The sequence below is a fragment of the Ranitomeya variabilis genome, chromosome 5, assembly GCF_051348905.1.
Source record: "Ranitomeya variabilis isolate aRanVar5 chromosome 5, aRanVar5.hap1, whole genome shotgun sequence".
Classification (NCBI taxonomy): domain Eukaryota; kingdom Metazoa; phylum Chordata; class Amphibia; order Anura; family Dendrobatidae; genus Ranitomeya; species Ranitomeya variabilis.
Window position 1 is genome coordinate 31,083,396 of NC_135236.1, and position 144,179 is coordinate 31,227,574.

Here is a 144,179-nt window from a genome sequence, read left to right on the forward strand (position 1 = left end):
ACACGCCTGCATACTGCTACTATAATGTCTCAAGATATGACCTTTTAATTATTATTTACTGCCCTATCACCATTTCACCTTGGACTTGCTGATATTCATGACTATTTGTGATCATGACGCTTAGCGGTTGTACTTTGCCCTGTTGCTATATATTTATTTAGCTGTATTACCTGTCCCTCTCTGGCACTCTGACCGTAGCACTGATCATTTTGCTTTATTATATGCTGCAGGCGTGTCTCCCCAGACAGGTGTGTTTTTCTTTAGTGTGGCTATTCTTTTCCATCTATCCACACCGTGTTCTGTTGTTTTTTGTATCACCTTTCACCCTGTCTATATGAATTTATATATGTATTTATTATAAGAAATAAAAACTTTTGTACTTGCTTATTAAACCCCTACTCTTGTATGGATTTTTTATATGACAATATTATGAGCTAATTATTATTCTGGCTATATACTCTCTCTATATATATATCTATCTATCCATATTTTTTCTTTGGTGTTTCTGAGTCACCATGATGCCGGTAGATCTTCTGTCGCTTATCTCGGCACCTTCTACTAGTAAGGGACATTGTCCTCTGTGTGAACCTCATCAGAGTCACATTTAATTATTTACCGTGCATTGAGCCTAACTCCACCCTGGTCGCCGGCACGTACTCCACTACCTGTCAGGGACGACGTATGTGATGCTGACCTAGATCTCCAGCTATCAGCTGGAGGTGGGACTATGGAAGTTTGCATGCCGATTTTACCAGGTGGCATGCACAGAGCAACTACACAAGGGAAGAAATGGAGTGTCTTCTGTCTCAAGGGCTCAACCTGCTGGGACAGCTGGCACTATGCTACCTGGTCACCAAACAGTTGTGGACCATCCTAAAAGGATTCAGAGTTCATTTCCTCTCCAGGGTGTGGAGGACAGACCTAAGAAAGTATGGAGGCTGGGCAGGTAAGTGGCATCGAGGACACATGCATGGGCGCTCTACTTCTCTAAATGCTATGGGACTATGTGGGACACATGGTGGAGCGAAGGCATTACTGTGACAGAATATACAGAAATACTGATAAAAACCTGCCGCAGGCCACAAGAAGGCTGTAACCCTAACGTCCCCGGGCATGGAGGATGGACCTGAAAAAGTATGGATGCTGGGCAAGAAAGTGGTTGTGGGGCGGTACTCTGAAGAGGCATTTCCAACTCATACGTTGCAACGTCCCTTCCCCTCTCCCGGGACAGAAATGTGGGAAACGGAGCCCTAAAGTAGGGTGAATATTACAGCAGTAAAGAGATAGTTATAGCCGAAAGTGTTGGCACCCTTGGAATTTTTCCAGAAAATTCGGTCGGAGTTCTCTTGAAGGCACTTTCAGATATGAGAGACTGGGAGCAGTTTGCAAAAGAAGAGTGCTCCAAAATTCGAGCTGAGAGGTGTAAGAAGCTTGTTGTTATAGGAAGCGATTTTTTTAAGCTATTTACTCCAAAGGGTGTGCAACCAAACATTAAGTGGAGGGTGCCAATAATTTTATCTGGCCTGTTTTGGGGGTTTTGTGTGAAGCTATGTCCTATTTGCCTTTTTTTCCTCTTGTTTTTTTACATTGTCCCAATACACACAAAGGAATAAACATGTGTAAAACAAAACATGAGGAATTGTAATAATTTTCTAGGAGAAACACTTAATTTTCTGGAACAATTTCAAGGGTGCCAGCACTGTCGGCCGTGACTGTAGAAATAGACAATGAAAACATCCTGCAGACTCCAAGGAAAGTGCAAACCCAAAGCACCACTTCTAGGGTGTGACATGTCCAGCACATGCGTGGGACCCTTTGTTTCCATTTTGTCACAGGTTCTGGGTAGTCATGTGAGAAGCGGCCCTTGTGGTGTGGAGGCTTCACTGCGGCAGAATGCATAGAAATCCTGGATGAAAACCTGCTGCAGACTGCAAGAAAACCGCAACCTCAAAGCTCTAGGGGTTGGAGGACAGACCTTAAAGTACAGAGTAGCTCTAGAGACATGTCGAGTACAGGCATGGGCCCTTCCCTTGTTCCATGGGGATGCAGGACCCCTGGGGTCTGATTGCATAAAAATCCAAATCTCTTGCAGACAGTAAGAGAACTCCGACCAAAACTCAAACATGAGTGAGAAATGGCCGCCACGTTCCCTGTAGTTTTAGATTATTTTTTTTTTATATATCGTAAGAGGTGAGAATATTTATTGCATTTGGTTATTTTCTCTTCTGTAGATTAGAGAAGAAGACATATCTGCCGCCTATCTGTTATGATACGTTATGCCATAAAAATACAAGGGGTGTGAATACTTTTATGGGCTCTGTGTAGAGTTATGTCAAGTTTCTCTGGATCCGCTCGGTTCTTCGTGAAGGTTACCTCTTCCCCATAAGCCAAACACTGTTATCAGCTGCTCCATCGTCTCCGCACTCCACAGCTGACATTGAAACCTATTCTTATGGGCAAAGTCCACAGTAAAGTAATAATTAGCCAACGTAGTCAAAGTTACTTCTGCAGCTAAATCCAGAGAGGCCGGTCGGTGCCACGATCACGATTAGACATTCCTCGGAGGTCCAAACGACCCATAAATTTATATCAAATATTTATTAAATATCAGTAAAATAGTAAAGATCATAGACAAAAATATAAAAGAATTATATGGACAACCAATTAAATAGTGAAGGACACAAGCATAAAAGTCTGACACAATGCTTATATATAGACAGGACTGGGATTTCAATCACTATATATATTACAACTAGTGTTGAGCATTCCGATACCGCAAGTATCGGGTATCGGCCGATACTTAGCGGTATCGGAATTCCGATACCGAGATCCGATACTTGCCGCGTATCGGATACCGGAATCGGAAGTTCCCAGATTCAAACTGCACGAATTCAGCCAATGAGAATGATTCCAAGTGTGGGCACATCCTGTTCAGCATGGAGGGCATGAAACTACTGGCATAGCTGTGATTGGCTGCTGAAATGATGTCATGATGCAGTTTAAAAGTCGCTGGCGCCATTTTGCGCTCACTCTGCTGTGAATTCAGTTAGTGACAGGACGCTGTTTGCTGACTGAGGGCCAGTTTAGAGATAGTGATTTGCTTCTTTGTGCTTTTCCAAGGCTAATTTAGCAACCGCTGTGTTCACCTACTAAATCACCTTGCTTTTGCCTTGTAGCGCTGTTTTCACAGCGATCTGCAAGGTCTGTGTGTGTGTGTGTGTGTGTGTGTGTGTGAGTGCAGCCCACTCTCTAGTCTGAGTGCAGCCATAGGCCATCCATAGCTGGTTGTATTCAGTTCAGGGAGGGTGGTTCATTGCCTCATACTGTTCTTTTTTTTTTTTTTCAAGTAGTGTAGTCTGCTGCTCATTTTTTCAAAAAAATCCTATTAGTGTCTTTCCACCCGTCTCCAGCTAACTTGTGGAAAAACACTACATAGGATAACGTAGAGGAGGGTTTTTGGGCCTTGCAGCGCCGTTTACGGCTGTCTGCACGGTCTCCGTGTGACTGCAGCTCGCCCTGTAGTCTGTGAGCAGCCATAGCCTGGTTGTCTCCAGCTCAGGGTTCTTCACTGCGTCATACCGTAAAATCAATTTTCCTTTTGTTTTAAGTAGTGCAGGCTGCTGCACATTTTTTCAAAAAATTCCTATTAGTGTCTTTCCACCTGTCTCCAGCTAACTTGTGGAAAAACACTACATAGGATAACGTAGAGGAGGGTTTTTGGGCCTTGCAGCGCCGTTTACGGCTGTCTGCACGGTCTCCGTGTGACTGCAGCTCACCCTGTAGTCTGTGAGCAGCCATAGCCTGGTTGTCTCCAGCTCAGGGTTCTTCACTGCGTCATACCGTAAAATCAATTTTCCTTTTGTTTTAAGTAGTGCAGGCTGCTGCACATTTTTTCAAAAAATTCCTATTAGTGTCTTTCCACCCGTCTCCAGCTAACTTGTGGAAAAACACTACATAGGATAACGTAGAGGAGGGTTTTTGGGTCTTGCAGCGCCGTGTACGGCTGTCTGCACGGTCTCAGTGTGACTGCAGCTCTCTCTGTTGTCAGTTCAGTCCCCAAAAAATAAATAAATAATAAAGTTCACCAAACACACCAGTGACACCACTTAACATTTGTGTAGGCCACATTAGCTCATATTAAAGTCTAGTCCACACTTTAGAAAATTAGTGTTTCTTATACCTGTTAGGAGTTGTTCAGGAATAAGCACACAAAGCCGTACTTTTCTGCTTATCTTTATCAGTCAACCAAGATGAAGAAGGCAGTGAGTAAGGCACGTGGGCGTGGGCGCGGAGCAGGGAGAGGACGTGGGGATTCTGTGCCTGCTGCAGGCACCGGTGACTCATCAGCACCCACTTTCACCAGGGAACAGTCCTTCATGCGCAGCTTTGTCGCAGAGCGCCGTACACCGCTGCTGCGTGAAGAACAAATTGAAGCCGTTGTCGGATGGATGGCAGCTAATGCATCAACTTCAATTAGTGCCACATCCTCTCAGACACAGAGCACTGGAGAGCAGCCATCTGTCTCTTCACCACCTGCCAAATTGCCCAGGCAGACAGAGAGCCCAGGACAGGAGCCGTCTCTACTTCTGTTCTCTGAATCTCTTGGCTTGGAAACAGGGGGCCAGCCAAGCAGCATTGGAGAAATGGAAGAAGAGGCAGGGTGCAGTGATGCCCAACCGCTTTTTCTCTCTTCCTCTGAATAGGCGGGTGGGCCAGTGCCTCCGGTCACCACATCGCAGGCCGCATCCGCTGATGATGACACTCAGGTGCCACTTTCTGGTGCGTGCTCTGCTGCTGAGACTACCCAGGAGGAGCAGTTGGGGGCAGAGGGTAGTGTAGATGATGAGGTCCTTGACCTATCTTGGCGTGAGGGACAGGAAGGTGGTGGGAGCAGCTCTGAGGAAGAGATTCCCCGTACGGCCCAAAGAGGGAGAGGGAGGGGGAAGACTGCGGATCCTGCAGCCTCCGCTTTGGCACCCGTTAGGAGCATGTCTCTTCCAAAAGCCAAAAAGGGCGCTCCCAAGACTTGCAGTGCCTGGTCCTTTTTTGACACAGTTGCAGATGACATTTGCTATGTCAAATGCAAGGTGTGTCATCACAAAGTCAAAAGAGGTCGAAATGTCAGCAACCTCAATACCTCCAACATGTGGAAACATGTGCGCAACAGGCACGCGGCGGAGTTAGAAAAACACACTGAAGAGCTAGGCCAACCAACAGCGGCAGCTACCACCTCTTCAGCTCGTGTTGCGTCTTCCTCCAGCTCACACGCAGCTGGTTCGGCTTCCTCCCAGGATCGCCGTGGAAGAACCTCTGGCCCTGTTGTCCAGAGACCCGCTGTAATTCCACCCGCAGCACCACTTTCCCAGTCATCCACACACTCCCAGCCCAGTGTACAGCCATCGGTAGTACAGGCATGGGAGAAAAGGCGGCCTTTCTCGTCAAACCACCCACGAGCACAGGCTCTGACTGCAGGCATTGCCAAACTTCTGTCACTGGAAATGCTGTCATTCAGGCTGGTGGAGACTGACAGCTTCCATGACTTGATGTCATTGGCAGTCCCACAGTACAATGTGCCCAGCCGCTTTTACTTCAGCAGGCAAGCCGTCCCTGCCCTGCACAAGCATGTGGAGGGACACATAAAACACGCGCTACTGAATGCCGTCAGTAGCAAGGTCCACCTCACCACCGATGCATGGACCAGTCAACATGGACAGGGGCGATACCTTTCCCTCACTGCCCATTGGGTTAATGTCGTTGAGCCGGGTACAGATCGTGCGAGTGGCGCAGGACGTGTCCTGCCCACTCCAAGGATTGCAGGAATCCATTCTGTACGCATTGACTCCTCCTCTTACACCAGTTCCTCAGAATCATCGCTGCAGGAGCCGTCATAGTCCACCTCCACATGGACCCGTGATGAACGTTTACCTGTTACGACCGACATGAGCACAGCCGTGGCCAAACGTCAACAGGCTGTCTTGAAATTAATTTCTTTGGGGAATCGAAGCCACACAGCGCAGGAGCTCTGGAATGCCATCAAGCAGGAGAGAGATGTGTGGTTTGTGCCAGCGAATCTCCAGCCAGGCATGGTAGTGTGTGATAATGGCCGAAATCTGGTGGCAGCTCTGGGCCTCGGAAACCTCACTCACATCCCATGTCTGGCACATGTGCTCAATTTGGTCGTGCAGAGTTTTTTGAGGGACTATCCGGATCTTGATGCACTGCTGCACAAGGTCCGCCTAGAGTGTGCTCACTTGCGGCGTTCCAGCATGGCAAAAGCGCGCATTGCGGCTCTGCAGCGCCGACACCGCCTGCCGGAACATCACATCATATGTGACCTACCTACCAGGTGGAATTCCACGTTACATATGTTGGAGCGGTTGTGTGAGCAGCAGCAAGCTGTAATGGAGTACCAGCTGCATCAGGCGCAAAGAAGTCGCACTCAGCGCCGTTCAGACTTGGAAGGTCCTTAAAGATGATTTCAGGGAATTAGGCTGCAAGCTGAAAGCAAGGACCTCCAACGTGGTATTTTCCGAAATACTGCCTGTACCACGTGCCACGCCAGAGAGGCAACGGGAGATTAGGGAGGTTAATAAGTGGCTCAAGAATTGGTGTAGGAAGGAGGGGTTTGGGTTCCTGCAGAACTGGGCCGACTTCTCAGTTGGCTACAGGCTCTACGCTAGGGACGGGCTGCACCTCAATGGGGAAGGTGCAGCTGTGCTGGTGGAGAAAATGGTTAGAAGGTTGGAGGAGTGTTTAAACTAAGGATTGGGGGGGAGGGTATTCATTTTATAGGAGGGGAAGATAGTGCAGATAGAGACCTGGGCACAAATAAGGAAAGGAAGTTGGGGGTGGCGGTGGCATGGGGGGTGGGGTTAGAACAGTTAGTAATTTAAGAAAGAATAGAGGTACAGAGAGTAACATCAAGTGCATGTATACTAATGCCAGAAGCCTCGCCAACAAAATGGACGAATTAGAACTAATGTTGTTGGAGCATAATTATGACATGGTGGGGATATCTGAGACGTGGCTGGATGAGAGCCATGACTGGGCTGTTAACTTGCAGGGCTATAGCCTGTTCAGAAATGACCGTACAGATAAGCGAGGGGGAGGGGTGTGTCTATATGTAAAATCTTCCTTAAAACTCATCCTGCGTGATAATATAGGTGAATTTAATGAAAATGTAGAGTCCCTGTGGGTGGAGATAAGGGGAGGGGGGAAAAATAATAAATTACTGATAGGGGTTTGTTATAAATCTCCAAAACTAATGGAAGCAATGGAGAATATCCTCGTAAAGCAAATAGATGAAGCTGCGACTCAAGGAGAAGTCATTATTATGGGGGACTTCAACTACCCTGAAATAGATTGGGGAACAGAAACCTGCAGTTCCAGCAAAGGTAATCGGTTTTTGACAACTATGAGAGACAATTACCTTTCACAACTGGTTCAGGACCCAACAAGGAGGGGGGCACTGCTAGACCTAATATTAACCAACAGGCCAGACCGCATATCAAATATAAGGGTTGGGGGTCACTTGGGGAATAGTGATCACAAAATAATAAGTTTTCATGTAACCTTTAATAAGATGGGTAGTAGGGGGGTGACAAGGACACTAAACTTCAGGAGGGCAAATTTCCAACGGATGAGAGAGGATCTTGGTGCAATTAACTGGGACGATATCCAGAGACACAAAAATACACAAAGAAAATGGGAGACATTTATTAGCATCCTGGATAGGACCTGTGCACAGTATATACCGTATGGGAATAAACATACTAGAAATAGGAGGAAACCAATATGGCTAAATAAAGCTGTAAGGGGTGCAATAAGTGACAAAAAGAAAGCATTTAGAGAATTAAAGGAAGTAGGTAGTGAGGAGGCATTAAATAAATACAGAAAATTAAATAAATTCTGTAAAAAGCAAATCAAGGCAGCAAAGATTGAGACAGAGAGACTCATTGCCAGAGAGAGTAGAAATAATCCCAAAATATTCTTTAACTATATAAATAGTAAGAAACTAAAAAATGACAGTGTTGGCCCCCTTAAAAATAGTCTGGGTGAAATGGTGGATGAGGATGAGGAAAAAGCCAATATGCTAAATGACTTTTTTTCATCAGTATTTACAAAAGAAAATCCCATGGCAGACAAAATGACTAGTGATAAAAATTCCCCATTAAATGTTACCTGCTTAACCCAGCAGGAAGTACATCGGCGTCTAAAAATAACTAAAATTGATAAATCTCCGGGCCCGGATGGGATACACCCCCGAGTACTGCAGGAACTAAGTACAGTCATTGATAGACCATTATTTTTAATCTTTAACCCCTTCACCCCCAAGGGTGGTTTGCACGTTAATGACCGGGCCAATTTTTACAATTCTGACCACTGTCCCTTTAGGAGGTTATAACTCTGGAACGCTTCAACGGATCTTGGCGATTCTGACATTGTTTTCTCGTGACATATTGTACTTCATGATAGTGGTAAAATTTCTTCGATATAACTTGCGTTTATTTGTGAAAAAAATGGAAATTTGGCGAAAATTTTGAAAATTTTGCAATTTTCCAACTTTGAATTTTTATGCCCTTAAATCACAGACATATGTCATGCAAAATACTTAATAAGTAACATTTCCCACATGTCTACTTTACATCAGCACAATTTTGGAACCAAAATTTTTTTTTGTTAGGGAGTTATAAGGGTTAAAAGTTGACCAGAAATTTCTCATTTTTACAACACCATTTTTTTTTAGGGACCACATCTCATTTGAAGTCATTTTGAGGGGTCTGTATGATAGAAAATACCCAAGTGTGACACCATTCTAAAAACTGCACCCCTCAAGGTGCTCAAAACCACACTCAAGAAGTTTATTAACCCTTCAGGTGTTTCACAGGAATTTTTGGAATGTTTAAATAAAAATGAACATTTAATTTTTTTTCACACAAAATTTATTTCAGCTCCAATTTGTTTTATTTTACCAAGGGTAACAGGAGAAAATAGACTGCAAAAGTTGTTGTACAATTTGTCCTGAGTACGCTGATACCCCATATGTGGGTGTAAACCATTGTTTGGGCGCATGGCAGAGCTTGGAAGGGAAGGAGCGCCATTTGACTTTTCAATGCAAAATTTACTGGAATTGAGATGGGACGCCATGTTGCGTTTGGAGAGCCCCTGATGTGCCTAAACATTGAAACCCCCTACAAGTGACACCATTTTGGAAAGTAGACCCCCTAAGGAACTTATCTAGATGTGTGGTGAGCACTTTGACCCACCAAGTGCTTCACAGAAGTTTATAATGCAGAGCCGTAAAAATAAAAAATCATATTTTTTCACAAAAATGATCTTTTCGCCCCCAATTTTTTATTTTCCCAAGGGTAAGTGAAGAAATTGGTCCCCAAAAAATGTTGTGCAATTTGTCCTGAGTACGCAGATACCCCATATGTTGGGGTAAACCACTGTTTGGGCGCATGGCAGAGCTTGGAAGGGAAGGAGCGCCATTTGACTTTTCAATGCAAAATTGACTGGAATTGAGATGGGACGCCATGTTGCGTTTGGAGAGCCCCTGATGTGCCTAAACATTGAAACCCCCTACAAGTGACACCATTTTGGAAAGTAGACCCCCTAAGGAACTTATCTAGATGTGTGGTGAGCACTTTGACCCACCAAGTGCTTCACAGAAGTTTATAATGCAGAGCCGTAAAAATAAAAAATCATATTTTTTCACAAAAATGATCTTTTCGCCCCCAATTTTTTATTTTCCCAAGGGTAAGAGAAGAAATTGGTCCCCAAAAAATGTTGTGCAATTTGTCCTGAGTACGCAGATAACCCATATGTTGGGGTAAACCACTGTTTGGGCGCATGGCAGAGCTCGGAAGTGAAGGAGCGCCATTTGACTTTTCAATGCAAAATTGACTGGAATTGAGATGGGACGCCATGTTGCGTTTGGAGAGCCCCTGATGTGCCTAAACATTGAAACCTCCTACAAGTGACACCATTTTGGAAAGTAGACCCCCTAAGGAACTTATCTAGATGTGTGGTGAGCACTTTGACCCACCAAGTGCTTCACAGAAGTTTATAATGCAGAGCCGTAAAAATAAAAAATCATATTTTTTCACAAAAATGATCTTTTCGCCCCCAATTTTTTATTTTCCCAAGGGTAAGAGAAGAAATTGGTCCCCAAAAAATGTTGTGCGATTTGTCCTGAGTACGCAGATACCCCATATGTTGGGGTAAACCATTGTTTGGGCGCATGGCAGAGCTTGGAAGGGAAGGAGCGCCATTTGACTTTTCAATGCAAAATTGACTGGAATTGAGATGGGACGCCATGTTGCGTTTGGAGAGCCCCTGATGTGCCTAAACATTGAAACCCCCCACAAATGACACCATTTTGGAAATTAGACCCCCTAAGGAACTTATCTAGATGTGTTTTGAGAGCTTTGCACCCCCAAGTGTTTCACTACAGATTATAACGCAGAGCCGTGAAAATAAAAATTCTTTTTTTTTTCACAAAAATGATTTTTTAGCCCCCAGCTTTTGTATTTTTACAAGAGTAACAGAATAAACTGGACCCCAAAAGTTGTTGTCCAATTTGTCCTGAGTACGCTGATACCCCATATATGGAGGGTAACCACTGTTTGGGCGCATGACAGAGCTCGGAAGGGAAGGAGCGCCATTTGGAATGCAGACTTAAATGGATTGGTCTGCAGGCGTCACGTTGCATTTGCAGAGCCCCTGATGTACCCAAACAGTACAAACCCCCCACAAGTGACCCCATATTGGAAACTAGACCTCCCAAGGAACTTATCTAGATGTGTTGTGAGAACTTTGAACCCCCAAGTGTTTCACTACAGTTTGTAACGCAAAGCCGTGAAAATAAAAATTCTTTTTTTTTTCACAAAAATGATTTTTTAGCCCCCAGCTTTGTATTTTTACAAGGGTAACAGAATAAATTGGACCCTAAAAGTTGTTTTCCAATTTGTCCTGAGTACGCTGATACCCCCTATGTGGGGGGTAACCACTGTTTGGGCACATGACAGAGCTCGGAAGGGAAGGAGCGCCATTTGGAATGCAGACTTAAATGGATTGGTCTGCAGGCGTCACGTTGCATTTGCAGAGCCCCTGATGTACCCAAACAGTACAAACCCCCCACAAGTGACCCCATATTGGAAACTAGACCTCCCAAGGAACTTATCTAGATGTGTTGTGAGAACTTTGAACCCCCAAGTGTTTCACTACAGTTTGTAACGCAAAGCCGTGAAAATAAAAATTCTTTTTTTTTTCACAAAAATGATTTTTTAGCCCCCAGCTTTGTATTTTTACAAGGGTAACAGAATAAATTGGACCCTACAAGTTGTTGTCCAATTTGTCCTGAGTACGCTGATACCCCCTATGTGGGGGGTAACCACTGTTTGGGCACATGACAGAGCTCGGAAGGGAAGGAGCGCCATTTGGAATGCAGACTTAAATGGATTGGTCTGCAGGCGTCACGTTGCATTTGCAGAGCCCCTGATGTACCCAAACAGTACAAACCCCCCACAAGTGACCCCATATTGGAAACTAGACCTCCCAAGGAACTTATCTAGATGTGTTGTGAGAACTTTGAACCCCCAAGTGTTTCACTACAGTTTGTAACGCAAAGCCGTGAAAATAAAAATTCTTTTTTTTTTCACAAAAATGATTTTTTAGCCCCCAGCTTTGTATTTTTACAAGGGTAACAGAATAAATTGGACCCTACAAGTTGTTGTCCAATTTGTCCTGAGTACGCTGATACCCCCTATGTGGGGGGTAACCACTGTTTGGGCACATGACAGAGCTCGGAAGGGAAGGAGCGCCATTTGGAATGCAGACTTAAATGGATTGGTCTGCAGGCGTCACGTTGCATTTGCAGAGCCCCTGATGTACCCAAACAGTACAAACCCCCCACAAGTGACCCCATATTGGAAACTAGACCTCCCAAGGAACTTATCTAGATGTGTTGTGAGAACTTTGAACCCCCAAGTGTTTCACTACAGTTTACAACGCAGAGCCGTGAAAATAAAACATATTTTTTTCCCACAAAAATGATTTTTAGCCCCCCAAATTTTTATTTTCCCAAGGATAACAAGAGAACTTGGACCCCAGAAGTTGTTGTTCAATTTGTCCCGAGTACGCTGATAACCCATATGTTGGGGTAAACCCCTTTTTGGACGCACGGGAGAGCTCGGAAGGGAAGGAGCACTGTTTTACTTTTTCAACGCAGAATTGGCTGGAATTGAGATCGGACGCCATGTCGCGTTTGGAGAGCCCCTGATGTGCCTGAACAGTGGAAACTCCCCAATTCTACCTGAAACCCTAACCCAAACACACCCCTAACCCTAATCCCAACGGTAACCCTAACCCTACCCCTAACCTCACCTCTAACCGTTTAATGAACATTTTCTGACAGTCATAAGTGCCACGTATTTAAGTGCCACGTATTTAAGTGCCACATATTTAAGTGCCACGTATTTAAGTGCCACGTGTTTCAGTGCCACGTGTTTCAGTGCCACGTGTTTCAGTGCCACGATATTTCAGTGCCACGTATTTCAGTGCCACGTACTATAAATACTATAACTATGTGGTTATACGTGGCACTGAAATATCGTGGCACGTAAATACGTGGCACTTAAGTACGTGGCACTTAAGTACGTGGCACTTAAGTACGTGGCACTTAAGTACGTGGCACTTAAGTACGTGGCACTTAAATACGTGGCACGTAAATACGTGGCACGTAAATACGTGGCACTTAAGTACGTGGCACTTAAGTACGTGGCACTTATATACGTGGCACTTATATACGTGGCACTTATATACGTGGCCACTGAAATATCGTGGCACTTATATACGTATATAAACGTATATTTTAGTGCCACGTATTTCAGGTTAGGGGTAGGGGTAGGGTTAGGGGTAGGGTTTTTTTTGTTTGTTTGTTTTCTTGTGTTTTTCTATAAAAACGCATGCGTCTAAAAACGCATGCGTTTTACCACGTTTACATGCGTTTTTTCACACATGCGTTTTTTTAAAAAACGCATGCAGATAAAAACGCAAGTGTGAAACCAGCCTAAAAGACGCTTTTTATAGCAAAAAAGTTTTTGCGTCTCCACATTTTGAGACCTATAATTTTTCCACATTTTGGTCCACAGAGTCATGTGAGGTCTTGTTTTTTGTGGGACGAGTTGACGTTTTTATTGGTAACATTTTCGGACACGTGACCATTTTTGATCACTTTTTATTCCGATTTTTGTGAGGCAGAATGACCAAAAACCAGCTATTCATGAATTTCTTTTGGGAGAGGCGTTTATACCGTTCCGCGTTTGGTAAAATTGATAAAGCAGTTTTATTCGTCGGGTCAGTACGATTACAGCGATATCTCATTTATATAATTTTTTTATGTTTTGGCGCTTTTATACGATAAAAACTATTTTATAGAAAAAATAATTATTTTGGTATTGCTTTATTCTCAGGACTATAACTTTTTTATTTTTTTGCTGATGATGCTGTATGGCGGCTCGTTTTTTGCGGGACAAGATGACGTTTTCAGCGGTACCATGGTTATTTATATCTGTCTTTTTGATCGCGTGTTATTCCACTTTTTGTTCGGCGGTATGGTAATAAAGCGTTGTTTTTTGCCTCGTTTTTTGTTTTTTTTTCTTACGGTGTTTACTGAAGGGGTTAACTAGTGGGGCAGTTTTATAGGTTAGGTCGTTACGGACGCGGTGATACTAAATATGTGTACTTTTATTGTTTTTTTTATTTTATTTAGATAAAGAAATGTATTTATGGGAATAATATTTTATTTTTTTTTTCATTATTTTGGAATATTTTTTTTTTTTTTTTTTTTACACATTTGGAAAAAAATTTTTTTAACTTTTTTACTTTGCCCCAGGGGGGGACAATACAGATCGGTGATCTGCCAGTTTGCATAGCACTCTGACAGATCACCGATCTGAGGAAAGTGCAGGCTGCTTCACAGTGCCTGCTCTGAGCAGGCTTCTGTGAAGCCACCTCCCTCCCTGCAGGACCCGGATCCGCGGCCATCTTGGATCCGGGTCTGGGAGCTGCAGGGAGGGAGGTAAGACCCTCGCAGCAACGCGATCACATCGCGTTGCTGCGGGGGGCTCAGGGAAGCCCGCAGGGAGCCCCCTCCCTGCGCGATGCTTCCCTGCACCGCCGGCACATCGCGATCATGTTTGATCGCGGTGTGCCGGGGGTTAATGTGCCGGGGGCGGTCCGTGACCGCTCCTGGCACATAGTGCCGGATGTCAGCTGTGATAATCAGCTGACACCCGGCCGCGATCGGCGGCGCTCCCCCCGTGAGCGCCGCTGATCGCGTATGACGTACTATCCCGTCGGCGGTCATACGGGCCCACCCCACCTCGACGGGATAGTACGTCGGATGTCAGGAAGGGGTTAAAGACTCCATAATAACAGGGTCTGTACCACAGGACTGGCGTATAGCAAATGTGGTGCCAATATTCAAAAAGGGGAAAAAAACTGAACTCGGTAATTATAGGCCAGTAAGTTTAACCTCTACTGTGGGTAAAATCCTGGAGGGCATTCTAAGGGATACTATACTGGAGTATCTGAAGAGGAATAACCTCATGACCTAGTATCAGCACGGGTTTACTAGGGACCGTTCATGTCAGACTAATTTGATCAGCTTCTATGAAGAGGTAAGTTCCGGACTGGACCAAGGGAACCCAGTGGACGTAGTATATATGGACTTTTCCAAAGCTTTTGATACGGTGCCACACAAAAGGTTGTTACATAAAATGAGAGTAATGGGGATAGGGGAAAATATGTGTAAGTGGGTTGAGAGCTGGCTCAGGGATAGGAAACAAAGGGTGGTTATTAATGGAGCACACTTGGACTGGGTCACGGTTAGCAGTGGGGTACCACAGGGGTCAGTATTGGGCCCTCTTCTTTTTAACATATTTATTAATGACCTTGTAGGGGGCATTCAGAGTAGAATTTCAATATTTGCAGATGACACTAAACTCTGCAGGGTAATCAATACAGGGGAGGACAATTTTATATTACAGGATGATTTATGTAAACTAGAAGCTTGGGCTGATAAATGGCAAATGAGCTTTAATGGGGATAAATGTAAGGTCATGCACTTGGGTAGAAGTAATAAGATGTATAACTATGTGCTTAATTCTAAAACTCTGGGCAAAACCGTCAATGAAAAAGACCTGGGTGTATGGGTGGATGACAAACTCATATTCAGTGGCCAGTGTCAGGCAGCTGCTACAAAGGCAAATAAAATAATGGGATGTATTAAAAGAGGCATAGATGCTCATGAGGAGAACATAATTTTGCCTCTATACAAGTCACTAGTTCGACCACACTTAGAATACTGTGCACAGTTCTGGTCTCCGGTGTATAAGAAAGACATAGCTGAACTAGAGCGGGTGCAGAGAAGAGCGACCAAGGTTATTAGAGGACTGGGGGGTCTGCAATACCAAGATAGCTTATTACACTTGGGGCTATTTAGTTTGGAAAAACGAAGACTAAGGGGTGATCTTATGTTAATGTATAAATATATGAGGGGACAGTACAAAGACCTTTCTGATGATCTTTTTAATCATAGACCTGAGACAGGGACAAGGGGGCATCCTCTACGTCTGGAGGAAAGAAGGTTTAAGCATAATAACAGACACGGATTCTTTACTGTAAGAGCAGTGAGACTATGGAACTCTCTGCCGTATAATGTTGTAATGAGTGATTCATTAATTAAATTTAAGAGGGGACTGGATACCTTTCTGGAAAAGTATAATGTTACAGGGTATATACACTAGATTCCGTGATAGGGCGTTGATCCAGGGAACTAGTCTGATTGCCGTATGTGGAGTCGGGAAGGAATTTTTTTCCCCATGGTGGAGTTACTCTTTGCCACATGGGTTTTTTTTGCCTTCCCCTGGATCAACATGTTAGGGCATGTTAGGTTAGGCTATGGGTTGAACTAGATGGACTAACAGTCTTCCTTCAACCTTAATAACTATATGTAACTATATGTAACTATATGACTTCACAACCACAGAGTGGGCCACTATGAAGGATGTCTGCCAGGTTTTGCGTCCCTTTGATTATTCCACGCGGATGGCGAGTGCAGATGATGCACTAGTCAGCATGACTGTCCCCCTTATCTGCCTGCTTGAAAAATCACTGCAAGCGCTAAGGGATGATGTTGTGGAAGAGGTGGAGGATGAGGATTCACCATTTCCATCATCTTCTGGACAGTCAGCGCCACGTGGTTCCTCACAAACGCATAGGCAGGGGATAGTTTGTGAGGAGGATGAGGAGGAGTCAATGGAGGAGGAAGACATCCGTCCAGAGGAGGGAGTTACACAATTGTCCAGTACTCAGTGTGTACAGCGAGGGTGGGGTGATGACGAGCGGGCAGAGACCATGCCTCCAGCAGTGGACAGCGTTTCTTGGCCAGTTGGCAGTCTGCAGCACATGGTGGATTACATGCTGCAGTGCCTGAGAAACGACCGCCGCATCGCCCACATTCTCAACATGTCTGATTATTGGGTGTTCACCCTCCTCGATCCTCGCTACCGGGACAACGTAGAAAGCCTCATCACACCGTTGAACTGGGAGCGAAAAATGCGGGAGTACCAAGACACACTGGTGAATTCCATCATCTTCTCCATTCCAACTGAGAGAAGTGCTGCTAGTGCATTACAAAGCAGCTCAGTGCGTCCAGGCAGTGGTGGAGGCTCTGCACAAAGAGGGAGCAGAAGCAGTGCCTCTGCCCAAGGCAAGACCAGTATGGCCCAACTGTGGCACAGTTTTCTGTGCCCGCCACAAAAGTCTACACCATCACAGACGGCTCCAGTCAGCAGGAGGCAACGGTTCCGTCAGATGGTGACAGACTACATGTCTTGCCCTCTTGCTGTACTCCCAGACGGCTCTTCACTAGTGTTGAGCATTCCGATACCGCAAGTATCGGGTATCGGCCGATACTTGCGGGTATCAGAATTCCGATACCGAGATCCGATACTTTTGTGGTATCGGGTATCGGTATCGAAACAACATTAATGTGTAAAAGAAAGAATTAAAATAAAAAATATTGCTATACTCACCTCTCCGACGCAGCCTGGACCTCACCGAGGGAACCGGCAGCGTTGTTTGCTTAAAATGCGCGCTTTTCCTTCCTTCTGTGACGTCACGGCTTCTGATTGGTCGCGTGCCGCCCATGTGGCCGCGACGCGACCAATCACAGCAAGCCGTGACGTAATTTTCAGGTCCTTCTAGGCATTCAGTATTTTAAAATTACGTCCCGGCTTTGTGATTGGTCGCGTCGCGGTCACATGGGCGACGCGACCAATCACAAGCCGTGACGTCACGGGAGGCAGGAGACGCGCGCATTTTAAAATGCGCGCATGTCCAGCCTCCCGTGACGTCACGGCTTGTGATTGGTCGCGTCGCCCATGTGACCGCGACGCGACCAATCACAAGCCAGAACGTAATTTTAAAATCCTGAAGGACCTGAAATTACGTCACGGCTTGCTGTGATTGGTTGCGTCGCGGCCACATGGGCGACGCGACCAATCACAAGCCGTGACGTCACGGGAGGCTGGACACGCGCGCATTTTAAAATGTGCGCGTCTCCTGCCTCCCGTGACGTCACGGCTTGTGATTGGTCGCGTCGGCCATGTGACCGCGACGGGACCAATCACAAAGCCGGAACGTAATTTTAAAATACTGAATGCCTAGAAGGACCTGAAAATTACGTCACGGCTTGCTGTGATTGGTCGCGGCCACATGGGCGGCACGCGACCAATCAGAAGCCGTGACGTCACGGAAGGAAGGAAAAGCGCGCATTTTAAGCAAACAACGCTGCCGGTTCCCTCGGTGAGGTGAGTATAGCAATATTTTTTATTTTAATTCTTTATTTTACACATTAATATGGTTCCCAGGGCCTGAAGGAGAGTTTCCTCTCCTTCAGACCCTGGGAACCATCAGGAATACCGTCCGATACTTGAGTCCCATTGACTTGTATTGGTATCGGGTATCGGTATCGGATTAGATCCGATACTTTGCCGGTATCGGCCGATACTTTCCGATACCGATACTTTCAAGTATCGGACGGTATCGCTCAACACTACTCTTCACCTTTCAAGTTTTGGGTCTCAAAGCTGGATACATGGCCAGAGCTAAGCCAGTATGCATTGGAGGTGCTGGCTTGCCCTGCGGCTAGTGTACTATCGGAACGCGTCTTTAGTGCTGCAGGTGGTGTACTAACTGACCGTCGCATGCGACTATCCTCCGATAACGTTGACCGGCTTACTTTCCTGAAAATGAACAAGGCCTGGATCTCGCAGGAATTTGCCACTCCTCTTCCTGATTAAATAATTAGATGACTGTCTACGTTATCCAGGTCTCCTGTTGTGTTCATCTTTCTACCACCTGAACTTAAATTCCTGGGCTCCAACACCGCCAGTTGAGGCTCAGAAGTGCCGTCTGCACAGTCAAACATACGACCCAGTGTTATTGGGTTTCAGTAACGTCAGCTGATCCCCAACTGTGTAGCCGGCAATGTGTCCTGCGACCGCCACGCTGACACAACTGAAATGTAAGGGAACCTGTCCCCCCCCCCCCCAAGGCGTTTGTTACTGAAAGAGCCACCTTGTGCAGCAGTAATGCTGCACAAGGAAAAGGTAGCTATTTTTGTTTAGCTCCTTGCACACGCAGAACTTAACACTTATAAAATGTGTCCACTGATACCGTAAAACCGTCCCGGAGGTGGGACTTTCCTTCGTAATATGACGCAGCACAGCTGTCATTCCTACCCCCTTGGCACCGTGCCCCGGCTCCTCAGCGTTGTTTGATTCCGTCACGGAGCCTGCGCTGTTATGTTATCCCTTGGCCAGGCACACTTAGCGCTGCCCGTCTTCTGACATCATTTGGTGTCAGGATGGCTGCGCCTGTGCGGCCGCGCTGGCCGAGAGCCCGCCTTGCAGTGTCTTCTGATTTAATCCCACTGCGGGCCTGAGATCCATGGACATGCGCAGTGCATATCTGAACCTCCACCTCTCACTCATCTCCCTACGCCTTCTTCAGACTGTGCGCCGTCAGCTGATCCCTAATAGCATGCCACGGCCGTGACGCCGCACAGTCTGAAGAAGCCGTAGGGAGGGGAGTGAGAGGTGAGGATATGCACTGCGCATGGCCACGGATCCCAGGCCCGCGGTGGGATTACATTAGACGACACTGCGAGGCGGGATCTCGGCCAGCGCGGCCGCACAGGCGCAGCCAGCCTGACACCAAATTATGTCAGAAGATGGGCAGCGCTAAGTGTGCCTGGCCAAGGGATAACATAACAGCGCAGGCTCCGGGACAGATTCAAACAATGCTGAGGAGCCGGGGCACGGCGCCAAGGGGGTAGGAATGACAGCTGTACTGCGTCATATTACGAAGGAAAGTCCCACCTCCGGGACGGTCTCACGGTTTCAGGGCACACATTTTATAAGTGTTTAGTTCTGTGTTTGCAAGGAGCATAATGAAAAGAGCCACCTTTTCCTTTTGCATCTTTTGTGCTGCACAAGCTGGCTCTTTCAGCTACAAACGCCTTGGGGGGGGGGGTTAAAGGTTCCCTTTCGACTTTCTCCAATCAGGCTTCGGCCTACATTGTGTTCCTCTGCTTCTCCTGCTGTCCCTGGGCTCCAACACCGCTAGTTGTTGCCTGGTAGTGCTGTACGCACAGTCCCAACAGTCACTCCTCTGTTATTGGGGTTCAGTAACGTCAGCTGTTCCCCAGCTGTGTGTGTGGCAATCCCTCCTACCTCCTCCACCTCCTCCTCCTCCTGTCCCTGGGCTCCAACACCGCTAGTTGCCGTCCAGAAGTGCTGTCCGCACAGTCCCAACAGTCACTCCTCTGTTATTGGGGTTCAGTAACGTCAGCTGTTCCCCAGCTGTGTGTGTGGCAATCCCTCCTATCTCCTCCACCTCCTCCTCCTCCTGTCCCTGGGCTCCAACACCGCTAGTTGCCGTCCAGAAGTGCTGTCCGCACAGTCCCAACAGTCCCTCCTCTGTTATTGGGGTACAGTAACGTCAGCTGTTCCCCAGCTGTGTGTGTGGCAATCCCTCCTATCTCCTCCACCTCCTCCTCCTCCTGTCCCTGGGCTCCAACACCGCTAGTTGCTGTCCAGAAGTGCTGTCCGCACAGAGCCAAACACCTCACCAATGTGTTAGTGGGGTTCAGTAATGCCTGCTGCTCCCCTGCTGTGTATACGGCAACGTGTCCTGCGACCGCCACGCAGGCACAACAAGTTAAATTCAAGGGAACCTGTCCCCCCCCCCAGGCGTTTGTTACTGAAGGAGACACCTTGTGCAGCAGTAATGATGCAAAGGGAAAAAGTGCCTCTTTTCGTGGTGCTCCTTGCACATGCTGAACCTAACACTTATGAAATGTGTCCCCTCACACGGTTAAACCGTCCGGTCGGTGGAACTTTCCTTTGTCATGTGACGCAGCACAGCCGTCATTCTTACCCCCTTGGCGCCGTGCGCCTCCTCCTCAGCGTTGTTTGAATCTGTCCCGGAGTCTGCGCTGTTATGTTATCCCTTGGCCAGGCACACTTAGCGCTGCCCGTCTTCTGACATCATTTGGTGTCAGGATGGCTGCGCCTGTGCGGCCGCGCTGGATGAGATCCCGCCTCGTAGTGTCTTCTGATTTAATCCCACTGCGGACCTGTGATCCATGGACATTAGCAGTGCATATCTTAACCTCCGCCTCTCACTCATCTCCCTACGCCTTCTTCAGACTGTGCGCTGTCAGCTGATCCCTAATAGCATGCCACGGCCGTGACGCCGCACAGTCTGAAGAAGCCGTAGGGAGGGGAGTGAGAGGCGAGGATATGCACTGCGCACCTCGCCAATGTGTCAGTGGGGTTCAGCACCGCCAGCTGTTCCCCTGCTGTGTAGCCGGCAACGTGTCCTGCAACAGCCATGCAGACACAAGAACTGAAATTGAAGGGAACCTGTCCCCCCTCCCCCAGGCGTTTGTATGTTTTACAGCCACCTTGTACAGCAGTAATGCTGCATGTGTGCAAGGTGGCTCATAAACTTATTCTCCTCGCACATGTGGAACTGAACACGTCAAAAATGTGTCCTCTGTGACCATTTAACCGTCCCGGAGGTGTGACTTTCCTTTGTAATGACACGCTGCAACCCCCTTGGTAGCGCTGCCCGTCTTCTGGCATCATTGTTTGGCTGCCTGCGCCTCTGCGGCCGCCCTGACCCACACAACGCCCCTCGGTGTCTTATTTATTTGGACTGCGAGGGTGTGATTGATGGGCATGAGCAGTGCATATGTTCGCCTGGCCCTCATCTCCTTCCGCCTTCTTCAGACTGTGCGGCTTCATGGCCGTGGCATGCGATAAGGGATCAGCTGACGCCGCACAGTCTGAAGCGGGTGTAAGGACCCGAGAGTGAGAGGCGAACATATGTACTGCGCCAGGCCATGAATCCCAGCCCCGCAGTGGTTTAACTATGTAAAGACACTGCGGGGCTGGGATTCATGGTCATCGCAAACCGCAACGGGCTCTAACACCGCCAGTTGGGGCCCAGATGTGCTGGCTGTACAGAGCCAAACACCTCGCCAATGTGTCAGTGGGGTTCAGCACCGCCAGCTGTTCCCCTGCTGTGTAGCCGGCAACGTGTCCTGCAACAGCCACGCAGACACAACAGACCCAAAGCTGCCGCCAGTGCAGGCTTCGGCCTACACTCTTCTCCCCCTGCTGACCCTTTGCTCCAACAACGCTAGTTGGGGCTCTAGGAAGACAAGCTTGAATAGGTCCCCATCCTGGTTCCAGCACCGTCAGCTGGTTCCGGGTAGAGCCTTTGGCTTAGGTGCCTCCCTCTGGGTATCCGAGTTCCACCAACGTCAGGTGGTCCTTGGTAGTGCTTTCAGGCACGGGTACCTCCTGCTTAGTAACCGGGTTCCAGTAACGTCAGCTGGTCCTCGGTAGTTCCATTGGCTCTTGGACCTTCGGCTACCCATCCGGGTTCCAGTACCGTCAGCTGGTTCTCGGCAGTGTCTTTTGCTCTTGTACCTTCTGCTCCCCATCCTGGTTCCAGTACCGTCAGCTGGTTCCGGGCAGAGCCTTTGGCTTAGGTGCCTCCCTCTGGGTATCCGAGTTCCACCAACGTCAGGTGGTCCTTGGTAGTGCTTTCAGGCACGGGTACCTCCTGCTTAGTAACCGGGTTCCAGTAACGTCAGCTGGTCCTCGGTAGTTCCATTGGCTCTTGGACATTCGGCTACCCATCCGGGTTCCAGTACCGTCAGCTGGTTCTCGGCAGTGTCTTTTGCTCTTGTACCTTCTGCTCCCCATCCTGGTTCCAGTACCGTCAGCTGGTTCCGGGCAGAGCCTTTGGCTTAGGTGCCTCCCTCTGGGTATCCGAGTTCCACCAATGTCAGGTGGTCCTTGGTAGTGCTTTCAGGCACGGGTACCTCCTGCTTAGTAACTGGGTTCCAGTAACGTCAGCTGGTCCTCGGTAGTTCCATTGGCTCTTGGATCTTCGGGTAGCCATCCGAGTTCCAGTTCCATCAGCTGTTTCTCGGCATTTTCTCAGCCTTCTTGTACCTTCTGCTACATTTCCAAGTTCAAGAGACTAAAGACGATGACCCGGAAGACCACCCCTAAGATGACGACGACACCAGAGACGACAACCACCGAGACGACGACCCTGGAGACGATGACCCTGAAGACCACCCCGATGACGACGACCCCGGAGACGACGACCCTGGAGACGACGACGACCTGGAAGACCGAGAAGCAGAAGAACAAGAGGCTGCAGAACAAAGAGCAGAAGAACATTAAGCATAATACTAAATATCAGAGCAAAAGATATTATCTAAATTATAAGCAGAAGAAGACTAAGCAGTGTATGGGGGTGAGTCCGTTCCTCCTCGTGGTGCCCCTGCATAAAGCCTGATGCTGCAGGCCAAACTGAACGCGGACAAATGTAACTCTTTTGTGACAGGCAGAACGGAAGGTGTAATCTTCAAACTTTTATAGATAACAACTACGGGAATGCCTGTCACAAATAAGAATATGATGAAGAAGTTGAATACGAAGAAGATAATAGTTAAATAAAAAGAATATGAACAATGTAAGAAAAAAAATAATAGGTAGAAGATGAAGAAGAAGATGAATAAGGTGAAGAAGTTGATGTCAAAGAAGCTGATGATGAGGATAATGAAGAAGAAAGTGTGGGAGAAGTAAAAAAGAAGGTGAAGGGCGTGGAAGTAGTGAAACATCAATATCTGACAAAAAAAAAAAACATCGTCAAAATCTTTCTAACGCCGAACGTCATAAAAAAAAATAAAAATCATCCTATTCTATTTGATTGGGCTAAACCTCTGTGCCTTTAATGTCTCCGCCACCTCCCCCAATACATCCTACATTATTCTTAGTTGTTTTCCTTCATGTAGAATGAACCTACAAGGAAAGAAAGGGTTTATTTTAATTCCGATATTTTCGTCCCATTGACTTGCATTGGGATCGGGTATCGGTATCGGATTAGATCCGATACTTTGACGGTATCGGCCGATACTTTCCGATACCGATACTTTCCGATTTCGGAAGGTATCGCTCAACACTAATTACAACACTGTCACAACAAACTGGGTATATTTAGGGTTACTTAAAAACGCATTAATACCATAACCATGGCCCCAAATTAATACCCAGAATTTAAAACAATATGCATCCGAACAACAAATATAGTGTCTCACCCTAATGTATCCTTGCAGATGGTTGGACTATGCAGCCCCAACGCGCGTTTTGCGTGGGCTTCCTCAGGGGGCTGTGCATACACTTATGTGTCTTCTTGAGTCTTTATAGATACCCCACACACCTGTTCTTAATCTGGACATAATGATCGGCGCATGTAAATGAAGTGTGCAGGGCCGGAAATGACATCACCCCCAGGCGTCCAGTGCTGCGCACGAAGACAGAGGCAAAACCACGGCAACCCCTGTCCACGAACGCCGCACTACGGACGCCGGAAGCGATGCTCCCACCCGCACACATCACTGCCCGCACACAGCACCGAAATTCTGGGTATTCATATGGGGCCATGGTTATGTTAACCCTAAATATATATCCAGTTTGCTGTGACAGTGTTGTAATATATATAGTGATTGAAATCCCAGTCCTGTCTATATATAAGCATTGTGTCGGACTTTTGTGTTTGTGTCCTTCACTATTTAATTGGTTGTCCATATAATTCTTTTATATTTTTGTCTATGATCTTTACTATTTTACTGATATTTAATAAATTAAATGGCGCATGGCCATGGGGGCCGTATTGTGGTGGGTTTACGGACACAATCCAGACTCTGTATTGTGACATTGAAAAGATTACACAAAGTTCTCTCATGTTACAAAAGAAAAAATATACATAATGGGAGGGGAGCACAAACTTTTGCATGTGCCACTATTTTAACTGTTTTCTTAGCCTTGGTTGCATATAAATAGTTTCTTCATCAAATTAAGATTTATCATGCCGAGTTCCCAAATTTCGCAAGAACCAGAAATATTCTGCAAGGGTGCACAAACTTTTGCACAGGCCACTTTGTTAGAAAGCTTGATATTCAGTTGACCATCGGTGGTCTACAGTCATATGAAAAAGTTTGGGCACCCCTATTAATCTTAAGCTTAATGTTTTATAAAAGTTGGTTTTTTTTTGCAACAGCTATTTCAGTTTCATATATCTAATAACTGTTGGACACAGTAATGTTTCTGCCTTGAAATGAGGTTTATTGTACTAACAGAAAATGTGCAATCTGCATTCAAACAACATTTGACAGGTGCATAAGTATGGGCACCCTTATCATTTTCTTGTTTTAAATACTCCTACCTACTTTTTACTGACTTACTAAAGCACTTTTTTTGGTTTTGTAACCTCATTGAGCTTTGAACTTCATAGCCAGGTGTATGCAATCATGAGAAAAGCTACTTAAAGTGGCCACTTACAAGTTGTTCTCCTGTTTGAATCTCCTCTGAAGAGTGGCATCATGGGCTCCTCAAAACAACTGTCAAATGATCTGAAAACAAAGATTATTCAACATAGTTGTTCAGGGGAAGGATACAAAAAGCTGTCTCAGAGGTTTAACCTGTCAATTTCCACTGTGAGGAACATAGTAAGGAAATGGAAGAACACAGGTACAGTTCTTGTAAAGGCCAGAAGTAGCAGGCCAAGAAAAACATCAGAAAGGCAGAGAAGAAGAATGGTGAGATCAGTCAAGGACAATCCTCTGACCACCTCCAGAGAGCTGCAGCATCAACTTGCTGCAGATGGTGTCACTGTGCATCGGTCAACTATACAACGCACTTTGCACAAGGAGAAGCTGTATGGGAGAGTGATGCGAAAGAAGCCGTTTCTGCAAGCACGCCACAAACAGAGTCGGCTGAGGTATGCAAAAGCACATTTGGAGAAGCCAATTTCTTTTTTGAAGAAGGTCCTGTGGACTCATGAAACCAAGATTGAGTTGTTTGGTCATACAAAAAGGCGTTATGCATGGCGGCAAAAAAACACAGTGCGTTGTATAGTTGACCGATGCACAGTGACAACATCTGCAGCAAGTTGATGCTGCAGCTCTCTGGAGGTGGTCTGAGGATTGTCCTTGACTGATCTCACCATTCTTCTTCTCTGCCTTTCTGATGTTTTTCTTGGCCTGCCACTTCTGGCCTTAACAAGAACTGTACCTGTGTTCTTCCATTTCCTTACTATGTTCCTCACAGTGGAAATTGACAGGTTAAATCTCTGAGACAGATTTTTGTATCCTTCCCCTGAACAACTATGTTGAATAATCTTTGTTTTCAGATCATTTGACAGTTGTTTTGAGGAGCCCATGATGCCACTCTTCGGAGGAGATTCAAACAGGAGAACAACTTGTAAGTGGCCACTTTAAGTAGCTTTTCTCATGATTGCATACACCTGGCTATGAAGTTCAAAGCTCAATGAGGTTACAAAACCAAAAAAAGTGCTTTAGTAAGTCAGTAAAAAGTAGGTAGGAGTATTTAAAACAAGAAAATGATAAGGGTGCCCATACTTATGCACCTGTCAACTTTTGTTTGAATGCAGATTGCACATTTTCTGTTAGTACAATAAATATCATTTCAAGGCAGAAACATTACTGTGTCCAACAGTTATTAGATATATGAAACTGAAATAGCTGTTGCAAAAAAAACAATTTTTATAAAACATTAAGCTTAAGATTAATAGGGGTGCCCAAACTTTTGCATATAACTGTATACCGTCACAGGCATTATTGTGGGCCTTTCCTTGGGTTTTTCCACTGTGGAAAATTTACTGCCAACGGAGCAAATTCAGGGCCAATTTTTAGAGCTGTGTAACCACTGACCCCAACATCATATTTTTACACTGTATTATTTTCTGATTTTATCAGTGGTAACAGGAGCAACAGACGGAATTGGGAAGTCATACGCTGAGGAGGTGAGTGGACACCAGTCCATCTATATATCTGCCACTTCATTGTCCTCATTCCACTGTGTCTTCTCCATAGTTGGCCAAAAGGGGTTTCGATGTCGTCCTTATCAGCAGGACTCTAGAGAAGCTGAAAAACGTTGCGAAAGAGATTGGTAAGAGATGATTCTGGGCAAGAAACTGAAGGATAATGTTAGATGAGGTGAATGAAGCCCTGATATATGGGCAGTTTTAGTCTTGTCCATCCTACCTATTTTCTTAACCCAGGCATGATCTAGAAATGTTGTCTGTATTTAGACCAAGTTAAGGAGGTCTCCAGATGTAGACAGGATGACCTCTCTAGATATTGAGAGATTTCAGGAGGGCTCATTCATCCTACTAGCATCTATTTATTTTGTCTATGCCTACGTCAGGTCAATGAGGTCTCCAACTATAGAGGAGATGAGGGAGAATTTCTACCTTTCTGACGGTTTCAAGAGTCTTTCTTTAACATCTCAGTCAGAAGGTCTCGTGTATCATGTCTTTATCTAGAAAAGGTTAAAGAGGTCACCAGATATGGTCAGCTTTAATTTAGGGTCCTTATTTGTGCTACCAATATCTTTATTCACCCTGTCTTAATTTGGAGGGTATATATTCTGTATATGGACAGGCTCAGGGAGGCTTCTGGAGATGTTTACATAGTTACATAGGTTGAAAGACATCTAGGTCCATCAAGTTCAACCTTTCCCCACCAATTTTACATATGTCACTAAATTATCTATAAACCACAATTAAAGACTATATATGCAATATCCACAATTCTTAATACTTTCTTTATTTCAAGACATGGTTAGGGTCAAAAAGATCTCCAAATAGTAACGTGGAAAAGGTCTTTAGACAGGGGGCTTGAAGACGGACTAATTTATACTGGCATTTTCCAGATTTCTTCTTCGTCCTGTCTGTATCTGGATCAATTGTTTATCTCGAGACTATCAAAACTGAGCTAAGGAGGAGGTTTCCAAATGTTAAAAAAGTGTATGTGCTCTCCAGATACAGATGGGAAAAAGTCTCCAGCTAAAGAGGAAAAAAGTTAATTTATCCTTCCAGTTTCTAGATTTCTTATTCATCTTGTCTCTACCTGGAGATCTTGCCCATATCTTGACAGATCAGATATCTCCAAATACTAATCTCAGATAAATAATCTGTTTCTGGAGACATCTGGTATTCGTATAACATAAATAAGTTTTCAAGACACAAACAGGTAGAAGGACAATTCTGGACTCCGCATTCATTCTGGAGTCAATGTTCAGTCTCTTTGTACCTGGAAACCTCAATTAACCTTTTCACTACCAAGACCTTCATCTTCACTTTATCTGAAGACCTCATGCTTATCTAAGTCCCGAAAGGATAAATTTAAGTCTTTTGAGACTGGTGAAAGAGGAACCCTAGATATTCCCACCATTAATTAGGACTTGACCTAATATGGAAACCTTCTTGATCTTGTCTAGATACTGTAAACGAGAGCTCTCCAAATTAAGACGTTGAGAAGGATGACCTACCAATCAATCATTCTTGCTGCCAATATCTAGAGTTCTCCTGTTCTTCATTATTATAGAGAAGAGATGAAGAAGGTCTCCAGACACAAATGAATTGAACAAGGTTTTTATGTTAAACACAAAAACTGAGCTTGGATTAAGTTGCTATACTGTACATGCAGCACATAAACGCATGTTCACATTGGCCATAAAGCGCACAAAACCTACAAGAAACAAAATGAGCAAAAACCCTACTGTAACTAAATAAGTAAAAAGCAAAAGTGCATGTCAATAACACAGAGTTCTTACTAATACTGTTTTTGATCAAAAATAGCATAGGAGCCATCACACCGTCGACAAGGTGACTCTGTTTGGACAGTCCTTCGGTGTCTAATATTAAAAACTTTACCATGTGTCAGAATTTACCTCAGTGTGTGAATAAGGGCAGACAAAAGGACCTGGTCCCAATCTACGGACACCAGTCTGAGGAAGCTTTTAATGTAATTACCAGCTCAGGAAAGGGAGGCCACACCCCAGCTTGCACAGAATGCAAAAGTACAAACAAAAACACAAAAACTGAGCTTGGATTAACTTGGTATACATGCAGCACATAAATGCATGTTCACATTGCCCAAAAATCGCACAAAAAGAACCCTGACGAGTTATTTAAATGCTTTTTACTTATTTAGTGTGATGTACCAATTAGTGATCTTCTGAGAGACAGGTATGTATCGCACAGACAGAGGTCTGCGGTGATCTGAATTCAGGACAGGTTGCTGGGCCTTGTAGTCCCAGAGACCTGTTTTTTTAGTAAAGGGCTGGATTTAAGGGTTAACCAGAAAGTGATGGGTAGGACTGGTTAACCACATACCTCTCAGGGGGTGTGCTCCTATGACCTCAGGAAGGTCCTATATGTTTTCCTGGTTGCACCACATGATGTCCATGTGTGAGACTGGAGCTACCAGGGAGCTCCTGAGAGTCCAGGGAGCACTGAGGGATGGAACTACTGACAGGAGCTATACACCGTGTGCAGAATTATTAGGCAAGTTGTATTTTAGAGGATTATTTTTTATTATTGATCAACAACTATGTTCTCAATCAACCCAAAAAACTCATCATACCTCCCAACTTTTGAAGATGGGAAAGAGGGACAAAGTTAGCGTCGCGCAATGCGCGCCGCGGCAAATTTTAGGCCACGCCTCTGACCACACCCATTCATAATTAGTCACACCCATATCCACATCCCAACCACACCCATTTAGCACTGCTGATCACACTGTTTCATATACAATAGTTATAAACAAAAAAATATGGCCACACAGTGCTCCATACTGTATAATGGCCACACATGATGCTCCATACTGTATAATGACCGCACATGATGCTCCATACTGTATAATGGCCACACATGATGCTCCATACTGTATAATGACCGCACATGATGCTCCATACTGTATAATGACCACACATGATGCTCCATACTGTATAATGGCCACACATGATGCTCCATACTGTATAATGGCCACACATGATGCTCCATACTGTATAATGACCGCACATGATGCTCCATACTGTATAAGGACTGCACATGATGCTCCATACTGTATAATGACCGCACATGATGCTCCATACTGTATAATGGCCACACAGTGCTCCATAGTGTATAATGACCACACATGATGCTCTATACTGTATAATGACCGCACATGATGCTCTATACTGTATAATGACTGCACATGATGCTCCATATTGTATAATGGCCACACATGATGCTCCATACTGTATAATGGCCACACATGATGCTCCATACTGTATAATGACCGCACATGATGCTCCATACTGTATAATGGCCACATATGATGCTCCATACTGTATAATGACCGCACATGATGCTCCATACTCTATAATGACTGCACATGATGCTCCATATTGTATAATGGCCACACATGATGCTCCATACTGTATAATGACCGCACATGATGCTCCATACTGTATAATGACCGCACATAATGCTCCATACTGTATAATGACCGCACATGATGCTCCATACTGTATAATGACCGCACATGATGCTCCATACTGTATAATGGCCACACATGATGCTCCATACTGTATAATGACTGCACATGATGCTCCATACTGTATAATGACCGCACATGATGCTCCATACTGTATAATGACCGCACATGATGCTCCATACTGTATAATGGCCACACATGATGCTCCATACTGTATAATGACTGCACATGATGCTCCATTCTGTATAATGACCACACATGATGCTCCATACTGTATAATGGCCCCACATGATGCTCCATACTGTATAATGGCCCCAAATGATGCTGCAGTCAGTGTACTGGCCCCACGTTATGCTCCATACTGTATAATGGCCAGACATGATGCTCCATACTGTATAATGGCCGCACATGATGCTCCATACTGTATAATGGCCACACATGATGCTCCATACTGTATAATGGCCCAAATGATGCTGCGTACAGTGTACTGGCCCCACGTGATGCTCCATACAGTATAATGGGCCCACATGATGCTGCATACTGTATAATGGCTACACATGATGCTCCATACTGTATAATGGCCACACATGATGCTCCTTACTGTATAATGGCTCCACATGATGCTCCATACTGTATAATGGCCACACATAATGCTCCATACTGTATAATGGCCACATTATGCTCCATACTGTATAATGGCCCCACATGATGCTGCGTACAGTATACTTGCCCCACCTGATGGTCCATACTGTATAATGGCCCCACATGATGCTTTGTACAGTATAATGGCCCCACACGATGCTGGGTACAGTATAATGGCCACACATAATGCTGGGTACAGTATAATGGCCCCACACGATGCTCCATACAGTATAATTATATAACAGTAAACTCGGCACACACCAAAGCGTAAATGCAGTGAAGGAGGGGGTTTATTAATCAGGTAAAGTACATACAGTGACGTTTCGGTCTAATCACTAGACCTTCATCAATGTACTGAAATGAAATACAACAAAATATAGTATGAACATAACCGAAGTATTTACAAAATGGGTCATTTGCATAATCATAGAATTTTGTTTATAGCAATGTACATATGCAGAAAAACATCAGACTTATAGCAATACGCAGCCAGGGATATAAGGCCATGAGGATCCACAGCGAACAATAAATCACAGATAGAAGATGTTTGGCTAATAAATATGTGAATTATAATTAGAAAAATATACTAGAGATGTATAAGAACTGTATAAGAAGCGCACCTACCCTCACTCTAACAGTGAAACGGGTACCCCCGGGTCACAGGATGGACAGTCAGTCCTAAAAAGGGGGGGGGGGAGACCGTTTGTTACTGAATGTGACAGAATGAGACGCCCCCTGAGGAAGTGTTACGAAACGCGCGTCGGGGTTCAGGAACGGTGGCACGGACATCATACCTTATGTGAGTAATGATCCCCTTCTTTTTGATTGCCCGATTATTTGATTTATAGTGCTCTGGCTAAAGATTAAGGAAGCACCGAGCACTTTTGATATACATGCTAGATGGCAGTAAAATTAAGTTTAAGTCTCGTTTAAAGCTTCCAGATGCATTTTGTATATATATAAGGATCCATGGGCATACTAATAATAGGCTGCTATTTATTGTGAGACTGTTGTTGTCTCTCAGAGATAGGGGTGATTTATTTATATATGTACATATTGGAAATTTTTGCTCACATATAGGTATTTAAATTGATGTTATGTGTATGTATCCGTTCCTTTTCTACATTGGAGATTTTTTACTGCTAAAATTATGATTTAATATATGTTATAATTATGAATAAACATCACAATATTTAAATTCAGTGGAAATTGTGTTTTGAGTCTTGTTGCGTTGAGGCAATTTGTGATTCAATTTTGGATTCTAAGAGATGTATAAGAACTGTATAAGAAGCGCACCTACCCTCACTCTAACAGTGAAACGGGTACCCCCGGGTCACAGGATGGACAGTCAGTCCTAAAAAGGGGGGGGGGGGAGACCGTTTGTTACTGAATGTGACAGAGTGAAGCTGAAAAACAAAGTGGGTGCACACATACCCTGTTGCTGTGAATGGCTCCTGTAGAGTGAAAGGGAGCAGACCGCTAAGAGCAAAGAGAGGCGGTATAATTAATTAGCTGGCAGGAGCGGTGAGGTGTCGGCGAAGCTGCGCATAGGTTCATAGAGGCTTACCGTAGTGAAGGTGGGCTGGTATATGCGGACCATGGACGCAGTATCCACCGCTTGTCCAGTGTGTCCGTGTGCCCAGCTAGTGTGTCTTTTATGCCTGATGGCAGTGCGCGGCCGGAAGTCATATTACCGGAAGTGACGTCGGCAGTGCTGTAAGGTGTGTGCGTTCCACTGTGCACTCAGAAGGTGGGGCTAAGTCCGGGTGTGCGTTCCACCTAGTAGACATGCGCACTAGGGGAATGTGTTGGTGTATATCCTCAGAGCGCTGGTGCAAACTTAAAGCTAGCGGTGGAGATGTGATCCTACGGACAGATGGTGCACTTGTTTAGTAGAGGTGGTTCTGTGAAAGAAGACATACATATATTAGTAAATATGCAGGCATTTCTATGTTACAGTAAATATACAGCACATTGGATGTATGGACACATACGGTTCTTGCTGATACGGGTCAGAAAATGTTCTTGGTTATGGTAAAAACGACTGGATATCATATTCCTTGTTTAAGCCTTGTGGGGCTAAAGTCTGGAGTTCATGAATCCAGTAAGCTTCTCGCCTCTTCAAGAGGCGAATTCTATCCCCACCCCTAGACTTGCTATAAGTCTGATGTTTTTCTGCATATGTACATTGCTATAAACAAAATTCTATGATTATGCAAATGACCCATTTTGTAAATACTTCGGTTATGTTCATACTATATTTTGTTGTATTTCATTTCAGTACATTGATGAAGGTCTAGTGATTAGACCGAAACGTCACTGTATGTACTTTACCTGATTAATAAACCCCCTCCTTCACTGCATTTACGCTTTGGTGTGTGCCGAGTTTACTGTTATATATTTCACGGCTTGGGCCCCTACTCGAGCACCACCCCTTCTTAGTAGTGCCTACGTTTATACCCCATACAGTATAATGGCCCCACACAATGCTGGGTACAGGATAATGGCCACACATGGTTACCCCACCCCCATCATTGCCTTCTCCATCACTACACACACACACCTTTCACCGCGCACCCTCACAGCAGCCGGCAGCTTCCACTCCCACGGCGCTGAATGGTGTCATCCAGCTACGCCGCTGACTGCTCACGTCGCTGCAGCTCTGATACGCCACTGATAAAGACCTCTCCGTGTCTCCTGTGCCAGTCAGTGTCAGAGCGAGGAGCAATATCTGCTCCAATCCGACACAGCCAGCATCGGCTCCATACACCTCGTACACATGCGACTCCGCTCCATACACCTCGTACACACACGGCTCCGCTCCGTACACCTCGTACACACACGGCTCCGCTCCATACACATTGAACACACTGCTCCGCTCCGTACACCTCGTACACACACGGCTCCACTCCGTACACCTCGTACACACACTGCTCCACTCCGTACAACTCGTACACACATGGCTCCGCTAAGTACACCTTGTACACACACAGCTCCGCTCCATACACATTGCACATGCTGCTCCGCTCCGTACACCTTGTAAACATATGGCTCCGCTCCGTACACCTCGTATGCACACGGCTCCGCTCCGTACACCTCGTACACATACGGCTCCGCTCCAAACACCTCGTACGCACACGGCTCTGCTCCGTACACCTCGTACACACACGGCTCCGCTCCATACACATTGCACACGCTGCTCCGCTCCGTACACCTCGTACACACACGGCTCCGCTCCATACACATTGCACACGCTGCTCCGCTCCGTACACCTCGTACACACACGGCTCCTCTCCATACACCTCGTACACACGCGGCTCTGCTCCGTACACCTCGTACACACACGGCTCCGCTCCGTACACCTCGTACACACACGGCTCCGCTCCATACACATTGAACACACTGCTCCGCTCCGTACACCTCGTACACACGGCTCCGCTCCATACACCTCGTACACACACGGCTTCACTCCGTACACCTCGTACACACACGGCTCCGCTCCGTACACCTCGTACACACATGGCTCCGCTAAGTACACCTTGTACACACACGGCTCCGCTCCATACACATTGCACATGCTGCTCCGCTCCGTACACCTTGTAAACATATGGCTCCGCTCCATACACCTCGTATGCACACGGCTCCGCTCCGTACACCTCGTACACATACGGCTCCGCTCCAAACACCTCGTACGCACACGGCTCTGCTCCGTACACCTCGTACACACACGGCTCCGCTCCATACACATTGCACACGCTGCTCCGCTCCGTACACCTCGTACACACACGGCTCCTCTCCATACACCTCGTACACACACGGCTCCGCTCCGTACACCTCGCACACACACGGCTCTGCTCGGTACATCTTGCACACATGGCTCCGCTCCGTACACCTCGTACACACGGCTCCTCTCCATACATCTTGTACACACACGGCTCCGCTCCGTACACCTCGCACACACGCGGCTCTGCTCCGTACACCTTGCACACACATGGCTCCTCTCCATACACCTCGCACACACTCGGCTCTGCTCCATACACCTCGCACACATGCGGCTCTGCTCCGTACACCTCATACACACTCGGCTCTGCTCCATACACCTCGCACACATGCGGCTCTGCTCCGTACACCTCATACACACACGGCTCCTCTCCGTACACCTCGTACACACACGGCTCCGCTCCATACACCTCGTACACACACAGCTCCGCTCCATACACATTGAACACGCTGCTCCGCTCCGTACACCTCGTACACACACGGCTCCGCTCCATACACATTGCACACGCTGCTCCGCTCTGTACACCTCATACGCACAAGGCTCCGCTCCGTACACCTCATACACACACGGCTCCGCTCTGTACACCTCATACACAAACGGCTCCGCTCCATACACCTTTCACACGCTGCTCCGCTCCATACACATCATACACACACGGCTCTGCTACATCCACACTGTAAACACCTCCTGACCTCACACATACACTGACCCTCTCCAGCGCCATGACAACCAGCAGAGTCCTGTACATGGAGGTCCTCCCGATCATGTGACCCCCTGACTCCTCCCATCCTGTGACTTCATCACAGGTCCTGTGCGTGCTCTGCGGGTGCAGGAGATCAGGGAGCTGACCGGGTGATATACACACCTCCCAACCAGTGCGGGACAACTAATGTCCCGCCCGGGATCGCGGGGCTGACTGTCAAAACTGGGACAGTCCCGCTGGATCCGGGATGGTTGGGAGGTATGAGACTCATAAATATCAAAGCTTAATATTTTTGGAAGTTGGAGTGGGTTTTTTATAGATTTGGCTATCTTAGGAGGATATCTGTTTGTGCAGGTAACTATTACTGTGCAGAATTATTAGGCAACTTAATAAAAACCAAATATATTCCCATCCCATCTCACTTGTTTATTTTCACCAGGTAAACCAATATCACTGCACAAAATTTAGAAATAAACATTTCTGACATGCAAAAACAAAACCCCAAAAAATTAGTGACCAATATAGCCCCCTTTCTTTATGATGACACTCAGCAGCCTCCATCCACAGATTCTGTCAGTTGCTTGATCTGTTTACGACCAACATTGCGTGCAGCAGCCACCACAGCCTCCCAGACACTGTTCCGAGAGGTGGACTGTTTTCCCTCCCTGTAGATCTCACATTTTATGAGGGATCACAGGTTCTCTAGGGGGTTCAGATCAGGTGAACAAGGGGGCCATGTCATTATTTTTTCTTCTTTGAGACCTTTACTGGCCAGCCACGCTGTGGAGTAGTTGGAGGCATGTGATGGAGCATTGTCCTGCATGAAAATCATGTTTTTCTTGAATGATACCGACTTCTTCCTGTACCACTGCTTGAAGAAGTTGTCTTCCAGAAACTGGCAGTAGGTCTGGGAGTTGAGCTCCACTCCATCCTCAACCCGAAAAGGTCCCACAAGTTCGTCTTTGATGATACCAGTCAATACCAGTCCCCCATCTCCACCTTGCTGGCGTCTGAGTCCTCAATTCATGGGCAGTTATTTTGCGCCTTTTTTGCCCAACACACTTCTTGCGACCCTGTTGGCTATTTGCCATGAAACCCTTGATTGCTCGGTGATCACGCTTCAAAAGTTTGGCAATTTCAAGACTGCTGCCTCCCTCTGCAAGACATCTCACAATTTTGGACTTTTCAGAGCCCGTCAAATCTCTCTTCTGACCCATTTTGCCAAAGGAATGGAAGTTGCCTAATAATTAAGCACACCTTATATAGGGTTTTGATGTAATTAGACAACACCCCTCCTCATTACAGAGATGCACATCACCTGATTTACTTAATTGGTAGTTGGCTCAGCCTGAACAGCTTGGAGTAGGACAACATGGATAAAAAGTATCATGAGAGCAAAATACCACTTGCCTAATAATTCTGCACACAGTGTATGAATCCAGGCTGGGAAACCTGAGGATCTGTTAAGCAGGTAACCCAGAGCCCGGGGAACTGTGACCTGACGGGCGTCAGGGATGGAACTGTATGAATGTAACCGCAACAGAAATGGACTATATGTCGGTGCTGTGATGTTCAAATGCCCTACCGTGGTTTATGGAGGTGTAATAAACCAGGCACGGACTTTTGTAACTCAGAAACGGCTGCTGTTTGTTTGAATATCGCCGCCAAGGTAGTGTACCCCAACTCACTTAGTGATCGCTACGTCTAATGGTTACAGTAGGTTTGTTTTGCTCATTTTGTTTCTTGTAGGTTTTGTAAGGTTTCTATGTTAGAAGCACAAACGAGGACTTTTTTTCCCTAGTATTTATCTAGAGATTTCATTAATCCCATCATAAGATCATTAGGTCTCCAGATAAAAAGATGACGTCTCCAGATGCCTGCAGAAGTAATAAAGATCTAGATGTAGTCAGGATAGAGATCATCTTTAAAGGGTACCTGTCACCTGAATTTGGCGGGACCGGTTTTGGGTCATAGGGGGGGGGGGGTTTCGGGTGTTTGATTCACCCTTTCCTTCCTTGCTGGCTGCATGCTGGCCGCAATATTGGATTGAAGTTCATTCTCTGTCCTCCGGAGTACACGCCTGTGCAAGGCAATATTGCCTTACGCTGGCGTGTACTCCGGAGGACAGAGAATGAACTTCAACCCAATATTGCGGCAAGCATGCAGCCAGCGGGTAAGGAAAGGGTGAATCAAACACCCGAAAACCCCGCCCATATGACCCAAAACCGGTCCCGCCAAATTCAGGTGACAGGTTCCCTTTAAATAAAAGGTTTGTAAAGACTCCAAATACATAGTGCAGTATCTAGAGTTTATGTAGTGTGATACATGAAGTTTCTAGATACAGAATGAATTTAGGTGTAGGTTGATTGGGCAGGGGGTCAATAAGGTCTCTTGACTGCGGATTTACAAAAAAAAACCTTGAAACGTACAAAAGTTTGTAATCTTTTACAGAGGAAAAAACCAAAAGGAAAACCAAAGTAATCCAGCTGGACTTCACAGGTGGACCAGAAATTTATCCCAGGGTTGAGAAGGAGTTGAAGGATCTGGACATTGGCATCCTTGGTAATACCATTTTCCGATGTCACATCTAGACCTTGTCTGGCCAGGATCTATTTCAGTTTGTAGTCTGTGTTGTGGCCAAAAACTCCAATTGTGGACCACCTCATGGGTCTTCTCCAAAGGAATGATTGACCGATCAATGTTATTGAAAAACAATAAAATCTTCCTGTACTCAATGTCATCACTGGATTTTTACAAAATTGTTGTGTGTAAAGTAAACCTAACCTAGAGATATATTAGAAGGTGTTATCTGTGCAGGGCTGGGGTGATAAGTATCAAATCCCAAGCCTGCTGGAGCTGGAATAACAGTGGGGGCCCAGTTTTTGGTCTTAGGGGGCCCCCTTCTAAATATTCCAGTGCCCTCCTTTCTTTGCTTCATCTGTGATGTCTCCATGTTTGGCTTCTTTCTTCTTCTCTTGAATTGTAGTTTTGCTTCAAGACAAGGTGTGAATGTTTGGCTCTTCTGTTGCAGTCAATAATGTTGGAATGACCATCGGTCTACAGCCCACCGTGTTTCTCGATGTGCCTGACCTCAGCCAGGTGAGTGTGATGTTGGATGGATCTCCTGCCTTCATACGTAGTCAGCCTTAGGACACCTGTGCATCTATGGCAAAACAATCCACATTCTATGATAACCTGAGACGAATCCAAATGTAATAGTTTGTTCTCTGTATATTTTATTCCAACAGAAAGTAACTGACATAATGAACTGCAACATGACGTCTGCTGTACAGGTAAGGAACAACGGATATGTACATGTGCTCCTCTCCCTGAAGGTATATTCAGAGGGACTTCGTAGTTAAAACTCGGTGCTGCCGCAGGGATAAATGCCAGGAGAATGTTGGAGATTCACAGTGGTTTTATTCAACGCGTTTCAAGGGTCTCATGCCCCTTCATCAGGAAATGCCACCTAATTAAGGGGGCATGAGACCCCTGAAACGCGTTGAATAAAACCACTGTGAATCTCCGACATTCTCCTGGAATTTATCCCTGCGGCAGCGCCGAGTTTTAACTACGAAGTCCCTCTGAATATAGTTTCTTTTTTGGTCGTTGAGGACCTGTGGATCTGCAGCAGCCGCCAGCCTATATGCTCTTACCTCATCCTATCCAGGTGAGCAAATTTCGTCGTAAATTCTCCCCTTTGTAACATGGATAAGACCCTATTGCATTTTTTTGTCTCCCCACTCTTTTGCAACAGTCCTCTCCCTGAAGGGTGATATAGATAGAAGGACTAAGAGTCTCCTCCCCCTGCAGGGTGATACAGATAGGAGGAGCTATGAGTCTCCTCCCGCTGCAGAGTGATACAGATAGGAGGAGCAATGAGTCTCCTCCCCCTGCAGGGTGATACAGATAGGAGGAGCTATGAGTCTCCTCCCCCTGCAGGGTGATACAGAAGGAGGAGCTATGAGTCTCCTCCCCCTGCAGGGTGATACAGAGAAGAGGAGCTAGGAGTCTCCTTCTCCTACGGGGTGATACAGATAAGAGGAGCTATGAGTCTCCTCCCCCTGCAGGGTGATACAGATAGGAGGAACTATGAGTCTCCTCCCCCTGCAGGGTGATACAGATATGAGGAGCTATGAGTCTCCTCCTGCGGCGTGATACAGATAGGAGGAGCTATGTGTCTCCTCCTCCTGCAGGCTGATACAGATAGGAGGACTAAGAGTCTCCTCCCCCTGTGTGGTGATACAAATTGGAGGAGCTATGAGTCTTAATCTTAATGAGTCTCCTCCCCCTGCGGGGTGATATAGATAGCAATGAGCTGAGAGTCTCCTCACCCTGTAGGATGATATGAGAAGCTATGAGACTCCTCCCCAAAGGATGATACAGATAGGAGGAGCTATGAGACTCCTCCCCAAAGGATGATACAGATAGGAGGAGCTGTATCTGCAGTCGGAGGTATCTCAGGTTAATGCCATTATTCTTGCTTTTCAGATGACCGCGATTGTCCTACCAAAAATGGTACAGAGGTCCGTGTCAGAGTGTAAACTACTATTTTCTACATTGTGTTCTGTCCTATAAGCTCCTTACATATTAGAGAGAAGTTGGCTGAATCCACTAAGTGGTCGATTAATGAACTGTGTAGTTGGCTGACGGTACGAGTGTGGAAATGATGGTGTGATTGGACGAGGGTTGAACTGTGTGGATGGCAGTGTGGTTGGATGATAGTTGGACTGTGGAGATGTCAGTGAGGTTGGATGAAGGTTGGACTATGTTGATGGCAACATGGAGGGTCGGACTGTCGAGGTGGTTGAGTGGTTGAATCACGGTCGGACTTTGGAGCGCCAGATTGGGAATGACAGCATGGTTGGATGAGGGTCGGACTGTGGATATAGCAGAGTGGTTGGATCACAAGATTTTTGGAATACAAGATAAGGAAGACCAGCGAGGACTCAGACTTTAAGGTTGGACTTCAGAAAGGCAGACTTAAATGGATTCAGAAAGCAGGATGAAAAGGTCCAATAGTTGGATGTTCTAAAGGAGAGAAATATCCAAGAAGGATGAGAGATTTTGCTAAATGAAATTCTCACCGCACATTCATTAACAATCCTGAAAAGAAGGAAGAGTTGGAAGCATTTAATGAGACCAGAGAGAATGTGGATTGCCCACCAGGTCCGTGGGGTGCTCTGTACCGGGTCCGGTACTTAAAGGGATGTAACAACCAAATCCCACATAATCAAATGTTTGGGACAAAGAAGAGATCCCACATAGTATGTTAAAATCAATATTTTTATTATAACCAAAAAAGCTGGCGGCAAAGAAGCTGGCGGCGAAACGCGCGTCGGGGTGAGGGGACGCCAGGATTATCCACATTTGAGATAATTATCAACCTTTACCTTATACTATTTCACTTAAAATACCTTTGTATACTAAGGAAGAGATATTGGCACATATTCCTATGGAGATTATGCAATTGTGGCGCCCCTAGGGGTATTTGCCACAAAAATAGTTATTGACACCAAATACAAATACTAGAATAGCAAGACTGCACTACCATCTCCGGCCAGAAGGGGGAGCTCCAGAGACTCCCCTTGATCTATTCTGGTCTGAGAAAAGGACTGGCAGTTGGGCTGAGGAGCTGAAAGTGAGAGGTCGTATAACTGAACTCCTAACAGCCCTATGACGGATTATAGGCCTGTAATACCCATAATAGGAAAAGAGGAGTAGAGAAAAGGGACATTGTGAGAACCGGGTAGCAATAATTACTACCCATAATAGGCGCAGAGACGGATACCGGATCCGTGGCTATATTCATTATATATAATATAACAACCGGAAAGACGTGAGGTGATATCAGCTTCACTAGGGTCGGACGCAGTAACAGACAGAGAGTTCAGCGGTATTCCCTGAGGGAGTAAACCGATAAAAGGACTCGGGTTGCCCGTCGAACCAAGACCCAGATGGGACGGATTGGGTCGGCAGCCAGTTCACATACAGCAGCAGGGCCATACAGAAACTGCGCATAATAAGAGATGGAAATCCTGATAGGGTCAAGATAATTCAGAGTTTTCATACAGACTCCGGTGACAGTACTGATTGCAAATCCCTTTATGTTGAAGTAAACTGGTTAAACGTTTCAGCGCCTCAGTCTTTCATTTGGATAATAGTCATCTATCCGGAATCGGGATCATCACTGCTGAGAAGACCTACTGTCGATCAAGTAAGTGTCTGTTCCTTCATAATATCCCTTACACTGTGCATCGCCTGAGACCACAGCATTGGGTCAAGCCACTCGTGACATCCCCCTCAAGAGACAGATCTCATTGGTCTGGTGCTGGGTACCTCGGTCTCCCGGGCGTTACAACTGGCGTCACGAACAGGATTGGGCCAGCCCGTACACCGCGTATTGTGTGCCGTAATTGGAGTCTGAAACGGTGAAAATTTGGATGAAAAATCTTGGAAATTGACTTTATTAAAGAAAATTCCGTTCCCCATTGAAAACTATTGAATGTGACTTTTCTCCATTGGTTATAATGGGGTAAAAATGGCCGCCACCCCCTGATGTAATCATCTCATAACCGTTAGGCACAAAACTGTTAATCGAGCTACGTCATTACCCAAGCCCCAGTCTAACTGAAAAACTTCAAAATCCACCATTACAGAGCGTGCGGCAGTTAGAGGCAGCAGGGGGCATGTCATTGTCATCCTGCTGCACAGAGGAACGAATCTACATTAACTAGACGGAAGCTGGGACCGGAGGGGTCTGGATTAACTAAGGGGGTACAGTATGTCGCAGCACGGAGACGCCGCAGCACCCGGCGACGCTAATGCAGCTGAAAGACAGAGTGTCGATAGAGAGCCTGGCAGCGCAGCAGTGCAAGGAGTGGCGCCCATCATGCCGGTGTTGATGCCATATACCCCGGGTGGCCCGTGGCTTCCAATGTATGAAGGTGAACCTAATACCCTTGACGGTTTCAGGGAAAAGATGCTGGCTCATTTTGATTTGTTCCCCGTGGGTCAAGCTCAGCGTGTTAGTCTCCTGATGATGCAGTTAAGTGGCCATGCTAAGCGAGAAGTCGCTGCATGGGCAACTGATCTAAAAGGTACTGTTGAACGCATATTTGCTGGATTAAAAGCTACATTTGAAACCACTACCAGCAGCAAAGCTAAAGTACGATTCTTTAATTGCAAACAAAAAGCTAATGAGGGCGTGAGAGATTTTGCCTTAAACCTGCAGGAAGCCCTTAAATCACTTACACTGGCTGAACCCATTTTTAATACAGGAGCTGATAAACTGCTAAGAGATCAATTTATTGAGGGACTCTACACCCCTTCTCACCGGGGGCATGTGAGCATGCTTGTTTTTAAGAATCCTGAATTGACATTTGCCCAATTAAAGGAGAGCGCTATACGTCTCCAGCTGGCAGAGGCACCTCGGGATCAGGATCTCACACAACCCATGGCAGATGCACTTCAGCAACGGGGAATGCCAGTGACATCAGCTACGTCCGGTGCCAGTGCTAAGTCCCTGGGGCCCATTACTAATGAGGCTCTTCAGCAAAAGCTTGACTCTTTAACTGATGTTGTTGCTTCAATGGCTAAAACCATGCAGGAGATGAGAGAACCCAAGATGGAGTTGGCAAACCGTAGAGAGGATGTTCCATGGATGAGGTCCCGGAGATACCCGACATGGAGAGGACGACCCCGTGACCGCTACCAACTGGATGGACAGCCCATTTGCCGCCGTTGCCAGCAGCCAGGCCACTTTGCACGAAATTGTGATTTAAACGGGAATCCCCTGGGAATGCGGGCCGCTTCGCAGGAATTAATTTTCAAGGCCCAACACCCTGGCACGACAGGTACATCGGAGGACGACCCATCATCCCTATCGTGCTGGACGGAATTCCCCTCAACGCTTTGCTGGATACAGGTTCCCAGATTTCATCTATACCATATATCCTTTATAAGAGGTACTGGGCTGATGTAGATATTGATAAAGGGCCCTCTGATGTTGAACTAGATATATGGGCCAGTAATGGTAAGTTGGTACCGAAACTAGGATTCAGGGAGATGACCATAAAGATTGGTAAAACAGAATTGAAGGAACAGGGTATAATTGTCGTTGATGTTGACCGACAGAACTGTGAACCAACTGTATTGATAGGGATGAATGTGTTAGAGAATTGCTTTTCCGAAGTTATTTCTGTCTTACAGCAAATTGCTGAAACTGCCCGATCCTGCCAGCAGAGATTTCTCCGGAGGGAAATAAAAGTATTAATGTTAAGGCAACAGATAGAAGTTGCAGGTGGAGAAATCGGCAGTGTGAGGGTGAGTGATCCGACGTCTATTGTAATCCCACCAAAAACAGAAATGCTGGTATGGTGTAGAGCGGCCATTGGTACTAAAGGACGAGACTATCAAGCCTTAAAGGGAACCTGTCACCACGTTTTTGGAAGATGGGATAAAAATAGCGTTAAATAGGGGCAGAGGTGGGCGTTACATTAGAGTGTTTGTTATGCGTTTATTACCCACCTAAGTTGCCGAAATACCTTTGCAAAGTCTCCGTTTTCGCCTGTCAATCAGGCTAGTCTGGTCAGATGGGCGTTGTCTTCCCCCAGATCTTGTTTAGTTTTCCGTTGGTGGCGTAGTGGTGTGCGCATGCCCAAGGTCCCGAATCCTCTGCCAGGGGATTTCAAAGAGCGCGGTGTCCGTTATTGCATTGGTGATCGGTGGGCGCGGCCATCTTCCTTTGGCCGCGCGTGCGCAGAAGCGGCGCTCTGCTTGCCGCGGCGCTCTGCTGGCCGCGGCTTCAGGAAAATGGCCGCCGCGATATCCATCTGCGCACGCGCGGCATCCCGCGGCCATTTTCCTGATGCCGCGGCCAGCAGAGCGCCGCTTCTGCGCACGCGCGGCCAAAGGAAGATGGCCGCGCCCACCGATCACCAATGCAATAACGGACACCGCGCTCTTTGAAATCCCCTGGCAGAGGATTCGGGACCTTGGGCATGCGCACACCACTACGCCACCAACGGAAAACTACGCAAAATCTGGGGGAAGACAACGCCCATCTGACCAGACTAGCCTGATTGACAGGCGAAAACGGAGACTTTGCAAAGGTATTTCGGCAACTTAGGTGGGTAATAAACGCATAACAAACACACTAATGTAACGCCCACCTCTGCCCCTATTTAACGCTATTTTTATCCCATCTTCCAAAAACATGGTGACAGGTTCCCTTTAATAGAACCAGCGTACACCGACAGTAGGCCCACTATACTCACGGCACGAGGGGTGGTCGAGGTACACCGGGGACGGGTGCCGGTACGACTTTTGAACTGTGGAGAGGAAGAGGTCACTTTGCCAAGGTACGCTACAGTGGCAAAGTTATATACTGTTGACAACAATGCCATCACAACCGTTGAGCCCTTAGAATCGACATGTCAGGTGGAAAATAACGGCTCAGATGGAGAATCAGAGGATTGGTGCCAACAGCTAGACGTGGGTGTAGATTAAACACCTACCCATCAAAGACAAGGGGTGTATAGATTAGTGACGGAATATGAACAGGTCTTCAGTAAACACCCATTGGACTTCGGACGGATAGAAGGGGTGGAACATACAATCCCCACCGGTGACCATCCCCCGATAAAAGAAAGATATAGACCCATACCGCCCGCTCACTATCAATGCGCGAAGGACATGCTGAGAGAGATGAAACAGGCTGGGGTAATAAGAGATAGTTGTAGCCCTTGGGCGGCCCCTCTGGTGATTGTAAAAAAAAAAGGACGGAACCATGGGAATGTGCGTAGACTACCGGCGGATTAATAACATCACCCATAAAGACGCCTATCCCTTGCCTAGGATAGAAGAGTCCTTGACTGCTTTGAAATCTGCTAATTATTTTTCCACCTTAGACTTAACAAGCGGGTATTGGCAAGTCCCTGTGGCTGAGAGAGATAAAGAAAAAACGGCATTCACCACACCAATGGGTCTAAGCGAATTTAATCGCATGCCGTTCGGACTCTGCAACGCATCCGGTACTTTCCAGCGACTGATGGAATGTTGCCTCGGACACAAGAACTTCGAGACCGTCCTCCTGTACCTAGATGATGTGATCGTCTACTCAAAGACTTACGAACAGCACTTAACAGACCTGGCAGAGGTGTTTGAAGCCTTATCCAAGTATGGTATGAAAATCAAACCATCCAAATGTCACCTTCTCAAGCCAAAGGTACAATACTTAGGGCACATCGTGAGTTCGGAGGGAGTAGCACCGGATCCCGAGAAAATAACTGCCATAAGGGATTGGCCAAGACCTACCAACGTAAAAGAAGTGAGGCAATTCTTGGGATTAGTGGGTTACTATCGTAGATTTATAAAAGGATTTACCAAATTGGCAGCGCCCTTGCAAGATACTTTGATAGGGCAGACGAAGAAACCTTCAAACCGAAACCCTCCTTTTCAGTGGAACGACGAAAGAGAAAACTCCTTTGAACAACTAAAGAAAGCACTAACCGGAGAAGAAGTTCTGGCGTACCCGGATTACCATCAACCTTTCATCCTCTACACCGATGCCAGTAATGTGGGATTGGGAGCGGTGCTGTCACAAAAGCAAGAAGGTCAGGAGAAAGTCATCGCCTTTGCAAGTAGAAAACTCCGGCCTACTGAAAGAAATTCTGAAAATTATAGTTCCTTCAAATTGGAGCTACTGGCAGTAGTTTGGGCTGTGACTGAACGTTTCAAACACTATTTGACCGGTGCAGAATTTATTGTCTATACTGACAACAATCCATTGACCCACTTAGACACGGCTAAATTAGGTGCGTTAGAACAGCGATGGATAGCCCGGTTATCTAATTACAACTTCGTGATCAAGTATCGAGCAGGTCGTAAAAATGGAAATGCCGATGCCCTATCCCGGATGCCACACTTGAGAGATGTAGAAGAAGAAACGGGGGAGCTTGAAGAAATTGAACTACCAGCCTTTCATCAGCCCAAGGTAAAACATCGTCAGTCAACTACCTATCAGAAACAACAAGAAGTGAATTTTAATCCGTTAGCACACCATAGATGGGCTGACACCCAAGATAGCAATCCGGCCGTGAAGCTAGTGAAGGAACTATTGACTGAGCAAAGTGCATATCCCGATGATGATGCCCCAGAAGAGACGCATCAACTCTGGAAAGAGAGAGGCAAAATGTTCCTGTATCAAGGGAAACTCTGTAGAAGATACACCAATCCGAAAACACATGAATTGGTTTGGCAGATTATCGTGCCTAAACAAGATGTGAGGATGGTCCTCGAGGCTTACCACAATGGTTCTGGTCACTTTGGTTGGAAAAAGCTAGAAGTACTTCTGAGAGAAAGATTTTATTGGGTCGGGATGAGAAAATCAATCGAACAGTGGTGTAGAAACTGTGGCCCGTGCAACCTCAGAAGGAACGATCAAAAGAGCCAAAGAGCACCACTGCAGCCCATAATCACCAAACAACCACTTGAACTGGTAGCCATGGACCACGTGAAGTTGACACCGAGCCGGTCCGGTTACGTCTATGCCTTGACCATCGTGGATCATTATTCGCGCTTCTTGGTAGTAGTACCTGTAAAAGATCTGACTGCAAAAACAGCAGCCAAAGCGTTCCAAACGTACTTTTGTAGCCCCCATGGATATCCGGAACAGGTTCTCACTGACCAGGGTACAGCCTTTGAATCAGAGATCTTCAGAGAATTCTGTAATATGTATGGTTGCAAAAAGATCCGGATGACGGCCTATCATCCGCAAACAAACGGCTTATGTGAGAAGATGAACCATATTGTGATAGACCTACTAAAGACTTTACCTGAAACGGAAAGGAATCAATGGCCAGAGAAATTGCCTGACTTGGTGGATCTGTATAATCATGTCCCGGTGAGCTCTACCAACTGCACCCCAGCTTATCTTATGCGTGCAAGAGCCGGCCAATTGCCAATCGATCTAGAAATGGGAATTCTGAAACCAGACGCAGAAGTTCAAGACTCCAATTGGGATGTCGTACGGCAAAAGCAGTATCGCCAAGTACAAGAGAGTGTGGAAAGAAGCCTCCAGCAAACCAGAGAAAGACAAGAGCGAACTTTCAACCAGAATGCTCTAGCAACTCCATTAAGACCGGGTGACCAAGTACTCAAGAGGAATCGTCGAACCAATAAACTGGATAATCGGTGGGAAGCCGTACCCTACACAGTTTTACCAACAAGAATGGATAATCCTAAAATGTGTCTCATTAGCAAAAATGGAGGTTTAGCATCTGTACTAGTGTCAAGAGACAATCTTAAATTATGTCCGGAAACGTTGAAAGAGCCAGAAGTTGTCCAGCCAGAATCAGAAGTTATTCAACCTATACAGGTTCAACCAGTAAAGGAAAAAGAGGAGGAAATGTATCACACCTGTATAGGAGACTTTCCCAAAACCCTACTAACATACCATGGTGCAGTAGTGGTTCCCATGGTGGCCTTTTATCCAACACCGAATCCAATATTAGAAGTCCCAAGACAGGAAGAGGCTGACCCCGCACTACAAGAGGTTCCAGGTCAGGAAGAACAGATTCCTGATCAGAGTGATCCCATTCACGGTGGACTTGCCAACCCCATAGTGGTGGAATTATCTTTAGCAGAGAGGGCAGATACTATATCCGCAGTAGACAGTAATACACCACATAAAGAGACACCGCTATTACGTAGATCCCAGCGTAGTACCCAGAGTCAATTACCGGCCAGGTATGCGGATTACCCACTATAAGACTATAGTCATTGTTATCGTTCTGTAACGTTTAAGCCCAGTACCTACAGAGACTTACCTGTATGAACTTTTTGCATATTCTTGAACTTTTTATCAGCCCAGAAACACTAAATCAAAGCTCCGGAAAGACTGCTTTGTGAACTTTGCTTCCTAGTACCTTCAAGGATAGAACTGTATTAATGGACGCTATTTGAAGTGACTTTTTACAGAATTCCATTTTTTTTTTGTTTCTTTGAGTGGTTTTTGTAACTTTTCATTTTTAAGACTCTGTACATATCAATTGTTATTTCAAAATGTTATCATCCCACAGTCCCGGAGTACTGTTCTTAACTAAGGGGGGATGTGGCGCCCCTAGGGGTATTTGCCACAAAAATAGTTATTGACACCAAATACAAATACTAGAATAGCAAGACTGCACTACCATCTCCGGCCAGAAGGGGGAGCTCCAGAGACTCCCCTTGATCTATTCTGGTCTGAGAAAAGGACTGGCAGTTGGGCTGAGGAGCTGAAAGTGAGAGGTCGTATAACTGAACTCCTAACAGCCCTATGATGGATTATAGGCCTGTAATACCCATAATAGGAAAAGAGGAGTAGAGAAAAAGGACATTGTGAGAACCGGGTAGCAATAATTACTACCCATAATAGGCGCAGAGACGGATACCGGATCCGTGGCTATATTCATTATATATAATATAACAACCGGAAAGACGTGAGGTGATATCAGCTTCACTAGGGTCGGACGCAGTAACAGACAGAGAGTTCAGCGGTATTCCCTGAGGGAGTAAACCGATAAAAGGACTCGGGTTGCCCGTCGAACCAAGACCCAGAAGGGACGGATTGGGTCGGCAGCCAGTTCACATACAGCAGCAGGGCCGTATAGAAATTGCGCATAATAAGAGATGGAAATCCTGACAGGGTCAAGATAATTCAGAGTTTTCATACAGACTCCGGTGACAGTACTGATTGCAAATCCCTTTATGTTGAAGTAAACTGGTTAAACGTTTCAGCGCCTCAGTCTTTCATTTGGATAATAGTCATCTATCCGGAATCGGGATCATCACTGCTGAGAAGACCTACTGTCGATCAAGTAAGTGTCTGTTCCTTCATAATATCCCTTACACTGTGCATCGCCTGAGACCACAGCATTGGGTCAAGCCACTCGTGACATCCCCCTCAAGAGACAGATCTCATTGGTCTGGTGCTGGGTACCTCGGTCTCCCGGGCATTACACAATAATTATAGAGATATGTCTGCTATTTTCCTGTATGTTAATTTAACACAGGATCATTATTGTTAATACAATCGGATTTTGGAAAGAATGAGCCTGGGGATATTAATGTGTAGAATAGATTTTGGCTTTCTGAGGAGCCATCATTGTTAATTAAGGAATTTGGCACATAATATGTTAGATGATAATAATAGTATATATTTACATACTGGGTTGATAATAAGACATTTTGTAATCTATTATTGATTATATGTGGGGAATTTTCTATTTAAGTAAATCTGGCGCCCCCCTAGACGGCATTTTGCTTTTTTATCATTGTTTTTTGCTGTTCATTATCTTTTTTGGCTATAATAAAAATATTGATTTTAACATACTATGTGGGATCTCTTCTTTGTCGAAAACATTTGATTATGTGGGATTTGGTTGTTGCATTTTGGTGAAGTGCCCTAAAAATACTATAGGACATATGTTGATATACTTAAAGGGATGTGTCATGGAGGCAGTGACCTGGTCCGTGGCCCTGGGAACCCATGTTAAAGGAAAGGTCTTTAAAGGGGTTTGTGAAATAATAAAAGTTTGTGACGCTACCTGTGGTATTCTGTCAGGGGTGACCAACGCTGCTTAAAGTAGTCCTCTGGGGGGTGATGGCACTGCAGCAAGGATGGTATGGCTTCCCTCAGGTGAAGCTGGGACCCCAGGGCTCCCGGTGTATTTGGCAAAGATGGTGTGTTGCCAGAAATAATCAGAGGACACAAGGTTGCAGTCTCTTAACCTGGTTTACTGGTGGTTGACAGCCACAGTTCAAGGTACCAGCAACAGGTGACGGTGGAGTCCAGGCAGCCTGGGAACGAGTTGAATTCCCTTTGCAGGTCAGATTGGGAGCCTTCCACTATGCGCTGATTCCTTCAAGGTCTTCTCTTACTCTCTGTCCTCGGACAGTACCTGAATGGTAGGCAACGCAAGCTGTTTCATTGGGGTCTCTATCCACGGTGACACCGGGCTTTGGATGTTGCTGTACCTCAGGGTGTAGATGTGGGCAAGTACTTTCAATTTCAATATCCTGCCCTCCGGTTTCTGCTGTCGGGCACTAAGTCCCACACAGCCTCGGGCTCCCGGTGCTCGGTTTCTGCGCTTCAGCTTAGAGGGAGCCCAATCGCAGCCCTCCTCTAGCTCCTGACTTCTCCGCTGCTCCTTTCTACTTCACTGTCTCACACCATCTCACTATCTCCTCCACCAGAACAGAATGTATATCTAAGGAAGTTCCCCTGAAACTGGGTTCAGAGCTCCCTCTTTCGGCCTGGAGTCAGAACATGTTACATGTCCAGGTTACCTGTCAAAGGGATCCTCCTCGTTTCCAGGCATAGCACCACCCTCCCCGAATGTAAGGCAGTACCACTGTGGTACCCGAACTCCTGGGGTGCCACAGATGAACACAGAACTTAATCACTTGTTAAAAAGGAAAAAATAAATGTATATCACAAGGAAAGAGGGGGGCATATCTAAAGAATAATATAATGCTGTTTGCAGGGAATGCAGGGCAAGAGTTAGAAGAGCTAACACTAGAGAAGACAGAGAGGAATCCGAAGGATCTAGATAAGCTTGAACAATGGAAACATGAGAACTTAGAGCACATAAACCACATAAAAGTAGCATTTAAAAGATAAATCTTTAATCCCAAATCAAATACATAAAAGACATTGCAAGCATATATCACAAAAAATTATGTCAGTACAGAGATGTTTAAATCCAGTCAAAAAGGGTGCACCAAAATCTGGTGTCACCCCACATGCACAAATACAGGGAAACACATAGAACCATAATATTTGTTAAAAATCACCAGCACTACACGGTACTTAAAGTGCCATAGGTTCCATAAGGTCAGTGACCATTTAAATCAATTCAATCCCAATGGTAGTGAAGCAATCATAACATTATAGTGCTTTGGAACAAAGCACTATATTGTAATCCGATCATGGTAAACTTCTTCTTATTCTTCTTCTTATTATTATTATTCAGTCCGCACGTAATGCGGCCCGAACCGCTTCACTCACAGACTCCAGTGAGGTGTCATTTCGAAGCCAGCGTCCCCAAGAGGTGTGCTAAGTATTTTTCGTGTCGATCGGATTTGTAGTTTTGGCGCAATTTGCGTTTGAAAAAAGTGTCACAATGCATTTCAATAGGGAAATTTTCCCATACGTTTATAATGGGCCTGATTTCTGAGGCAATTTCTAAAAATAACTGCCAACTGCCACCTGGCTGATTAGCTCATTGATATGCGCAGTCAGACACAGTTACTATGCCAATGCCTACGAACTCTACATGAGCCCACACTTTTGTCAGATAATATCAGCTCTTAAAGTGACCCCGCCCACCAAATCGGACCCAGAGTGACCCAGCCCACCAAATCGGACCCAGAGTGACCCAGCCCACCAAATCGGACCCAGAGTGGCTCCGCCCACCAAATCGGACCCAGAGTGGCTCCGGCCACCAAATCGGACCCAGAGTGACCCCGCCCACCAAATCGGACCCAGAGTGACCCCGCCCACCAAATCGGACCCAGAGAGACCCCGCCCACCAAATCAGACCCAGAGTGACCCCGCCCACCAAATCGGACCCAGAGGTGCCCCGCCCACCAAATCGGACCCTGAGGTGCCCCGCCCACCAAATCGGACCCTGAGTGACCCCGCTCACCAAATCGGACCCAGAGTGACCCCACCCACCAAATCGGTCCAGAGTGACCCCGCCCACCAAATCGGTCCCAGAGTGACCCCACCCACCAAATCGGTCCCAGAGTGACCCCGCCCACCAAATCGGACCCAGAGTGACCCGGCCCACCAAATCGGACCCAGAGTGACCCGGCCCACCAAATCGGACCCAGAGTGACCCGGCCCACCAAATCGGACCCTGAGTGACCCCGCCCACCAAATCGGTCCATGAGGTGCCCCGCCCACCAAATCGGACCAAGAGTGGCTCCGCCCACCAAATTGGTCCCAGAGTGACCCCGCCCACCAAATCGGACCCAGAGTGACCCCGCCCACCAAATCGGACTCAGAGTGGCCTCAACCCTGAAGGGCTACAACTACCAAACCAGCACCTGAGGGGCACCCAAGTGTGAAAGTCTTGCAGGGGCAGCCCGGGCACCATTCCAAAGCACTATCTGTAGTTCCTTCAGGAAATACCCATCTAGTTTTAGGTTCTTACCCATATTGATGAATGTGAGCGTGTGGTGGTGATTATGAATCTGTCATTATTTAAATGACTTGTGATATAATTATTTGCACTGTCACTTTATATTGATACCTCATTAAATATTATGGTTCTATGTGTTTCCCTGTATTTGTGCATGTGGGGTGACACCAGACGTTTTGACCAGATTTAAACATCTCTGTACAGACATAACTTTTTGTGATATATGCTTGCAATGTCTTTTATGCATTTGATTTGGGATTAAAGATTTATCTTTTAAATGCTACTTTCATGTGGTTTATGTGCTCCAAGTTCTCATGTTTTCATGTTCATGGGGAGCTCCACAGGGCTATAGCCCACATTAGTTTGGGTATGCCACCTTAAGACTATTCCTTTTTGATTATGGTTTCTGTGTTTGAGATTTTGAATCTTAAGCTTGAACAATGGGCAGCGGATAATATAATGGTATTTAACAGAGAGAAATGCAAGATTCTACATCAGTGCTAGAAACACGAAAATCACATCTACAGAATGGGAGGAAAAGAACTAAACAACAGCACGTGTGAAAAAGACTTGGGTATACTAATAGATCACAGATTACACATGAGTCAACAGTGTGATGCAGCAGCAAAAAGGTAAACAGTTGTAGGATGTACTAAGAGAAGCATAGAGTCTAGATCACGTGAAGTCATTATCCCCCACTACTGTACCTCCTTGGTTAGACATCATCTGGAATACTGGGTCCAGTTCTGGGAACCACAGTTTGAAAACGACATTGAAAAACTGGAACAAGTTCAGAGAAAAGCTACCAGGATGGTGAACGGACTATAAAGTATGTCCTACGAGGAATGGTTAAACGATCTTGGAATGTTTAGCCTGCAAAAAAAAAGGCAAATAGGAGACCTAATAGCTGTCTACAAATATCTGAAGGGCTGTCACAGTGTAGAAGGACCCTCATTATTCTTATTTGCACATGGGAACAAGAGAAGCAATGGGATGAAATGGAAAGGGAGAAGATACAGATTAGATATTAGAAAAAACTTTTTGACAGTGAGGCTGATCAATGATTGGAATAGGCTGCCACGAGAGGTGTTGAGTTCTCCTTCAATGGAAGTCTTCAAACAGAGTCTGGACAGACATCTGAGATGGTTTAGTGACTCCTGCATTGAGCAAAAGGTTGGACACGAGGACCTTGAGGTCCCTTCCAACTCTAATATTTTATGAGTCTATGATCACGGTCGGAGATGGCAGCATGGTTGGATGACGGTTGGACTGCGGAGATGGCAGTGTGGCTGGATGAGGGTTGGACTGTATTTATGGTGGTGTGGATGGCAGCATGGTTGGATAGTGGTTGGACTGTGGAGATGGTGGATTGTTTGATTCACGATCAAACTGTGTAGATGGCAGCATGGTTGGATGACAGTTATACTGTGGAGATGGTGGTGTATTTGGATGAGTGTCGGATTGTGGGGATAGCGGTGTGGTTGAATGAGGGTTAGAATGAAGTTGGCTTGGTTGTAAGAGGGTTGAACTTTGTCAATGACGATGTGGTTGGATGACAGTCGGACTGTGAAACTGGCGGTTTTGTTGTATAAGGGTAGCACTGTAGAGATAGCGGGCAGAATTTGTATATGGTGTGGTTGGATGACAGTTGGACTGTGGAGATGGCGGTGTGGTGGGATGAGGGTCGAACTGTATAGATGGCGGTGTGGTTGGATGACAGTCGGAATGTGTAGATGGCGGTCTGGTTGGATGACTGTGTGGACTGTAGATGGATGGATGTGTGGTTGCATGATGGTCGGAATGTGGAGATGGCGGTGTGGTTGAATGATGGGCGTACTGTATAGATGGCGGTGTGGTTGGATAATGGTCGGAATGTGGAGATAGCGGTGTGGTTGGATGACAGAACTGTATAGATAGCGGTGTGATTGAATGATGGGCGGACTGTGGAGATGGTGGTTTGTTGAGATGGCGGTGTGGTTGGATGACTGTGGGGACTGTATTGATAGCGGTGTGGTTGGATGATGGTCAGAATGTGGAGATGGCGGTGTGGTTGACTGATGGGCGGGCGGACAGTATAGATGGCGGTATAGTTGGATAATGATCGGAATGTGGAGATAGCGGTGTAGTTGGATAACTGTGGGGACTGTATAGATGGCGGTGTGGTTGGATGATGGTTGGAATGTGGAGATGGTGGTGTGGTTGGATGACTGTGGGGACTGTATAGATGGCGGTGTGGTTGGATGATGGTCGGAATGTGGAGATGGTGGTGTGGTTGGATGACTGTGGGGACTGTATAGATGGCGGTGTGGTTGGATGATGTTCGGAATGTGGAGATGGTGGTGTGGTTGGATGACTGTGGGGACTGTATAGATGGCGGTGTGGTTGGATAATGGTCAGAATGTGGAGATGGTGGTGTGGTTGGATGACTGTGGGGACTGTATAGATGGCAGTGTGGTTGGATGATGTTTGGAATGTGAAGATGGTGGTGTGGTTGGATGACTTTGGGGACTGTATAGATAGCGGTGTGGTTGGATGATGGTCAGAATGTGGACAATGCTAGGACTGTGGTTGGTTGGTGAATCTCACCCACTTTTTTCTCTATTTTCCAGGAGAAAAGGTCTGATAATAAATGTGTCATCACAAGCTGGTGCCCACCCGTACCCACTGACGAACATATACAGTGCAACCAAGGTAGATCTGCTCTCTAATTTTCCACATTTTTGTTGGCTGAGAGGCGAGGCTGAATAATACTCATTTGCATATAATGGGGCGTGGCTATAGATATTTCTATGGTAGAAGCTGCCATTTCTCTACACAATCTGCACGGATCAAAGACTTGGAGGAAAATGTCTCTTGATTACACAATAGAATGAGCATTTACTCTCTGGTATCAGCCACCGGTGGCTCTGACCATGTTCTCTTCTCTTCCAGGCGTTCCTGGATTATTTTTCCCGTTCTCTTCACATGGAATATAAATCAAAGGGGATAATGGTTCAGGTAATGTCTGACCCCGAGAATACCGACTGTGCAAGAGGGGGAGCAGTGCTGAGATGGTATCACACAGGATAGGATTAGATACACGGCTCAGAATGTCAGTATCACACAGGATGGGATTAGATACACGGCTCAGCAGTCAGTATAACACAGGATAGGATTAGATACACGGCTCAGCAGTCAGTATCACACAGGAGAGGATTAGATACACGGCTCAGCAGTCAGTATAACACAGGATAGGATTAGATACACAGCTCAGCAGTCAGTATCACACAGGATAGAATTAGATACACGGCTCAGCAGTCAGTATCACACAGGATGGGATTAGATACACAGCTCAGCAGACAGTATCACACAGGATAGGATTAGATACACGGCTCAGAATGTAAGTATCACACAGGAGAGGATTAGATACACAGCTCAGCAGTCAGTATCACACAGGATAGGATTAGATGCACAGCTCAGCAGTCAGTATCACACAGGGCAGGATTAGATACACAGCTCAGCAGTCAGTATCACACAGGATAGGATTAGATACACGGCTCAGCAGTCAGTATAACACAGGAGAGGATTAGATACACGGCTCAGCAGTCAGTATAGCACAGGATAGGATTAGATACACGGCTCAGCAGTCAGTATCACACAGGGTAGGATTAGATACACAGCTCGGCAGACTGTATCACACAGGATGGGATTAGATACACAGCTCAGCAGTCAGTATCACACAGGATGGGATTAGATACACGGCTCAGCAGTCAGTATCACACAGGATAGGATTAGATACACGGCTCAGCAGTCAGTATCACACAGGATAGGATTAGATACACGGTTCACCAGACAGTATCACACAGGATGGGATTAGATACACGGCTCAGCAGTCAGTATCACACAGGATAGGATTAGATACACAGCTCAGCAGTCAGTATCACACAGGATAGGATTAGATACACGGCTCAGCAGTCAGTATCACACAGGATAGGATTAGATACACGGTTCACCAGACAGTATCACACAGGATGGGATTAGATACACGGCTCAGCAGTCAGTATCACACAGGATAGGATTAGATACACGGCTCAGCAGTCAGTATCACACAGAGGATTAGATACACGGCTCAGCAGTCAGTATCACACAGGAGAGGATTAGATACACCAGATATAATGACTCTCCCTTTTCCCACAGTCGGTGCTGCCCATGTTTGTTTCTACAAACCTGACCCAGAATTTGCCCAGCAATCTTCTAGTGAAAACGGCCCCTGACTTTGTCCGCGAGGCTCTGAACACGGTGGGGTACACGCACCGCACCAACGGCTGCCTCTCCCACTCCATCCAGGTAATGAACTATGAATGCAGCTCTGGAGGTGACTGACGTAGAATACATGATGTGCAGTAATAAAGTAACAGATGTACGGTAATTAACATCACACAGAGTCATGGCCAACAGTGTTGGCTCCCTTGAAATTGTTCCCGAAAATGAAGTGTTTTCCATAGAAAATTATTACAATTCCTCGTGTTCTGTTATACACAAGTTTAGTTCCTTTGTGTGTATTGGAGCAAAACAATAAACAAAACAGAGAAGAAAAGCAAACTACACATCAATTCACACAAACAATGTTCTCCACCTCGGGTTAATACTTGGTTGCACCGTTTGGAGTGAATATCTGCAGTCAGTCGCCTCCTGTAACCATCCACAAGCTTCTTACTCCTCCCCGCTGGTATCTCTGACCACTCATCTTCTTACACTCTGCTCCCGGTCTCTCCTACGTGAAGGCGACTTCTCCCAACAACAATTTTAAGATCTCTCCACAGGTGACTTAGATCCGTACTAATTGCTATTCAGTATTTTCCAGCACTTTGTTTCCATCCATTTCTGGAGGTTTTTTGAAGTATGATTGGGGTCATTGTCCTGCTGGAAGTACCATGACCTAGGATGCAAACCCAGCTTTCTGACACTGGGCACTACATTGCCACCCAAAATCCTTTTGGTAATCTTCAGATTTCATGCTGCTTTGCACACAGTCAAGGCACCCAGAGGCAGCAAAACAACTCCAAAACATCTTTGAACCTCCACCATATTTGACTGTAGGTACTGTGTTCTTTTCTTTGAATGCTTTATCTAGTTTTGGGTAAACAGTAGATTGATGTGCTTTACCAAAAAGCCCTATCTTGGGCTCATGTGTCCACAAGGATTTTGGCTTACTCATGTGCATTTTGGCAGACTGCAGTCTAGCTTTTTTATGTCCTCCTGGGTCTCCTGCCATAGCGTTTCATTTCATTCACATGTGGATGGATAGTTTGCTTACTCTTGTACATTTTGGCAAACTGCAGTGTAGTTTTTTTATGCCTCTGTGTCTTTTATGCCTCTGTGTCGGCAGTGGGGTCCTCCAGGGTCTCTTGCCATCGCGTTGCAACCTTTCATCAATTTTTCTCTACTGTCCACACCCATGGAGACTAGCTACAGTGGCATGAGTGATAAACTTCTTGATTATGTTGCTCACTGAGGAAAAAGAAACATCCAGATCTCTGGAGATGGACTTGTCACCTTGAGATTGTTGATATTGTTCAACAATTTTTGTTCTCAAGTCCTCAGGCGGTTCTCTTGTCCTCTTTCTGTTCTGCATGCTTAGTGTGGCACACAGACACACAATGCAAAGACTGAGTCTGCTTCTCCCTTTCTTATCCGGATTCAGGTGTGATTTTCATATTTCCCACACCTGTTACTTGCCACAGGTGAGTGTGAACGAGCATCACATGCTTGAATTAAAGTTGTTTACCCACAATTTAAGTCCTGCCCATTTTGGGGGTGTTAAGTGAAATTATGTCCAATTTGCCTTTTTTTCTCTGTTTTTTTGTGTTGCTTCAATACACAAAAAGGAAATAAACACGTGTAGAACAAAAGATGGGGAATTGTGATAATTTTCTGGGAGAAATACGTCATTTTCTGGATGAATTTCAAGGGTGCCAACGCTTTCGACCATGACTGTACAGATTGTTCTAATGGTATGTTCTGAGAAAATCGCACGGTAACCCCTTCACTGCCAATGTAACCTGCTCTGCAGGGGGAATATGGCATCCGAGTGATGTATTAGGGTGCCCCTAGTGGTCAGACAGGAGTATGCGTTCTCCAGTATGACCATTACCGTGAGGCTCACCCCTACAATCTTCTCACTTTCTGACTTCTTCTTTCAGGGTTACATTATTAACAATATTGTATCGGACACCCTCCTGGCCTCCAAACTGATGGAAAAATTCGCCAAATCAGTCGAAAAGTCAATGGAGGAAGCAGTACAACAAAAGAAGAAGTAGAAGAAGCTGACGATGGTCTACCAACTACTGACCCCGAAATAATGTGATATGTAAAGGAAGAAAGAAATGTTTTCTTAAGAAATTACTGTAACTTTCATCATACAGAATATAACGACTGCAGAATCAAAACCGATGGGCAGCATGCCCGTCCTGTTCACACTATCGGAAATAAATAACCATAAAAACTATGGAAAGAGTCTCTACAGTAAGTGGATAAGTCACAATAACACATGTATATAGTACAGGGGACTAAGTTACCACTATTGTGATCAAAAGAGCATAAAAGCCATAAAAGACAGCGACAAGCCGACCCAATCGGGATATGACTTCTGTCATACCGGCCTCTATGTGTAAGAATACACCGCGATCCTAATTATTAGCCAAATGCTAGCCAGTACAATGTGCAAATCATCGACTTATAGAAAACTCAAAATGCAACAAATGATTCTGCACAAAAGAGTCTTTTACATTTTATACATTCTAAAGAGCTGAAAATGGTGATTTGTTGGATTTGCAGCATTAATCTGTGATTAAAAGCTTTTCCAATCAAAACCATATGTACAAGACAATTACATGTAACATAAGAGCCTTCATGGATATCACATATATGTACAAGAATATAACTACTATACTACTGCTCCCTATGTACAAGAATATAACTACTATACTACTGCTCCTATGTACAAGAATATAACTACTATAATACTGCCCCTATGTACAAGAATATAACTACTATAATACTGCTCCTATGTACAAGAATATAACTACTATAATACTGCTCCTATATACAAGAATATAACTACTATAATACTGCCCCTATGTACAAGAATATAACTACTACAATACTGCCCCTATGTACAAGAATATAACTACTATAATACTGCTCCTATGTACAAGAATATAACACTATAATACTGCTCCTATGTACAAGAATATAACTACTATAATACTGCTCCTATGTACAAGAATATAACTACTATAATACTGCTCCTATGTACAAGAATATAACTACTATAATACTGCCCCCTATGTACAAGAATATAACTACTATAATACTGCCCCTATGTACGAGAATATAACTACTATAATACTGCTCCTATGTACAAGAATATAACTACTATAATACTGCTCCTATGTACAAGAATATAACTACTATAATACTGCTCCTATGTACAAGAATATAACTACTATAATACTGCTCCTATGTACAAGAATATAACTACTATAATACTGCTCCTATGTACAAGAATATAACTACTATAATACTGCTCCTATGTACAAGAATATAACTACTATAATACTACTCCTATGTACAAAAATATAACTACTATAATACTGCTCCTATGTACAAGAATATAACTACTATAATACTGCCCCTATGTACAAGAATATAACTACTATAATACTGCTCCTATGTACAAGAATATAACTACTATAATACTGCTCCTATGTACAAGAATATAACTACTATAATACTGCCCCTATATACAAGAATATAACTACTATAATACTGCCCCTATGTACAAGAATATAACTACTATAATACTGCTCCTATGTACAAGAATATAACTACTATAATACTGCTCCCTATATACAAGAATATAACTACTATAATACTGCCCCTATGTACAAGAATATAACTACTATAATACTGCTCCTATGTACAAGAATATAACTACTATAATACTGCTCCTATGTACAAGAATATAACTACTATAATACTGCCTCCTATGTACAAGAATATAACTACAACTAGATGGCAGCCCGATTCTAAAGAATCGGGAGTCTAGAATCCATATATACTTTATTTATTCAAATGTAAGAATAATACAATTAATAAATAATAGTAAGAAAGAACAAAAAATGGCTGCACTCACCAGCTCTTGACAATTCTTGTTATTTAAGGTACAGTTACACAGGATCCATGAACATGCTTATGAGGGGAGTGATGAAAGACATCAGACAACAACTTTGCGTGTTGTGGCAAATGCCACAACAACGGTTCTTTGCTTAAGAACAATAATGTAAATAATAAATAATATGTATCAATAACTATGTATATTGGTATGTTCTTTCTTGGCACAAATTGCAGGAAGTAGTATTCTAGGCAATTATATATTAGATGGGCATTTCCTGAAGGAAATACATGGTGCTTGAACAGCGCTACCAGCTTTACAGCAGCACTTTTCACACACGGGACTGGGGGGCGCGCTTACTTTTGCACCCGGGGCCGGGGGAGCGCTTACTTTTGCACCCGGGGGCGCACTTACTTTTGCACCCGGAGGAGCACTTACTTTTGCACCCGGGGGCGCACTTACTTTTGCACCCGGGGGCGCACTTACTTTTGCACCCGGGGGCGCACTTACTTTTGCACCCGGAGGCGCACTTACTTTTGCACCCGGGGGCGCACTTACTTTTGCACCCGGGGGCGCACTTACTTTTGCACCCGGGGGCGCACTTACTTTTGGGGCCGCACTTACTTTTGGTGGGCGGGGCTCCTCGGCCTCCGATTTGGTTGGTGGGGCCCCTCGTCCTCCGATTTGGTGGGTGGGGACCCTCGGCCTCCGATTTGGTGGGCGGGGACCGGCCTCCGATTTGGTGGGCAGGGACCCTCGGCCTCCGATTTGGTGGGCGGGGACCCTCGACCTCCGATTTGGTGGGCGGGGCCCCTCGGCCTCCGCTTTGGTGGGCGGGGCCCCTCGGCCTCCGCTTTGGTGGGCGGGGTCCCTCTGCCTCCGATTTGGTGGGCGGGGACCCTCGGCCTCCGCTTTGGTTGGCAGGGCCCCACGGCCTCCGATTTGGTGGGCGGGGTCCCTCTGCCTCCGCTTTGGTGGGCGGGGCCGCTCGGCCTTCGATTTGGTGGGCGGGGCTCCTCGGCCTCCGATTTGGTTGGTGGGGCCCCTCAGCCTCCGATTTGGTGAGCGGGGCCCCTTATCCTCCGATTTGGTGGGCGGGGACCCTCGGCCTCCGATTTGGTGGGCGGGGCCCCTCGGCCTCCGATTTGGTGGGCGGGGCCCCTCGGCCTCCGATTTGGTGGGCGGGGCTCCTCGGCCTCCGATTTGGTTGGCGGGGCCCCTCGGCCTTCGATTTGGTGGGCGGGGCTCCTCGGCCTCCGATTTGGTTGGCGGGGCCCCTCGGCCTCCGATTTGGTTGGCGGGGCCCCTCGGCCTCCGATTTGGTGGGCGGGGACTCTCGGCCTCCGATTTGGTGGGCGGGGACCCTCGGCCTCCAATTTGGTGGGCAGGGACCCTCGGCCTCCGATTTGGTGGTCGGGGACCCTCGGCCTCCGCTTTGGTGGGCGGGGCCCCTCGGCCTCCGATTTGGTGGGCGGGGTCCCTCTGCCTCCGATTTGGTGTGCAGGGACCCTCGGCCTCCGCTTTGGTGGGCGGGGCCCCTCGGCCTTCGATTTGGTGGGCGGGGCCCCTCGGCCTCCGATTTGGTTGGTGTGGACCCTCGGCCTCCGATTTGGTGGGCGGGGACCCTCGGCCTCCGATTTGGTGGGCGGGGACCCTCGGCCTCCGATTTGGTGGGCGGGGACCCTCGGCCTCCGATTTGGTGGGCGGGGCCCCCCGGCCTCCGATTTGGTGGGCGGGGCCCCTTGGCCTCCGATTTGGTGGGCGGGGACCCTCGGCCTCCGATTTGGTGGGCGGGGACCCTCAGCCTCCGATTTGGTAGGCGGGGACCCTCGGCCTCCGATTTGGTGGGCGGGGACCCTCGGCCTCCAATTTGGTGGGCGGGGACCCTCGGCCTCCGCTTTGGTGGGCGGGGACCCTCGGCCTCCGATTTGGTGGGCGGGGCCCCACAGCCTCCGATTTGGTGGGCGGGGCCCCTCGGCCTCCGATGTGGTGGTCGGGGCCCCTCGGCCTCCGCTTTGGTGGGCGGGGCCGGGCCCCTCGGCCTCCGCTTTGGTTGGCGGGGCCCCTCGGCCTCCGATTTGGTGGGCGGGGACTCTCGGCCTCCGATTTGGTGGGCGGGGACCCTCGGCCTCCGATTTGGTGGGCGGGGACCCTCGGCCTCCGATTTAGTGGGCGGGGACCCTCGGCCTCCGATTTGGTGGTCGGGGACCCTCGGCCTCCGCTTTGGTGGGCGGGGCCCCTCGGCCTCCGATTTGGTGGGCGGGGTCCCTCGGCCTCCGATTTGGTGTGCGGGGACCCTCGGCCTCCGCTTTCGTTGGCGGGGCCCATCGACCTTCAATTTGGTGGGCGGGGCTCCTCGGCCTCCGATTTGGTTGGTGGGGCCACTCGGCCTCCAATTTGGTGGGCGGGGACCCTCGGCCTCCGATTTGGTGGGTGGGGACCCTCGGCCTCAGATTTGGTGGGCGGGGACCCTCGGCCTCCGCTTAGGTGGGTGGGGCCCGTCGGCCTCCGATTTGGTGGGCGGGGACCCTCGACCTCCGATTTGGATGGTGTGGACCCTCGGCCTCCGATTTGGTGGGCGGGGACCCTCGGCCTCCGATTTGGTGGGCGGGGACCCTCGGCCTCCGATTTGGTGGGCGGGGCCCCTCGGCCTCCGATGTGGTGGGCGGGGCCCCTCGGCCTCCGATTTGGAGGGCGGGGACCCCCGGCCTCCGATTTGGTGGGCGGGGACCCTCGGCCTCCGATTTGGTGGGCGGGGACCCTCGGCCTCCGATTTGGTGGGCGGGGACCCTCGGCCTCCGATTTGGTGGGCGGGGACCCTCGGCCTCCGATTTGGTAGGCGGGGCCCCTCGGCCTCCGATTTGGTGGGCGGGGACCCTCGGCCTCCAATTTGGTGGGCGGGGACCCTCAGCCTCCGATTTGGTGGGCGGGGACCCTCGGCCTCCGATTTGGTGGGCGGGGACCCTCGGCCTCCGATTTGGTGGGTGGGGACCCTCGGCCTCCGATTTGGTGGGCGGGGACCCTCGGCCTCCGATTTGGTGGGCGGGGCCCCTCGGCCTCCGATGTGGTGGTCGGGGCCCCTCGGCCTCCGCTTTGGTGGGCGGGGCCGGGCCCCTCGGCCTCCACTTTGGTGGGCGGGGCCGCTCGGCCTTCGATTTGGTGGGCGGGGCTCCTCGGCCTCCGATTTGGTTGGCGGGGCCCCTCGGCCTCCGATTTGGTTGGCGGGGCCCCTCGGCCTCCGATTTGGTGTGTGCTCTGCCTGGGGCCACTGTGCTCTGCCTGGGGCCCCATATGCTGCCTGGGGCCCCTGTGCTCTGCCTGGGGCCCCATATGCTGCCTGGGGCCCCTGTGCTCTGCCTGGGGCCACTGTGCTCTGCCTGGGGCCCCATGTTCTGCCTGGGGCCACTGTGCTCTGCCTGGGGCCCCATAAGCTGCCTGGGGCCCCTGTGCTCTGCCTGGGACCACTGTGCTCTGCCTGGGGCCCCATATGCTGCCTGGGGCCCCTGTGCTCTGCCTGGGGCCACTGTGCTCTGCCTGGGGCCCCATATGCTGCCTGGGGCCACTGTGCTCTGCCTGGGGCCCCATATGCTGCCTGGGGCCCCTGTGCTCTGCCTGGGGCCCCATATGCTGCCTGAGGCCCCTGTGCTCTGCCTGGGGCCCCTGTGCTCTGCCTGGGGCCCCATATGCTGCCTGGGGCCCCTGTGCTCTGCCTGGGGCCCCTGTGCTCTGCCTGGGGCCCCATGTTCTGCCTGGGGCCCCTGTGCTCTGCCTGGGGCCACTGTGCTCTGCCTGGGGCCCCATATGCTGCCTGGGGCCCCTGTGCTCTGCCTGGGGCCCCATATGCTACCTGGGGCCCCTGTGCTCTGCCTGGGGCCACTGTGCTCTGCCTGGGGCCCCATAGGCTGCCTGGGGCCCCTGTGCTCTGCCTGGGACCACTGTGCTCTGCCTGGGGCCCCATATGCTGCCTGGGGCCCCTGTGCTCTGCCTGGGGCCACTGTGCTCTGCCTGGGGCCCCATATGCTGCCTGGGGCCCCTGTGGTCTGCCTGGGTGTAGGACACTGGTGACGTCACTTATCTCCGGACATTAGCTCCGGACATTAGCTCCGGACATTATCTCCGGACATTAGCTCCGGACAAAGCCACGGAAGTTGGCACAAATTGCAGGAAGTAGTATTCTAGGCAATTATATATTAGATAATACTGCTCCTATGTACAAGAATATAACTACTATAATACTGTCCCTATATACAAGAATATAACTACTATAATACTGCTCCTATGTACAAGAATATAACTACTATAATACTGCTCCCTATGTACAAGAATATAACTACTATAATACTGCCCCTATATACAAGAATATAACTACTATAATACTGCCCCTATGTACAAGAATATAACTACTATACTACTGCTCCCTATGTACAAGAATATAACTACTATACTACTGCTCCCTATGTACAAGAATATAACTACTATACTACTGCTCCTATGTACAAGAATATAACTACTATAATACTGCCCCTATGTACAAGAATATAACTACTATACTACTGCTCCCTATGTACAAGAATATAACTACTATAATACTGCTCCCTATGTACAAGAATATAACTACTATACTACTGCTCCCTATGTACAAGAATATAACTACTATACTACTGCTCCTATGTACAAGAATATAACTACTATAATACTGCCCCTATGTACAAGAATATAACTACTATAATACTGCTCCCTATGTACAAGAATATAACTACTATACTACTGCTCCTATGTACAAAAATATAACTACTATACTACTGCTCCCTATGTACAAGAATATAACTACTATACTACTGCTCCTATGTACAAGAATATAACTACTATACTACTGCTCCCTATGTACAAGAATATAACTACTATACTACTGCTCCCTATGTACAAGAATATAACTACTATACTACTGCTCCTATGTACAGGAATATAACTACTATAATACTGCTCCTATGTACAAGAATATAACTACTATAATACTGCTCCTATGTACAAGAATATAACTACTATAATACTGCTCCTATGTACAAGAATATCACTACTATAATACTGCCCCTATGTACATGAATATAACTACTATAATACTGCTCCTATGTACAAGAATATAACTAGTATAATACTGCCCCTATGTACAAGAATATAACTACTATACTACTGCTCCCTATGTACAAGAATATAACTACTATACTACTGCTCCTATGTACAAGAATATAACTACTATAATACTGCCCCTATGTACAAGAATATAACTACTATAATACTGCTCCCTATGTACAAGAATATAACTACTATACTACTGCTCCTATGTACAAAAATATAACTACTATACTACTGCTCCCTATGTACAAGAATATAACTACTATACTACTGCTCCTATGTACAAGAATATAACTACTATACTACTGCTCCCTATGTACAAGAATATAACTACTATACTACTGCTCCCTATGTACAAGAATATAACTACTATACTACTGCTCCTATGTACAGGAATATAACTACTATAATACTGCTCCTATGTACAAGAATATAACTACTATAATACTGCTCCTATGTACAAGAATATAACTACTATAATACTGCTCCTATGTACAAGAATATCACTACTATAATACTGCCCCTATGTACATGAATATAACTACTATAATACTGCTCCTATGTACAAGAATATAACTAGTATAATACTGCCCCTATGTACAAGAATATAACTAGTATAATACTGCCCCTATGTACAAGAATATAACTACTATAATACTGCTCCTATGTACAAGAATATAACTACTATAATACTGCTCCTATGTACAAGAATATCACTACTATAATACTGCCCCTATGTACATGAATATAACTACTATAATACTGCTCCTATGTACAAGAATATAACTAGTATAATACTGCCCCTATGTACAAGAATATAACTAGTATAATACTGCCCCTATGTACAAGAATATAACTACTATAATACTGCTCCTATGTAGAAGAATATCACTACTATAATACTGCCCCTATGTACATGAATATAACTACTATAATACTGCTCCTATGTATAAGAATATAACTACTATAATACTGCCCCTATGTACAAGAACATAACTACTATAATACTGCCCCATGTACAAGAATATAACTACTATAATACTGCCCCATGTACAAGAATATAACTACTATAATACTGCTCCTATGTACAAGAATATAACTACTATAATTCTGCTCCTATGTACAAGAATATAACTACTATAATACTGCCCCTATGTACAAGAATATAACTACTATAATACTGCCCCTATGTACAAGAATATAACTACTATAATACTGCTCCTATGTACAAGAATATAACTACTATAATACTGCCCCTATGTACAAGAATATAACTACTATAATTCTGCTCCTATGTACAAGAATATAACTACTATAATACTGCTCCTATGTACAAGAATATAACTACTATAATACTGTCTCCTATGTACAAGAATATAACTACTATTATACTGCCCCTATGTACAAGAATATAACTACTATAATACTGCCCCTATGTACAAGAATATAACTACTATAACACTGCTCCTATGTACAGGAATATAACTACTATAATACTGCTCCTATGTACAAGAATATAACTACTATAATACTGCCCCCTATGTAAAAAAATATATCTACTATAATACTGCCCCTATGTACAAGAATATAACTACTATAATACTGCTCCTATGTACAAGAATATAACTAACATAATACTGCTCCCTATGTACAAGAATATAACTACTATACTACTGCTCCTATGTACAAGAATATAACTACTATACTACTGCTCCCTATGTACAAGAATATAACTACTATACTACTGCTCCCTATGTACAAGAATATAACTACTATACTACTGCTCCTATGTACAAGAATATAACTACTATAATACTGCTCCTATGTACAAGAATATAACTACTATAATACTGCTCCTATGTACAAGAATATCACTACTATAATACTGCCCCTATGTACATGAATATAACTACTATAATACTGCTCCTATGTACAAGAATATAACTAGTATAATACTGCCCCTATGTACAAGAATATAACTAGTATAATACTGCCCCTATGTACAAGAATATAACTACTATAATACTGCTCCTATGTAGAAGAATATCACTACTATAATACTGCCCCTATGTACATGAATATAACTACTATAATACTGCTCCTATGTATAAGAATATAACTACTATAATACTGCCCCTATGTACAAAAACAGAACTACTATAATACTGCCCCATGTACAAGAATATAACTACTATAATACTGCCCCATGTACAAGAATATAACTACTATAATACTGCTCCTATGTACAAGAATATAACTACTATAATTCTGCTCCTATGTACAAGAATATAACTACTATAATACTGCCCCTATGTACAAGAATATAACTACTATAATACTGCCCCTATGTACAAGAATATAACTACTATAATACTGCTCCTATGTACAAGAATATAACTACTATAATACTGCCCCTATGTACAAGAATATAACTACTATAATTCTGCTCCTATGTACAAAAATATAACTACTATAATACTGCTCCTATGTACAAGAATATAACTACTATAATACTGTCTCCTATGTACAAGAATATAACTACTATTATACTGCCCCTATGTACAAGAATATAACTACTATAATACTGCCCCTATGTACAAGAATATAACTACTATAACACTGCTCCTATGTACAGGAATATAACTACTATAATACTGCTCCTATGTACAAGAATATAACTACTATAATACTGCCCCCTATGTAAAAAAAGATATCTACTATAATACTGCCCCTATGTACAAGAATATAACTACTATAATACTGCTCCTATGTACAAGAATATAACTAACATAATACTGCTCCCTGTGTACAAGAATATAACTACTATAATACTGCTCCTATGTACAAGAATATAACTACTATAATACTGCCCCTATGTACAAGAATATAACTACTATAATTCTGCTCCTATGTACAAGAATATAACTACTATAATTCTGCTCCTATGTACAAGAATATAACTGCTATAATACTGCCCCTATGTACAAGAATATAACTACTATACTACTGCTCCCTATGTACAAGAATATAACTACTATACTACTGCTCCTATGTACAAGAATATAACTACTATAATACTGCCCCTATGTACAAGAATATAACTACTATACTACTGCTCCCTATGTACAAGAATATAACTACTATACTACTGCTCCTATGTACAAGAATATAACTACTATACTACTGCTCCCTATGTACAAGAATATAACTACTATACTACTGCTCCCTATGTACAAGAATATAACTACTATACTACTGCTCCTATGTACAAGAATATAACTACTATAATACTGCTCCTATGTACAAGAATATAACTACTATAATACTGCTCCTATGTACAAGAATATAACTACTATAATACTGCTCCTATGTACAAGAATATCACTACTATAATACTGCCCCTATGTACATGAATATAACTACTATAATACTGCTCCTATGTACAAGAATATAACTAGTATAATACTGCCCCTATGTACAAGAATATAACTAGTATAATACTGCCCCTATGTACAAGAATATAACTACTATAATACTGCTCCTATGTACAAGAATATCACTACTATAATACTGCCCCTATGTACATGAATATAACTACTATAATACTGCTCCTATGTACAAGAATATAACTACTATAATACTGCCCCTATGTACAAGAATATAACTACTATAATACTGCCCCATGTACAAGAATATAACTACTATAATACTGCTCCTATGTACAAGAATATAACTACTATAATTCTGCTCCTATGTACAAGAATATAACTACTATAATACTGCTCCTATGTACAAGAATATAACTACTATAATACTGCCCCTATGTACAAGAATATAACTACTATATTACTGCCCCTATGTACAAGAATATAACTACTATAATACTGCTCCTATGTACAAGAATATAACTACTATAATACTGCCCCTATGTACAAGAATATAACTACTATAATTCTGCTCCTATGTACAAGAATATAACTACTATAATACTGCTCCTATGTACAAGAATATAACTACTATAATACTGTCTCCTATGTACAAGAATATAACTACTATTATACTGCCCCTATGTACAAGAATATAACTACTATAACACTGCTCCTATGTACAGGAATATAACTACTATAATACTGCTCCTATGTAGAAGAATATAACTACTATAATACTGCCTCTCTATGTACAAGAATATAACTACTATAATACTGCTCCTATGTACAAGAATATAACTAACATAATACTGCTCCCTGTGTACAAGAATATAACTACTATAATACTGCTCCTATGTACAAGAATATAACTACTATAATACTGCCCCTATGTACAAGAATATAACTACTATAATTCTGCTCCTATGTACAAGAATATAACTACTATAATACTGCCCCTATGTACAAGAATATAACTACTATAATTCTGCTCCTATGTACAAAAATATAACTACTATAATTCTGCTCCTATGTACAAGAATATAACTGCTATAATACTGCCCCTATGTACAAGAATATAACTACTATAATACTGCCCCTATGTACAAGACTATAACTACTATAATACTGCTCCTATGTACAAGAATATAACTACTATAATACTGCCCCTATGTACAAGAATATAACTACTATAATTCTGCTCCTATGTACAAGAATATAACTACTATACTACTGCTCCATGTACAAGAATATAACTACTATAATACTGCCCCTATGTACAAGAATATAACTACTATATTACTGCTCCCTATGTACAAGAATATAACTACTATACTACTGCCCCTATGTACAAGAATATAACTACTATACTACTGCTCCCTATGTACAAGAATATAACTACTATACTACTGCTCCTATGTACAAGAATATAACTACTATACTACTGCTCCCCATGTACAAGAATATAACTACTATACTACTGCTCCCTATGTACAAGAATATAACTACTATACTACTGCTCCTATGTACAAGAATATAACTACTATAATACTGCTCCTATGTACAAGAATATAACTACTATAATACTGCTCCTATGTACAAGAATATAACTACTATAATACTGCTCCTATGTACAAGAATATCACTACTATAATACTGCCCCTATGTACATGAATATAACTACTATAATACTGCTCCTATGTACAAGAATATAACTAGTATAATACTGCCCCTATGTACAAGAATATAACTAGTATAATACTGCCCCTATGTACAAGAATATAACTACTATAATACTGCTCCTATGTACAAGAATATCACTACTATAATACTGCCCCCTATGTACAAGAATATAACTACTATAATACTGCCCCATGTACAAGAATATAACTACTATAATACTGCCCCATGTACAAGAATATAACTACTATAATACTGCTCCTATGTACAAGAATATAACTACTATAATTCTGCTCCTATGTACAAGAATATAACTACTATAATACTGCTCCTATGTACAAGAATATAACTACTATAATACTGCCCCTATGTACAAGAATATAACTACTATAATACTGCCCCTATGTACAAGAATATAACTACTATAATACTGCTCCTATGTACAAGAATATAACTACTATAATACTGCCCCTATGTACAAGAATATAACTACTATAATTCTGCTCCTATGTACAAGAATATAACTACTATAATACTGCTCCTATGTACAAGAATATAACTACTATAATACTGTCTCCTATGTACAAGAATATAACTACTATTATACTGCCCCTATGTACAAGAATATAACTACTATAATACTGCCCCTATGTACAAGAATATAACTACTATAACACTGCTCCTATGTACAGGAATATAACTACTATAATACTGCTCCTATGTACAAGAATATAACTACTATAATACTGCCCCTATGTACAAGAATATAACTACTATAATACTGCTCCTATGTACAAGAATATAACTAACATAATACTGCTCCCTGTGTACAAGAATATAACTACTATAATACTGCTCCTATGTACAAGAATATAACTACTATAATACTGCCCCTATGTACAAGAATATAACTACTATAATTCTGCTCCTAAGTACAAGAATATAACTACTATAATTCTGCTCCTATGTACAAGAATATAACTGCTATAATACTGCCCCTATGTACAAGAATATAACTACTATACTACTGCTCCCTATGTACAAGAATATAACTACTATACTACTGCTCCTATGTACAAGAATATAACTACTATAATACTGCCTCTATGTACAAGAATATAACTACTATACTACTGCTCCCTATGTACAAGAATATAACTACTATACTACTGCTCCTATGTACAAGAATATAACTACTATACTACTGCTCCCTATGTACAAGAATATAACTACTATACTACTGCTCCCTATGTACAAGAATATAACTACTATACTACTGCTCCTATGTACAAGAATATAACTACTATAATACTGCTCCTATGTACAAGAATATAACTACTATAATACTGCTCCTATGTACAAGAATATAACTACTATAATACTGCTCCTATGTACAAGAATATCACTACTATAATACTGCCCCTATGTACATGAATATAACTACTATAATACTGCTCCTATGTACAAGAATATAACTAGTATAATACTGCCCCTATGTACAAGAATATAACTAGTATAATACTGCCCCTATGTACAAGAATATAACTACTATAATACTGCTCCTATGTACAAGAATATCACTACTATAATACTGCCCCTATGTACATGAATATAACTACTATAATACTGCTCCTATGTACAAGAATATAACTACTATAATACTGCCCCTATGTACAAGAATATAACTACTATAATACTGCCCCATGTACAAGAATATAACTACTATAATACTGCTCCTATGTACAAGAATATAACTACTATAATTCTGCTCCTATGTACAAGAATATAACTACTATAATACTGCTCCTATGTACAAGAATATAACTACTATAATACTGCCCCTATGTACAAGAATATAACTACTATATTACTGCCCCTATGTACAAGAATATAACTACTATAATACTGCTCCTATGTACAAGAATATAACAACTATAATACTGCTCCTATGTACAAGAATATAACTACTATAATACTGTCTCCTATGTACAAGAATATAACTACTATTATACTGCCCCTGTGTACAAGAATATAACTACTATAACACTGCTCCTATGTACAGGAATATAACTACTATAATACTGCTCCTATGTACAAGAATATAACTACTATAATACTGCCTCTCTATGTACAAGAATATAACTACTATAATACTGCTCCTATGTACAAGAATATAACTAACATAATACTGCTCCCTGTGTACAAGAATATAACTACTATAATACTGCTCCTATGTACAAGAATATAACTACTATAATACTGCCCCTATGTACAAGAATATAACTACTATAATTCTGCTCCTATGTACAAGAATATAACTACTATAATACTGCCCCTATGTACAAGAATATAACTACTATAATTCTGCTCCTATGTACAAAAATATAACTACTATAATTCTGCTCCTATGTGCAAGAATATAACTGCTATAATACTGCCCCTATGTACAAAAATATAACTACTATAATACTGCCCCTATGTACAAGACTATAACTACTATACTACTGCTCCTATGTACAAGAATATAACTACTATAATACTGCCCCATGTACAAGAATATAACTACTATAATTCTGCTCCTATGTACAAGAATATAACTACTATAATACTGCTCCATGTACAAGAATATAACTACTATAATACTGCCCCTATGTACAAGAATATAACTACTATAATACTGCTCCATGTACAAGAATATAACTACTATTATACTGCCCCTATGTACAAGAATATAACTACTATAATTCTGCTCCTATGTGCAAAAATATAACTACTATAATACTGCCCCTATGTACAAGAATATAACTACTATAATACTGCCCCTATGTACAAGAATATAACTACTATAATTCTGCTCCTATGTACAAGAATATAACTACTATAATACTGCTCCTATGTACAAGAATATAACTACTATAATACTGTCTCCTATGTACAAGAATATAACTACTATAATACTGCTCCTATGTACAAGAATATAACTACTATAATACTGCTCCTATGTACAAGAATATAACTACTATAATACTGCTCCTATGTACAAGAATATAACTACTATAATACTGCCTCTCTATGTACAAGAATATAACTACTATAATACTGCTCCTATGTACAAGAATATAACTACTATAATACTGCTCCTATGTACAAGAATATAACTACTATAATACTGCTCCTATGTACAAGAATATAACTACTATAATACTGTCTCCTATGTACAAGAATATAACTACTATAATACTGCTCTGTTGTGAATTTGGATTCTGGGCTCCCCCGGTGGCTACTGGTGGAATTGAACTGGTGTCTCTGAGGGTCTCTTCTCCTAAGTTTAAGCCTCGGTTTATCGGCCCGTATAAGATATTGGAGATTCTTAACCCTGTTTCCTTCCGTTTGGACCTCCCTGTATCCTTTTCTATTCATAACGTTTTTCATCGGTCATTATTGCGCAGGTATGAGGTACCGGTTGTGCCTTCCGTTGAGCCTCCTGCTCCGGTGTTGGTTGAGGGTGAGTTGGAGTACGTTGTGGAGAAAATCTTAGACTCTCGTGTTTCCAGACGGAGACTCCAGTATCTGGTCAAGTGGAAGGGATACGGCCAGGAGGATAATTCTTGGGTGAATGCATCTGATGTTCATGCCTCTGATCTGGTTCGTGCCTTTCATAGGGCCCATCCTGATCGCCCTGGTGGTTCTGGTGAGGGTTCGGTGCCCCCTCCTTGAGGGGGGGGTACTGTTGTGAATTTGGATTCTGGGCTCCCCCGGTGGCTACTGGTGGAATTGAACTGGTGTCTTCATCTTCTCTGTTCACCTGTTCCCATCAAGATGTGGGAGTCGCTATATAACCTTGCTGCTCTGTTAGTTGCTTGCCGGTCAACAATGTTATCAGAAGCCTCTCTGTGCTTGTTCCTGCTCCTAGACAACTACTAGATAAGTTGGACTCTTGTCCATGTTTGTTTTTGCATTTTTGTTCCAGTTCACAGCTGTAGTTTCGTTACTGTGTCTGGAAAGCTCTTGTGAACAGGAATTGCCACTCTGGTGTTATGAGTTAATGCCAGAGTTTTAAAGTAATTTCTGGATGGTGTTTTGATAGGGTTTTCAGCTGACCATGAAAGTGTCCTTTCTGTCTTCTGCTATGTAGTAAGTGGACCTCAAATTTGCTAAGCCTATTTTCATACTACGTTTGTTATTTCATCTTAATTCACCGCCAATACATGTGGGGGGCCTCTGTCTCCTTTCGGGGTATTTCTCTAGAGGTGAGCTAGGACTTATATTTTCCTCTGCTAGCATTATTTAGTCCTCCGGCTGGTGCTGGGCATCTAGAATCAACGTAGGCATGCTACCCGGCCACTGCTAGTTGTGCGTTAGGTTTAGTTCATGGTCAGCTCAGTTTCCATCTTCCAAGAGCTAGTTCCTATATATGCTGATGCTATGATCTCTTGCCATTGAGATCATGACACTGCTCCTATGTACAAGAATATAACTACTATAATACTGCTCCTATGTACAAGAATATAACTACTATAATACTGCTCCTATGTACAAGAATATAACTACTATAATACTGCCTCTCTATGTACAAGAATATAACTACTATAATACTGCTCCTATGTACAAGAATATAACTACTATAATACTGCTCCTATGTACAAGAATATAACTACTATAATACTGCTCCTATGTACAAGAATATAACTACTATAATACTGCCTCTCTATGTACAAGAATATAACTACTATAATACTGCTCCTATGTACAAGAATATAACTACCATAATACTGCCCCTATGTACAAGAATATAACTACTATAATACTACTCCTATGTACAAGAATATAACTACTATAATTCTGCTCCTATGTACAAGAATATAACTACTATAATACTGCTCCTGTGTACAAGAATATAACTACTATAATACTTCTATGTACAAGAATATAACTACTATAATACTGCCCCTATGTACAAGAATATAACTACTATAATACTGCCCCTATGTACAAGAATATAACTACTATAATACTGCTCCTATGTACAAGAATATAACTACTATAATTCTGCTCCTATGTACAAGAATATAACTACTATAATACTGCTCCTGTGTACAAGAATATAACTACTATAATACTTCTATGTACAAGAATATAACTACTATAATACTGCCCCTATGTACAAGAATATAACTACTATAATACTGCTCCTATGTACAAGGATATAACTACTATAATACTGCCTCTCTATGTACAAGAATATAACTACTATAATACTGCTCCTATGTACAAGAATATAACTACCATAATACTGCCCCTATGTACAAGAATATAACTACTATAATACTGCTCCTATGTACAAGAATATAACTACTATAATTCTGCTCCTATGTACAAGAATATAACTACTATAATACTGCTCCTGTGTACAAGAATATAACTACTATAATACTTCTATGTACAAGAATATAACTACTATAATACTGCCCCTATGTACAAGAATATAACTACTATAATACTGCCCCTATGTACAAGAATATAACTACTATAATACTGCCCCTATGTACAAGAATATAACTACTATAATACTGCCCCTATGTACAAGAATATAACTACTATAATACTGCCTCCTATGTACAAGAATATAACTACTATAATACTGCCCCTATGTACAAGAATATAACTACTATATTACTGCTCCTGTGTACAAGAATATAACTACTATAATACTTCTATGTACAAGAATATAACTACCATAATACTGCCCCCTATGTACAATATAACTACTATAATACTGCTCCTATGTACAAGAATATAACTATTATAATACTGCCCCTATGTACAAGAATATAACTACTACAATACTGCTCCAATGTACAAGAATATAACTACTATAATACTGCCCCTATGTACAAGAATATAACTACTATAATACTGCTCCTATGTACAAGAATATAACTACTATAATACTGCCCCTATGTACAAGAATATAACTACTATAATACTGCCCCTATGTACAAGAATATAACTACTATAATACTGCTTCTATGTACAAGACTATAACTACAATAATACTGCTCCTATGTACAAGAATATAACTACTATAATACTGCTCCTATGTACAGGAATATAACTACTATAATACTGCTCCTATGTACAAGAATATAACTACTATAATAGTGCTCCTATGTACAAGAATATAATTACTATAATACTGCTCCTATGTACAAGAATATAACTACTATAATACTGCTCCTATGTACAAGAATATAACTACTATAATACTGCCCCCTATGTACAAGAATATAACTACTATAATACTGCCCCCTATGTACAAGAATATAACTACTATAATACTGCTCCTATGTACAAGAATATAACTACTATAATACTGCTCCTATGTACAAGAATATAACTACTATAATACTGCTCCTATGTACAAGAATATAACTACTATAATACTGCCCCCTATGTACAAGAATATAATTACTATAATACTGCTCCTATGTACAAGAATATAACTACTATAATACTGCTCCTATGTACAAGAATATAACTACTATAATACTGCCCCCTATGTATAAGAATATAATTACTATAATACTGCTCCTATGTACAAGAATATAACTACTATAATACTGCTCCTATGTACATGAATATAACTACTATAATACTGCTCCTATGTACAAGAATATAACTACTATAATACTGCTCCTATGTACAAGAATATAACTACTATAATACTGCCCCCTATGTACAAGAATATAATTACTATAATACTGCTCCTATGTACAAGAATATAACTACTATAATACTGCTCCTATGTACAAGAATATAACTACTATAATACTGCCCCCTATGTATAAGAATATAATTACTATAATACTGCTCCTATGTACAAGAATATAACTACTATAATACTGCTCCTATGTACATGAATATAACTACTATAATACTGCTCCTATGTACATGAATACTTTGACGAGCAAAAGGGTAACAATGTTTTAAGCCTTCTGAATTTCAGGCTCCATATCTCACCATTCACTTCTGTTTCGAACCTGAGACTACCGTCATTTTATAGACAATCTTCTTGGTTATCTCATACATAAATTTGACTTGGAACTATTTACCATATGATTAGTTATGCAGATGTTACTGCAGTTTTACTGTATTGTTCCTAAAAATCTAAATATTCTTGTGCTGCCTGAATCTTTCTGGACTGCTCTCAATCACATTCAAGCATGTCTTTTCTGAAATCTGATCTCGGGTTTCGCCCTACTTCACCACAGCCCTGCTGTGAAGCTACAGTCCTGATCAGCAAGTCTCCTCACTTGTTCAGCGGTTCATCGTCCTTTTTCTTCCTCTGCTGGCACCCTGGATCTACTGCTTGGGACCCTATACTAATCCCCGTATCTCAGTCCTGCTAAGACCTGTTACCTTCTGCATTACAAAGTCTAGGTCTCGTGGCTAGGCGTCCTCTCCTAGGACCTGTCTCTGGAAGGCCACTCTGTCTCGTTGGTCATTTTTCTCTTCAGGATCTTACTATCCTTCACGTTTGGTCTCCTCTCACTCAGGGTCATCCTTAATGCAGCTCTGCTCACGTCGCATTCCAAACCCTATCTACTGTAATTTAACAAACAGGAAACCAGTCTTTTTTCTTAACACTAACCCCACCCTTATCACTAACATTGACATATTACATATCAATATCTATCAGACTCTGTACATTATAACAATATACATATGATACATTATTTAGAAAAGACACATTACATTATTTTCATGTTAATACAACACAATGAGAATTGGTGTCTTCAGGGATAGGAATGTTGCAGTACAGTCTATCACCCTTACATTCCTCCCCTCTTTAACAGTTGTCATCCTCAACCATTCTGACACCTGGACCTTCGGACATGGTGGAGAGAGGAAAGAGACTGGGAAAGGGCCTATGAGATCAGTCATCCTGGAGCCCTCAATCACAGAATATGTATATATTCTGTGATTGAGGGCTCCAGGATGTGTGATCTCATAGGCCCCTTTCCAAGTCTCTTTCCTCTCTCCACCATGGCTCAGCAAAGCCCTCACTCTCATGAATCAGACAGACCGCATACCACCGGAGGCAACCATCCAGGAACCAGACCCACGTGCTTGTAGTGAGGCCATGTAGCCTACACCGCAAATGCTCTGTATTCACCATTCTCCCCTCCACATAGACATTATGGTTGTTTCCAACCTCCTAAATGAACCCATGGCCCTGAAATGGATCATAGTTAATGACTATACCTCTGGAGACTAGATCGCAGTAGGTCTCAGCCAGGAGACTCACCAACACATTTCCGGTCCAGGCACTGCTCCATCTCCTTTCTTCCTTTGACCAAGTCAGACCCCTCAGGTTGTCACTCTCGTTATGTCAATCTTTGGGAAACCTAAAGGTGTAGGCAACGTCCTACCTTAGGTCCCCATCACAATGGCTAAATCAACTTGTTCCAGACACTCACCGCAAATGTCTGTCTCATCTTCAAGCGAAAAAACAGAAAACTGACTGGCACATCCAAACTAGTCTGAATAGGTGCATACCGGGAGCAACTACCTCCATATACAATATGCAAAAAAAAACATTGTAAATCATCTTAAGGTGAGCCGGATAGTTCCATGTCCACTGCACCTCCTTCTGCCATCACTGCTTCACATCCCTGCTCTTAGACTTACAACCCACAAATAATGTAGTGTCTTCCATCTCCTAAGGCCCATCAAGGGCCCGCTTTTCTCTGCCTGTTTCCTCAGGTCACATCTTATTGGCTTGTCTCCTTCCATTTTCCCCTGCATTGACGGTCACTCTATGGGCTAGCACTCTCGGTTTCGGCACTCCCATCTGTAGGCGTACCTCTTGAAGGGCTGGACATCAATTTGCGCCCTTTCATTCCTCCTACATTGGCCGGGTCCTTTTTATAATTTTGTGTCCCTCACCACCAATTTACAGTAGTTGGCGCCATCTTAGACCATGTAACAGTAACCATCTTTCCTGTAACTTGAATATTACCTACACCATGTTGCTCCTTCAGCTGCAAGACTCTACCTTGCAAACTACGCAAAGTGTAACGTGGCTTGGGGCAGTAGTCATGGGAGAGGCACTCTTCTTCAGCGCCCTGGCATGTTACTTGAAAGTGTGGGTACTCGCTGAGTGTGTGGACTTGCACTGTGAGGGCCTTATGTATTTGCAGGCCTCATATAGACGGTGTTGTGGATTTGTCAGGACCAGATGTTCCAGTTCCACAGTTCAATGAGGAAGACCAATGTTTCAAAATAAACTCTTTACTAAAAGATAATTTGTTAAGGGTTATACACAAGGGAGAGCAGGTACAAAGTCTTATAGACATTTTTCTTTACAGTACGAAGCATTACTTCACACAGTTTTTTTCCTCTGTAGGAGGACACATTGTTTCTCCTTATTTCACCACAACCCAGAGCACTACAGACCTATTTCACAAGTCTAGTTTACTTGTTCACTGTGTCACCCTCCAATGCATCACTGCTCACTTTGCACTCCAGATCCTATCTGTGTTCATAACAGGAAAGTCACTTTCCCTTTTCACTAGCCCAATCCTACTGTTGGTTAGTCTTGAACATTAACTCTAAACATTCCTTATAATTGATTATACATCTTGCCCTATACATTACACAGACAACCGTCACATCACACAATATTTACAAAAGACCCAGGACATTATTCACATTAAAATACAACAAATCACGCAACTTGTATTTTCAGAGGTAGGAACGCGACAGCAATTGTGCACCACCCTTACATTCCTCCCCTCTTTAACAATCATCCTTTAATAGTCATCCTCGACCATTCGGACACCTGGAAGACACCAATGCAATGCACAATACCACATATATAACTCTAATGATGACTTTTTTCCAAAGGTTAAGTGGTGTCCTTCCCTCTTTTTGGTCAGCATGGACCCAACAAGAAACAAGAGTTCAAGTTCTTTAAGACAAGGGGCACTCCGGCCAACACAGCAGCACTCCCAACAGTCCATGTGCACAGTCCATCTGCATTTAACCCAGTGAGGACATTGGGGTGAGTGGGGATGGAAAACCCAAACATTGGTCCGTGTGACAAGGACACAGTCTATTGATCCCACATCAGTCCCTGGGATGGGGACACATTCCTCTTTCTCATCTCTGCCCACGAGACAGTTATACAGTCCCTCTATGGCATCCTCCCTTACTAGCCGGAATCCAGTACCAGGCTGAAGGACTGCAGTGTCCCTGCAATACAGCATAAGGGATGCCAAAAGAGAGCAACAAAATTGGGAAGGGGAAAAAAAAACTTCTTGGCAGTCTGAGGCCATCAACATGGGGGGAAATCCCTAATTTTGTGTGTCTTTGATCCATTGGAACTTTGGTCCTTCATCACACAAGTGCAACCAGCACAACATCAACTTTTGACTCTTTTCAGTATTTTCTTCAAAGAACGTTCCCAGCCCATGACATTAGACCTATGTCTCCTTGGCCTCCATTTTTCTCATGTATATGGCCGAAGGCTGGGTGTGTGGACTTGTGCTGTGAGGGCCATATGCCCATGCAGACTGCTTGTAACTGATGTTGTTGGTTTGCCATGGCCAAATGTTTCACAGTTCAATGAGGGAGATCGCCATCCAAAAATAAACTCTTTACTGAATGGTAACTTGGTAAGGGTTATATACAAGGGTTAGCGGGTGCAAAATCTTTGAGGATTTGCTACACTAAGCATTTACCCACACAGTATCCTTCCTCTGAGGCTTTCTAGGCACACTATTACTCTGTGAGGGACAAAGTAAATGTATCTCCACTCCTGAAATGTGCCCCCTCCATTGGCGTCCCCCAACGCCATAAAATGCCATGCAGCGTTTCCGTTTAATTAGCTCAAGCTTTTTGAAGCTCTTAACACAAGGATGCAAACTCTTCTGCAGCTATAGAAACCTGAACCTCTTTGTGTGACTAAGCACATGTACAACAAGGCACAGCAAGGCTATGAGGTATTGAATCTGGAAAATGACTTATAATAGCAGAATGCAATATCTCTAAGACTAGCTGGGCACATATTCCGAATCGGCGTTCCTTACCCCACGTGCCCATATTATTTAGCCACCTGTAGAACTCTGGAGAGTTATAAAGCATAGCTAACAGGAATTACATATGGTAGTCATATTTAGTCTGTATGTGCAGATAAAATCCAGCGGAATCCAGTGGCGATAGAACCAACCCATTCATAGCTTTGGGCACAGTTATGGGCTAGCCACAGTTCTAGGCAGAAAATCATATTCTCATACATGGGAGAAGAGACGCTGCACCACCCAGGGGTGGGAGCAGATGTGTGAGGTATCAGCCTAGGGACATAAGGCAGCCCCTCATTTTTGACGGTGTTTTTTCTGATGGCTGGAGGATATGTTTGCTGACGCAGCCCGGAAAGCCTGTAACTAAGATTTGGACCTGTGATCTATCAGCGCCTCCCTGTTGTCACATGCTACATAACACGGTAATTGCAACCTATCTATACCCTATCCTTGTACTACACTCCTGACTGTATATATTTGCTCATGTATGTATAGCTGTATTTTCTAGTGCGCCTCCTTGGCGATTAAATATAAAACTAATCGTGGGCTGCTCTATTATCTCGATCCATGAATCCCCACGTCCACACGCTCCATTGGTTATTATACGCTACCCCCGCGTTGGTACCTGACTCGATATAAGCCTGCTGTCGGATGGGGCTTATTTTAAATGGGGATGTGGCTACTGCTGCTGATGTTACAATGTTTTAAAATGTGGAGACCCCAAGTTCGGTCTCCATGGGGTGGGTTGCCTGTAGTGGAAGGTGTGTCAAAAGCCTATTATACTATTTCTACTCTGTGGAAATTAATCCCACTTCACGGTGTGTGACAATTATTTTTTTTTAAATGTGGAGACTCCGAGTTGGGTCTCCATCTGATGGGTTTCATAAGGTATCAGACCATCCAGCTAAGAAGGCTTACATTGCTCCCTTAACCACCAAGTTCCTCATTGAAACTTCAATTCTAAGCTATAAATGCTGGACCAGACCCTGATACCTCATGCTTGTCGCATGGCTGACTGCTGCTGTGCCATTTGGAAATTTTTGCTGTGGATCAATTGATGCCAGTTTTCATGGTGTCCCTAATTTGAGCTGTTTGGGAAGGTTTTTGTCACCCCTTAAGGTGTTGTGTATATGTTTGGTTTGGCCTCCCATTGAATCTAATGGCTCGTCGAACATGTTCGGCGAATGTCTAACTGTTCGGCAAATCGAACCGAACCCTGAAAGGTTCGCTTATCTCTTATGATTAGCTGACTCTGCACATAACAAGTAGTGCCCCCTTTAGGGAAACCACACTTCCCAACCAGACTGTGGTTGAGCATTTTTTTTTCAAAAAGTTGGAGATGGAGGAATGTGGTCCGGAGAGATGAAGCAATGTAGTGAAAATTCTGAAGGTTCTAGAATGTTCGTGCTGCTGACTTGTGGGCATTTGATGGCCCATTTTTGGGAGTTTACCCTCCATCTTATGGTCTGAAACCTTTAGGGATAGAGCAGAGCTGAGTCACTGTCAGGAAATAGGAAGAATTTCTTATTGCTTCAATTACACATACAGCGCTCTCAGCTGCAGTTTCCTCTGCCTGCATTTGTCTGTGTACGACTTCACCTTTCCCCCTCCCTCCCCCCAACTATATAGCTGTAATGTGAGACCAGCATGCCAGCAACCTTCACTGAGCAGTTTATGGCTTTAAGCTGAGAAAGTCGGCCATAGTACAATGTGCTCTTTTGTTCCTGGAGAAACTTAATAGTAAGGCATAATTCCGTCCCAAGTAGTAACATAGATCTGAAAGTTATATATTTGGAATGTGCAACAATAGGGCTCGTATCTGGTGGGTTTTGGGAGCCCAGTGTGTAGCAGAAAGTGAGAAACACATTACTACATAACTGGGTCACCCAGCTACCCCATGTCTATACTTAGGCCACGCTGGGCATAACGACACGGGTGTCGTCTTTCTTCGAGTTTCATATGCTGAGATATGCGAGATGATGGTTTTTCATATCCTCAAGAAAGAGGAGTGCATTCCATAGCTCTGCCCACCCCATGAGGTCATCCAGGGGGAGAGACCCTTAGTTTTAGGCAAAGGTATAAAACTCAGAGGCCCAGACAAAGGGGGGTCTTTTGCCGGGGGATTCAGCTACGACAGGCTGTGCAATCTGACCTGAAGATAAGTGACAAGGTCCCCAGCCCTGCCACCGCATGGCGCACCATTGAATGATGTGAACGAACCGTAAGACGATTTTCACTGTTAATTCCTTTTTATTTGTAATTGTTTGTACATACGATACTTGTCTTACTTTATAATATCCTTTTATCCTTTTGTAAACACTGCCTACCTTTTTGGAGTAAAATACATAAAATTACTAGCTTCGTTTCTCCTTGCTCTATAACGTACTGTCACGTCCTCTGAAGTGAATTAATTTGGGTTGGCTCCGGACCCGTTATTAATTAAGGAATCAGAGCTGGTGGCAGCGGATTTGTCCTGTGCGTTTGAGAGACTTTGTAGCGATGGACGACGTTGATAATTATTGTTCCCATCTGAGTGGGAGTAGTTATATTGCCCTCGCTGCAGTGTGCCCATTAGCCAGTACAAAGTAAGGCAGCCTTTCTGGCGACTAATTATCCTAGGTGCAGTACCCTGTCTGACCTGATGGTAAGGGGGCGCCAGAGAGCTGCAAGTTCCAAACCGGAACTGGGAAGTGGGATATAGATAAATCCCCTTCAGAAAGAACTGGGCAACCAAACAACCCCGGTTCATGACTTATTGCTGTGAGCAGTGGGGATAAAGATATCCTCCCTGGGATCCATGACAGTCACCATGATGCTGGTAAATCTTCTGTCATTTATCTTGGCACCTTCTACTAGTAAGGGACATTGTTCTCTGTGTGAACCTCATCAGAGTCACATTTAATTATTTACCGTGCATTGAGCCTAACTCCACCCTGGTCGCCGGCACGTACTCCACTACCTGTCAGGGACGACGTATGTGCTGCTGGCTTAGAGGCTTAGATCTCCAGCTATCAGCTGGAGGTGGGACTATGGAAGTTTACATGCCGATATTACCAGGTGGCATGCACAGAGCAACTACACAAGGGAAGAAATGGAGTGTCTTCTGTCTCAAGGGCTCAACCTGCTGGGACAGCTGGCACTATGCTACCTGGTCACCAAACAGTTATGGATCGTCCTAAAAGGATTCAGAGTTCATTTCCTCTCCAGGCTGTGGAGGACAGACCTAAGAAAGTATGGAGGCTGGGCAGGTAAGTGGCATCGAGGACACATGCATGGGCGCTCTACTTCTCTATGTGCCATGGGACTATATGGGGCACATGGTGGAACGAAGGATTCATTGTGACAGAATATACAGAAATACTGATAAAAACCTCCTCAGGCCGTTAGTAGGCTTCTGTCCTAAAGTCCCCGGCTTGGAGGATGGACCTGAAAAAGTATGGAGGCTGGAGCAAGAAAGTGGTTGTGAGGGGGGTAAGTCCAACTCTTACGTCGACCCCTAATAATGTGGGAAACAGAGCACTAGTGGTGGGGCAGATATTTTAGCAGTAAAGAGATATAAATAGAGAATGAAAACCTGCTGCAGTCACCAAGGGACCTGCAAACCCAAAGCATCACTTCTAGTGTTTGACATATCCAGCACATGCATGGATGCGATCGTTAACCCTTGTTGAGTCTTTACTGCAGAATAATCTGGGATAAAGATCTGCAACCCCGAAATTCATATGGTCTCTAGGGTGTGGTGAGTCGACTTCTGGGAAAGGCATATCCAACGCATGCATGGGGCCACGGTTTCCCTTTTTCCACAGTATTAGGGTGGTTAGGTGGGACGCGGCCCTTGTCGTGTGAAGGCTTCACTGCAGCAGAATGCAAAGAAATTCTGGATGAAAACCTGCTGCAGACTGCAAGAAAACCGCAACCTCAAAGCTCATAAAGTCTCTAAGGCTGGAGAACAAACCTTGAAAAGTTTGGAGCAGCTGTGAGAATCGATTATGTACATGAGCCATCTACTGAACCCTTGTGATGGGGAGGAATTACTACAGTAGAGCACTGAGCACATAGCAATCCTGGATAAAAGCTGCTGCAGGCCACAAGAAAACCCTCAACATTCATATTGTGGAGGACGGACCTTAAAAAGATTGGAGGCCGGGCAGGTAAGTGGCCCTGGGGCTATTCTGAAGATGAACATCCAACACATACATGGGCCCTAAAGTCAATCATGCACAAGAAATGGCAGACACGTTCCCTGTGGTTTAGACTTTTTAACTAAAATTGTAAAGGGTGTGAATATTTATGTGTCATGGATACTCAGTGAAGCAGATCCCACCACTGTTACCACTTTGTCACAGATGACACAGGAGAGATCACACAGATCCCATCTCTGCCACCAGTTGTCAAGAACATGCAACTCCACTGCCTCCAATGGTCAGGACAATCACACAATTGTCTGCCAAGTGATAGACGAGGCTGCGGCTGCTCCCACTACAAGTCTTTCTATTAGCTCAAGGTTACTCCCACATACCTCTCCTTGATCAGCTCATGTGGGGTCTGTTTGCGGGATGTGCTCAGCCCTTTTATTTTTATAAGATCCCTAACTTACAGAACATCTTTGCCCCTGCAAGTCCCAGGTGGTAGATATCATCATTAGGTTTCCTGTCACGATTTTACCTTATGATAGAAATGACATATGACATAGATAACATCATCCATCGGATGTTATTATGTTGTAGGGGTTCTAAGGGACGTACAGTGATGTTATTGAATGCGTTATATTCGTCCCTTCACTACGACACTGAAAATATATCTCCCACAAATATCAGATTGATGCAAAATCCATATATTCATATCTGGACCCCGGAGACAGAGTATCTACAGCAATTGTCCAGTTTTTCTTTGAAGAGGGGAACCTCCTTTAAGAAAGATACTTCTCCCACCTCTGCATAAAAAGATCTCAGCCTTCATGATTTTCCACAGAGAAAAACTGTTGTTGAAAACTCCAGTTGTAATTACCTGGGCACTGCAGGAGGCCTCTGTTTCAAAGAAGGTTGAAGCATCATCTCTCTCACTATTTCCCCTTTTTTAATTAGTTTCTCTCTTCCTAGCTATAATAAATTACACATGTTCAATGTGTAGTCCTACTTCAAAGGAGGTTGGAGTGTCAGCTCTTCAGTTATAATTAGTTTTCTCTCTTCCCCATATTTTTAGTGTTAGGATGTCATGTTACCTCTCTGGAGATGTCTGTATGGATTTTTATTTTTCTCTACGACATTATTAATTCACTTATTTCCTCTTATGCAGACTTGTCTTCCCCTGGATATTCGAGAGATGTCATCTATTAGATGTGATACATTATGTAACAAGGGGTGTGAATTCTTTTATGGGCTCTGTGTAGAGTTATATAAAGTTTCATCATCTCTCTGGATCCTCCCGATTCTTTGTGATTGTTTTCAGTTAACTCTTTCCTGAAAGTCATGCACTGTTATCAGCTGATTCATTGTCTCCACTCCCTACATCCCAGATTGAGACCTATTCTTAAGGGCAAAATCCAAAGTAATTATTAGCCAATGTGGTATAATTTACTGTTGAGGCCAAATCCGGAGCGGCCGGTGTGTGTCACGGTCACGATTAGACAGTCCTTGGAGGTCACTGTCATTCCTGACATCAGGTTCAACATCACCTGGATGAGGGGAAGGATTTCTGGGGGTGGCCTCCTGCTTTCTAGGCTCATGGCCATGGGGATATATTGTGGTGGGTTTTGTTGTGGAGTTTTACGGCCACAATCCAGACTCCATATTGTGACATTATAAAGAGTTCCCCAAGTTCTCACACATTAGAAAATAAACATATATACGTACTGGGAAGGGAGCACAAACCTTTGCATGTGCCACTATTTTAACTCCTTACTGTATTTATGGTTGCACATAAACCTTTTCATCGTCAAATTAAGATTTACCATGGCGAGTTCCCAAACACTACAATAACAAAAATATTCTGCAAGGGTGCACAAACTTTTGCACACAACACTTTTTGAGAAAGTTTGATATTCAGTTGACCATCGGTGACGGTGATCTACACAGTCACAGGCATTATTGTGGGCCGTTCCTGGGGTTTGTCCATTTTGGACAATTTGCTGCTGCAAAATAGAGGGCAAATTCATGGCCAATTTTTAGAGCTGTGAATCCACTGACCCCTAACATCATATTTTTACTCTGTATTCTTTTCTGATTTTTTCAGTGGTAACAGGAGCAACAGACGGAATTGGGAAGTCCTACGCTGAGGAGGTGAGTGGACACCAGTCCATCTGTAACGTAACTCTCACTTCTGTGTCCTCACACCTCTGTGTCCTCCATAGCTGGCCAAAAGGGGTTTCGATATCGTCCTCATCAGCAGGACTCTAGAGAAGCTGAAAAATGTTGCGAAAGGGATCGGTAAGAGATGATTCTGGAGACATCTGGTATTCTGGAGATATCTGGTATTCTCATAAATAAGATTTCGAGATACAGACACATAGAGTGACAAATCATTAATTTCGAAGTCCCATTTCTGTATTTGGAAACCTCAAATAACATGTCACTACCACAACATTCCTCTTGACTTCATCTGAAGACTTCATACTTCCCCAAGTCCCGAAAGGATAAATGTATGTCTCCTGAGACTGGTGGAGGATGAACCCTAAATATTGGCAGCATTAATAAGGACTTTTCCTAGTTTGGAAACCTTCTAGATCTTGTCTAGGTATTGTAAACAAGAAGGACAACCCTCCAACCATCATTCTTGCTGCCTATTTCTAGATTCTCATCTTGATCAATATTTAAAGAAGATTAAGAGTCTCCAGATACAAATGAATTGAAAATGGTTTCTATTTAATAGTAGCACAATTAAGGAATTTTTTCCCGTCTTTATCTAGAGACTTTAATCCCATCAGTATAAGAACAATTAGGTCTCCAGATAACAAGATGAAATCTCTAGATGCCTGCAGGATAAAGGATCTAGATGTGGTCAGAATAGATGAGATCTGTGAATAAAATTAACGTGCGTAAAGACTCCAAATACAGAAATTCTCCACACACTGTACTATGTACTGTGATACATTAACTTTCTAGATACCGGATGAATAATAAGATCTACATTAAGGCTGTGAGGATGAGGTTGGCTGGGCATAAGGTCAATAAGGTCTCCTGATTCTGGAGGTGCTCAGGGGAATATTTTATCTTGAACTTAAGAAAATCTTGACTCTTACAAAAGTTTTTAACCTTTTACAGAGGAGCAAACCAATAGGAAAACCAAAGTAATCCAGTTGGACTTTACAGGTGGACCTGAAATTTATCCTAAGGTTGAGAAGGAGTTGCAGGATCTGGACATTGGCATCCTTGGTAATACCAATCTCCAATGTCATATGTGCACCTTATCTGGCCAGAGTCCTTTACACTTTGTATTCTGTGTTATGACCATAAACTAAAATTGTGGGGTGGAGTAAAAACTTGGACCACCTCATGAGTCTTCATGGGAATGAATGTCTGATCAGTGGTATTGGAAAACAATAAAATGTAGCTGTACCCAATGTCGTCATTGGATTTGTACAACATTGTAGTGAGTAAACCCAACCTAGAGATATTTTAGAAGATGTCTGTGCAGGGTTTGGGTGATAAGTATCAAATCCCAAGTCTGTTATTGCTATAATCATTGGGGTCCTGTTTAGTTTTAGGGGCCCCCTTACTTCTACATAATCCAGTGCCCTCCTTTCTTTCTTCATCTATGATGTCTCCGTCTTTGGCTTCTCTCTTCTTCTGTTGAATTGTAGTTTTGCTTTATGACAAGGTGTGAATGTTTGGCTCTTTGATTGCAGTCAATAACGTTGGGATGTCCTACAGTCCAGAAGCCACCGTGTTTCTCAATGTGCCTGACGTCAGCCAGGTGGGTGTGATGTTGTGTGGGTCTCCTTCCTTCCTACACAAGATGACCTGCATGCTCCCTCAGTCTCAGGATATCCGTGTATATCTGTGGTAGAACAATCCATGTTCTGTCATAACCTGAGACAAATCCAAAACTTATAATCTAATGGGTTGTTCTTTGTTTTTTTTTTCCAAAAGAAAGTAACTGCCATAATGAACTGCAATATGATGTCCGCTGTACAGGTAAGAAACAACGGATATGTACATGTGCTCCTCTCCCTGAGGATACAGATGGGAGGATCTATGAGTCTCTGCAGTTGAAGGTATTTCAGGCTAAAGCCTTTATTCTTAATTTCCAGATGACCGCGATTGTGCTACCAAAAATGGTGCAGAGGTTGGTGTCCAGGTGTAAATCATTATATTCTGCATTGTGTTCTGCCCTATAAGCCCCTTACATATTAGGCAAAGTTTGGCTGACCTCATCAGGTGGTTGATTAATGAACTTTGGAGATGGCAGTGTGGTTGAATGAAGATCAATCAGACTGGAGATGGCAATGTGCTTGAATGACAGTCGGACCGTGGAGATGGCGGTGTGGTTGAATGATGGTGGGACTGTGGAGATGGCGGTATGGTTGGATGATGGTAGAACTGTGAAGATGATGGTGTGGTTGGATGAAGGTAGGACTGTGGAGAATTTGTGGTTGGATAATGGTCGGACTGTGTAGATGGTGATGTGGTTGGATAACAATCGGACTGTGTAGATGGCAGTGTTGTTGGATGACGGTCGGATTGTGCAGATGGCTATGTAGTTGGATGGCGATTGGACTGAGTAGATGGCAGTGTGCTTCAATGATGGTGTGGTTGGATGATGGTTGGACTGTGGATATGGCAGTGATGATATCAGACTGTAGAGATGGTGGTGTGGTTGGATAACTATTTTGACTGTGCAGATGGATGGGTGTGTGGTTGGATGATGGTCGGAATGTGGAGATGGCGGTGTGGTTGAGTGATGGGTGGACTGTGGAGATGGTGGTATGGCTGGATGACTGTGGGGACTGTGTAGATGGCCATGTGGTAGGATGATATCGGACTGTGGAGAAGGTGGTATGGCTGGATGACTGTGGGGACTGTGTAGATGGCAGTGTGTTTGAATGAAGATCAGACCATGTAGATGTACATGTGCAATGTGTTTGAATGGAGATGGCGGAGTGGTTGAATGACGGTCAGACTGTGGAGATGGCAGAGTGGTTAGATTATGTCAGACTGTGGAGATGACGGTGTGGTTGGATGAAGGTAGGATTGTGGAGATGGTGTGGTTGGATGCCGGATAGACTGTTGAGATAGAAGTATGGTTGGATAATGGTCGGATTGTGTAGAGGGGGGTGTGCTTGGATGATAGTCTGACTTTGGAGATGGCGGTGTGGGTGGATGGCGATTGGACTGAGTAGATGGCGGTGTGCTTTGACGATGGTGTGGTTGAATGATGGACCAACTTTGTAGATGGCGGTGTGGTTGAATAATGGTTGAACTGTAGATATGGCAGTGTGATTGGATGATATTGGAGTGGGGAGATGGTGGTGTGGTTGGTTAACTGGGGACTGTGTAGATGGATGGATGTGTGGTTGAATGATGGCTGGAATGTGGAGATGGCTGTGTGGTGGAATGATGAGCGGACTGTGGAGATGGTAGATTGGTTGGATGACTACAGTATGGGGAATGTGGAGATGGCGATGTGGTTGGATGATGGTTGGAATGTAGAGATGGTGGTGTGGTTGGATGACTATGGGGACTGTGTAGATAGCGGTGTGGTTGGATGATGGTCGGAATGTAGAGATAGCAGTGTGGTTGGATGACTGTGACCAGAATAGATGGCGTTGTGTTTGAACGATGGACGAACTGTGGAGATGGTGGTGTGGTTGAATGACTGTGGGGAATGTGGAGATGGTGGTGGTGTTGGATGATGATCGGAATGTGGAGATGGCGGTGTGGTTGGATGATGGTCAGAATGTGTAGATAGCGGTGTAGTTGGATGACTGCGGGGACTGTGTAGATAGCGGTGTGGTTGGATGACTGCGGGGACTGTGTAGATAGCGGTGTGGTTGAGTGATGGTCAGACTGTGGAGATGGCGGTGTGGTTGGATGACTATGGGGACTATAGATTGTGGTGTGGTTGAGTGATGGTCAGACTGTGGAGATGGTGGTGTGGTTGGATGACTGTAGGGACTGTGTAGATAGCAGTGTGGTTGGATGATGGTCGGAATGTGGAGATGGTGGTGTGGATGTACAATGCTAGGACTGTGGTTGGTTGGTCATTGCCCAGAGAAACTCTCCCACTTTTTTCTCTATTTTACAGGAGGAAAGGTCTGATAATAAATGTGTCGTCACAAGCTGGTGCCCACCCGTACCCATTGCTCAACATATACAGTGCCACCAAGGTAGATCTGCTCTCTAATTTTCCACATTTTTGTTGGCTGAGAGGCGGGGCTGCATAATACTCATTTGCATGTACTGGGGCGTGGCTATAGACATTTCTATGGTAGAAGCTGCCGTTTCTCTACACAATCTGCATGGATCAAAGACTTGGGGGAAAATGTCTCTTGATTACACAATAGAATGAGCATTTACTCTCTGGTATCAGCCACTGGCGGCTCTGACCATGTTCTCTTCTCTTCCAGGCGTTCCTGGATTATTTTTCCCGTTCTCTTCACATAGAATATAAATCAAAGGGAATAATGGTTCAGGTAATGTCTGACCCTGAGAATACCGACTGTGCGAGAGGGGCAGCAGTGCTGAGATGGTATCACACAGGATAGGATTAGATACACGGCTCAGCAGTCAGTATCACACAGGATAGGATTAGATACACGGCTCAGCAGACAGTATCACACAGGACAGGATTAGATACAAGGCTCAGCAGTCAGTATCACACAGGATAGGATTAGATACACGGCTCAGCAGACAGTATCACACAGGATAGGATTAGATACACGGCTCAGCAGTCAGTATCACACAGGATAGGATTAGATACACGGCTCAGCAGACAGTATCACACAGGATAGGATTAGATACAAGGCTCAGCAGTCAGTATCACACAGGCTAGAATTAGATACACAGCTCAGCAGACAGTATCACACAGGAGAGAATTAGATACACAGCTCAGCAGTCAGTATCGCACAGGATGGAATTAGATACACAGCTCAGCAGTCAGTATCACACAGGAGAGGATTAGATACACAGCTCAGCAGACAGTATCACACAGGATAGGATTAGATACAAGGCTCAGCAGACAGTATCGCACAGGATGGGATTAGATACACGGCTCAGCAGTCAGTATCACACAGGATGGGATTAGATACACAGCTCAGCAGACAGTATCACACAGGATAGGATTAGATACACGGCTCAGCAGTCAGTATCACACAGGATAGTATTAGATACACAGCTCTGAAGTCAGTATCACACAGGATAGGATTAGATACACAGCTCAGAAGACAGTATCACACGGGATAGGATTAGATACACAGCTCAGCAGTCAGTATCACACAGGATAGGATTAGATACACGGCTCAGCAGTCAGTATCACACAGGATGGGATTAGATACACCGCTCAGAAGACAGTATCACACAGGATAGGATTAGATACATGGCTCATCAGACAGTATCACACAGGATAAGATTAGATACACGGCTCAGCAGTCAGTATCACACAGGATAGGATTAGATACACAGCTCAGCAGTCAGTATCACACAGGATAGGATTAGATACACGGCTCAGCAGTCAGTATCACACAGGATAGGATTAGATACACGGCTCAGCAATCAGTATCGCACAGGATAGGATTAGATACCCAGCTCAGCAGTCAGCATCACACAGGATAGGATTAGATACACGGCTCAGCAGTCAGTATCACACAGGAGAGGATTAGATACACGGCTCAGCAGTCAGTATCACACAGGATAGGATTAGATACACGGCTGAGCAGTCAGTATCACACAGGATAGGATTAGATACACGGCTCAGCAGTCAGTATCACACAGGAGAGGATTAGATACACAGCTGAGCAGTCAGTATCACACAGGATAGGATTAGATACACGGCTCAGCAGACAGTATCACACAGGATAGGATTAGATGCACAGCTCAGCAGACAGTATCACACAGGAGAGGATTAGATACACGGCTCAGCAGTCAGTATCACACAGGAGAGGATTAGATGCACAGCTCAGCAGTCAGTATCACACAGGATAGGATTAGATGCACAGCTCAGCAGTCAGCATCACACAGGATAGGATTAGATGCACAGCTCAGCAGTCAGTATCACACAGGATAGGATTAGATGCACAGCTCAGCAGTCAGCATCACACAGGATAGGATTAGATGCACAGCTCAGCAGTCAGTATCACACAGGATAGGATTAGATACACAGCTCAGCAGACAGTATCACACAGGATAGGATTAGATACACAGCTCAGCAGTCAGTATCACACAGGATAGGATTAGATACACGGCTCAGCAGACAGTATCACACAGGATAGGATTAGATACACAGCTCAGCAGACCGTATCACACAGGATAGGATTAGATACACGGCTCAGCAGTCAGTATCACACAGGATAGGATTAGATACACATCTCAGCAGTCAGTATCACACAGGAGAGGATTAGATACACAGCTGAGCAGTCAGTATCACACAGGATAGGATTAGATACACGGCTCAGCAGACAGTATCACACAGGAGAGGATTAGATACACGGCTCAGCAGTCAGTATCACACAGGAGAGGATTAGATACACAGCTGAGCAGTCAGTATCACACAGGATAGGATTAGATGCACGGCTCAGCAGACAGTATCACACAGGATAGGATTAGATGCACGGCTCAGCAGTCAGTATGACACAGGATAGGATTAGATACACGGCTCAGCAGTCAGTATCACACAGGATAGGATTAGATGAACGGCTCAGCAGTCAGTATCACACAGGATAGGATTAGATACACGGCTCAGCAGTCAGTATCACACAGAATGGAATTAGATACACGGCTCAGCAGTCAGCATCACACAGGATAGGATTAGATACACGGCTCAGCAGTCAGTATCACACAGGATAGGATTAGATGCACGGCTCAGCAGTCAGTATCACACAGGATAGGATTAGATACACGGCTCAGCAGTCAGTATCACACAGAATGGAATTAGATACACGGCTCAGCAGTCAGTATCACACAGAATGGAATTAGATACACGGCTCAGCAGTCAGTATCACACAGGAGAGAATTAGATACAAGGCTCAGCAGTCAGTATCACACAGGATAGGATTAGATACACAGCTCAGCAGTCAGCATCACACAGGATAGGATTAGATACACGGCTCAGCAGACAGTATCACACAGGAGAGGATTAGATACACAGCTGAGCAGTCAGTATCACACAGGATAGGATTAGATGCACGGCTCAGCAGACAGTATCACACAGGATAGGATTAGATGCACGGCTCAGCAGTCAGTATCACACAGGAGAGGATTAGATACACGGCTCAGCAGTCAGTATCACACAGGAGAGGATTAGATACACAGCTGAGCAGTCAGTATCACACAGGATAGGATTAGATGCACGGCTCAGCAGTCAGTATCACACAGGATAGGATTAGATGCACGGCTCAGCAGTCAGTATCACACAGGATAGGATTAGATACACGGCTCAGCAGACAGTATCACACAGGATGGAATTAGATACACGGCTCAGCAGTCAGTATCACACAGGAGAGGATTAGATGCACAGCTCAGCAGACAGTATCACACAGAATGGAATTGGATACACCAGATATAATGACTCTCCTTTTGCCCACAGTCGGTGCTGCCCATGGTTGTTTCTACAAATATGGCCCATAATTTACCCAGCAATCTTCTAGTGAAAACGGCCCCTGACTTTGTCCGCGAGGCTCTGAACACGGTGGGGTACACGCACCGCACCAACGGCTGCCTCTCCCACTCCATCCAGGTAATGAACTATGATTGCAGCTCTGGAGGTGACTGAGGTAGAATACATGATGTGCAGCAATAAAGTAACAATAAATATAAGTAAGATTACATACAGATTGTTATAATGGTATTTCCTGAGAAAATTGAACTGTAACCCCTTCACTGCCAATGTAACCTGCGCTGCAGTGGGAACATGGACCCCAGTGATGTATAAGGGTGCCCCTAGTGGTCACACAGGAGTATTTGTGTTCTCCACCATGAAGAGATCACACCGGAGAGATTATGCAGAATCCCAATTGTCAAAGATTGACACCGGAAGACCACACAGATCCCACCGCTGTCACCAATTGTCAAAGATCACAGCATGGGAGGTCGTGCAGATCCACTCACTATTATATTTTTGTCACGAACAGCTCTCTGCAGCCCCCTATCATCCGGACAATTGCGAGATTGACCAACAATTAACGGAGGAGGTCGAAGGCTGTTTGTACCAATAGGCTGGTTATTGGAGAACTAACAGTGAGCGTATGGTACATACATCTCCGATTCCAACACTTGAAATATGAATATGTTTACACATTCCCAGTATGATCACTGCAAATTCCACGATAACTCAAGAACTACTCGCTACCACCACGAGTCATTTATACAGGCCGACTGAACTCCTTATTTCTGGTGGTGTAGGGTATCGGGGTGCGGTTTACAGAACAAAAGGAACAGAACTATTAGATTTTATATTTAATCCAGAACAATAGCCAGTGTTTATAAAAATATGCAAAAGATTTTACAAAGGGGACAAAGCAGTACAGAAAATGCAATTACATAAAATAAACAGGATTAACAAAAGAAACTTACTACGTTAATCACAGAGATGGCTCAGAGATTATCGAAGGAGAGCACTTCGATTGGAAACGTCCAGTGAACGGGATCATGCATACACTGATATTTATCTCTCTGCAGGAACCCAGATCATATTTTGCTTTGTCCTTTTATCAGCACCTAAGTATCTTTTATCAGCCATCCAGGATCTTATGAAATTCTCAACATTAGCAATATCTTCACTCCTAATGCTCGCAGGCGTTCAACATCGCCGCTTTTCTTTTTATCATGAGTTTACCTTTCCATAGATAGTAAACATGACATGCCTGGTGTTAGTTAAATGGCCACTATTGATTTGGGGCTTGTAGGCAGGTGTCACAGTCATGAAAATATGCATATTCTTTCCTGATTAATACTGAAGTTTGAGATGTATGTCCCATCAATATCAGATCTATACAAACCCCAATATTCATAACTTTCCAGCATTGCCCCAGTGGCTCGTAGCAGGTGTAATTTTTCCCTGAAGGGAACAATACTTTCCTTTCACCTCAGGATGTCTTTCTTGGGGACAAAGGAGACTTTTCCATTTCTCTGTCTTTACGTAAACACGTATCCCTTTTGTTATCTGGACCTGAGAAAAGAGCTTTCCTGTCTAATTACCTGTACTCTCTAGAGAATCTTGGCTTCAAAGGGAGCGTGAATAATTAACTATTCATATCTTATTTGGTTTCCTCACCCCATGGCTATTCATGATTTGCCCAATTTCCCATGTCAGTTGTGCAATTCTACTACTAAGATACTTAGAACGTAAGCTCTTTTTCCTAGTGTAATTCTATGTTTGAGAGGAGGGAGGGAAGTGAATGCCCCCTAACTTGAGAGGCTTTAGGGATCTTAATATTTTCTATGACATTTGGTATAACTATTACTATGAGGCTCCCCCCAAATATGGACACTGTCACATCGTGAAAATAAAAATGTTTTGTGAAGAATCTTATCACTTTATGACTTCATCTTTCAGAGCTACTTTATCAACAATATTATATCGGACACCCTCCTAGCCTCCAAACTGATGGAAATCATTGCGAAGTCGGCCAAAAAATCAATGGAGAGAGCAATACGAGAAAAGAAGCAGTAGAAGAAGCTGAGGATGGTCTACCAAATACTGACCCCAAATTAATGTGATATAAAGAGGAAGAAATAGATATTTTCTGAAGAAATGATTGTAACTTTCATTATACAGAATAAAACTACTTTAATATTGCTCCTATGTGCAACAATATTACTACCATAATACTGCCCCTATGTACAAGAATATAACTACTATAATACTGCCCCTATGTACAAGAATATAACTACTATAATACTGCCCCTATGTACAAGAATATAACTACTATAATACTGGAAAAGAAAAAGCAACGAAGATCAGCTCACCTCCTCTCAGTCCCAGCGCACGGATCATGCAGTGCTGCAAGTAGTACGAAGAAAAAGCAGAAGTCCAGCGTGGGTGAAGTCCATAAAAAATACCTTTTATTCCATTTTCGTTAAAAGCACATAAATCCAAAGTCCATCTTCATATCCATAGACACAAAAACGGGTGATTCCTACCAGTGACAGTCACAGGCTTAAAGTGCATTAAAATCAAACGCGTTTCAACGGTCTTGCCGCCTTACTCACAATGAGTAAGGCGGCAAGACCGTTGAAACGCGTTTGATTTTAATGCACTTTAAGCCTGTGACTGTCACTGGTAGGAATCACCCGTTTTTGTGTCTATGGATATGAAGATGGACTTTGGATTTATGTGCTTTTAACGAAAATGGAATAAAAGGTATTTTTTATGGACTTCACCCACGCTGGACTTCTGCTTTTTCTACTATAATACTGCTCCTATGTACAAGAATATAACTAGTATAATACTGCCCCTATGTACAAGAATATAACTACTATAATACTGCCCCTATGTACATGAATACTTTGACGAGCAAAAGGGTAACAATGTTTTAACCTTCTGACTTTCAGGCTCCATATCTCACCATTCACTTCTGGTTCGAACCTGAGACTACCGTCATTTTATAGACAATCTTCTTGGTTATCTCATTCATAAATTTGACTTGGAACTATTTACCATATGATTAGTTATGCAGATGTTACTGCATTTTTACTGTATTGTTCCTAAAAATCAAAATATTCTTGTGCTGCCTGAATCTTTCTGGGCTGCTCTCGATCAAATTCATATAGAGGAGAATAATGGTATGCACTCAGGTCAAAATAATAGAGGTGCTGGTAAGACGGACCAAGTGGCCCAAAACGTCATATACCAAAAAATACCGCACACTCAGACTTGATGTGATGCAAAAAGTGTTCAACAAATTTATTGTCATAACAAAAAAGGTTGCCACAGGATAATAAGAGCAATATGTGTAAATCGAAACCAAACCCAACGTTTCGACCCACCAGGGTCTTATTCATGGGGTTACTGAGGAGATAAAGAAACAGTATAAATAACTAGTTATAGTATAGCAACAATATCAAAAAAGAGAAGTAAATATACAGTGAGAGAGGGTCAAAGGAATTAAGTATACAATCACCAAGTTATATGTACAAATAAAATAAATCCAAACACAATGAAATAAAACATATACAATATAAAGCAAAAAAAAGTCACATCACGTTCAAGGATAGTACATGTTCACTTATAGGATATCTCTAAGAAGAGCGGTATAGGAAGGGAGATGTAGGAAGCGACAGATGTAGTGTAGGCTGATTACCTTGGTTTCCAGATGTGCGTATGCAGCGCCCCAGAGTACTGGTCGTTGCAGTAACGTCGCTCTGCCGCTAAGGGGAGTGATGTTGCGTCTGATTGCACTAAGGGAGTTCACCTGATCAGGTATCACACACTACACTTCACACTCCGGCCACCAGGGGGGGTGGTTCTATCTAGTAGGCCACTCCTCACACTCTGGTAAAACTGGGGGTTGGACAGCAAGACAGGGAGAAGTAACTGGGAAGAGCTAGAGAGAGGACCTGTCAGGGATGGGATCCTGGCAGACTCCTAAGAGAACAACGCAACAAGTGAGCAACGGGAATACAGCAAGGAGGCAATAGGACCAGAAGGAGTCGTGCTGAAAGATCGAGGCAACATCCTTCTGAGGCGCAAACAGTCGGTGGCCGGAACGCCGAGAAAGTAAGAGACTTTAAGCATTACTGCAAACCACGGCAGGACAGCCAATTATAGGTTGGCTGTCTCACTTAAACACCTAAGCAGACAACGGAGGCAGCTGTGGGAGAGGGGCGACTCTAGAGTCCCGGAAGAACTCCAGGCCTACCCCATCATACGGGTGCGTCCTAACCATATCATCTGGGGGACGGAGAGAGAACGAACATCAGAGGCAGACGGAATCAGTTGTGAGGAATATCCCGGGGTGCTCAGCAGGGTAGGACTACAACACATAGGCGCTAGAAGGTAGACGCTGATTCTCACCTGTCAAGGGGAACTCCTAATGTGCCTTTGGACCGGCCGGTCTCAGCCAGCCCTGTTAACAGTGCTCTGGATTGGCTAACTTGAAGCCTTCAGTAAAGAGGTAAAGAGACTGCAACCTGGTGTCCTCGTTATTTACTGTGACCGGCCCTGCACCGCACTACCACCACCATCCACACCTATTATTGGGTGCCCCTCAGCAGGGTCACGGACCGGGTCTAGCCACCATGACAATCCCAGAGCAGAGACTCAGAGGCCCGGTACCGGGTACCCCTCGGCTCCGCGGCAGCGGGGGCGCTACAACTTGGCGTCACGAACAGGATCTACTTAAGCCTGAAGAATCAGGTCATGTGTGCCTTGGAACTGTGATTTATTGTGCTTGGACTGTGACTTATTGCAAAGACTGTGCATTGTTATTGCGCCAAGAGTTCCCGCCACAATTCGCCATCGCCGCGCACGGAGGGAGGAGCGCGGAACGAGAAAGCGTGGTAAAGTGCCAACCCCGGAAGAGGAACTCTGACCTCCAGCAGGTTAGTGGGAGGAAGGGACAGCCATGTCTGAGTCAGGGGAAGCGGAGGCGGCGGTCGGAGCCGTGAATGCAGAGGCAGCTCCGGTCCCCTTAGCGGATGTAGCCGCGGCCCTAATACCACCACCGCTGGCCGCAGAGCCCACTGCCCCCATCAGCCAGTCGGACACTGCCGCTACCACAAAGGCCATAATGCCCTTCTCTATGCCATACCTGCCCGGAGCGGCCTGGCTCCCGCGATACTCCGGGGAGTCGCACACCTTAACTGATTTTAAAGAGGGAATCTGCAGCCTGCTCGAGTTCTATCCCCTGACGGAGCCACAGAAGGTTCATATGTTAATCGGCCAACTCTTCGGGGCGGCTCTGAGAGAAGTGAAGCCCTGGCCCGCCGCGGATAAGGGAACTGCACAACAGGTTTTTGCAAAGCTTAAAGCCACCTTTGATACCCGCACTGCTACAGAAATTAAACTGACTTTCTATGGATGCAAACAGAGACCGCAGGATAACTTACGGGACTCTGCCCTTAATCTCCAGGAGGCGCTGCGGGCCATTAAGCAGAGTGACCCCGACAGCATGCAGGATGAGTATAAACTCCTGAAGGAGCGGTTCATTGAGGGGCTCCTGTGCAGTCACCAACGGGGCCAATTGCACTTCCTGGCAATGCAAAATCCAGACTTGACTTTTGCGCAATTCAAGGATAAAGCTATCCAGGCGTTGCAGGAGCGACAGCCCAGCCGTGCAGTGCCTCCCAGGCGTCCCGCTCTCACATACCACCAGGAGGTGGCGTCAGATGCCCCAGTCGCCGCCGAGGCCGATGCCCAGAGTCTAGAGGATGACTCCCCTGCAGGACTCCGCCTCCAGATGCAGAAGCTGACCAAGAGTGTTGCTGCCCTGGCCCGGACGGTGCAGTCCCTACCGGAGGCCCCCAAGGAGAAGATCCAGCTGGCCTCCAGACCAGAGGATGTCCCTTGGATGCGACAGAGGAGGACTCCGCCGACCAGAGGCCGGGACGACGATCGCTTCCATCGGGACGGACGACCCATCTGCCGCCGCTGTCATCAGGTGGACCACCTTGCAAGGTACTGTCCTTTAAACGAGCAACCCCTGGGGCAAAGGGCCAACCCCCAGGAGTAGGACTGTGATGTATTGTACATAGTCTGTTTAGAGTCTTGTGCTTGGGTGCGAGGAAGACACAGTAGACACAGGTTTAGTTATGACTTGCTTGTATTACTGCATACAAGTATGCCACAGGAAAAAAGGCTTTACACAATTGCAGGTACACAGGCAGGAGACATGGCAGATGACACGGCAGATCAGAATAAACGTTGAGTTCAACATGAAGCACAAACTGGTTCAGAGTCTCTCTCTGTGTTACTTCCCTTGCAAATGTAGATTAGCATGCAGCAGAGTTCCAGTGTCCACAAATACCAAGTCCAGACTTCCAGGAGCAGGTCACAGGCTGACTGCAGACATGATTCAGAAGCACTGATTGAACAGCTGAGGCTGCTTATAAAGGCAAGAGACAGAGAACAGGGCGGAAACAAGGAAGCTAGAAACTCCATACTGACTCAGGGCAAAGTAGCTACAACAAGACAAAGCAAAAATGGCGACGGAAAACTTAGGTTTCAATAACAGAAAACAACAGCAAATGTAGCAAAAATACTGAGAACCTTACATTACTCCCCCCTTAGGGACAGCCTCTGGATGACCTCAGAGCAGGCTTGTCTGGGTACCTCTGATGGAACTGGCGGAGTAAGCGAGGAGCATTAATGTTATTAACCGGTTCCCATGAGTTATCCTCAACTGGGTAACCCTGCCATTTAATCAGATATTGTAGCCGATTCCTATATAATCTGGAATCCAGAATCTTCTCAACCACAAATTCCTCCTGACCATCAATCAGCACTGGATCAGGATGGGGAGAAGAACGTCCAGGGAATGTATTGGGTACTGCTGCCTTTAGTAAGGAAACGTGAAAGACAGGGTGAATTTTCATAGTTCCGGGCAGTTGAAGACGGCAAGCAACGGCACTTACAATCCTACTGATCTTATAGGGTCCAATGTACTTATGTCCCAATTTGGATGATGGGATTCTCAATTTAAGGTTTTTGGTTGATAGCCAGACCAAGTCTCCTACCTTGAAAGCTGGTGCAGGTTTACGAAACTTATCTGCTGCTCTTTTATACCTTTCCTGAGCCAATTGCAGATTTTCCTTTAGCAGATCAATATTGCGTTGTAAAGACGTGATTCTTTCAGCCACAGCTGGCAATGGCGTATCTATGGGAAATTGAGGCAGAATGTTAGGATGATAACCTAGATTGGCATAAAAAGGAGACTGCTTAGTGGAAGCGCTCTGAGAGTTATTATAGGAGAACTCAGCCAGTGGAAGTAAATCCACCCAGTCATCCTGTAGGTGGCAGATAAAGCAGCGGAGATACTGCTCCAGGGTCTGATTAGTCCGTTCTGTTTGTCCATTAGTCTGGGGATGAAAAGCAGAAGAAAGGTTTACTTTAATGTCCAATGCGGCACAAAAATTCTGCCAAAACCTTGAAGTGAATTGCACTCCTCGATCAGAAATGACCTCATCTGGTACTCCATGCAAGCGAAACACATTTTGAATCATTAAATCTGATGTTTGTTTAGCAGTGGGTAAGCCGATGCAGGGAATAAAATGAGCCGCCTTTGTTAACCGATCCACTACCACTAGAATGGTGTTTTTCCCTTGCGAGGTTGGCAACTCCACAATGAAATCCATGGAAATGGATCCCCATGGACGGGTAGGGGTGGGTAGGGGTTGCAATAGACCCGTTGGCGAGGAACGTGGTGTCTTGCATCTCGCACAAACTTCACATGAAGTGACATAGTTTAGAACGTCCTTTCTGAAAGTGGGCCACCAAAAGAAACGTGAAAGAAATTCCTGTGTCTTTAGAACTCCTCTATGCCCAGCTATCTTAGAATCGTGGATGAGTTGCATTACTCGTAATCTGACCGTTTCAGGTATATACAGGCGTTGCCCCTGAAACCACACACCACTCTTATAAACAAGACTTACGTCTCTAGGAGGTTGTGCCAGCAAAGAATCCGCATGGTATGCTTCCTTGATGTCTTTGAGTAGGTCTTGATTATGAATCACTCCCAGGAATCTAGAATCAGGAAGAATAGTCTTAGGAGGAGTAGGTGGACGGGTCTCTGTTGAATGGATCCTAGAGAGTGCATCAGCCTTTCCATTGTGCGATCCGGGCCTATAAGAGATTATGAAATTAAATTGGTTTAGGAAAAGATTCCAACGAGCCTGACGAGGAGTCAGGCACTTAGCCGACCTTATAAATTCAAGGTTGCGGTGGTCAGTTAGGACGACTATTTGCTGTGCAGCTCCCTGAAGAAGGTGTCTCCATTCTTTGAATGCGGCAATAATAGCTAGCAATTCTCTATTGCCTACATCATAGTTCCTCTCAGCTGCAGATAACCGCTGGGAAAAGAAAGCACAGGGATGAAGCACATTCTTCTCACCTGTCCTCTGAGAGAGAATAGCTCCGATGGCACAGTCTGAGGCATCCACTTCTATTATAAAGGCAAGTTCAGGGTTGGGATGCACTAGGATAGGAGCTGTGGTAAATTTATCCTTCAGACTGGAAAATGCTTCTTGAGCTTGAGGGGTCCAAGTGAAGCTAGACGCTTTCCGGGTAAGTTGTGTGATAGGTGATACTACCTCAGAAAAATTCCTAATAAAACGTCTGTAGAAGTTGGCAAACCCGATGAAGCGCTGCACTTCCTTCACATTCTTAGGAACTGGCCAATTCTTGATGGCTTGGGTCTTGCTTCCATCCATACTAATTCCTTGTGTAGACATTACATACCCCAGAAATTGAATTTCGGTCCGATGGAATTCACACTTCTCAAGTTTAATGTAAAGATGGTTTTGTCTTAGGCGTTCTAAGACCATTCTCACGTGTCCATGATGTTCCTCTGTGGAGTTAGAAAAAATCAGAATATCATCCAGATAAATCACCACGAATGTATCCAAAAGATCCCTGAAAATGTCATTCACCAAGTGTTGGAAAGTGGCTGGGGCGTTACACAGACCGAAAGGCATAACTAGATATTCAAAGTGTCCGTAGCGTGACCTGAATGCAGTCTTCCATTCATCCCCAGGTCTAATACGGACCAAATTATAGGCCCCACGGAGGTCCAGTTTAGAAAAAATCTTGGCATGCCGTACTCTCTCCAATAACTCAGGAATCAATGGCAATGGATAACGGTTTCTAATAGTAACCTTATTGAGTTCCCGATAATCTATGCAGGGTCTAAGAGATCCATCTTTTTTCTTCACAAAGAAGATGGGTGCACCTGCAGGAGATGAAGAGTGGCGTATGAAGCCCTTGGCTAGATTTTCGTCAATATAGTCCTTCAACGCCTTTAATTCTGGCCCTGCCAGAGGGTAGATCTTACCAAAGGGTATTTCTGCTCCGGGCAATAATTCAATTGGACAATCGTATGGACGATGAGGGGGAAGCTGGTCAGCGTTCCTTTTGTCACATACATCCGCATACTCCTGGTATATAGCTGGTAGTTCAGAGACTGACGTGGGTCTCTTAGGAACCGAACAAGCTGAAACTTCTGGACCCATCTGTTTCTCTGGAAAATGCAGCTCCTTGGTCTCCCAGTTAATTGTAGGGTTCTGAGCCTGCAGCCATGGTAGCCCTAGAATAATGGGGAAGTGGGGAGAAGAGATGAGCATAAAAGACAGCCTCTCCTGATGATTCTTACCCATAAGGACCTTCAAAGGCTCTGTTTCTTGATCCACTGGTCCAGAGGTTAGCAGGGAACCATCCACAGTCTCCATCTGTAAAGGAGTAGCCTTCTTCACTGAACGTATCCCATGTTTCTGGGCAAAGGAGATGTCCATAAAATTACCGCTTGCCCCTGAGTCAATCATACCAGAGCTAGACACCCAGACCGAGTCAACCCAGAGCTTGATGGAAAGAAAGCAATGAGACTTGTTCTTACAGCTCAGCTGAGACACTGCTGAGGAAACTTGAAAAACTGCCGCATTTACACAGTCATCAGAATCCGAAATAACAGAGTTTAAGTCCGAGAAATCAGCATCTATCGCTGCAGATCTTTCTGGAGCCTGAGGTTCAGACATGACTGATCTCCTTTCACAACACTCACAGTGAATGACTGCTGCAGTAGTTTTACGAGAACGGCTGGGGCAGTTGATAATGAAGTGCCCTGACTTACCGCAATAGAAACATAGATTTTCCTTTAAGCGATGTTCTTTGCGTGCGTCACTAACACGTCTCTGTAAAGAGTCTACCTGCATGGGTTCAGGTTCTGGTTCCCGTGTGATCTTGCTCAGAGGGTCCCTAGCTGGGGAGGAAGGTAGGAAATGGTTAATGCGATTATTTTCAGACCATCTCTCCTGTCTGCGTTCAGTAAGACGGGCATCAATACGGATGCAGTAGTTAATAAAGTCACCTAACGCAGTGGGAGGGTCAGCACGAGCAAGTTCATCTTTAATCATGGGAGACAACCCTTTCCGAAAGATAGATTTTTTGGCAGAACTGTCCCAAGTGGTATCGAGGGCCCATCTCTTGAAATCCAAGGCATATTCAACTACTGAGCGCTTACCTTGGCGCAAAGTTAACATGGCTGCTTCAGCTGTCGCACCTCGGTTAGGGTCATCAAACACCTGCCCCATGGCTGAAATGAAAGCATCCAAATTATTCAAACACTCATCCTCAGTCTCAATCAGGGGGTTTGCCCACATCAGAGCTTTGTTGGAGAGCAGCATAATTATAGTAAGCACTTTGGACCGTTCCGAGGTAAATTGCGAGGCATGTGCAGAAAAAAAAAGTTTGCATTGGTTAATAAACCCCCTGAATTTTTCACGTTCACCACCAAAATGAAAAGGGGGTAACTTGGGAAACCCAGATCCCGGAGGTAGGGGTGGTGCCCGGAGTCGTTCCTCCAATGCCTCAATCCTGGCTCGTAAATCCTGAGTATTTTGTCCGAAAACTTGCAGATTGTGGTTGTTCAGATCCTGCAGACTTGCAAAGCTGGTCTTTAAAGCCTGTATATCCGCAATTATTGTATCGGTAATTCCACACAAGTCCTTTAAGCGAGCCTCCATTTTCCCAGATCCTTTAAGGCAGAAGTGCTAGAAAAGGAAAAAAAAAAAGCACACAATAGTGTTTACCCGTGGTAACACACCTGGCTGGAAAGAAGGGAATGTGCTCACCTGAAATGGTTGTGAGAAGTCACAACCACTGTCATCACAGAAGGTATAAATGAAATATCTTCCCAGATCCTCTAAGGCAGAAATGCTGAAATGGTTGTGAGAAGTCACAACCACTATCATCGCAGAAATATAAAGGATACACGGTCCACAGCAGACTCGGCGTCCTCAGACCCAGCAGACACTAAAGTTGGCTTCTGAATCTTGTGATGTATTGTACATAGTCTGTTTAGAGTCTTGTGCTTGGGTGCGAGGAAGACACAGTAGACACAGGTTTAGTTATGACTTGCTTGTATTACTGCATACAAGTATGCCACAGGAAAAAAGGCTTTACACAATTGCAGGTACACAGGCAGGAGACATGGCAGATGACACGGCAGATCAGAATAAACGTTGAGTTCAACATGAAGCACAAACTGGTTCAGAGTCTCTCTCTGTGTTACTTCCCTTGCAAATGTAGATTAGCATGCAGCAGAGTTCCAGTGTCCACAAATACCAAGTCCAGACTTCCAGGAGCAGGTCACAGGCTGACTGCAGACATGATTCAGAAGCACTGATTGAACAGCTGAGGCTGCTTATAAAGGCAAGAGACAGAGAACAGGGCGGAAACAAGGAAGCTAGAAACTCCATACTGACTCAGGGCAAAGTAGCTACAACAAGACAAAGCAAAAATGGCGACGGAAAACTTAGGTTTCAATAACAGAAAACAACAGCAAATGTAGCAAAAATACTGAGAACCTTACAAGGACGATCAGGCCCGCAGCATTGGAGAGCCAAATACATTGGAGGGCCACCAGTTCTTCCTGTAGTGGTTGACGGTATCCCCATGAACGCTTTGCTGGACACCGGTTCTCAGGTGATGACTATGCCTTACGTGCTTTATAAACGGTATTGGGAGGACACTGATATTACTCGTGGCCCCGATGACGATTTCACCATAATAGCCAGTAATGGTCAGCCGTTGCCGCAAGTGGGGTATAAAGAGGTCACCATCAAGGTGGGGCGGGTGGAATTGGAAGCACAAGGGATTGTAATTGTTGATATTGACCGCCGAGAATGTAATCCCATGATGACTATCGGTACTAATGTTATAGAAAATTGTCTTGCAGAAGTTATTGTTTTGTTGCAACAGGTAGCAGAAACCGCTGGCCACAGTGAACAACGCGCCCTACAGAAGGAAATCAGGGCTCTGATGCAGAGACAGCAGGTAGAGCTGACTGGTGGTGAGATTGGTCGTGTCACTGTGAGTGATTCAAACCCCATCGCGATACCCCCCAGGAGTGAGATGTTAATATGGTGTCGGGCAGCCATAGGCCTCAGGGGTAAGGACTACCAGGCCTTGGTAGAACCCGTATATTCAGACAATAGGCCTACTATCCTGACAGCCCGGGGGGTGGTCGACGTCCGCCAGGGGAGGGTGCCCGTACGTGTCCTCAATTGTGGGGAGGAAGAGGTCCACCTCACCAAGTATGCCACGCTCGCCAAACTGTTCGCTGTCAATAATAGTGTGATACAGACACCTGAACCCTTGGTCCCGTCAAACGTGGCAGAGGACAACGGTTCTGCAGGGCACTCGAAAGATTGGTGTCGGGAATTGCATGTGGGCACTGACTCTAATCCATCCCATCAGAAACAGGGGGCCTACAGGGTGGTTCACGAGTACGAGCAGGTATTCAGCAAACACCCCTTAGATTTTGGACAGGTGAAAGGGATCCAACATCACATCCCCACGGGAGATCACCGACCCATAAAAGAGAGATACCGCCCTGTACCCCCAGCTCATTACCAGTGTGCCAAGGACATGTTGCGGGAAATGAAGGAGGCTGGGGTGGTGAGAGACAGTTGTAGCCCCTGGGCAGCTCCATTAGTCCTTGTTAAAAAGAAGGATGGTACAATGAGGATGTGTGTTGATTACAGGCAGTTGAATCGCATTACACATAAGGACGCATACCCACTGCCCAGGATAGAGGAGTCTCTGGCTGCCTTAAAATCTGCTAACTACTTCTCTACCTTAGATCTCACCAGTGGGTACTGGCAGGTTCCCGTGGCGGAGGCGGACAAGGAGAAGACGGCCTTCACGACACCGATGGGTCTCTGCAAATTTAACTACATGCCCTTCGGATTGTGCAATGCCCCGGGGACGTTCCAGAGGATGATGGAGTGCTGCCTGGGGCACAAGAACTTTGAAACTGTACTGCTGTATTTGGATGATGTCATTGTCTTCTCTAAGACCTACGAAGATCATCTGAAGCACCTGGCTGAGGTGTTTGAAGCCCTGTCCAACTTTGGCTTAAAGGTGAAACCGTCCAAATGTCATCTGCTGAAACCAAAAGTGCAGTACCTGGGCCATGTGGTGAGCGCCGAAGGAGTGGCCCCAGACCCCGACAAGGTCACGGTGATCCAGGACTGGCCAAAGCCCAGCAACCTCCACGAAGTCCGGCAGTTCCTCGGGCTGGTAGGCTATTACCGGAGGTTCATTAAGGACTTCACCAAGAAGGCCGTGCCCTTGCAAAACCTGTTGGTGGGCCAACCAAAGAAGACCAAGGGGAGAACACCCCATTTGACTGGAACGAGGGGCTGGAGGGATCCTTCACTTGCTTAAAGTCGGCACTGACGGGAGAAGAGGTACTGGCCTACCCCGAATACGACCAACCGTTTGTGCTGTACACGGATGCCAGCAATGTAGGATTGGGAGCCGTGCTGTCCCAGGTCCAGAAAGGCAAGGAGAGGGTAATCGCTTACGCCAGCAGGAAACTTCGTCCCACTGAAAGGAACCCTGACAACTACAGTTCCTTTAAGCTGGAATTTCTTGCCATCGTCTGGGCAGTGACAGAGAGGTTCAAACACTACCTGGCCTCAGCGAAATTCACCGTCTTCACGGATAACAATCCGCTAACGCATCTGGATACCGCCAAACTCGGGGCCTTGGAACAGCGGTGGATGGCCCGGCTGTCCAACTACGACTTCACCATCAAGTACCGGGCAGGACGCAAGAATGCAAATGCCGATGCCTTGTCTCGAATGCCCAATTTGCCGGAAACGGGGGAAGACCCGGGCGCACTTGAAGAGGTGGAGCTGCCTGCATTCCATCGCCCCAAAGCCACTCAGAACTCCCATCATGTGAAGAATAGGCACAAGAACCAACCGGATGCCACGCTGAATCCCCTGCCCCATCACGGATGGGCGGAAACCCAGGATGGTGACCCCGCGGTCCGTCGGGTGAAAGAGCTCTTGACGCAGGCAGGGTTGCATCCCGGCCCAGATGATCCACAGGAGACCCAACAGCTGTGGAAGTTCTCCCCTTCCACAGCTGTTGGGTCTCCTGTGGATCATCTGGGCCGGGATGCAACCCTGCCTGCGTCAAGAGCTCTTTCACCCGACGGACCGCGGGGTCACCATCCTGGGTTTCCGCCCATCCGTGATGGGGCAGGGGATTCAGCGTGGCATCCGGTTGGTTCTTGTGCCTATTCTTCACATGATGGGAGTTCTGAGTGGCTTTGGGGCGATGGAATGCAGGCAGCTCCACCTCTTCAAGTGCGCCCGGGTCTTCCCCCGTTTCTGGCAAATTGGGCATTCGAGACAAGGCATCGGCATTTGCATTCTTGCGTCCTGCCCGGCAAACTGTTTATCCATGATGGCAAGCTGTGCCGGAGAAGCATCGACCCACGTAGTTGTGGCGCCCCCACTGCCGCAGGGCCGAGGGGTACCCGGTACCGGGCCTCTGAGTCTCTGCTTCTGGGGTTGTCACGGCGGCTAGGCCCCGGTCTGTAACCCTGCCGTGGGGCGCACAGTGAATGATCGGTGTGGATAGTGGTGTTGTAACGGTGCAGTTGTGGGGTGCAGGTCGCGATAAATAATGAGGATACCAGGTTGCAGTCTCTTTACCTCTTTACTGAAGATCTCTGGGTCCTCAATCCAGAATACGGCTCACCAGGCTGCGCAAGTCCGGCCGGTCCAATGACACTTCCAGAGTTCTCTTCACAGGAGGAAATCTGTGCCTTCCCCCTAGCGCTATGTGTTGTAGTCCTTCCCTGCTGTGCTTACGGAAAGTACCCCACAACTGTTGTGTCTGTTTCTGATGTTCCCTCACAACTCGACTAGATGATGTTCTGCTAATCCTCCGTCCCTCCCTGAGGTTCGGGTAGGAACGGCACCCGTTTGACGGGTAGGCCTGGAGTTCTTCCGGGACCCTAGAGACGCCCCTCTCCCACAATTGTCTCCCAAGACTTCATAGGTGATTTGAGTTAGACAGCCCGCCTGAGACTGACTGTCCTGCCGCTGTTTGGAGTATTGCTTGAAGCTGAATGTTGTTCTACTCCCTCGGCGTTCCGGCCACCGGTATTGCGCCTCAGTAGGATGTTGCTTCGGTCTTACAGCACGACTCCTACTGGTATTTCTCCTTTGCGTGATCCCGTTTCTCACTCAGCACAATCTATCTCGCTTCTAATCCTTTCTTGGGTCCCGCCGCTTCCCGGAGCTGGCGCGGACCCGTTACGTTCTTTTCAATGCCAAGCCTCTATCAGGATCCCACCCCTGACAGAGACCCTACTGTCTCTTCCTCCACAACACCCTCTGCCACCAGGTGTTGCTTCGTCCAATCCAGTCAGCTTTCTGATCTAACTTCCTGCCTGACCCCCAGTTTACCCACTATGGTGGGGAGTGGCCTAATGAATAGCACCCTTAGCTCCCCCCGGAGGCCCGGCTGTGAAATGTATTGGTGTCTGTGATACCTGATCAGATGAACTCCTTCAGTGCCATCGGACGCACCATAGCTCCCCATAGTGGCGGAGCCACAGTACTGCAACGACCAGGACTCTGGGGCGCTGCACTCCCCCCTGGTTAAACACAGTACTCCGGGACTGGGAAGAAAACAACAATACAAGTTTAGCAAAAAGACATACAGTTTGGTTGAGTGCAATAACAATAAGTATACTTGAACAAGCTTCCCTTTATGGGAGGTGAGGACACTTGAACGTTACAAAACATGGTTAAACATTAAACATTATAAATTACAGGCTATAAATAACTCCTGTTACCCAACCGGGTATTCTACTAAGTGCAAAAATTGCTGAACAATACTTTAACATTGCCTTTAAGGACATACACTCTGTATCCACCAAAGACCTTCCTATAATCACATTATAAGGTAAATTAACTTTTTTCATTCTCCTTCTTTAAATCTGCAGGACCGCCTGTCCTATCGGCACCAGACCTACTGCCTCTCCTTTCTGTTACAGGACCGCCCCGTTCAGCCAGGGCCTACTGCCTTTTCAACTACTATACACAGTATAGAACATAACATTACTTTCAGTTTAAGAGCACTGAGCCATCTCTACATGACTCCTATGAGGACTCAGGGTTTACCTTCTATCCTAACTATCTATCAACATTATCAAGCATTTTCTTCTGAACATTAAGCCTTCTCATTATCTTTCTTCCTTTCTTGCATGCTGGACACCACATCTATTTCTACGGGCCCACTGCATCCTTCTTCTATCTTTCACCTTTTACTTCTCAGAGCACATCATCAGTATTCCTTCACATTTAACTAATTAAACACATATAACTCTCTTGTACAAACATTATCATCACTTTTCTCTCATTGACATTATTGCTATTTATCTTAAGCAATTTTACTGTTGAAATACGATAAATGAACATCCCCTTTAAGAGGGGGCCAAGTCTCTGTGAGGTAGCGTGTCTTCCCAAGCTACCAGTCCATACTCAGCAAAGGTTCCAGTGCGGTATCTTTGCAAAGAGTCTTTAAGTAAAACCAGTAGGGAGCGCCTTTAATAAGGTGCAACTATTTACAAGAAGTTCGGATCATGCACTGTTCATGATTTCAGCAGTTTTTGAATAACACAGAAAAATAGAAAAATAACCAAAAACAATAGGGATCCCGGGTAAACAAAGGGATCCCTTTAAGAGTTAACCCTTTACGGGTATAGCAACAAAGTAGTGGAACAGTAACTATTTACATATTCAGGGTATCGAGGTTTATTCTTCTAAAGCTGGAGGCGGCTTCCGCGAGTACCAGTCTCCCCCCGCCACCACATAGAGGGCGTCCGCACCCTGGATAGGGGTCTGGGTACTCACGGTTCTCCTTGGAGTGATGGCCCGCAGGCATTTGGCGCACAGGGAAATCGGGGCAATAGCCGCCGGCCTTGAGGAATCATCAGAGGATGGTACGGTCACTTCCGGCTTGTATTTGCGTACGTGCAGGGCATACCACCCCTTATCCCCCCAATGGCGGGTGTACCGAACCCGGTCTCCTGGGTAAAGATCCCGGCCTGGGTGTCCTTCAATGAGGTGCGCCTCTACATCCCGCCGGTTTACAAACACTTCCAAGGCAAGACCGGGCTCCTTAATGAAGCCCCAACCTCCTTGCAGCCGGAAGGTATTGATCACGCCATAGTGCTGCGGCCCCCAGTTCTCCTCTGCAACTTGCCTGACTTGGGCTTTATTCTGAAGGTCCTTCTCTCGCTCAGCCTGACGCCGGAGCTCCTTCTTGCGGGCCCATTCTTCCTCTTGCTGGCGCAGCTGTTGGCGGTACTCCCGCTGGCGGATGACTTCGATACTCTCCCCCTCCTCTTGGGCATCCCCTGGGAACCCCATCAGGTTGGTAGTGGCCGCACGGGTCCATTTGAAGGTTACCCATTCTCCCTGGAGCTGCGTGGGTTGTTTGATGGGCCGTAGGGGGCGATCGGCCGTCTGCAGAGTTTCCCAGGGCCTCTCGCACTCGATGCGGCTACACACTCGCCCGGGTGGTTGTGGTGGGGGTGAGTCTACATCCACCAGCAGGGGCTCTTCAATCGCCACGCCGGGATCGGCGCGGTTACCTGCCTCCGATGCACCCCCGGTGTCGGCCTCCTCCGTTGTCGGCTGCAGGGCCGATACCTGGTGCGGGGGCGGTTCCTCGCCAGGGGTGGTTGCTCGCTGGCACAGACTCCGGAACTGCCGGCACAGCTCCTCCACTTCTGCCCCGAGGATTTCCTGGTTAGCGCAGCCTGGTATGGACTCCGCCGGCTCCCATTGGTAGAACCCGGCACGGGTCTTCTCTCCCTCCCCGGGGTGACTTCCACGCTCCATGCTGCCAATCGGATTCTGCCTCGTGGTCCCCAGAAGTTCTTGCCCCTCCCCGTCCGGAGGGCGGCCTTTCTCTCCTCCACCATCCCACACTAGGAGGCGGGCCCTTCTCCTTGATGGGCATATTCTCTGGACATAGTAATATCGGTGAGGGGCGGGCTCCATCTTCGCGCCACTCTTCCAAGCAGGGGCGTAACTACCGCGGTCGCAGCGGTCGCCATTGCGACCGGGCCCGCTAGGTCAGGGGCCCAGGGCCGGCAGGTCAGACGCCCCTGGTCACCGCACTATGTCCGCCTCCTGCTCCCGCACACTTCCGTCACTTACTTCTATCTATAGATAAGCAGCAGTGCGCAGGCTCAGTGACGCTGCAGAGCGGCTCCTTCCATCCATAGCAGGGGGTGGCTCTCTGTATCCGCCGTCACGCCCCTGACGCGCCCACTACACAGACTGGTGAGGCGTCCCGGCACTTCCAGCTCTCGCGTGCGGATGCTTTCTTCAGTTGCCATGTTTCCGGCGGTGCCCGGAAGTGGCAGCACCTGTTTCCATAGTGACCCGCGGCCGTCCTAGCCATGTCCTGTCACGCACTGCGGCTCCGACTCTGCCGCCTGTCCCCGGCCCTCAGGAGCCTTCATTATGTCCAGGGCCAGAATCCCGACCCCCAAACCAAGGAGTACTTCTACTACATCGACCACCAGGGACAGGTACGGGGGCACAGTGCGGCAGGAGCTCGGGCCCCTGGGGCCCATAGCTGTGATCGGCTGCAGCGTGATTTCTCCTCTTTATTTTACAGCCCGCACAGTGGTATGTATATACCGCACAGTGGTGCTGGATAGACCACTGTGCAGGCTGTGCTGTATATACCACTGTGCGGGCTGTGCTGTATATACCACTGTGTGGGCTGTGCTGGATATACCACTGTGCGGGCTGTGCTATATATACCACTGTGCGGGCTGTGCTGTATATAGCACGGTGTGGGCTGTGCTGTATATACCACTGTGTGGGCTGTGCTGTATATATCCCTGTGCGGGCTGTGCTCTATATACCACTGTGCGGGCTGTGCTCTATATACCACTGTGCGGGCTGTGCTGGATATACCACTGTGCGGGCTGTGCTGGATATACCACTGTGCGGGCTGTGCTCTATATACCACTGTGCGGGCTGTGCTCTATATACCACTGTGCGGGCTGTGCTCTATATACCACTGTGCGGGCTGTGCTCTATATACCACTGTGCGGGCTGTGCTCTATATACCACTGTGCGGGCTGTGCTGGATAGACCACTGTGCGGGCTGTGCTGGATAGACCACTGTGCGGGCTGTGCTGGATAGACCACTGTGCGGGCTGTGCTGGATATACCACTGTGCGGGCTGTGCTGGATAGACCACTGTGCGGGCTGTGCTGTATATATCCCTGTGCGGGCTGTGCTCTATATACCACTGTGCGGGCTGTGCTCTATATACCACTGTGCGGGCTGTGCTGGATATACCACTGTGCGGGCTGTGCTGGATATACCACTGTGCGGGCTGTGCTCTATATACCACTGTGCGGGCTGTGCTCTATATACCACTGTGCGGGCTGTGCTCTATATACCACTGTGCGGGCTGTGCTCTATATACCACTGTGCGGGCTGTGCTCTATATACCACTGTGCGGGCTGTGCTGGATAGACCACTGTGCGGGCTGTGCTGGATAGACCACTGTGCGGGCTGTGCTGGATAGACCACTGTGCGGGCTGTGCTGGATAGACCACTGTGCGGGCTGTGCTGGATAGACCACTGTGCGGGCTGTGCTGGATAGACCACTGTGCGGGCTGTGCTGGATAGACCACTGTGCGGGCTGTGCTGGATAGACCACTGTGCGGGCTGTGCCGGATAGACCACTGTGCGGGCTGTGCTGGATAGACCACTGTGCGGGCTGTGCTGGATAGACCACTGTGCGGGCTGTGCTCTATATACCACTGTGCGGGCTGTGCTGGATAGACCACTGTGCGGGCTGTGCTGGATAGACCACTGTGCGGGCTGTGCTGGATAGACCACTGTGCGGGCTGTGCTGGATAGACCACTGTGCGGGCTGTGCTGGATAGACCACTGTGCGGGCTGTGCTGGATAGACCACTGTGCGGGCTGTGCTCTATATACCACTGTGCGGGCTGTGCTGGATAGACCACTGTGCGGGCTGTGCTGGATAGACCACTGTGCGGGCTGTGCTGGATAGACCACTGTGCGGGCTGTGCTGGATAGACCACTGTGCGGGCTGTGCTGGATAGACCACTGTGTGGGCTGTGCTGGCACCCAACACCATGTTGCAGTGCAGGAGATTCCTCCTGCACAGCAACAGTCCGAGGCGTATCTAGGGGAAGGGGGCAGCCGGGGCACGTGAGAGACAGGAAGCAGCTCCAGTCATCACGATGAGACAGCTTCTCAGTCTGTATTTTCCCCCCCTCATACATCTCATGTACGTCTGAATGAGATCGTATTTAAGAGAAAGCCAAAATAACCCCGGGACAGAAGGCGAGAGCAGGGGGGAGGTGCGGGACAGAGCCGCTTTAGTCAGGAGAAGCTGAGGAGCCGCAGCCGGTTTACATCAGCCACCCCTGTACCAGAGAGGAGATTGTGAGTTGTGTATATGAGCTGGTATCTGGTGTGTGTGTGTGTGTGATATCTGTAGTATGTGTGTGTGTGTGTGTTATCTGTAGTGTGTGTGTGATAACTGTAGTATGTGTGTGTGTAATATCTGTAGTATGATGTGTGTGTGTGATATCTGTAGTGTGTGTGTGATATCTGTAGTGTGTGTGAGGCAGGGGCGTAACTACCACGGTCGCAGCTGCAAGCGGCTCTGGCAGGTCAGGGGGCCGTGTGTCCCCTTGAGCCTGTCTCCGTTATGCTTGTGTCCCTTGTCCCCATGTGCCAGTCTCCCTTGCTCACTAGTCCCTGTGTCCCCTTGTGCCAGTCCCCCTTGTCCACTGGTCCCCGTGTGCCCCTTGTGTCAGTCTCCCTTGCTCACTTGTCCCCGTGTGCCCCTTGTGTCAGGCTCCCTTGCCCACTAGTCCCCTTGTGTCAGTCTCCCTTGCCCACTAGTCCCCTTGTAACCTTCTCCCCTGCCTCCTAGCCCCCATGTGTCCCCTTGTGCCTGTCTTCCTTGCCCTCTCCCCTGCCCCCTCGTCACCATTTGCTCGTGTCTTTCTCACTGCCCCTGTATGGAGGGGCTGCATTATACTATGAGGGGGGCTGCATTGTATTCTATGGGGGTTACATTGAATTGTATGGCGGGGGGGCCCCATTTGGAAGTTCGCACCGGGGCCCATAACTTTGTAGTTACGCCACTGCTTCCAAGCTACGCCCACGAAGACACGCCCCATGCTTCCTGCGCGCCACATAGTGTTATAATGGCGGCGGTTTTGGCGGGGAATGTCGGGACACAGTCTTTGCAACATAATACAGTCCTAACACAGTAGACCACAGTTCCAAGGCACACATGACCTGATTCTTCAGGCTTAAGTAGATCCTGTTCGTGACGCCAAGTTGTGGCGCCCCCACTGCCGCAGGGCCGAGGGGTACCCGGTACCGGGCCTCTGAGTCTCTGCTTCTGGGGTTGTCACGGCGGCTAGGCCCCGGTCCGTAACCCTGCCGTGGGGCGCACAGTGAATGATCGGTGTGGATAGTGGTGTTGTAACGGTGCAGTTGTGGGGTGCAGGTCGCGATAAATAATGAGGACACCAGGTTGCAGTCTCTTTACCTCTTTACTGAAGATCTCTGGGTCCTCAATCCAGAATACGGCTCACCAGGCTGCGCAAGTCCGGCCGGTCCAATGACACTTCCAGAGTTCTCTTCACAGGAGGAAATCTGTGCCTTCCCCCTAGCGCTATGTGTTATAGTCCTTCCCTGCTGTGCTTACGGAAAGTACCCCACAACTGTTGTGTCTGTTTCTGATGTTCCCTCACAACTCGACTAGATGATGTTCTGCTAATCCTCCGTCCCTCCCTGAGGTTCGGGTAGGAACGGCACCCGTTTGACGGGTAGGCCTGGAGTTCTTCCGGGACCCTAGAGACGCCCCTCTCCCACAATTGTCTCCCAAGACTTCATAGGTGATTTGAGTTAGACAGCCCGCCTGAGACTGACTGTCCTGCCGCTGTTTGGAGTATTGCTTGAAGCTGAATGTTGTTCTACTCCCTCGGCGTTCCGGCCACCGGTATTGCGCCTCAGTAGGATGTTGCTTCGGTCTTACAGCACGACTCCTACTGGTATTTCTCCTTTGCGTGATCCCGTTTCTCACTCAGCACAATCTATCTCGCTTCTAATCCTTTCTTGGGTCCCGCCGCTTCCCGGAGCTGGCGCGGACCCGTTACGTTCTTTTCAATGCCAAGCCTCTATCAGGATCCCACCCCTGACAGAGACCCTACTGTCTCTTCCTCCACAACACCCTCTGCCACCAGGTGTTGCTTCGTCCAATCCAGTCAGCTTTCTGATCTAACTTCCTGCCTGACCCCCAGTTTACCCACTATGGTGGGGAGTGGCCTAATGAATAGCACCCTTAGCTCCCCCCGGAGGCCCGGCTGTGAAATGTATTGGTGTCTGTGATACCTGATCAGATGAACTCCTTCAGTGCCATCGGACGCACCATAGCTCCCCATAGTGGCGGAGCCACAGTACTGCAACGACCAGGACTCTGGGGCGCTGCATACTCACGAATTGGTATGGCAGATAGTAGTGCCAAGGCGAGATGCGCCCATGGTTCTGGGAGCCTACCACGATGGAGCCGGACACTTCGGATGGAAGAAGCTAGAGGGGCTACTCCGAGGGAGGTTCTATTGGATTGGCATGAAGAGAGCCATTGAGAAGTGGTGTCGAGAGTGCGGTCCATGTAGCCTATGCAGGAGGGACCGTGGCAGCCAACGGGCTCCCTTGCAGCCTATCATCACCAGGCGGCCGCTCGAACTGGTCGCGCTGGACCATGTGAAGCTGACACCTAGCCGGTCAGGCTATGTCTACGCTCTTACCATCGTGGATCACTACTCCAGATTTCTGGTGGTTGTGCCTGTCAAGGATTTAACGGCCAGGACGGCCGCCAAGGCTTTCCAGCAGTACTTTTGTAGGCCCCATGGCTACCCGGAGAAGGTACTGACCGATCAGGAACCAGCATTCGAACCTGAAGTGTTCCAAGAGTTCTGCCAACTGTACGGGTGTAAGAAGATCAGAACCACACCGTACCATCCCCAAACCAATGGGATGTGCGAAAAGATGAACCAGGTGGTGATCGACTTACTAAAGGCCTTGCCCGTAGAGGAACGGAGCCTGTGGCCAACGAAGTTGCCTGACTTGGTGGACATATATAATCACATCCCAGTAAATTCCACCAACTGCACTCCAGCGTACCTGATGCGAGGAAGGTCTAGCAAGTTACCCGTTGATCTGGACATGGGGGTCCTAACCCCCGAAGATACATCGCCGGATGCCGATTGGGATACCGAGAGGCGGCAAAGGTACCGCAAGGTACAAGAGTGCGTGGAAAGAAGCCTTGCTCAGGCCAGGCAAAAACAGGAAAGGGACTACAACCAGCATGCCCCTGCAATTCCTTTGCCACCTGGTGAGCACGTGCTCAAACGAAAGAGGAGGCTACACAAACTCGACGACCAATGGGAAGCGGAACCGTATACCGTCCTGCCATCCGATTTTGACAACACGAAGGTTTGCCTCATCAGCAAGGATGGAGGGGAGACCTCGACGGTGATATCCAGGGACCACCTTAAAGCCTGCCCTGATAAGCTGAGAGAAAGGGAAATGGCTCCAGGAACCTCCCCACCTGTAGAAAAGGAGAAGATGATCCACACTGTCCTTGGTGACTTTCCCCAGTCCTGGACTCAGATAAATCAGGCCATCGTGGTACCTGTTCTAACGTTCCACCAGCCGGACCCACCAGAACCAATGGTGGTGCCAGATCATCCGGTCCCGCAACCTCAAAAAGCCCTACCTGAAGATGCCGTGCCGACCGTTGAACTGGCAAATCCTCCCTCTGCTATCGGCGAGCCTGCCGTACCCACTGTTGCTAGCAGCAGCCCTGAGAGCCCCAGCCTGCCAGTGCTACCCAGACTCACTAGAAGTGTAGCTAGAAGGCAGTGCACTACACCAGCAGTAGCAAGCATAGAGGGCCCTGTTAGGCCAGTAGCAACCCCTGCGCTGCGAAGGTCTACGCACAGCACTCAGAATCAAACTCCCCTCTGCTACAAAACTTGGAGGTATTAGTGAGGGCTGCTATTTAGTCAACAACTGTTTGTGTGCATATCTTTTGTTGCAGGTTTTAAAATGGACAAAGGAGTAATGGACAGTGAATTACTCCAAAAACTTCTAAAAGGGGACCCCTTTGTTTACCCGGGGTCCCCGCAGTTTCAACCACTGAACTGAGAGTCATAAACTGTGCATGACCTAACATTCGCAACGTTCAAAAGTCCTCACCTCCCATAGAGGGAAGCACTGTTATGTTTAATTGTTTACAATATTTCAAAATGTTGTGTGTTTTCTGTTAACATGTATTGTTGTTCTTCTTTTCCCAGTCCGGGAGTACTGGATTTAACCGGGGGGGAGTGCAGCGCCCCAGAGTCCTGGTCGTTGCAGTAATGTCGCTCTGCCACTAAGGGGAGTGATGTTACGTCTGATGGCACTAAAGGAGTTCACCTGACCAGGTAACACACACACTACACTTCACACTCCGGCCACCAGGGGGGGTGGTTCTATCTAGTAGGCCACTCCTCACACTCTGGTAAAACTGGGGGTTGGACAGCAAGACAGGGAGAAGTAACTGGGAAGTGCTAGAAAGAGGACCTGTCAGGGATGGGATCCTGGCAGACTCCTAAGAGAACAACGCAACAAGTGAGCAACGGGAATACAGCAAGGAGGCAATAGGACCAGAAGGAGTCGTGCTGAAAGATCGAGGCAACATCCTTCTGAGGCGCAAACAGTCGGTGGCCGGAACGCCGAGAAAATAAGAGACTTTAAGCATTACTGCAAACCACGGCAGGACAGCCAATTATAGGTTGGCTGTCTCACTTAAACACCTAAGCAGACAACGGAGGCAGCTGTGGGAGAGGGGCGACTCTAGAGTCCCGGAAGAACTCCAGGCCTACCCCGTCATACGGGTGCGTCCTAGCCATATCATCTGGGGGACGGAGAGAGAACGAACATCAGAGGCAGACAGAATCAGTTGTGAGGAATATCCCGGGGTGCTCAGCAGGGAAGGACTACAACACATAGGCGCTAGCAGGTAGACGCTGATTCTCACCTGTCAAGGGGAACTCCTAATGTGCCTTTGGACCGGCCGGTCTCAGACAGCCCGGTTAACAGTGCTCTGGATTGGCTAACTCGAAGCCTTCAGTAAAGAGGTAAAGAGACTGCAACCTGGTGTCCTCGTTATTTACTGTGACCGGCCCTGCACCGCACTACCACCACCATCCACACCTATTATTGGGCGCCCCTCAGCAGGGTCACGGACCGGGTCTAGCCACCATGACAATCCCAGAGCAGAGACTCAGAGGCCCGGTACCGGGTACCCCTCGGCCCTGCGGCAGTGGGGGCGCTACACGTACATAAATGGCAAAGAAGGAGAGCAGGAAGGCAATCCCTGTAATATAAATCCTGTCACTGTGATAGATAGAGCAGCATTATTATAAAGAATAAAGTGGTCAGTGCCTTAGAGCCCTGGGTATAGATAACAATAATAGGATACGCCAAAAATGATATCATTACTCTAAAGAGGGGGGGGGGTCGGGAAGGGAGGGGGTCCCCTAATAGATGGTATTAGTTATATACCTTGGTATACGGTGCTGCGGGGACGTAGGAATCCTACTCTGTAGTAGACATACAAGGGAAATGGCCGTCACAGCCGTGATGGGCCTGTGGGTAAATGACTGCATATTATGAAGGGATAAGGGAAGCAATGGTGGCGCAGTGTAGGTGGATGGCTAAAGGTACCTGTGGTGTCCTGGAGAACCTAAGGAGGCGGCACTCCAGTGCCCAGTAAGATGTAGTGTGCTATGCTGAGGGTAGATGGCGAATTTCAATGCTGCCAGAGGTAGAGTTGTACCAAAAATGCTGGGCCTGCAAATAAATAACCGTGTGTGGTTGCGGAGATAGAATAAAGACAGTGATGGCGCAGCGGAAACAGAAGAGTGGGATACCTGTGGTGCCCTGGAATCGTGGCACATCCGTGTCCAGCCCAATAAGGTGCACTAATGTAAAGGGAGGTGTGATGGTGTGATATGTTATGTGGGTATCACTTTTGTGTATATTTCTATTTTACTGATTATGGTGTTACTGTATCTTGTAGGATGAGTTGTTATTTGCCATCTGATATTCTCCCAACAGTTCTGTATTGTTATCTCTCTACAGGGTCAGTGAATAATGTTGTTTGCTAATATGCTAATGACATGTTAGCCTAGCTTGTTGAAACAATGAGCCCCTGAGACCTTCCCCCTCCTGGCCTGTGAATGAGGGGGGAGACTTTTAAATATCAGGGAGGTGAGACACAGAGATCAGTCTTGTGTGGAATGAAGTGAACACAGCACGTCAGAGAGAAGGGGAAGCGTATGGACCATATTTTATCCTCTGTGCTGGATTGTTGGACTTTTATCCTGTTACTGAACCTCATTCGTGTTCTGGACTATTTTTTATCCTTTGTGTGGTGGATCGTATATCTGGACCTTTCGTGTTTTTGCCTAAATAAAGATTCTTGGATCTTTTCACTCATCTCTCGCTCTGTTGATTGTGTGATACCGGAGAAGGACCCTGTGACAGGAGGGTGGCGGGTCTACTTGGCCCCAATAGTATTGCTGGACTAAATGTGCTGGACCTGTAGGTAAGACCATCTAAAGCGTATATAGGTAGCTGGGATAAAACTAGATAGCCGTATACAGTGAGGATGGCGCAGCATAAAGAAATGGGATACCTGCGATGTCCTGGAAAAATGGCACATCCGTGCCAAGTTGGATATGGTGCACTAGGATGACGGGGGATGGCGGGTCTATGTACCCCAAAACAGTCTTTGTAAGAAAAAATATATGAAGAACGAGCACTCACCATAAGTCCATAAAAAATCTGTCTTTATTGTAGCTTCATGCGTAAAAACAGCAGGATAATGCAGAGAGAACCTGAGGTTCCTACCAGACGACGATCGTTTCGCTCAAAGGAGCTTCAACGGGTCTACAGGTGACGCCTAAGAGGCTGGTATTTAAAGCATTTGCTTGTACGAAATGCACCTGCCTCTAATGACGTCATCTGAATGGGGAAACCAACAATGCTTAAAACATACTTTAAAAGCAAACGAAATGGAACAAAAGTGAAAGAAATGACATTAGAACAAATAGATAAACAAGCATCCAAATACCGGCTATAACTATAATTGGCAAATGATTACAAAAACACCGATAAATCTAACCGGTCATTCAGACCAAGCGGACCAACTGCGTTCAGCCTCAGAATCCACCTCTCCTCCCTTCTTAGCAACAGCCTATGTAAATCACCTCCCCGATCTGGCAATTTGACCTGTTCCAAACCTGCGAACCGAAGACATGCGGCATCGCCTCCATGGAGGCGATGCCGCATGTCTTCGGTTCGCAGGTTTGGAACAGGTCAAATTGCCAGATCGGGGAGGTGATTTACATAGGCTGTTGCTAAGAAGGGAGGAGAGGTGGATTCTGAGGCTGAACGCAGTTGGTCCGCTTGGTCTGAATGACCGGTTAGATTTATCGGTGTTTTTGTAATCATTTGCCAATTATAGTTATAGCCGGTATTTGGATGCTTGTTTATCTATTTGTTCTAATGTCATTTCTTTCACTTTTGTTCCATTTCGTTTGCTTTTAAAGTATGTTTTAAGCATTGTTGGTTTCCCCATTCAGATGACGTCATTAGAGGCAGGTGCATTTCGTACAAGCAAATGCTTTAAATACCAGCCTCTTAGGCGTCACCTGTAGACCCGTTGAAGCTCCTTTGAGCGAAACGATCGTCGTCTGGTAGGAACCTCAGGTTCTCTCTGCATTATCCTGCTGTTTTTACGCATGAAGCTACAATAAAGACAGATTTTTTATGGACTTATGGTGAGTGCTCGTTCTTCATATATTTTTTCTTACAAAGACTGTTTTGTGTTTCACGAGCACCCCATAAATTGTGGTATTTGGACTGGAGCAGTTCTGTGGAGACGCAGGCACAGGTGAGCGGTGCTGATTGTGCGCTTGATTTTCTTTTCTTTTTGCATGGTGGACTATGTACCCCAAAGATGTTACTGCACAGGAGTGCTGGACCTGCAGGTAAGATCGTACTAGGTAAGGGTGGGAAAGCAGTGGTGGCGCAGTGTACTAAGGCAATAAGAATACCTGCGATATCCTGGACCTCATGAAAGAGCGGCGCTCCCGTGCCCTGCTTGGAGTGGTGTGCTTGGATGGGGACAGGTGTGACAGCTCCTTTTACACACCCATCTTCTGGCATACTTATGCCCATACATGAGCGCTACCACCAGTGCTCACCAAACATGCGCAGGTGCTCTGACACAGCGGCGTAACGTCATTTCCGGTCCAGTGGCCGCACTTCCGGTCCGGCGATACCGCTGGCAGCATATAAACCCGCCACCTGTCCCAGAAAACTGACTGGCACATCCAAACTAGTCTGAATAGGTGCATACCGGGAGCAGCTACCTCCATATACAATATGCAAAAAAAAATTGTATATCATCTTAAGGCGAGCCAGATAGTTCCATGTCCACTGCACCTCCTTCTGCCATCACTGCTTCACATCTCTGCTCTCAGACTTACAACCCACAAATAATGTAGTGTCTTCCATCTCCTAAGGCCCATCATGGGCCCGCTTTTCTCTGCCTGTTTCCTCAGGTCACATCTTATTGGCTTGTCTCCTTCCATTTTCCCCTGTATTGATGGTCACTCTGTGGGCTGGCACTCTCGGTTTCGGCACTCCCATCTGTAGGCGTACCTCTTGAAGGGCTGGACATGAATTTGCACCCTTTCATTCCTCCTACATTGGCCGGGTCCTTATTATTATTTTGTGTCCCTCACTACCAATTTACAGTAGTTGGCGCCATCTTAGACCATGTAACAGTAACCATCTTTCCTGTAACTTGAATAATACCTACACCATGTTGCTCCTTCAGCTGCAAGACTCTACCCTGCAAAGTACGCAAAGTGTAACGTGGCTTGGGTCAGTAGTCATGGGAGAGGCACTCTTCTTCAGCGCCCTGGCATGTTACATGAAAGTATGGGTACTGGCTGAGTGTGTGGACTTGCATTGTGAGGGCCTTATGTATTTACAAGCCTCATATAGACTGTGTTGTGGATTTGTCGGGACCAGATGTTCCAGTTCCACAGTTCAATGAGGAAGACCAATGTTTCAAAATAAACTCTTTACTAAAAGGTAATTTGTTAAGGGTTATATACAAGGGATAGCAGGTACAAAGTCTTAAAGACATTTTCCTTTACAGTATGAAGCCTTATTTCACGCAGTTTTTTTTTCCTCTGTAGGCTTTCAAGGCACATTGTTTCTCCTTATTTCACCACAACCCAGCTTTAACACTACAGACCTATTTCACAAGTCTAGTTTACTTGTTCACTGTGTCACCCTCCAATGCATCACTGCTCACTTTGCACTCCAGATCCTATCTGTGTTCATAGCAGGAAAGTCACTTTCCCTTTTCACTAGCCCAATCCTACTGTTGGCTAGTCCTGAACATTAACTCTAAACATTCCTTATAATCGATTATACATCTTGCACTATACATTACACAGACAAGCGTCACATGACACAATATTTATAAAAGACCCAGGACATTATTCATATTAAAATACAACACATCACGCAACTTGTATTTTCAGGGGTAGGAACGCGACAGCAATTGTGCACCACCCTTACATTCCTCCCCTCTTTAGCAAAAGTCATCCTCGACCATTCGGACACCTGGAAGACACCAATGCAATGCACAATACCACATATATAACTCTAATGATGACTTTTTTTCCAAAGGTTAAGTGGTGTCCTTCCTTATTTTTGGTCAGCATGGACCTGGTCCAACAAGAAACAAGAGTTCAAGTTCTTTAAGACAAGGGGAACTCAGGCCAACACAGCAGCAGTCCCAACAGTCCATGTGCACTGTCCATCTGCATTTAACCCAGTGAGGACATTGGGGTGAGTGGGGATGGAAAACCCAAACATTGGTCCTTGTGACAAGGAAACAGTTTATCGATCTCACATCAGTCCCTGGGATGGGGACACATTCCTCTTTCTCATCTCTGCCCACAGTCCCTCTATGGCATCCTCCCTTACTAGCTGGAATCCAGTACCAGGCTGAAGGACTGCAGTGTCCCTGCAATACAGCATAGGGGATGCCAAAAAAGAGCAACAAAATTGGGAAGGGGAAAAAAAAAACTTGTTGGCAGTCTGAGGCCATCAACATGGGGGGAAATCCCTAATTTTGTGGGTCTTTGACCCATTGGAGCTTTGGTCCTTCACCACACAAGTGCAACCAGCACAACATCAACTTTTGACTCTTTTCAGTATTTTCTTCAAAGAAGGTTCTCGGCCCATGACATTAGACCCATGTCTCCTTGGCCTCCATTCTTCTCATGAATATGGTCGAGCCTGGGTGTGTGGACTTGTGCTGTGAGGGCTATATGCCCATGCAGACTGCTTGTAACTGATGTTGTTGGTTTGCCAGGGCCAAATGTTTCACAGTTCAATGAGGTAGACCGCCATCCAAAAATAAACTCTTTACTGAACGGTAACTTGGTAAGGGTTATATACAAGGCTTAGCGGGTGCAAAATCTTTGAGGATTTGCTACACTAAGCATTTATCCACACAGTATCCTTCCTCTGAGGCTTTCTAGGCACACTATTACTTTGTGAGGGAGAAAGTAAATGTATCTCCACTCCTGAAATGTGCCCCCTCCCTTGGCATCCCCCAACGCCAATAGCAGAATGCAATATCTCTAAGACTAGCTGGGCACATATTCCGAATCGGCGTTCCCTACCCCACGTGCCCATATTATTTAGCCACCAGTAGAACTCTGGAGAGTTATAAAGCATAGCTAACAGGAATTACATATGGTAGTCATATTTAGTCTGTATGCGCAGATAAAATCCAGCGGAATCCAGTGGCAATATGACCAACCCATTCATAGCTTTGGGCACAGTTATGGGCTAGTCACAGTTCTAGGCAGAAAATCATATTCTTATACATGGGAGGAGAGAGCCTGCAGCACCCAGGGGTGGGAGCAGATGTGTGAGGTAGCAGCCTAGGGACATGAGGCAGCCCCTCATTTTTGACTGTGTTTTTTCTGATGGCTGGAGGATACGTTTTCTGACGCAGCCCGGAAAGCCTGTAACTAAGATTTAGACCTGTTATCTATCAGCGCCTCCCTGTGGTCACATGCTACATAACACGGTAATTGCAACCTATCTATACCCTATCCTTGTACTACACTCCTGACTGTATATATTTGCGCTTGTATGTATAGCTTTATTTTCTAGTGCGCCTCCTTGGCAATTAAATATAAAATTAATCTTGGGCTGCTCTTTTATCTCGATCCACGAATCCCCACGTCCGCACGATCCGTTGGTTAATATACGCTACCTCAGGGTTGGTACCTGACTAGTGTTGAGCGATACCGTCCGATACTTGAAAGTATTGGTATCGGAAAGTATCGGCCGATACCGGCAAAGTATCGTATCCAATCCGATACCGATACCCGATACCAATACAAGTCAATGGGACTCAAGTATTGGACGGTATCCCTCATGGTTCCCAGGGTCTGAAGGAGAGGAAACTCTCCTTCAGGCCCTGGGATCCATATTAATGTGTAAAAGAAAGAATTAAAATAAAAAATATTGCTATACTCACCTCTCCGACGCAGCCTGGAGCTTACCGAGGGAACCGGCAGCGTTGTTTGCTTAAAATTCGCGCGTTTCCTTCCTTACGTGAAGTCCCGGCTTGTGATTGGTCGCGTGCCGCCCATGTGGCCGCGACGCGACCAATCACAGCAAGCCGTGACGTAATTCAGGTCCTTCAGGATTTTAAAATTACGTTCCGGCTTTGTGATTGGTCGCGTCGCGGTCACATGGGCGACGCGACCAATCACAAGCCGTGACGTCACGGGAGGCTGGACACGCGCGCATTTTAAAATGTCTCCTGTCAGATTTACCCAGTGGTTTCCCGTTCAGTGTGTAATGGTGATATTGATTCCTTCTTCCCATGTGTATAACCTTACATTTATCATTGTTAAACCTCATCTGCCACCTTTCAGCCCAAGTTTCCAACTTATCCAGATCCATCTGTAGCAGAATACTATCTTCTCTTGTATTAACTGCTTTACATAGTTTTGTGTCATCTGCAAATATCAATATTTTACTGTGTAAACCTTCTACCAGATCATTAATGAATATGTTGAAGAGAACAGGTCCCAATACCGACCCCTGCGGTACCCCACTGGTCACAGCGACCCAGTTAGAGACTATACCATTTATAACCACCCTCTGCTTTCTATCACTAAGCCAGTTACTAACCCATTTACACACATTTTCCTCCAGACTGTTATGATCCGGTGACTTTGGAGCCGCATGAAACTTTCTCTGGAGTAGGGGGAAACTGTACTGACCGCAAAACCTGAACTAACACCGCAACTAGAAGTAGCCGTGGGGTGTGCCTAACAAACCCTAGACACCTCGACACAGCCGGAGGACTAAATACCCCTTCAGATGGAAATAGCAATACTACCTTGTTTCAGAGCAGAACCCCAAAGGATAGGCAGCCCCCCACGAATATTGACTGTGAGTAGGTGTTGTGAATTCTGTTGTGGGTTCTGCTCTTGGGCTCCCTCCGGTGGTTATAAGTGGTAGTGCTGCTGTTTGTCCTTCACAGCAGTCATCAGGTGCTTCCACTTTGGACGGGGCTATTTAGTCTGGCTCCACCCTTTAGTGAGTGCCAGTTGCCCATTGTTTTCTGGTGATTCACATCTCTGCTTCTCAAAACTCTGCAGGAGTTTTTTGCCTGATTCCCCTGGGATTCTTGAGCCGGTTGGCATTCTGAAGGAGGGGGTGATTCTTTCTGCCATCTCCCCTGATTTGCGATGGGTTCTTCAGGAGTTTCAGGCTGATAAACCTGATCGCTGTCCAGCGGGGAAACTGTTTGTTCCTGACAGATGGACTAGTAAAGTGATTTCTGAGGTTCACTGTTCTGTGTTGGCTGGCCATCCAGGGATTTTTGGTACCAGAGATTTGGTTAGTAGGTCCTTTTGGTGGCCTTCTTTGTCACGGGATGTGTGTTCTTTTGTGCAGTCCTGTGGGACTTGTGCGCGGGCCAAACCTTGCTGCTCCCGCGCCAGTGGGTTGCTTTTGCCTTTGCCGGTCCCTGAGAGGCCTTGGCCGCATATTTCTATGGATTTTATTTCGGATCTTCCTGTTTCCCAGAGGATGTCTGTTATCTGGGTGGTCTGTGACCGGTTTTCTAAGATGGTTCATTTGGTACCTTTGCCTAAATTGCCTTCCTCTTCTGTGTTGGTTCCGTTGTTTTTTCAGCATGTGGTTCGTTTGCATGGCATTCCGGAGAATATTGTATCCGATAGAGGTTCCCAGTTTGTTTCTAGGTTTTGGCGGTCCTCTTGTGCTAAGCTGGGCATTGATTTGTCTTTTTCTTCCGCATTTCATCCTCAGACAAACGGCCAAACCGAGCTAACTAACCAGACTTTGGAAACTTATTTGAGATGCTTTGTGTCTGCCGATCAGGATGATTGGGTGGCTTTCTTGCCATTGGCCGAGTTTGTCCTTAATAATCGGGCTAGTTCTGCTACCTTGGTTTCACCATTCTTTTGTAATTCTGGGTTTCATCCTCGTTTTTCTTCAGGGCAGGTTGAGTCTTCTGATTGTCCTGGGGTGGACTCTGTGGTTGACAGGTTGCAGCAGATTTGGACTCATGTTGTGGACAATTTGGTGTTGTCTCAGGAGGAGGCTCAGCGTTTTGCCAACCGTCATCGGCGTGTGGGTTCCCGGCTTCGGGTTGGGGATTTGGTCTGGTTGTCTTCTCGTCATGTTCCTATGAAGGTTTCTTCCCCGAAGTTCAAGCCTCGGTTTATTGGTCCTTATAGGATTTCTGAGATTATCACTCCAGTGTCTTTTCGTTTGGCCCTTCCAGCCTCTTTTTCCATCCATAATGTTTTTCATAGATCTTTGTTGCGGAAATATGTGGTGCCCGTGGTTCCCTCTGTTGATCCTCCTGCCCCGGTGTTGATTGATGGGGAGTTGGAGTATGTTATGGACAAGATCTTGGATTCTCATTTTTCAAGATGAAGGCTTCAGTATCTTGTCAAGTGGAAGGGTTATGGCCAGGAGGATAATTCTTGGGTTGTTGCCTCCGATGTTCATGCTGACGATTTGGTTCGTGCCTTCCATTTGGCTCGTCCGGATCGGCCTGGGGGCTCTGGTGAGGGTTCGGTGACCCCTCCTCAAGGGGGGGGGGGTACTGTTGTGAATTCTGTTGTGGGTTCTGCTCTTGGGCTCCCTCCGGTGGTTATAAGTGGTAGTGCTGCTGTTTGTCCTTCACAGCAGTCATCAGGTGCTTCCACTTTGGACGGGGCTATTTAGTCTGGCTTCACCCTTTAGTGAGTGCCAGTTGCCCATTTTTTTCTGGGGATTCACATCTCTGCCTGGTTTCTCCTGCTGGATTGTCCAAATCATCAAAGATAAGTCCTGGCTTTGTTTTTGCAGTCCACATGCGGTGGACTTTATAGTTCAGTGAATTGCTATGTTTTTTCTTGTCCAGCTTTGTCTGTGTAAGGATTTATTCAGCCAAGTTGGAAGCTCTGGAGTCGCAGAGTTACCCTCCATGCCTTTAGTTAGGTGTGGAGATTTTTGTATTCTCTGTGGTGGATTTTTGTAGTATTTTAATACTGACCGCACAGTACTCTGTCCTGTCTTTTCTTTCTAGGTAGCGTGGCCTCCTTTGCTAAATTCTGTTTTCAGTCTGCATTTGTAATTTCCCTCTCCTCTCACAGTCAATATTTGTGGGGGGCTGTCTTTCCTTTGGGGGTTTTCTCTGAGGCAAGATAGTTTTCCTGTTTCTTTCTTTATGGGTAATTAGTCCTCCGGCTGTGACGAGGTGTCTAGGGAGTGACAGGAACATCCCACGGCTACTTCTAGTTGCGGTGTTAGGTTCAGGGTCTGCGGTCAGTATAGAGGCCACCTACTCCAGAGCTCGTCCATGCTGCTCCTAGGCCATCAGATCATAACAGTAGGAGAGGAAAGACACACGCAGGCAGAAAACAGAATTCAGCAAAAGAGGCCACTCTAGCTAAATAGGGAAAGATAGGACAGAATACTAAGTGGTCAGTATTAAAACCCTTCAAAAAATATCCACAGCAGATAATACAAAAAGTTCCACAATCTAACTAAAGACATGGAATGTATATCTGCAACTCCTGAGAATCCAACATGACTGAGAAAATACTGACACAATCGAGCTGGACAAAAAAAACAATGAATAGCACGGAATTATTAAGCACACAGCATGTGTGCCACAAAAACAAAATCAGACACTTATCTTTGCTGATTTGGCAGCAAGGCAGAAGGAACCAAACAAGGACCAACACCTCCAAAACCATGGACAACTGGCAAGGACTAATGAATCCTGCAAGCCTAAATACCCCAGTCAGAACTGCAATCAGCAGATACACCTGACCAGGACTGCAACTCAGGGACAACTGCATTACCACCTACAACCACCGGAGGGAGCCCAAAAGCAGAATTCACAACAGTACCCCCCCTTGAGGAGGGGTCACCGAACCCTCACCAGAGCCCCCAGGCCGATCAGGACGAGCCAGATGAAAAGCATGAACCAAATCAGCAGCATGGACATCAGAGGCAAAAACCCAAGAATTATCCTCCTGGCCATAACCCTTCCATTTGACAAGGTACTGAAGCCTCCGCCTCGAAAAACGAGAATCCAAAATCTTCTCAACCACATATCTCCAACTCCCCATCAACCAACACAGGGGCCGGAGGATCAACAGAGGGAACAACGGGTACCACATATTTCCGCAATAAAGATCTATGGAAGACATTATGGATAGCAAAAGAGGCCGGAAGCGCCAATCGAAAAGACACCGGATTAATAATCCCAGAAATCCTATAAGGACCTATAAACCGAGGCTTAAACTTAGGAGAAGAAACCTTCATAGGAACATGACGGGAAGATAACCAGACCAGATCCCCAACCCGAAGCCGGGAACCAACACACCGACGACGGGTTGCAAAACGTTGAGCCTCCTCCTGAGACAACACCAAATTGTCCACCACCTGAGCCCAAATCTGCTGCAACCTGTCAACCACAGAATCCACACCAGGACAGTCAGGAGGCTCAACCTGCCCAGAAGAAAAACGAGGATGAAAACCAAAATTACAAAAAAAAGGCGAAACCAAAGTAGCTGAACTAGCCCGATTATTAAGGGCAAACTCGGCCAACGGCAAAAAGGCCACCCAATCATCCTGATCAGCAGACACAAAGCATCTCAAATAAGTCTCCAAAGTCTGATTAGTTCGCTCGGTTTGGTGTTATGACCCCAATGGCGAGGGTCTCAGAGGAACATGAAAGTCTGCAGAATACAAAAATCCAGCTCATAGGGCAGTGGTAACTGGGTTGACCATATATCTACTCCTAACGCCAACACTAGAAGTAGCCGGGGATCATTCCTACGTTGATTCTAGATGACACGCGCCAGCCGGAGAATCTAGCTACCCCTAGCAGAGGAAAACAAAGACCTTTCTTGCCTCCAGAGAAGGGGACCCCAAAGCTGGATAGAAGCCCCCCACAAATAATGACGGTGAGGTAAGAGGAAATGACAAACACAGAAATGAACCAGGTTTAGCACAGTGAGGCCCGCTTACTGATAGCAGAATAAAGAAAGGTAACTTATATGGTCAACAAAAACCCTATCAAAATCCACACTGGAAATTCAAGAACCCCCGAACCGTCTAACGGTCCGGGGGGAGAACACCAGCCCCCTAGAGCTTCCAGCAAAGGTCAGGATATAGATTTGGAACAAGCTGGACAAAAATACCAAACCAAAACAAATAGCAAAAAACAAAAGGCAGACTTAGCTGATATAACTGGAACCAGGATCAGTAGACAAGAGCACAGCAGACTAGCTCTGATAACTACGTTGCCAGGCATTGAACTGAAGGTCCAGGGAGCTTATATAGCAACACCCCTAACTAACGACCCAGGTGCGGATAAAAGGAATGACAGAAAAACCAGAGTCAAAAAACTAGTAACCACTAGAGGGAGCAAAAAGCAAATTCACAACAGTACCCCCCCCTTAGTGAGGGGTCACCGAACCCTCACCACGACCACCAGGGCGATCAGGATGAGCGGCATGAAAGGCACGAACTAAATCGGCCGCATGAACATCAGAGGCGACCACCCAGGAATTATCCTCCTGACCATAGCCCTTCCACTTGACCAGGTACTGAAGCCTCCGCCTGGAGAGGCGAGAATCCAAGATCTTCTCCACCACGTACTCCAACTCGCCCTCAACCAACACCGGAGCAGGAGGCTCAGCAGAAGGAACTACAGGCACAATGTACCGCCGCAACAAGGACCTATGAAATACATTGTGAATAGCAAACGACACAGGAAGATCCAGACGAAAAGATACAGGATTAAGGATTTCCAATATCTTGTAAGGCCCAATAAAACGAGGTTTAAATTTGGGAGAGGAGACCTTCATAGGAACAAAGCGGGAAGAAAGCCACACCAAATCCCCAACGCGTAGTCGGGGACCCACACCGCGGCGGCGGTTGGCAAAGCGCTGAGCCTTCTCCTGTGACAACTTCAAGTTGTCCACCACATGATTCCAGATCTGCTGCAACCTATCCACCACAGAATCCACCCCAGGACAGTCAGAAGGCTCCACATGACCCGAAGAAAAGCGAGGATGGAAACCAGAGTTGCAGAAAAAAGGCGAAACCAAGGTGGCGGAACTAGCCCGATTATTAAGGGCAAACTCAGCCAACGGCAAGAATGTCACCCAATCGTCCTGATCAGCAGAGACAAAACACCTCAAATAAGCCTCCAAAGTCTGATTGGTTCGCTCCGTCTGTCCATTAGTCTGAGGATGGAAAGCAGACGAAAACGACAAATCAATGCCCATCCTACTACAAAAGGATCGCCAGAACCTGGAAACGAACTGGGATCCTCTGTCTGACACAATATTCTCAGGGATGCCGTGCAAACGAACCACGTTCTGGAAAAACACAGGAACCAGATCGGAAGAGGAAGGCAGCTTAGGCAAAGGAACCAAATGGACCATCTTGGAGAAGCGATCACATATCACCCAGATAACGGACATGCCCTGAGATAGCGGAAGATCAGAAATGAAATCCATGGAGATATGTGTCCAAGGTCTCTTCGGGACAGGCAAGGGCAAGAGCAAACCGCTGGCACGAGAACAGCAAGGCTTAGCTCGAGCACAAGTCCCACAGGACTGCACAAATGACCGCACATCCCTTGACAAGGAAGGCCACCAAAAGGACCTGGCCACCAGATCTCTGGTGCCAAAAATTCCCGGGTGACCTGCCAACACCGAGGAATGAACCTCGGAAATGACTCTGCTGGTCCACTTATCCGGGACAAACAGTCTGTCAGGTGGACAAGACTCAGGCCTATCAGCCTGAAATCTCTGCAACACACGTCGCAGATCCGGAGAAATAGCTGACAAGATAACTCCATCTTTAAGAATACCAACAGGATCAGCGACTCCAGGAGCATCAGGCACAAAGCTCCTAGAAAGAGCATCGGCCTTCACATTCTTTGAACCTGGTAAATACGAGACAACAAAATCAAAGCGGGAGAAAAACAATGACCAGCGGGCCTGTCTCGGATTAAGGCGTTTAGCAGACTCGAGATACATCAGATTTTTGTGATCAGTCAAGACCACCACACGATGCTTAGCACCCTCGAGCCAATGACGCCACTCCTCAAATGCCCATTTCATGGCCAACAACTCCCGATTGCCCACATCATAATTTCGCTCGGCAGGCGAAAACTTCCTAGAGAAAAAGGCACAAGGTTTCATAACAGAGCAACCAGGGCCTCTCTGCGACAAAACGGCCCCTGCCCCAATCTCCGAAGCATCCACCTCAACCTGAAAGGGAAGTGAGACGTCAGGCTGGCACAAAACAGGCGCCGAAGTAAACCGGCGTTTCAACTCCTGGAAAGCCTCCACGGCAGCAGGAGCCCAGTTAGCTACATCGGAGCCCTTCTTGGTCATATCCGTCAAAGGTTTCACAATGCTAGAAAAATTAGCGATAAAACGACGGTAGAAGTTAGCGAAGCCCAAGAACTTCTGAAGACTCTTAACTGACGAGGGCTGAGTCCAATCAAGAATAGCTCGGACCTTGACTGGGTCCATCTCCACAGCAGAAGGGGAAAAAATGAACCCCAAAAAGGGAACCTTCTGTACACCAAAGAGACACTTTGAGCCCTTGACAAACAAAGAATTTTCACGCAAAATTTTAAAGACCAACCTGACCTGCTCCACATGCGAATCCCAATTATCAGAAAAAACCAAAATATCATCCAGATAAACAATCAAAAATTTATCCAGATACTTCCGGAAAATGTCATGCATAAAGGACTGAAAAACTGAAGGCGCATTGGAGAGCCCAAAAGGCATCACCAAGTACTCAAAATGACCTTCGGGCGTATTGAATGCGGTTTTCCATTCATCACCTTGCTTAATGCGCACAAGGTTGTACGCACCACGAAGGTCTATCTTGGTGAACCACTTGGCACCCTTAATCCGGGCAAACAAGTCAGACAACAGCGGTAAAGGATACTGAAATTTGACAGTGATCTTATTTAAAAGCCGATAATCAATACAAGGTCTCAAAGATCCGTCCTTTTTTGCCACAAAAAAGAATCCCGCACCAAGAGGGGAAGAAGACGGACGAATATGTCCTTTTTCCAGAGACTCCTTGATATATGAACGCATAGCGGTATGTTCAGGTACCGACAGATTAAACAGTCTTCCCTTAGGAAATTTACTGCCTGGGATCAAATCTATAGCACAGTCACAGTCCCTATGAGGAGGCAGTGCACTGGACTCAGACTCACTGAAGACATCCTGATAATCAGACAAATACTCCGGAACTTCCGAAGGCGTAGAAGAAGCAATAGACACAGGCAGGGAATCCTCATGAATACCACGACAGCCCCAACTTGAGACTGACATAGCCTTCCAGTCCAGGACTGGATTATGGGTCTGTAACCATGGCAGCCCTAAAACAACCAAATCATGCATTTTATGTAAAACCAGGAAACGTATCACCTCGCGGTGTTCAGGAGTCATGCACATGGTAACCTGTGTCCAATACTGCGGTTTATTTTCTGCTAATGGCGTAGCATCAATACCCCTAAGAGGAATAGGATTTTCTAATGGTTCAAGAGTAAATCCACAGCGCTTAGCAAATGAGAGATCCATGAGACTCAGGGCAGCACCTGAATCTACAAACGCCATGACAGGATAAGATGACAGTGAGCAAATCAAAGTTACAGACAGAATAAATTTAGGTTGCAAATTACCAACGGTGACAGGACTAACAACCTTAGCTATACGTTTAGAGCATGCTGAGATAACATGTGTAGAATCACCACAGTAGTAGCACAAGCCATTCCGGCGTCTATGAATTTTCCGCTCATTTCTAGTCAGGATTCTATCACATTGCATTAAATCAGGTGTCTGTTCAGACAACACCATGAGGGAATTTGCGGTTTTTCTATCACATTGCACCGAATTAGGTGTCTGTTCAGACAACACCATGAGGGAATTTGCGGTTTTGCGCTCCCGCAACCGCCGGTCAATTTGAATAGCCAGTGCCATAGTATCATTCAGACCTGTGGGAATGGGAAAACCCACCATAACATTCTTAATGGCTTCAGAAAGGCCATTTCTAAAATTAGCGGCCAGTGCACACTCGTTCCAATGTGTCAGCACGGACCATTTCCGAAATTTTTGGCAATACACTTCAGCCTCGTCCTGCCCCTGAGACATAGACAGCAAGGCCTTTTCTGCCTGAATCTCAAGATTGGGTTCCTCATAAAGTAAACCGAGCGCCAGAAAAAATGCATCAAGATCAGCCAATGCCGGATCTCCTGGCGCCAGCGAAAAAGCCCAATCCTGAGGGTCGCCCCGTAAGAACGAAATAACAATTTTTACTTGCTGAGCAGAATCTCCTGATGAACAGGGTCTCAGGGACAAAAACAATTTACAATTATTCACGAAATTCCTAAACTTAAACCTGTCTCCGGAAAACAGTTCAGGAATCGGTATTTTAGGTTCTGACCTAGGATTTCTGATAACATAGTCTTGTATGCCCTGCACACGAGTAGCCAGCTGGTCCACACTTGTAATCAAGGTCTGGACATTCATGTCTGCAGCAAGCATAGCCACTCTGAGGTAAAGGGGAAGAAGAAAAAAAAAAAAAAAAACTCAGAATCTTCTTTCTTATAATCCCTCTTCTGCAATGCATTAAACATTTAATACGGGCCTGGCAAACTGTTATGACCCCAATGGCGAGGGTCTCAGAGGAACATGAAAGTCTGCAGAATACAAAAATCCAGCTCATAGGGCAGTGGTAACTGGGTTGACCATATATCTACTCCTAACGCCAACACTAGAAGTAGCCGGGGATCATTCCTACGTTGATTCTAGATGACACGCGCCAGCCGGAGAATCTAGCTACCCCTAGCAGAGGAAAACAAAGACCTTTCTTGCCTCCAGAGAAGGGGACCCCAAAGCTGGATACAAGCCCCCCACAAATAATGACGGTGAGGTAAGAGGAAATGACAAACACAGAAATGAACCAGGTTTAGCACAGTGAGGCCCGCTTACTGATAGCAGAATAAAGAAAGGTAACTTATATGGTCAACAAAAACCCTATCAAAATCCACACTGGAAATTCAAGAACCCCCGAACCGTCTAACGGACGGGGGGAGAACACCAGCCCCCTAGAGCTTCCAGCAAAGGTCAGGATATAGATTTGGAACAAGCTGGACAAAAATACCAAACCAAAACAAATAGCAAAAAACAAAAGGCAGACTTAGCTGATATAACTGGAACCAGGATCAGTAGACAAGAGCACAGCAGACTAGCTCTGATAACTACGTTGCCAGGCATTGAACTGAAGGTCCAGGGAGCTTATATAGCAACACCCCTAACTAACGACCCAGGTGCGGATAAAAGGAATGACAGAAAAACCAGAGTCAAAAAACTAGTAACCACTAGAGGGAGCAAAAAGCAAATTCACAACAGTTTGGCCATTTGTCTGAGGATGAAATGCAGAGGAAAAAGATAAATCAATGCCCAGCCTAGCACAAAAGGCCCGCCAAAACCTAGAAACAAACTGGGAACCTCTGTCAGACACAATATTCTCCGGAATACCATGCAAACGAACCACATGCTGAAAAAACAACGGAACCAACACAGAAGAGGAAGGCAATTTAGGCAAAGGTACCAAATGAACCATCTTAGAAAACCGGTCACAGACCACCCAGATAATAGACATCCTCTGGGAAACAGGAAGATCCGAAATAAAATCCATAGAAATATGCATCCAATGCCTCTCAGGGACCGGCAAAGGCAAAAGCAACCCACTGGCGCGGGAGCAGCAAGGTTTGGCCCGCGCAAAAGTCCCACAGGACTGCACAAAAGAACACACATCCCGTGACAAAGAAGGCCACCAAAAGGACCTACTAACCAAATCTCTGGTACCAAAAATCCCAAGATGGCCAGCCAACACAGAACAGTGAACCTCAGAAATCACTTTACTAGTCCATCTGTCAGGAACAAACAGTTTCCCCGCTGGACAGCGATCAGGTTTATCAGCCTGAAACTCCTGAAGAACCCGTCGCAAATCAGGGGAGATGGCAGAAAGAATCACCCCCTCCTTCAGAATGCCAACCGGCTCAAGAATCCCAGGGGAATCAGGCAAAAAACTCCTAGAGAGGGCATCAGCCTTAACATTCTTAGAACCCGGAAGATACAAGACCACAAAATCAAAACGGGAAAAAAACAAGGACCATCGAGCCTGTCTAGGATTCAACCGTTTGGCAGACTCGAGGTAAATCAGATTCTTATGATCGGTCAAGACCACAATACGGTGCTTAGCTCCCTCAAGCCAATGTCGCCACTCCTCAAACGCTCACTTCATAGCCAACAAATCCCAATTGCCGACATCATAATTGCATTCAGCAGGCGAAAATTTACGGGAAAAGAAGGCACACGGTTTCATCAAGGAACCAACAGGATCCCTCTGAGGCAAAACAGCCCCAGCCCCAATCTCAGAAGCGTCAATCTCAACCTGAAACGGAAGAGAAACATCCGGTTGGCGCAACACCGGGGCAGAAGTAAATCGACGTTTAAGCTCCTGAAAAGCAGAAACAGCCGCAGAGGACCAATTCGCCACATCAGCGCCTTTCTTTGTCAAATCGGTCAAGGGTTTAACCACGCTGGAAAAGTTAGCAATGAAACGGCGATAAAAATTTGCAAAAGCCAAAAATTTCTGAAGGCTCTTTACGGACGTGGGTTGAATCCAATCATGAATGGCCTGAACCTTAACCGGATCCATCTCAATAGATGAAGGAGAAAAAATAAAACTCAAAAAAGAAATCTTCTGCACCCCAAAGAGACACTTAGACCCCTTCACAAACAAAGCATTGTCACGAAGAATCTGAAATACCCTCCTGACCTGTCCAACATGAGACTCCCAATCATCAGAAAAAATCAAAATATCGTCCAGATATACAATCAAGAATTTATAAATATAAGTCCGGAAGATATCATGCATGAAAGATTGAAAAACAGCTGGAGCATTAGTGAGCCCGAACGGCATCACAAGGTATTCAAAATGGCCTTCGGGCGTATTAAACGCAGTTTTCCATTCATCACCCTGCTTAATACGAACAAGATTATACGCCCCCCGAAGGTCAATCTTCGTAAACCAACTAGCCCCAACTAGGCTGTTATGAACAGGTGGTCAGGGATGGATATCGTTCCCCACTACAATATCGTATATCTCCTCTGAAGTGATCTATCTTCTTACCCTTCACTCAGATAAGTTTGTTATCTCTCTAGTATGTCTCCTGATGAACTGATTTCAGGGAAACGCGTCGAGATAAACATACTGAGATGAGCATATTTATTGTGCTATGTTTATGCATTATTTAAAGACATTGGGGATATAATGCAAATTGTCTTATTTGTATATGTTTATATTTAGGGGCTATGGTGTACCTACACTAAGTACTGTATGCTCGACCTGCCTCTTTGTATATATTTGTTTTTTGGCCAATTGGCGGTCTTAGGGCTTATTGGGGTCGGACAACGGGAGCGGGGGCGCTATTTGCACAGGACATATAGGGTGCCAACCCCCGCAGGCAGGTAGTGAGCAATTAGGTACAGTATATTTGGCTATAGGCCGTATGGGGATATGTGCAATTCTGGTGCGTGTCATTGAAAATTATTACAGCACTTTTTTTGCACTTTATCATTATTCAGTGCCCCTAATATAGAGTATACTTATTTATTTGTTTGTCTGTTTGAATGGTCTGCTGTTTGTCTATCTTCTCTCACTTGAGGGTCTCTGAGGGTGAGTTAGGGGAGCCTACGTTGAGCGGGAGCGCCATTGCGCAGGTCTTATAGGGTGCCAACCTCCGCAGCAAGGTAGGGCTTAGACAGTTTGACATTAGGGACTCCATGCACCCTGTATCTTTTCTACAGCCAAACAGTGGACGGTTTTTTAGATTGTGATTGTTGTTTCTTATCTCTATTTAAAATAAAGGTTATGTTTTATTATATAAGATTTATCTGATTATGTAGTGCTGGGTTTCGGTGAATAAGATATCATGCATGAAAGATTGAAAAACAGCTGGAGCATTAGTGAGCCCGAACGGCATCACAAGGTATTCAAAATGGCCTTCGGGCGTATTGAACGCAGTTTTCCATTCATCACCCTGCTTAATACGAACAAGATTATACGCCCCCCGAAGGTCAATCTTCGTAAACCAACTAGCCCCCTTAATCCTAGCAAACAAATCGGAAAGCAAAAGTAAAGGGTATTGAAACTTGACCGTGATCTTATTCAAGAGGCGATAATCAATACAGGGTCTCAAGGAGCCATCCTTCTTAGCAACAAAAAAAAATCCCGCTCCCATCGGTGAAGAAGATGGCCAAATATGCCCTTTCTCCAAAGACTCCTTAACATAATTCCGCATAGCGGTATGTTCAGGCACAGACAGGTTGAAGAGTCGGCCCTTAGGAAACTTACAGCCTGGAATCAAATCAATAGCACAATCACAGTCCCTGTGCGGTGGAAGAGAACTGGACTTGGGCTCATCGAATACATCCTGAAAATCAGACAAAAACTCTGGAATTTCGGAAGAGGAAGAAGAGGAGATGGACATTAAAGGAACATCATTATGAACCCCCTGACAACCCTAACTAGTCACAGACATAGACTTCCAATCCAACACAGGATTATGTACGTGCAACCACGGAAAACCTAGCACGATAACATCATGCAAATTATGCAACACCAGAAATCGACAATCTTCCTGATGGGCTGGCGCCATACGCATGGTCACCTGTGTCCAAAACTGGGGTTTATTTTTAGCCAAAGGTGTAGCATCAATGCCCCTTAGAGGAATAAGGTTCTGCAAAGGCTGCAAGGGAAAACCACAACGCCTGGCAAACTCAAAGTCCATTAAGTTCAAAGCGGCGCCTGAATCCACAAACGCCATGACAGAAAATGATGACAATGAACAGATCAAGGACACAGATAACAGAAATTTAGGTTGTACAGTACTGATGGTAAATGAACTAGCGATCCTCTTTGTCCGCTTAGGGCAGGCTGAAATGACATGAGAAGCATCGCCACAATAATAACACAACCTATTCTGACGTCTGAATCCTTGTCGTTCTGTTCTAGACAGAATCCTATCACACTGCATTGGCTCAGGACTCTGCTCTGAGGACAACGCCACAGCGTGCACAGTTCTGCGCTCCCGCAAGCGCCGTTCAATCTGAATGGCCAGAGACATAGAATCACTCAGACTGACAGGCGTGGGAAACCCCACCATAACATCTTTAACGGATTCAGAAAGACCCTTTCTGAAAATTGCCGCCAAAGCATCATCACTCCATTTAGTCAACACAGACCATTTTCTAAATTTCTGACAATATAATTCTGCCGCCTCTTGACCCTGAGACAGGGCCAACAAGGTCTTCTCTGCTTGATCCACAGAATTAGGTTCATCATATAATAGTCCTAAAGCCTGAAAAAAGGAATCTACATTAAGCAAAGCCGGATTCCCAGATTCCAGGGAAAATGCCCAATCCTGTGGATCGCCACGCAGCAGGGAAATAACGATTTTAACCTGCTGAATGGAATCACCAGAGGATCGATGTCTCAAAGCAAAAAACAGTTTACAGTTGTTTTTGAAACTCAAAAATTTGCACCTGTCACCAAAAAACAAATCAGGAGTAGGAATCTTCAGGTCTAAAACAGGAGTCTGAACAATATAACCAGAAATTCCCTGTACCCTAGCAGCAAGCTGGTCTACACGAGAAGCTAATTCCTGAACATTCATGCTAACACAAGACTCCTCAGCCACCCAGAGAAAAAGAGGGAAGAAAAGGCAAGCAAACTGCAGAGGAAAAAAAAAAAATGACTCGACACCTTTCTTCCCTTCTTCTGAGATGCATTTAACTCATTACTGGCCAGTTGTACTGTTATGATCCGGTGACTTTGGAGCCGCATGAAACTTTCTCTGGAGTAGGTGGAAACTGTACTGACCGCAAAACCTGAACTAACACCGCAACTAGAAGTAGCCGTGGGGTGTGCCTAACAAACCCTAGACACCTCGACACAGCCGGAGGACTAAATACCCCTATAGATGGAAATAGGAATACTACCTTGCCTCAGAGCAGAACCCCAAAGGATAGGCAGCCCCCCACGAATATTGACTGTGAGTAGGAGAGGAAAGACACACGCAGGCAGAAAACAGAATTCAGCAAAAGAGGCCACTCTAGCTAAATAGGGAAAGATAGGACAGAATACTAAGTGGTCAGTATTAAAACCCTTCAAAAAATATCCACAGCAGATAATACAAAAAGTTCCACAATCTAACTAAAGACATGGAATGTATATCTGCAACTCCTGAGAATTCAACATAACTGAGAAAATACTGACACAATCGAGCTGGACAAAAAAAACAATGAATAGCACGGAATTATTAAGCACACAGCATGTGTGCCACAAAAACAAAACCAGACACTTATCTTTGCTGATTTGGCAGCAAGGCAGAAGGAACCAAACAAGGACCAACACCTCCAAAACCATGGACAACCGGCAAGAACTAATGAATCCTGCAAGCCTAAATACCCCAGTCAGAACTGCAATCAGCAGATACACCTGACCAGGACTGCAACTCAGGGACAACTGCATTACCACCTACAACCACCGGAGGGAGCCCAAAAGCAGAATTCACAACACCAGACAAAGCATTCTCATTTTGTGTACCAACCTCTTGTGTGGCACGGTATCAAACACTTTGGAAAAATCGAGATATACCACGTCCAATGACTCACCGTGGTCCAGCCTATAGCTTACCTCTTCATAAAAACTGATTAGATTGGTTTGACAGGAGCGATTTCTCATAAACCCATGCTGATATGGAGTTCATGGAGTTACGTTGTGTGACAATTATTTTTTTAAATGTGGAGACTCCGAGTTGGGTCTCCATCTGATGGGTTTCATGAGGTATCGGACCATCCAGCTAAGAAGGCTTACATCGCTCCCTTAACCACCAAGTTCCTCATTGAAACTTCAATTCCAAACTATAAATGCTGGACAAGACCCTGATACCTCATGCTTGTCACATGGCTGATTGCTGCTGTGCCATTTGGAAATTTTTGCTGTGGATCAATTGATGCCAGTTTTCATGGTGTTCCTAATTTGAGCTGTTTGGGAAGGTTTTTGTCACCCCTTAAGGTGTTGTGTATATGTTTGGTTTGGCCTCCCATTGAATCTAATGGCTCGTCGAACATGTTCGGCGAATGTCTAACTGTTTGGCAAATCGAACCGAACCCTGAAAGGTTCGCTTATCTCTTATTATTAGCTGACTCTGCACATAACAAGTAGTGCCCCCTTTAGGGAAACCACACTTCCCAACCAGACTGTGGTTGAGCATTTTTTTTTTTTAAAGTTGGAGAGATGAAGCAATGTAGTGAAAATACTGAAGGTTCTAGAATGTTCGTGCTGCTGACTTGTGGGCATTTGATG

At 45.7% G+C, this 144,179-nt stretch overlaps 2 protein-coding genes across 2 annotated transcripts; both read left to right on the top strand.

Annotated features, from left to right (window-relative positions):
• The first annotated feature begins 696 nt into the window (after window positions 1–696).
• On the top strand, window positions 697–58,809 carry LOC143774236 (very-long-chain 3-oxoacyl-CoA reductase-B-like). The gene is made up of 11 exons (XM_077261623.1): window positions 697–946; window positions 26,438–26,484; window positions 26,555–26,630; window positions 37,585–37,695; window positions 38,165–38,232; window positions 38,382–38,426; window positions 39,625–39,659; window positions 54,932–55,013; window positions 55,254–55,319; window positions 56,499–56,648; window positions 58,505–58,809. Exons 1-11 carry the CDS (start codon window positions 790–792, stop codon window positions 58,619–58,621), a joined length of 954 nt encoding a protein of 317 aa, XP_077117738.1. The 5' UTR covers window positions 697–789; the 3' UTR covers window positions 58,622–58,809.
• A 25,997-nt stretch (window positions 58,810–84,806) lies between these two features.
• On the top strand, window positions 84,807–97,747 carry LOC143774235 (very-long-chain 3-oxoacyl-CoA reductase-B-like). Its single transcript, XM_077261622.1, has 11 exons — window positions 84,807–85,047; window positions 88,031–88,077; window positions 88,149–88,224; window positions 89,059–89,169; window positions 89,643–89,710; window positions 89,887–89,931; window positions 90,048–90,082; window positions 92,042–92,123; window positions 92,364–92,429; window positions 95,537–95,686; window positions 97,505–97,747. Exons 1-11 carry the CDS (start codon window positions 84,891–84,893, stop codon window positions 97,619–97,621), a joined length of 954 nt encoding a protein of 317 aa, XP_077117737.1. The 5' UTR covers window positions 84,807–84,890; the 3' UTR covers window positions 97,622–97,747.
• Window positions 97,748–144,179: the final 46,432 nt, after the last annotated feature.

What these genes read in the sequence shown, in the direction of transcription:
- LOC143774236 (XM_077261623.1), top strand. Translation starts at nt 790, where the DNA reads ATGGAGTGTCTTCTGTCTCAAGGGCTCAACCTGCTGGGACAGCTGGCA. An exon ending in ACATATACAGTGCAACCAAG is followed by an intron (nt 55,014 to 55,253) that starts GTAGATCTGCTC and finishes CTTCTCTTCCAG; the next exon opens with GCGTTCCTGGATTATTTTTC. An exon ending in CAAAGGGGATAATGGTTCAG is followed by an intron (nt 55,320 to 56,498) that starts GTAATGTCTGAC and finishes CTTTTCCCACAG; the next exon opens with TCGGTGCTGCCCATGTTTGT.
- LOC143774235 (XM_077261622.1), top strand. Translation starts at nt 84,891, where the DNA reads ATGGAGTGTCTTCTGTCTCAAGGGCTCAACCTGCTGGGACAGCTGGCA. An exon ending in ATATGATGTCCGCTGTACAG is followed by an intron (nt 89,932 to 90,047) that starts GTAAGAAACAAC and finishes CTTAATTTCCAG; the next exon opens with ATGACCGCGATTGTGCTACC. An exon ending in CTACCAAAAATGGTGCAGAG is followed by an intron (nt 90,083 to 92,041) that starts GTTGGTGTCCAG and finishes TCTATTTTACAG; the next exon opens with GAGGAAAGGTCTGATAATAA.